At 43.1% G+C, this 144,179-nt stretch overlaps 1 protein-coding gene across 1 annotated transcript; it reads right to left on the bottom strand.

Moving 5' to 3' along the window:
* Positions 1-33,489: 33,489 nt before the first annotated feature.
* On the bottom strand, positions 33,490-124,483 carry ankrd24 (ankyrin repeat domain 24). The gene is made up of 21 exons (XM_072244359.1): positions 124,327-124,483; positions 109,308-109,489; positions 105,407-105,537; positions 101,458-101,546; positions 99,954-100,018; positions 92,174-92,231; positions 91,104-91,174; positions 89,248-89,354; positions 84,916-85,103; positions 83,714-83,742; positions 81,314-81,388; positions 80,066-80,149; positions 74,623-74,730; positions 61,698-61,745; positions 60,353-60,451; positions 54,901-54,970; positions 45,671-45,792; positions 41,067-42,590; positions 39,203-39,367; positions 34,962-35,027; positions 33,490-33,567 (listed from the first exon to the last, which is right to left on the bottom strand). Exons 1-21 carry the CDS (start codon positions 124,481-124,483, stop codon positions 33,490-33,492), a joined length of 3,516 nt encoding a protein of 1,171 aa, XP_072100460.1.
* Between the last annotated feature and the right edge of the window lie 19,696 nt (positions 124,484-144,179).

Genomic DNA, 144,179 nt, shown 5'->3' with positions numbered 1-144,179 from the left:
TCTGTGTATATTGCATATATAATTCTCTTGAATTATAAAGAGAGGTTTGTCAAGCTAGATCTTTATTCCTTGGAACATAGGAGAACGAGAACCACCCAGAACTAAGAGGCACAGGTTTATGATGAGAGGGGAATGATTTAGAAGAAACCTGAGGTGCAACTTTTTCACACCAAGGGAGGTAAGTATATGAAATAAGCAGCCACAGGAAGTAGTTGGGGTAGGTATAATAGTGTTATTTAAGAAGCACCTAGAAACGTACATGGAGAGGTGGGACAGACACAGGAAATTGGGATTAGCTGTGATCAGTGTGGACTGGTTGCACCAGAGGCCCTGTATCAGAGCTGTATTGTTCTATGACTCTATATTTGTGCCAAAGAGAAAGTTATGGTGAACAGCAACAGAGAAAGAAAGGATGTGAACTACAAACGTGAAAATGAAGAGAAAAAACAAGAGGAAATCTGCAGATGTTGCAAAGACGTGACTGAGGGCGAACCCAAATGCAGGAAACAGGGGTACCAGTGACCCCTGTTTCCATCCAGGGGATCAGAGTGGACATGGTGGAGGATTACAAATACCTGGGGAATTGACAATAAACTGGACTGGTCAAAGAATACTGAGGCTGTCTACAAGAAGGGTCAGAGCCGTCTCTATTTCCTGAGGAGACTGAGGTCCTTTAACATCTGCCAGACGATGCTGAGGATGTTCTACGAGTCTGTGGTGGCCATTGCTATCATGTTTGCTGTTGTGTGCTGGGGCAGCAGGCTGAGGGTAGCAGACACCAACAGAATCAACAATCTCATTCGTAAGGCCAGTGATGTTGTGGGGATGGAACTGGACTCTCTCACAGTGGTGTCTGAAAAGAGGATGCTGTCTAAGTTGCATGCCATCTTGGTCAATGTCTCCTATCCACTACATAATGTACTGAGTGGGCACAGGAGTACATTCAGCCAGAGACTCATTCCTCCGAGATGCAACACAGAGCGTCATAGGAAGTCATTCTTGCCTGTGGCCATCAAACTTTACAACTCCTCCCTTGGAGGGTCAGACACCCCGAGCCAATAGGCTGGTCCTGGACTTATTTCATAATTTACTGGCATAACTTACATATTACTATTTAATTATTTATGGTTCTATTACTATTTATTATTTATGGTGCAACTGTAACGAAAACCAATTTCCCCCAGGATCAATAAAGAATGACTATGACTATGACTAGGACACAGGCATGGAGACAGTGTCGTGAGGCACTAGCACAGTCGTGAACGTGGAGCAGATACCCCAGAGAGTCTTGACTCGGAGACAAGGTTCACATAGAATATCCAGGGAATGGTGCGGAGCTAGGAACGAACAGTCCTAAGGGATCAGGAAATGAGATTTACACACACTAGAATTGATCAACAAACTGGCAGCTCATTGCTATGAAGCCAGGATTCTTATCCTGCATTCCCTGATGGAAACCAGATGCGCTGTAATTAATGGAACTGGGAACAATTGGAAATCAGCCAAGGGGATTAAGGCTCAATCGAGGGGATAATAGCAAGATGGGGAATTGTCAGATGGGACCATGACAGTACCCCCAGTCCCTCCTCAACGGGAGCCTCCAGGCTTGTCCGGGTGGTTCCAATGGAAGTCCTGGATGAGGGAAGGGTCCAGGATGAAGGAGCGGGGAACCCAGGAACGCTCCTCTGGGCTGTACCCTTCCCAGTTGACCAGGTATTGGAGACCCCTGCCCCGACGGTGCACATCCGAACGGTGTATGCCGGATGGCTGTCGATGATCCGGGCGGGTGGAGGGGTTTCGGTCGGAGGACACAAGGGACTGACGGAAACTTGTTTTAATTGGGAAATATGAAAACTAGGGTGGATGTGCATAGACTTAGGTAACTTAAGTCCTACTGCTGTGGGGTTGATGATACTTTCGACTTCAAAAGGTCCCAGGAAGTGAGGGGAGAGTTTCTTAGTGTGACAGAGTCCTGAATTACCCCTATTGAAAAGCGAGAGAGAGAGAGGGGTATTTAACACCGACATCTTGTTTTTAAGAGAGAGAGAGAGAGAGAAAGAAAGAGAGAGAGAGAGAGCAAGAGACGAAGACTGCTTTGGGATGGTGTTATGAACCCCTAAGGTTCATGTTTCCTGTGGACTGTCACATTAAGGCGCGAGGAAGAACTAGGAGTAACTTTTGGATTTCTGCTGAGTTTGGGGAGAGAGGGCACTGAGCAGTTTGTAAGTCGCTATGGTGACCAAAGGCAGCGTTATTTGATGGACAATCGATGTTATAGTTTCTCTGGAGCGTGGTTATACTTTCCAAGGACATTGCCTGCTTGTACATTCTTACACAGACAAAGGAAGGAGGAGTTATTTGAGAGACAGTTGGTATTCAGCACGGTGAGATAAATAGAAGGTCAGATGATAGACCTCAGACACACGTTTTTGGACACTGAATAAGCTTTGTTGTGCCCACAGGAAAAGTGGGTTTTTGGAGGATCAGTCAGGCGGATCGACCAGTACTCTTGCAGTGAGAAAAGCGATTGACCGGTGGGGAATTGTCCATGTGTCCAACCCTTGCCGGGGTTGATGATTCTACCACAGAAGAACGGTTCCCTTTGTTGAAGTCACAGTTGGTGACTTTTAAAGGATTTCGGAGGACAACGAGAAGATTGACGGCATCAGCTCACCTGAAGACTCAAATCTCTCCCTCTCTCTCTCCATCACTACTCAACTAAATACCACGAACTGAACTGAACTTTACTCATCACCGTAAGACTGTATCTATTTACCCCATAGACTTGAAGAAGGTTGGTTTTCCTATATATTCCACACTTACTTGTATATAATCATTGCTAACCTGTTTGATTTATCTGCAATTATATTACTGTATTGCATAGTTACTAATAAATATCATTGTTAATAGCAATACCGGACTCCAGAATGTTTTCCATTTCTGCTGGTTCTTTAACCTGTCACGTGGTACGTGACACTTAGGGTCGTTCTTGAGAGGAATGTCTTTGGACGATAACCACACCTTCTGCCCAGGTCGATACTCAGGTGCCGGAGTCCGATGGCGATTGGCAATCCTCCGGTTGCGATCGGCTGATCGGAGCAGGGCCATGCATGTGTCCTCCCAAACCTTGCGACACCGATCAATATGAGCCTGAACAGACAGAACTGCAATCTCCTCTTCTTGAGCGGGAAACAGCGGGGATTGGTACGCAAGGGAGCATTCAAAGGGAGATCTTCCGGTGGCCGTACTAACCAGAGAGTTGTGGCTGTACTCTACGCACGCTAGGTTGTCACTCCAGGTAGACGGGTTGTTGGTTATTATGCAATGTAGCATCACCTACAAGTCTTGGTTGACCTGTTCCGTTTGCCCGTTTGTCTGTGGGTGGAAGCCAGATGACAGGCTGACCGAGGCACCTAAGGCTTGACAGAAAGCCTTCCATTCCTGCGAGATCAATTGGCGACCTCGATCGGAGACGATGTCCGCGGGGATTCCGTGGAGGCGGAAGACATGGCGGACGAGAAGGTCTGCGGTCTCCTGAGCAGAAGAGAGTTTAGGGAGGGTTACAAAGTGCACCGTCTTGGAGAACCGGTCTACCACGGTGAGTACGGTGGTGTTTCCGTGTGAAGGGGGTAGACCGGTGATGAAACCTAGGGCAATGTGTGACCAAGGACACAGGGACAGGTAGCGGACGAAGTAATCCCGCAGGTGGCCGATCGGAGGCCTTTCCATGGGCACAGACGGAACATGCAGAGACATAGGAACCGGTATCCACCTCCACGGAAGGCCACCAAAAGTGTCTTTTCAGGAGATCCAGGGCCCGATGACTCCCAAGGTGGCAGGTGAACCAAGATGTGTGCCCTCACTGAAGAACCTGAGATCTGACGGAATCAGGCACAAAAGGACGATCGGCGGGTCCATTGCCGGGGTCAGGGTCATCCCGTTGGGCTTCCTTTACTATGGACTCAATCTCCCAAGTGAGGGTGGCCACCACACAGGATGGTGGGAGGATAGTCTCTGGGCTGGAAGTGTTCTCCTTGGAATTGTATTGGCGGGAAAGTGCGTCCAGCTTCCCATTCTTGGACCCTGGATGGTATGTGAAGGAAAACTTGAACCATCCAAAAAATATTGCCCAACGGGCCTGGCGGGAGTTCAAACGTTTGGCGGTCTAAATATATCCCAGGTTCTTATGTTCAGTCCAAACCATGAATGGGTGTTCCGCCCTCTCCAGCCAGTGCCTCCACTCCTCCAATGCTAGCTTGACCGCCAGTAGTTCCCGATTCCCCACGTCGTAATTCCGCTCAGCGGGGGACAGTCAGCGAGAAAAGAAGGCACAGGGATGAAGCTTCTCGTCCAGACTTGATCGTTGAGACAGGACTGCTCCTACCCCAGAGTCGGAAGCGTCAACCTCAACAATGAATTGATGGGAGGGGTCCGGTTGGACCAGGCTGGGAGTGGTCGTGAACACCTCTTATGTTCAATGGATGCCGACTCAGTCTCGGAGTCCCAACAAAAAGGTGTGGTGGGCGAGGTAAGTCGGGTAAGGGGTGCTGCCACCCGACTGTAATCCCTGATAAATCGGCGATAAAAGTTTGCAAACCCCAGAAACCGCTGAAGTTGCTTGCAGGTCTGGGCCATTCTTCCACCGCCCGTATCTTCTCGGGATCTGCCCTGACCTGCTCAGGAAGCTGACGGAAGGGACGTGGAACTCACATTTCTCCACCTTCACAAATAACGTGTTCTCCCACAGTCTCTGTAGGACTAGACGGACATGGTGAATGTGTTTCTGGAGGATGCTAGAAAATATCAAGATGTCATCTAGGTAGATGAACAAAAAAGCGGTTTATAAAGTCTCTCAGCACGTTATTGATTAGGGCTTGAAAAATGGCGAGGGCATTGGTGAGGCTAAACGGCATGACCAAGTATTCGAAGTGGCCTAATGGTGTATTAAATGCCGTCTTCCACTCGTCTCCCTCCCTCATCCTGACTAGATGGTAGGCGCTACGAAGATCCAACTTCGAGAAGATGGTGGCTCCGTGAAGTGGTTCAAACGCCGAGTTAATGAGGTGCAGTGGATACTTGTTTTTAACGGTGATATTGTGAAGGCCTCGGTAATCGATAACGGGATGAAGCGATCCATCCATTTTCTCTACAAAGAAGAAACCTGCGCCCACTGGGGAGAATGAGGGTTGAATAATGCCCGCCGCGAGGGACTCATGAATGTATTTCTCCATGGCCTCTCCCTCAGGTCAGGACAAGTTATATAAGCGACTGGTGGGTAACGAGGCCCCGGGGAGAAGGTCGATACCGCAATCATACGGACGGTGTGAAGGCAGGGAAAGGGCCCGTTGTTTGCTGAATACCTTTCCCAGGTCGTGGTATTCTGTGGGAACTCTGTATAGGTCGAGGGTTTCCAAGACAGGTGAGGTTGCGGTAGCCTCCCTAGGGGATAGAGCCGACTGCAGACAGGTGGCTTGGCAAAACGGGCTTCAGCTGCCTATCCTCCCAGTAGACCAGTCGATGTGGGGATTGTGGTGGCTCAACCAGGAGTATCCCAGAACTATAGGGGCTTGAGGAGAATGGATTAAATTAAATCCTACCTTCTCTCGATGGTTTTCAGACAGTATCAAGGTCAGGAGTGGTGTACAGTGGGTGACCCGAGCCAGATGATTTACGTCCTGCACCCGGGCTGAAATGGTCCAGTCCATGAAGTCCGCATTCCGGTTTACGGTCCGGTCCATTGATCCGTATTCTAGATTTTCCCTTGTCCTGTTGTGTGCCTTAATTGAGGCACATGTTTCTGACTTTGGGCCAGCTACATAAATATCTCCTGGGTTCAGCTTCATTGGCTGGACTGTTCCCTTCTGAAGCCTTGCCCGCGTCCTCGCCTATCGCTGTCAAGTTCTACCACCAGAGCAAGACTGGAGCCTTGTTGTCTCTAGATAAGGAACTGTCTTTCATTGTTTAGAACTCTGTGTCCACGCCTTCACTAGGTAGGTCCGGCTGTTTGCCGCTACCTTGTGTTGGGAACTGTCTCACTGTGTTCTATGTATGAGTCCTGGCCCTACGTCCTGTTCCCAAGAAGGGGTCCGGGATCTGTGTTCCATGTTCCTGTCTCCCAAGACCTATACTCTGTGTTCTGCATTCCTGTCTGCCAAGACCTAGGCTTTGTGTTCTGCGTTCCTGTCTCCCAAGACCAAGGCTCTGTGTTCTGCGTTCCTGTCTCCCAAGACCAAGGCTCTGTGTTCTGCATTCCTGTCTCCCAAGACCAAGTCAAGGCTTTGTGTTCTCATCCTGTCCATGTGCCTCGCCCAGCCCAGAAGTACCTCGTTCAGCCTGGTGCTGGGGTTCCCTCATCCTGTCCTGTTGCCACTCCTCGTCCTGTAGCCACGTCTTGTCCTCGCCTGGATCCGGGGTCTGAGCCCGAGTCAAGACCCAGGTTCCGAGTCCCTGTCCAGTCTCTGGCTCGGAGTTGTTGTCCAAGTTCTAAGTTTTAGTCCTAGCCCAGGCCCTGTATCCTCGCCTCGTCCAGGGCCTGTGACTTGTCCAGCGTCGTTTCTTCCCCACTTCCCTTTGCTTGCTTGACACACCTAGTCCTGTTCCTAGTACTTCAGTATCTGCATTTTGCATTTGGGTCCGCCTCCCAGCGCCCCCTCCCCCCCATGACACGGGCCTCCTCCAGAGGGGTATTTAACAGTTCAAGGAATTCCGGCCAGGGAGGCGATGTCCTCGTCCAACAGATTTCCCGCGGCACCGGAGTCCACCAAGGCGGATAGGGACAGGGACTGTTGATGATAGTTCACCGTAGCCAGGATCTGCATCTGGGTTTGGGGAACTGAAGGGAGTGCCGTCTGGCTCACCGGAACGGTCAGAGTGGGAGCTATATTAGAAGCGGGCAGGGAAGCGAGGCTGGTCGAAGATGGCAATGTTGGCTGTGGGATGACCCGAGGAGCGGGGCGACCGGTCTTTTCTCTCAGACGCTCTCGAAGTCGATTATCTAGCCTGGTGGCTAGAGAGACCAAAGAGTCCAGACTGTCCGCGTCATCCTTCGCTGCCAATTCATCTTTTATCTTGTCTGAGAGACCCTGTCAAAACACTTCCCATAGTGCCTCGTCATTCCATCCAGAGTGGGCTGCTAATGTTAGGAGCTCTATGGAGTATTCTGCTACGCTTCGCGAACCCCTGACAGAGAACTAGCAGGCGCTTAGTGGCCTCCTTACCGTGAATGGGCTGTTTGGTTTTTCAGCATTGTAGTAAGAAGGCCCAGCACTTCCCGAGGTTCCCAGCGTAGGGTTCTGGTTCGGGTACGTATGGCTCTCAAGGGGATGGTGTTGCCGACCTAAAGGGCGTAGCCATCCCAGGCTGTGCAGTTTGGTAAGACTGGGTTCTTGGAAGGGACAGAGTAAGGGGAGCGAAAACCCGGTCAACCTGCTCACTGACCTTCTTTACGTCCACGGACAGGGCACGAAGATTTTCCGTGACTCCTCTGAGCAGTTGATCATGTAAGCCCAGTAGGGACCCCTGGCTGACGAGGGCCTGTCGCACGGGGTTCATGTCCACTGGGTTCATACTTGGCCAGTTCGTTCTGTGGCAAGGACGTGACTGAGGACAAACCCAAGTGCAGGACACAGGCACGGAGACAGGGTCGAGAGGCGCTAGCACAGTTGCGAACGTGGAGCAGATACCCCAGAGAGTCTTGACTCGGAGACAAGGTTGACATAGAACATCCGGGGAGTGGTGCGGAGCTAGGAACAAACAGTCCTAAGAGATCAGGAAACGACCTTTACACACACACACACACGAGGAAATCTGCAGATGCTGGAAATTCAAGCAACACACACAAAAAATGCTGGTGAACGCAGCAGGCCAGGCAGCATCTATAGGAAGAGGTACAGTTGACGTTTCGGGCCGAGACCCTTAGTCAGGACTAACTGAAAGAAGAGATAGTAAGAGATTTGAAAGTGGGAGGGGGAGGGGGAGATCCAAAATGATAGGAGAAGACAGGAGGGGGAGGGATGGAGCCAAGAGCTGGACAGGTGATTGGCAAAAGGGATACAAGGCTGGAGAAAGGAGAGGATCATGGGACAGGAGGCCTAGGGAGAAGGAAAGGGGGATGGGAGCCCAGGGAATGGGCAAGGAGACATAGTGAGAGGGACAGAGGGAGAAAAAGGAGAGAAAAGAAAAATGGGGAAAAAAATAATAATAATAAATAACGGATGGGGTACGAGGGGGAGGTGGGGCATTAACGGAAGTTAGAGAAGTCAATGTTCATGCCATCAGGTTGGAGGCCACCCAGACGGAATATAAGGTGTTGTTCCTTCAACCTGAGTGTGGCTTCATCTTGACAGTAGAGGAGGCCGTGGATAGACATATCAGAATGGGAATGGGAATAGGGTTCCCCTTGTCCTCACCTACCACCCCACCAGCCTCCGGGTCCAACATATAATTCTCTGTAACTTCCGCCACCTCCAACGGGATCCCACCACTAAGCACATCTTTCCCTCCCCCCCCCTTTCTGCTTTCCGCAGGGATCGCTCCCTACACAACTCCCTTGTCCATTCATCTCCCCCATCCCTTCCCACCAATCTCCCTCCCAGCACTTATCCTTGTAAGCAGAACAAGTGCTACACATGCCCTGACACTTCCTCCCTCACCACCCTTCAGGGCCCCAGACAGTCCTTCCAGGTGAGGCGACACTTCACCTGTGAGTCGGCTGGGGTGATATACTGCGTCCGGTACTCCCGATGCCGGCTGGGAGACCGTTTCGCTGAACACTTACGCTCTGTCCGCTAGAGAAAGCAGGATCTCCCAGTGGCCACACATTTTAATTCCACGTCCCATTCCCATTCTGATATGAATATCCACAGTCTCCTCTACTGTAAAGATGAATCCACACTCAGGTTGGAGGAACAACACCTTATATTCCATCTGGGTAGCCTCCAACCTGATGGCATGAACATTGACTTCTCTAACTTCCGCTAATGCCCCACCTCCCCTTCGTACCCCATCCCTTCTTTATTTTTTTCCCTTTTTTTTCTTTTCTCTCTTTTTCTCCCTCTCACTATAACTGCTTGCCCATCCCCTGGGCTCCCCCTCCCCCTTTCTTTCTCCCTAGGCCTCCCATCCCATGATCCTCTCCCTTCTCCAGCCTTGTATCCCTTTTGCCAATCACCTGTCCAGCTCTTGGCTCCATCCCTCCCCCTCCTGTCTGCTCCTATCATTTTAGATCTCCTCTTCCCCCTCCCACTTTCAAATCTCTTACTAGCTCTTCTTTCAGTTAGTCCCGACGAGGGGTCTCGGCCCGAAACGTCGACTGTACCTCTTTCTATAGATGCTGCCTGGCCTGCTGTGTTCACCAGCATTTTTTGTGTGTGAGGTTTACACATACTAGAATTGACCAAGGAACTACCAGCTCATTGCTGTGACGCCAGGGTTTTTATCCTGCATTCCCTGATGGAAACCAGTTGTGCTGTAATTAATGGAACTGGGAACAATTGGAAATCAGCCGAGGGGATTAAGGCCCAATCAAGGGGATAATAGCAAGATGGGGAATTGCCAGACGGGACCATGACAGCAGATGCTGAATAACCAAGCAACACATACAAAATGCTGAGGGAACTCAGCAGGTCAGGCAGCATCTATGGAAAACAGGGTTTCAGCCCGAAATGTCAACTGTATTTTTTTCAGAGATGCTACCTGGCCTGCTGAGTTCCTCCAACATTTTCTGTGTGTTGCTATGAAGTCAGAGAAATTGCTCATGGAGAGAAAGGGCTTGTCTATGTTGCCTTCTTCTACCTTTCTCTTCCTTCTCCTTCTCTGCCTCTAAACATCACCGCTTGTTGCAGGCACAGCAGCGGTTAGTAAGGCAGCACAGGGAGGAACATTGTATCATTTTTTAATGCGTGCATTTCTAAATGACAATAAACGAGGACAGAGTGTCCTCATAATCTAATGTGGTGACATCTGTTCTGCTAACCACTGCTCTGCTTCTCCAGAGCTGTCCAGGACTGGAATCATCACTCCAGTACACAAATGGCTTTCTCCATCATTGGCAACATGATGACCTTCAGCACAGTAGTGAGCTGCTAAAGCCACTGCTCCACAGCCACAGAGACCCAAGTTCAATCCTGATTATGGGTACTGTCTCTGTGGAGTTTGTTCACTCACCCTGTGACCAACACATGCAAAATGCTGGACGAACTCAACAAGCCAGGCAACATCTATGGAGGGAAATGGTTAAAGCTTTGGGCTGAGGTCCTTGTGTTACTCAAGATTTCCAGTATCTGCAGAATCACTGTGAACACATGAATTTCCTCCAGCAACAGGTGAACTCTCTGTCACAATGGGGGTGCTGATGGCAGACCCAACTGCAAGACACAGACACAGAAGTACAAGGAACAGGACTAGGACTGGAGTTAAGCAAGAGAAGTGGGGAAGAAAGGACACTGGACATGACAAAGGCCCTGGACGATACAAGGATACAGGGGCCTGGGCTAGGACTTGACTAGGATAGTGGAACCAGAACTTGGAACTAGGAGCCTGGGCTTGGACTCCAAGCCAGAGACTGGACAAGGACCCGAAACCTGCGTCTTGACTCGGGCTCGGAACCCGGATCTAGGCGAAGACATGACAAGGCTTGGGTTCTTCGAGGCTAGAGCACTTCGAGGCTTGGGTATGGACTCTGAGCCAGAGACTGGGCAAGGACCCAGAACCTGGGTCTTGACTCGGGCTCGGACCCCAGAACTAGGCAAGGACTTGACATGGTCTTGGGAGAGCAGGAACATGGAACACAGAGCTTCGGTCTTGGGCACGGGAACAGGGACCCATGGACTTGAGAGACAGGACCATGGAGCATCAAGCCAGGACCCCTCCTTGGGTACAGAACGTAGGGCCAGGACTCATTACACAGAACGCAGAATATGACGAGGCGGTTCCCAACACAAGGTAGCGTCAGATGGCCGGACCCACCTAGCGGAAGCGTGGATACAGACGGTTCTCAACACTAGGTAGCGGCAAACGGCTGGACCTACCTAGCGAAGACGTGGATACAAAGACAGTTCAAAGGAACAATAGACAGTTCCTTACCTTGCTCCGGTGATTGAACTAGACAGTGGTGCAGGCGAGGGTTACAGAGGGGCAAGGCTTGAGGTGAGGTGAGGCGAGGCTTCAGACACGGCAAGGCAAGGCAAGGCTTCAGGCAAGGAAACAGAAGGCAGGGGAAGGGAAGGGATACAGATAGGGAGTATGGACAGGAACAATCCAGCAGCCAGAGGCGGCTGCTTCTTCTTCTTTTATTTCCGGCAGTTTAGACGCATCTAGGCATATTACTGCCCTCCGCAGGATGTATAATTAATTATAATCCACTTGCAAATTCTCATTAAATGCTTATTATGTGCTCATCAAATAGCAATACAGCAGATTGTTTCCTTCTCAAATTTTGTCATGTGGTTTCCTGATAATTGCAATGCCCCAAATTATATTAATTTCATTTGAATCATTTGTAAAACTAAAAGCTTCTTGCTTGAGAATATTCATTATCGCATGCTAAACATTTAAAATTGTTGTTTTCCAAATCAATCTGCTATTTCCAAGTTTTCCTTTTGTTGAATCAAAGCCTGTAGTTGTTGATTGAGATCTTGCATCTTCTTCCTCAGTTGTTTCCATGTTTTCATTTTATAATCCGAATGTAGATGATTCACTTTGCAACAAATTCCTTTTTCCTTTTGTAAGTTTTGGATAAGTTCCTCCATTTTTCATCTGTTTTCCATGTCACTGAATTTTTGACAATAAGCACCTTTTTCAGAAACCGTCTCCGTTAAATGCAGTGCTGTTTCATCCAATCTCTTTCCAACTCACAGTTGTTCTTATTGAGTACTTCTATTTGTTGATGGAATTCTGCACATTTATCCTGGGATTCAACCATGTTTCTTGTAACATAAAATCTGAGGTTTTTCCTTTAATTCTGGTACGTATTTTGTAAATTCTTGATCATTTGCGATAAGGCTCCTTGCATTCCCTTGTAATATATACAGCCATTAATTTCCCGCCTCTCCCAACTGTTTGATCCTCCATTCACCGGTTTATTAATCCCTGAATTTGTTTGCTTGATAGCCTTCTCTTTTCCAGCAAATGCTCTCACTGCCTCTACATAACTGATCCCTTGAGTTACTTTTACATATTGTATCTCAGCTTCTTTCTTGCTAATAATGCACCCTCGATAAGCTGCGCTGTGTTCCTCACCACAACTGCAGCATTTCAGCCTAGCTCCCACCTCACATTTCCCATATTCATGTTCTCCAGCTTCCAAATCTTTGTTTCCCTCTGCACACTGCCGCAATATGCCCAAATTTCTGACATTTAAAACATCTTAAAGGCAGTGGTGTATATATTCTGACCTCATGACACATATACCCTAAATAAACTTTAGTCGGCAATCAGTCTTCATCAAAGTTGATCATAACCGATAAACTATCACACTTTTTCAAACATTTGGCCTCAATAATTTTTGATCCTTTTATGTTCTGTTTGATCTCATCCATAGTAACTTCTGTTGGTATCCCCGAAATAACTCCTCTAGTCCACTTTCTATTGTTGGGTATTGAGTATTGTACTTTTTTGCTGTCTATTTTACTTAATCTTATCACTTTGCCTAGTTGAGCACCATCCCAACAAATCACTAATAGCGATCCATTTCATAAAATCTTTGCTCTTTTGACTTCACCTATAAGTTTGTTGATTATCTTCATTAAATGAATCAGGTTCCATTCACTAAAAGACACTCCATCTTCCCTCAGTGTTATAATTGCTTTAATCTCATCTTCTTTCTGTTGTTTTGCTATCCTATTTTGTTTGTCCCCTGACTCCTTAGAGTTTGACATCTCATACCTCTGTTTCCTTTCCTCACTCTCTTCACTCCATTCTTCCATCTCAAACTCACTTTCACTATCTATCAACCTGTTCATCCTACAGGGTATTTTCTTCATCAACTCAGCAATTGCAGCCTCCATGCTCTTGTCCAGCTCCACAGTTCCAACAGCAGCATTAACTGTCTTGTAGCTCAGTCCCCAGCAGGGACCATAGTCTCAAGCACATTTCATTTCAATACAATCTGACTTCAGCCAACTCAATAGCAATCAGCCCTTACCCAACTACAGCCAACCAGTCCCAACCAGAGGCTGAATCCTCAAGCTATTTATGAAGCCAGCCCAAACGAGAATCAGCTGCCTCAACAGAAACTGGGGAAAACCGGAAAACCTGGAATAAGGTATATGGACCGGACCGTGGACCGGTATGTGGATTTCACGGACCGGACCATGACACTCTCCTCACTGAAATGTAGATATCATGCATGTTCTTTGTTGAGGTTCAGGTGGAAGAGTTGATCTCACAGTGAATCTAGACTCCTGCTGACAGCTTTTCTCCCTCCTATCCAATTTCTTCTTCCAACAAATTGTGTTGATCTTTGTGTCTTCTCTCTCTCAGTGTAAGTGTCTACTGGTTGTAGAGCACTGTGGTTGGTCCCAGTCCGAGGGTCGTGGAGTTTGGAGGAAATCGAATGGTGGATTGAGGATATTGCGTGAGCTCTAACGTTGTGCACGAACTGTACAATCGCTATTCTTGGCGCCTTTTTATTTTATATTTTTGTTTCTCTACTCACCCCATAGTCACAGTAAAATTTATAAAGTATAATTGTTTAAATATACATTGTGTGCTGCCTGATATTTTACGTTGTGGGTTGTACCCGAGTACATTACACATCATCTACGCAAACGTGAGACACAGTTTGGCGGGCCTAGACAAACGTGGGTTGATAACGCTGAGTGTTACATTTGTGGGCGCTCGTCTGATGATTGAATGCTGTGGATGCTAAGTGGCCACTCGGCTTAAAGTACAGTTGTGATGGCGACAGCTGTGTTTCGGCAATGGTGTGTGGCTGCAAGGGTGGTTGTTGAGCGTGTTGTGGGGGGTGGAGACTAGTGTATTGGATGAAGTATCACTTCGAGGTTTGAGTGGGGTTAAAGCTGTTGGCAAAATGGAGATTGTATCGCGCAACTTTGATTTTGAGTCAGGTACAGACATAGTGCTAGTGCACCAGTGAGGACATGAGAGGGGCGGAGCTGCCGGAGGAGATTGGCGCCCCGGGGAGGCGGGACCATGGCGCCTGCAATTTGTCAGGGGGGAGGGGCCAGAGCTCAGCAAGCTGAGTCGCTAGCGGATGAGGGCGGGGATCTTAGGGAACGAATTCTCTGGGTACTGAGGGATGAAAGGAAGGAGTGGTCAGATTTGGAAAATTTGGTTAGTTCCCGTCCCCCAGCGAAAGGCGAGAGTTCCGAGTTGGTATCTGCAATCACCACCCTGGCGAGAAAGGCAGAGGGGCCCTGCCAGAAGATAAGAATTTTCTCTGGGATAACACCCACCCCCAATGGCGAAGAGGATTATGAGACATGGGTAGAGCAGACGTTGCAATTGCTAAGTGAGTGGCAGTGTCAGATGAGGAAAAGCGATAGAGATTGGTTGAAAGTTTGCGGGGAGTGGCGGCTGGGGTAGTGCAAGGTGTGAAGATTAACCAGCCCTCAGTCACTCTGGATGCCTATCTGGAGGCCTTGGAAAGTGCCTTTGGGTTGACCGGGAGCTCCTGGGAGGTCCTCGGGGAGTTTCAAAACACACGTCAGGAGCAGGGTGAGAAGCTCTCCGTGTACCTCTTTCGGCCAGAGAGACGGTTTAATAGGCTGAGGCGCAGGGGGTCATTCGGGCTGAACAGATGAATCAGGTAACAAGAGGTGCCCAGGCTGAGGACAAGATTGCTTGGAGTCTCCGGCAGTCCTATAAAATGTGCCCTCATCCGATGTTCGTTCAGTTGATCAGAGATGTGAGGGGGGATGAAAATGCGTTGAGGCCGCAGGAGGACTCTGTCAGTGGGGTGAAATCCTCAGGTGTAGCCCCTGGTGGGGAAGTGATAGGAGCCAGCTGCACCCGGAAATTGATAAAGGAGGTGGTGGCCGAGCTGAGAACTGAGGGCTCGGTAGGCAGGGCCCTCCCCAGGGGATGGACAATGCAGAGGGCTGTGAGTGGCAGGGAGTTCGCAAGAAGAGGGGTGGCCGGTAGCGTGTGCTATAACCGTGGGGAAAAGGGTCACTTCCGGCGGGAATGTGAGTGGCAGGGAGCCCCTCGGAGGGCGAGTCCCTGGGCATCCAAGCAGGGAGAGGTGTCGGGAAACTTAGAGGAGACCCAGTGAGGGAACGGCCTGGTGTCTCTGGGGGAACACATTCCCAGTGATGTACTAAGGAACCCCCGAAAGCAAAAGACCTGATTCCGGAAGGATTAGTGGGACCCCGCTCCAGCGTGTTGCTAGAGATAGAGGGAATCTATGCTAAAGCCATACTCGACACTGGGTCGCAGGTCGCGTTACTTTACTGTTCGTTTTAGAACCGGTATTTAAAGCATTTGCCCCTGACCCCATTCAGTGCGCTGGAGATTTAGGGCATCAGGGCTGGTGATTATCCATATGACGGGTACTTGTCAGTGAGACTGCAGTTTTCAGAAGCCGAGGTGGAAGTGTCTGAAGTTCTAGAGACGTTCATGCTGGTTTGTCCAGACCCGGTTGAGATGGGGGTGGGTGATGTTGGTGCTTCAATTCTGGTGGGGACCAACACCCCTGTGGTGTGGAGGCTCATGGGGGGCCTGCCAGGAGAGGGCAGGTGAGAACTATTAGGGGACCCAGGTTGTGCACCAAGTGCTTCGAGCTGTTTCTGAGGCAGTGCGGAGCCACCCTGGGCTGGATACAGAACGAAAGCCAGGGACTGTGTGGTGCACCCAGTCGAAGCCTCAGGTAATAAGGCCCAAGGAAGTAACGAGAGTGATGGGAACCCCCAGATTTCCTGGCATGCTTGATGCCCTGGAAGACCGCGATGGGGAGTCGCGATTTCCGGCTGGGGTGCTGGTGAGGCACTCGGTGGTAGAGGCGAGCAGGATGGCAGTGGCTGTCCGGAACACTACGAAGAGAGGAATCACCCTTAAGAGAGGGATGCCACTGGCGCATTTGTTTGTGGTGACGGTAATGTCTAGCGCCCCCGTGAGGCCCACTGGGGGGCGGGAACTATTGGTCAACAGAGGCAAGTTGACTGCTGAGGCCTTTAACTTTGTGGACTCCCCTGTGCCACCGGGTTGGAAGCAAAGGCTGGTAGAGAAGATGTTGAAGCTGGAAGATGTTTTTTCCCTTGACGAGTTTGATGTGGGTGTTTCCAAGAGCACTCGCTACACCATCCAGGTTTAGTGAGAGGTTGCGGCAACTGGCCCCTGCAGGTGTGGAAGATGTGTGGCAGCACTTGCGTAAGCTGAAGGAAGCTGGGATCACCTCTGAATCCTGAAGCCCTCATGTGTCTCCAGTGGCCCAGAAGAAGGACGGAAAGATACGCATGTGTGCGGACTACAGGACTCTGAACAGGCGCACCGTTCCTGACCAGTATATGGTCCCAAGGGTTGAAGGCGCGCTGGCCTGCCTGAGTGGTGCGAAGTGATTCAGTGTGCTGGACTTGAGGAGTGGATATTACCAGATCCCCATGAGTGAGGCCGACAAAGAGAAGACGGCATTTATATGCCCTTTGGGATTTTTCCAGTTTGAATGGATGCCCCAGGGTTTATTGGGAGCCTCTGCCATCTTCCAGAGGGTCATGGAGAAGACAGTGGGGGATATGAATTTGCTCGAAGTGTTGGTGTATTTGGATGACTTGATAGTACTTGGATCCACCTTGGAAGAACATGAAGTGAGGCTACTGAAGGTGCTAAGCCAACTGAAGGAGGAAGGGTTAAAACTTTCCTTGGACAAATACCAGCTCTGCAAGACGTCTGTCAGCTATGTTGGGCACATAATCTTGCAAAATGGAGTAGCTGCAGACCCGTCTAAGATATGAGCGGTGACCACTTGGCTGAGGCCCCAGACTGTGAGCGCTCTGCGCTCATTCCTGGGGTTCTGTGGTTATTATCGGAGATTCGTGAAGAGCTATGCCAAAGTGAGTCACCTCTTGCACCAGCTTCTGCGTGGTTACCCTCCCTTGGGGAAGAAAGGGAAAAGGGAAAAGGGGGATGGGAAGTTGGAGAATATCTCAACCCGTTGGAGCCCTTCGGAAAGAGGTGGAATGCAAAATGTGAGGAGGCGTTTCAATCGCTGAAAGAGTTGCCGACCCAGGCACCGGTGCTGGCTTTTGCGGACCCCCAGTTGCCCTATGTACTACACACCGAGGCCAGCCAAGAGGGATTAGGGGCTATCCTGTATCAGGATCACGGCTCTGGGATGAGGCCGGTAGTGTTTGTCAGCCGGAGCTTGTAGCCCTCTGAGAGAAACTATCCCACCCACAAGTTGGAGTTCCTGGCGTTGAAATGGGCGGTGGTGGATAAGCTGAGTGATTATCTCTACGGGACCACGCCTGAGGTGAGGACGGACAACAACCCGCTCACTACCACCCTGCCCTCAGAGAAATTGAATGCTACCAGTCATCGGTGGTTGGCGGCATTGCCGGTATATGATTTCAGCCTGAAGTACCGACTGGGGAGCCAGGATGTCAATGCGGACGCTTTGTCCCGACGGATGCATGAGGAACTGGAGGGAGACGAGGAGTGGGAGAGCGTTCCTGCCCGTGAGATGAAGGCTATGTGTCAGTTTGCTATCACCGTGAAGGCCGAGCAAAAGGGGAGGCCGGATCACGCAGTGGACCCATTGGTGGGTTCTGATGATGCCCTACCCCCAGTTTACTGTGACCTGACTGCTCTGAAGACCAGGCAGCTGCTGGAATTAAGTCCAGGGGAAGTGGCAGCTTCTCAGCGAGATGACCCGGGCATTGGCACTGTCTGGTATGCAGTGGAGAAGAGGGATATGGCGTGGGCAGAGAAGACGAAACACGCTTCGGTGCCTCTGTTACTCAGGGAGTGGCCTCGGTTGAAGTTGAGGAACCAAATTCTATACCAGATAATGTCACCCCCAGACCAACATTGGTGCTGGCAGCTGGTCCTGCCTGAGAAGTATCGGAAGACTGCGTTGAAGTCACTGCTCGATGATTCTGGACATTTGGGGGTGGAAAGGACCTATGGGTTGCTCAAAGACAGGTTTTGCCAGCCTCGAATGAAGTCAGAGATTGAAGAGTACTGCAAAGTCGTGCATTTGCTGCATGTGCCGGAAGACACTGCCTGTGCAGGCCGCTCCTCTATCACACTTGCAGAGTGCAGGGCCCCTAGACCTGGTGTGTATGGATTTCCTGTCCATAGAACCCGATGCCAGCAACACGGCAAATGTCTTAGTCATCACGGACCAGTAGTAGATATGCTCAGGCTTTTCCTACCAAGGACCTGAGGGTGACTATGGTGGCAAAAGTGTTATGGGAGAACACTTATAACACATTGCGCATTATGGCCTTCCCTGGCGGATACATAGTGACCAGGGATGGGACTTTGAGAGTAAGCTTACCTATGAGTTACTGGGCATGCTGGGAGTTGATAAATCGAGGAGCACGCCCTATCATCCGCAGGGCAATCCCCAGCCCGAGAGGTTTAATCGGACCTTGCTAGACACGCTTGTGACTGGAGATCAGCAAAGAGAGCAGATGGAGTCAAGATATTAGGCATTTGGTTCACTGTTACAACTGTACACGCAATGAAGCTACTGGGTACTCGCCCTATTATCTGATGTTTGGGCGCGAGGCGAGGTTGCCCATTGACCTCTGTTTTGAGACTGACGCGGGTGACGTACAGCCGAAGCCTATCTGAAGTATGTGTCTGATATGAGGAGAGAGCTGAAAAGGGCTTACGAATTGGCTGGGGTGGCAGCCACCAGGCAGAATCGGGGAAATAAGAGGAGGTATGACCAGAAAGTGAAGTTCTCCCAACTCCTGCCGGGACACCGAGTCCTCAAAAGGAATTTGGGACTACCTGGAAAGCATAAGTTGGCTGACCGCTGGGCGGCCACACCCTATGTGGTGGAGAGTCAGATGCCAAACCTGAAGAAGGGAAGAGGCCTGTCAAGATTCTCCATCAGAACCACCTGTTGCCCCTGGGACAAGAGATGCAGGTAGACCTAGAGCCTGAATTGGAGTCTACGTCTAGTACGAGGACTCTGTGGAAACGCGGGGCGATGGAAAAGCCCACCGCGAAAGAGACTGGGCCGGACCCAGCCCCAGTAAGGGACACTGATTCAGATGAGTGGTACATGCTGCTGCTCGCTAACTTCCCTGTGACAGAGGAAGAGACTCCAGGCCCTTCTCCCACTGCATCAGGGGAGGTGAGGGGGGCTATTGGTGGGCAACAGGGGGTGCAGCAGGACTCAGGAGGAGAGGAAGTGAGGCCTGAACCTGAGACAGGGGGCTCCGAGTTGCTGTGGGGTTTGAGGGACAGATCGCGGGAGGTTTCACCAGGTAGCCCCAAAGCGTCCCCTGTAGTGACTGAGCCGGAAGAGTTAGAAGAGGGGGTACGGAGGTCTCAGAGGATTAGGAACCCCCCCGGAGAGGTTGGCCTATGTAGCGCCTGGGGAGCAAGCGTGTGATCTCTACTGTTTTGGGGAGTTATGTCACTGCTTTCTGCACTTGGAATGGACTCTGTGTTTGGCAGGAAGGGTTGGCGAATTAACGAAACGTCATGAGGGCATGACTAAATTTGGTGGGGGGAGAATGTAGGGTTCTCAGTAATATTAATTGTAATGGTAACTGTTAACTGCTAATAATAAAATGGCTTCTCTGTAGTGTTATAATGAAATGGCTTCTCTGTAATGTTAACTGATGAGGTAATGTTCTTTGTAGCTGAAATGTTTGGGTTATAATTATAGATAACTGGGAACTAACCAATTATGGATAACTGGGAACTAACCAATTATAGATAACTGGGAACTAACCAATTGAATTTCCAGCACCCTGCAGAATTCCTGTTGGTTACTAACCAATGGAAGTCATGTTGTTCTATCTGTATGCGTGGGAACCTGGGTAAGTGCGCGGGAGATCGGTGAGGAGAGGGAAGAGGAAGGATGTGCGGGAATCACCGTGGTTGGTCCCAGTCCGAGGGTCATGGAGTTCGGAGGAAATCGAATGGTGGATCGAGGATATTGCGTGAGCTCCAACGTGTGCACGAACTGTATAATCCCTATTCTTGGCGCCTTTTTATTTTATATTTTTGCTTCTCTACTAACCCCACAGTCACAGTAAAATTTATAAAGTGTAGCCGTTTAAACGTACATTGTGTACTGCCTGATATTTTACGTTAGGGTTGTACTGGAGTGCATTACACAGCATCTACGCAAACGTGAGACACAGTTTGGCGGGCAGATGGCGGTTTCCCCTTGACAAACGTGGGTTGATAAAGCTGAGTGTTACACTATCTGATCAACCTTCCTCATTTTTAATGTGTATGCTTAGACATTCGCACATTGAGTTGAATCTTCCCCCATTTTGTCCAGAATCAGTTTATTATCACTGCGTGTCATGAAATTGTACGTATATTTAAAGAAATTAAATACGTACTACAAAAAGAACAAGAATAGTGATGTAGTGTACACAGATTCATCACGCATTCAGAAGTCTCATGGTAGAGGGGTGGAAGTTGTTCCTAAAACTTGAAGTATGTGTCTTCAGGCTCCTGTACCTCCTGTCCGATAGTAGTAGGGGGAAGAAGACATATCCTGGGCGGTAAAGGGTGCCACCTGTTAGAGACCACGCCTTTTAAAGATATCCTTGATGATGGGGAGGCCAGTGCCCAGAATGGAGGTGGCTGAGTTTACAAGCCTCTGCAGATTTTGCGATCCAGCTGATTTTTCTTTGCAACTAGATTTAGTACAGGCTGTACAGGTTTCGTCTGGAGAAGAGAATGCTGTACTTGGACAACAGTTCAGCATTCAATACTATAATCCCATCCAGGCTCGACAGGAAGCCCAGAGACCTCGGTCTTGACCCTGCCTTGTGCAGCTGGATCCGGGACTTCCTGTCAGATCACCGGCAGGTGGTAAGAGTGGGCTCCTTCACCTCCACCCCTCTGACTCTCAATACAGCAGCCCCACAGGGCTGTGTACTAAGTCTCCTCCTTCACTCCCTGTATACCTATGATTGTGTCGCCACCACAGCTCTAATCTGCTAATTAAATTTGCCAATGACACTACATTGATTGGCCTAATCTCAAACAATAACGAGGTGGCCTACAGGGGAGAAGTCATCTCTCTGAAACAGTGGTGTCAAGAAAACAACCTCTCCCTCAATGTCACAAAAGCAAAGGAGCTGGTTGTGGATTACAGGAGGAATGGAGATAGGCTAATCCCTATTGACATCAATGGATCTGGGTTTGAAAGGGTAAACAGCTTTAAGTTCCTTGGCATCCACATCACCGAGGACCTCACGTGGTCTGTACACACCAGCTGTGTAGTGAAAAAAGCACAACAGCGCCTCTTTCACCTCAGACGGTTGAGGAAGTTTGGTATGGGCTCCCAAATCTTAAGAACATTCTACAGGAGCACAATTGAGAGCATCTTGACTGGCTGCATCACTGGCTGGTATGGGAACTGTACCTCCTTTAATTGCAAGACTCTGTAGAGAGTGGTGCGGACAGCCCAGCGCATCTGTAGATGTGAACTTCCCACTATTCAGGACATTTACAAAGACAGGTGTGAAAAAAGGGCCCAAAGGATCAGTGAGGACCCAAGTCATCCCAACCACAATCTGTTCCAGCTGCTACCATCCGGGAAACGGTACCACAGCATTAGAGTCAGGACTACAGGCTCCAGGACAGCTTCTTCCACCAGACTGATTAACTTACGCTGATTTGAGTATATTCCTATGCTACATTGACTTTTCTATTTATTATAAACTATTATAAATTACTATATTGCATATTGCACATTTAGATGTAACATAAAGATATTTACTCCTCATGTATGTGAAAGATGTAAGAAATAAAGTCAATTCAATTCAATTCAAAACATCTGTTTCCAATATGAGTCAATAATTAAACACGGTAGTGAACTGAGGCAATATGCCACAGGATTAGATGACAGTGGCTTGGTCCTTGAAGACGTATTCTACAATATAGCTCTCTTACATTGAAAAGAAAAGCTGCTGGAATTAGGGAAATATACATACCTTCTGTGCTTCTCCAGTAGTGAGCTTTTGCACATTCCTAAGGTCAACTGTACAAGTAATGGTAACCATCCCTATGTTCCTCCACCTCTCTTTATCATTAAAACTCTCTCTAAATTGGTCATTGTCCAAGCTTTCAGTCAGTTGCCCAAGTATCCAACTTCCACTTCATGTGTTAAAATGATGAATAAGAGATGGGAAGTCTGAGCAGAGGTACTTCAGTAGCTGGCTGGCTGCAAGGCTAAAAGTGGAGTTGGGGAAAAGAGGTGGAGATTGGAATTTCATAAGGATCAGGGCTGCCCCCAGTGCTGTTTCACATAGTTTTAAGGACACGAGTTTCATTATTGTAGATGCAAGAGGCAGGCAGCGGACACACTTACGGGGAGTTTTAGATCAGGACATGAGGGAGTCAGGGGTGGAAAATTATCCTGGTTGAGATCATTGAGAGGGATGGGAGGAAGCTCAAATGGTACATATATCACCATAGGCTAACTGAATTAGTTTAATATGAGTGTAATCAATCATCCCATTATTTGTCTTCAATATTAAATTTTGTTTTATAATACTACTGTAAAGATTTTGCTACATCAGAAATACTATTTCTTCTTGTCTTATACTCTGCCAATTTTACTCTCCAGTGATTAGAAAAAGGGCATCAGATTATTTGGTACAGTAGTTAATACCACTGTTTCACTGCTCAAAGTACCCAATTCAGTCCTGACCTCAGATGCTATCTGCATGGACTTTGCATATTCTCCCTGTAATCATGTATGTTTTCCCTGAATGCTTCACTTGCCTTCCACATCCCAAAGATGTGTGGTTGGTGCATTAATTGTAAGTCATCTTATACTGCGCTTAGCGGCAAAAAGTATCTAAATGGAGTCAAGTTAGGAAAAGGGGAAGTACAACGAGATCTAGGTGTTCTTGTTCATCAGTCACTGAAAGCAAGCATGCAGGTACAGCAGGCAGTGAAGAAAGCTAATGGCATGCTGGCTTTCATAACAAGGGAGTTGAGTATAAGAGCAAAGAGGTCCTTCTGCAGCTGTACAGGGCCCTGGTGAGACCACACCTGGAGTATTGTGTGCAGTTTTGGTCTCCAAATTTGAGGAAGGACATTCTTGCTACTGAGGGAGTGCAGCGTAGGTTCATAAGGTTAATTCCCAGGATGGCGGGACTGTCATATGTTGAAAGATTGGAGTGACTGGGCTTGTATACACTGGAATTTAGAAGGATGAGAGGGGATCTGATTGAAATATTATTAAGGGATTGGACACGCTGGAGGCAGGAAGCATGTTCCCGCTGATGGGTGAGTCCAGAACCAGAGGCCACAGTTTAGGAATAACATTTAGAATGGAGTTGAGGAAAAACTTTTTCACCCAGAGAGTGGTGGATATATGGAATGCTCTGCCCAGAAGGCAGTGGGGGCCAAGTCTCTGGATGTTTTCAAGAAAGAGATGGATAGAGCTCTTAAAGATAGTGGAACCAAAGGTTATGGGGAGAAGGCAGGAACTGGATACTGATTGTGGATGATCAGCCATGATCACAGTGAATGGCGGTGCTGGCTCGAAGGGCCAAATGGCCTACTCCTGCACCTGTTCTCTATTGTCTACAATGCCTTTTTCGTAATGGCACTTACGTGCTGGACCCAGGACAGATCTTCTGCAATGATAACATGAGGGATTTAAAGATGCTGACCCCCCCATGAGGACTCTCTCATGGGCCTCTGGTTTCCTCCTCCTGAAGTCAATAGTCATCTTGGTCTTGCTGGCATTGAGTGACAGGTTGTTGCTGTGTCACCACTCAGTCAAATTTGCAATTTTATTTAGATAAAGCTCCAACTTCACCATTTTGTGTTGGATTTTTCACCCAGTGACACAAAGTTTCAGATCAATGATCCTTCATCAGTGCTACACAATTTTACAAGTAAACATCTTTAAGCCTGAACAGTAGCTGGGAAAGGGGCTAAAACAAGAAGGGGAAGCAGGAGGGATCAAAAGATGAAGTTGTCCATGGTGCAGAACAATGTATATGACAAAGGGATAAGTATACAAATAAAAGATGGATGGAGAACAAATGTAAAAGCTGCTTTTGGTTTGGCTATCAAGGATGCATGATCTAAATTACACCAGCAAAATAAGCTCAGCTATTCAGAACTGTAACTGTTTATTCAGAGAGACTGGGTGCAGTAGGTCTAAAGAATGTAGATAACATCTTCAGACAAAAATATCAATAATTTGTTTTTGTTGATACAGTTATTTCCTGTTTTGTAGAAGGCAATTTGGGAACAGAACTTTCAAGCTCCTAACAATTCCAAGATCTATGAAAGCATTTACAACATTACTAAATAGCATCGACACAAGAAATAAAGGCAAAAGAGGCTGATAATGTCCTTTGTGCTCCCTCTGCTGATTTGAGCGTTAGCCGCAGCTTGCTGGCCATAACCCATTTATTGAACAGTTATAGTCCAATAGACCCGGCCGGTGGTGTAGTGGCATCAGTGCCGGACTTCGGGACGAAAGGTCCTGAGTTCGAATCCAGCCGGCTCCCCTGCACAATTTCCATCTGTGCTGGGTTACGAGCTGGTGATCTCTTTGGAAACTCACCCGGCAGAAGGCAATGGCAAACCACTGCTGTAACTGGCCTCGTACGCGGTTCCCGACTACGTCAGAGAGGCGTGGAGGGAAATGTCCGCTAACCGGAGAAACTCTGGATGCGACTTACCTTTTTTTATAGTCCAATAAAGTATTGATTGCATATTGGACATAATGAAGGCATTATTTGCGACTCTAGCATGACACATGAGCAGAACAGGAAAAGCAAATGGCATAATTATGATGGTGGCATGTTTGGTTTATGAAATGTTTTATAAATATACTTGCATTTATATACAGACTCATGACATAACTCAGAACATAACTATTTGTTAAAGGTGCGGGAGGAGAAGATGGCAGTGCGCCGCGAGTGCACAGCTCTGTTAAATAGGGGCCGTGGACAATTCTGATTTGATGGAGAATGGATGTGAAAACACAGAGGAACATCTGGAGAAATTTCTGAAACGCCCATTCACTGCTGTCATTACTGTGTGGTCGTGAATCTTTTGGAGGGTAGGCCTCAAAATCCCCGGCCTTGCCTATTTTTGGCGACCGAGAAGGAGGTCGAATCATTCGGACAGAGATGGCACTCAGTACTCGGTGTCGGAGAGCTGATCAAAACTCGAAGTTTTCGGATGACTCAGAGTCGGACTGTGGTCGGCATGGCAGGGAGAGTCTTTCTTCCTTCTCCCGTCTGCGTGAGATATGGGACATTTGAGAAACTTTGAACTTTATTGTGCTCACGGAATTCTTCATCAAGTTATGGTATTGTTACACTGTTTGTAGCTATATGTTATAATTATGTGGTTTTGTCCGTTTTTTCAGTCTTGGTTTGTCCTGTGTTTTGTGATATCACACCAGAGGAAATAATGTATCATTTCTTAATGCTTGCATTACTAAATGACAATAAAAGAGGACTAGCGTGTCTTCATAATCATAACACCGCTCATGAACTCAGTCACTTGGAAATGCAATCATTGCCATTTACAGAAAATGCAGAAACTATTTAATGTATTACAAAATTTCAGGAATAGCAATAAGCTGAGTTTGCATCTGTTATCTTTGATTCTAGATGGGGGAGCAAGGAATGAATTATAGGAAAAGGGTTGACCTGGGATATCCAGGTGCCTACAAGTCAAAAATATAGTTATCCAGGATTTCACAGATCCGTTTTTTTATCCTGGAAACCTCCAAGGGGCTTGCCTTCACCATTTTACATGTATGGAAAAAACATGGAAGAGGGGGAATTCCATAGGACCATAGATAAAAGAACCAGTAATAAATTCTGTAAAATATTCAATAGAAATTTCTTCACCGAGAACTTGATACTCTTGACAGCTTGTGATAATGGCATGGATAATTTTTGTGGAAGGTATGACTTGTACAAAAAGGATAGGTTACAGCTGAAACCAAGTGGGGCCAATATCCTTGCAGGAAGGTTTGCTGAGGATAGGGCAGTTACTGTACAAGCAGATGCAGTGTTTAGTGAGACTGTCAGGACGGAGAGGCAGATGATAGGACAAAATTGCAGTCAGTGAGATGAAGTGTAACATGGGGCCAAAATTGATAAGAAGGATGCATACAGGACTGAAAGTATTATATTTGCATGCATGCAGCGTTAGAATAAGGCAGATGATCTTGTAGTGCAGGTATGACATTGTGGGCATCACTGAGTTGTGGCTGAAAGAAGGTTATAGATGGGAGCTTAACATCCAAGAATACACTTTGTATTGAAAGGACAGGCAGGTAGGCAGAGGGGGTGGGATGGCTCAGTTGATAAAAATGAAATCAAATTCTTAGAAAGAGATAACATGAATCAGAAGATGTAGGATCCTTGTGGGTAGAGTTACGAAACTGCAAGGGTAAAAAGACCCTAATAGAAGTTATATACAGGCCTCTGAACAGCAGTCAGGATGTGGGAAACAAATTACAATGGGAGATGGAAAAGGACAATGTTATGATAGTGGGGATTTCAGTATGAAGGTAAATTGGGAAAATCAGTTTGGTGCTGAGAGAGGGAATTTGTAGAATGCCTACAAGATGTTTTTTAAGAGCAGCTTGAATTTGAGCCCACTAGGGGAAAGACGTTTGCGGATTGGGTGTTGTGTAAAGAACTAGATTTGATTAGGGAGATTAAGATGAAGGACCCCTAGGAGGCAGTGATCATAATATGATAGAATTCACCCTGCAGTTTGAGAGGGTGAAGACAAAGTCAGATGTATCAGTATTACAGTGCAGTAAAGGGAATTACAGAGGCATGAGAGAGGAGCTGGCCAAAGCTGACTGGAAGGGGACACTAGCAGGGATGATGACAGAACAGCAATGGGTGGAGTTTCCGAGGCAATTCAGAAGGCACAGGACAGATACATCCCAAACATTCTCAAGGGAGAAGCAGGCAACCATGACTGACAAAGATGGCATAAAAGGAAAAGCGAGGGCATATAATATAACAAAAAAAAATTGCGGGAAGTTAAAGGATTGGGAAGCTTTTATAAATCAAGAAAAGGCAACTAAAAATATCATAAGGAGAAATAAGATGAAATATGAAGGTAAGCTAACCAATAATATAAAAGTGCATACCAAATATTCTTACAAATTATATAGAGTAAAAGAAAGTGGATATTAAATTGTTGGAAAATAACATTGGAGAGGTAGCAATGGGAGACAAAGAAATGGCAGACAAACTTAACGTTTTGCATCAATCTTCACTGTTGAAGACACTAGCAGTATATCAGAAGTTCAAGATTGTCGGGGCTGGTAGTGAATGTTCTTGCTATTACTAAGGAGAAGGTACCTGGAATGCTGAAATATCTGAAAGAAGATAAGTCACCCGGACCAGATGGACTACACCCCAGGGTTCTAAATGAGGAAGCTGAAGAGATTGTGGAGATCTTTCAAGAATCACCTAGATTCTTGAATAGTTCTGGAAGACTGGAAAATTGCAAATATAATTTCATTCTTTAAGAAGGGAGGAAGGCAGAAAAATTAAATTATTGGCTAAATAGCCTGATTTCAGTAGCTGGGAAGGTATTGGAGTCTATTATTAATGATGAGATGCAGGGTACCTGGAGGCATATGATAAACTAGGCCAAAGTCAGCATGTTTTCCTTAAGGGGAAATCTTGCCTGACGAATCTGTTGGAATTATTTGAGGAAATAACAGCATAGATACACAAAGGAGAGTCAGTAGATGTCATTCACTTGTACTTTCAGAAGACCTTTGACAAGATGCTACTTAATAAAATGAGAACCATGGTATTACAGTAGAGATACTAGCAAGGATGAAAGATTGGTTGACTGGCAGGATGCAAAGTGTGGGAATAATGGGGGCCCTTACTGGTTGGCTGCTGGTAATTCATGGTGTCCCACAGGGTTCAGTGTTCGGACTTTTTACGTTGTATGTCAACGATTTGGATGATGGAATTAATAGCTTGGTGGCCAAATTTGCAGATAATATGAAAATAGGTGTAGGGGCAGATAGCGTTGAGGAAGCAGGAAGTCTGCAGAAGGACGTAGGGCAGATTGGGAGAATGAACAAAGAAGTAACAAATGGAATATAGTGTAAGGAAGTGTATGGCCATGCACTTGGTAGAAGGGATAAAAGTATAGATTATTTTCTAAATGGGGAGAAAATGCAAAAATCAGGGGTGCAAATGGTCTTGGGAATCCTTGTACAGGATTTCCTAAAGGTTAAATTGCAGGTTGAGTTGGTGGTATGGAAGGCAAATGCAATGTTAATATTCATTTTGAGAGGACTAGAATATAAGAGCAAGATGCAATGCTGAGGCATTATAAGGCATTTGTCAGACTACACTTGGAGTAATATTCTGAGCTGTTTTGGGCCCCTTGTCTAAGAAAAGATGTGCTGGCATTGGAGAGGGTCAAGTAGAAGTTTCCAAGAATGATTACAAGTATGATTCCAGGAATAAAAGGGTTAACATATGAGGAGCATTTGATGGGTCTAGGCCTGTACTCATTGAAGTTTAGATGTATGAAGGGGGATCTCATTGAAACCTATCAAATATTGAAAGGTCTGGATAGAGTGGATGTGAGGAAGATGTTTCTAATAGTGGGTGAGTGTAGGACCAGAATCAGAATCAGAATCAGGTTTATTATCACCGGCATGTGACGTGAAATTTGTTAACTTAGCAGTAGCAGTTCAATGCAATACATAATCTAGCAGAGAGAGAGAAAAAATAATAAATAAAATAAAACATAATAATAAACAATTACATATATTGAATAGATTTCTTAAAATGTGCAAAAACAGAAATACTGTATATTAAAAAAAAGTGAGGTAGTGTCCAAAGCTTCACTGTCCATTTAGGAATCGGATGGCAGAGGGGGAGAAACTGTTCCTGAATCACTGAGTGTGTGCCTTCAGGCTTCTGTATCTCCTACCTGATAGTAACAGTGAGAAAAGGGCCTTCCCCTGGGTGCGGGAGAACACTGCTTTTCCGCAGTCTCAGAATAGAACAGAGATAAGGAGGAATTTAGTTAGCCAGAGGGTAGCGAATCTGTGGAATTCAATGCCACAGAAAGCTGTGGAGGCCAAGTCATTGAGTATATTTAAAGCAGAGGTTGCTAGGTTCTTGATTAGTCAGGATGTCAAAGTTTATTGGGAGAAGGCAAGAGAATAGAATGGAGGGGGATAATAAATCAGCCATGATGAATCAGTAGTGCAGTCCCAAAGGGCAGAATGGCTAATTCTGCTCCTATGTCAAGCAACACACATAAAAGTTGCTGGTGAACGCAGCAGGCCAGGCAGCATCTCTAGGAAGAGGTGCAGTCGACGTTTCAGGCCGAGACCCTTCGTCAGGACTAACTGAAGGAAGAGTGAGTAAGGGATTTGAAAGTTGGAGGGGGAGGGGGAGATCCAAAATGATAGGAGATGACGGGAGGGGGAGGGATGGAGCCAAGAGCTGGACAGGTGATAGGCAAAAGGGATACGAGAGGATCATGGGACAGGAGGTCCGAGAAGAAAGACAAGCGGGGGTGGACACAGAGGATGGGCAAGGAGTATATTCAGAGGGACAGAGGGAGAAAAAGGAGAGTGAGAGAAAGAATGTGTGTATAAAAATAAGTAACAGATGGGGTACGAGGGGGAGGTGGGGCATTAGCGGAAGTTAGAGAAATCAATGTTCATGCCATCAGGTTGGAGGCTACCCAGACGGAATATAAGGTGTTGTTCCTCCAACCTGAGTGTGGCTTCATCTTTACAGTAGAGGAGGCCATGGATAGACATGTCAGAATGGGAATGGGATGTGGAATTAAAATGTGTGGCCACTGGGAGATCCTGCTTTCTCTGGCGGACAGAGCGTAGATGTTCAGCAAAGCGGTCTCCCAGTCTGCATCGGGTCTCGCCAATATATAAAAGGCCACATCGGGAGCACCGGGCGCAGTATATCACCCCAGCCGACTCACAGGTGAAGTGTTGCCTCACCTGGAAGGACTGTTTGGGGCCCTGAATGGTGGTAAGGGTGGAAGTGTAAGGGCATGTGTAGCACTTGTTCCGCTTACACGGATAAGTGCCAGGAGGGAGATCAGTGGGGAGCGATGGGGGGGACGAATGGACAAGGGAGTCATGTAGGGAGCGATCCCTTCGGAATGCAGAGAGAGTGGGGGAGGGAAAGATGTGCTCAGTGGTGGGATCCCGTTGGAGGTGGCGGAAGTTATGGAGAATAATATGTTGGACCCGGAGGCTGGTGGGGTGGTAGGTGAGGACCAGGGGAACCCTATTCCTAGTGGGGTGGCGGGAGGATGGAGTGAGAGCAGATGTACGTGAAATGGGGGAGATGCGTTTAAGAGCAGAGTTGATAGTGGAGGAAGGGAAGCCCCTTTCTTTAAAAAAGAGGACATCTCCCTTGTTCTAGAATGAAAAGCCTCATCCTGAGAGCAGATGCGGCGGAGACAGAGGAATTGCGAGAAGGGGATGGCATTTTTGCAAGAGACAGGGTGAGAAGAGGAATAGTCCAGATAGCTGTGAGAGTCAGTAGGCTTATAGTAGACATCAGTAGATAAGCTGTCTCCAGAGATAGAGACAGAAAGATCTAGAAAGGGGAGGGAGGTGTCGGAAATGGACCAGGTAAACTTGAGGGCAGGGTGAAAGTTGGAGGCAAAGTTAATAAAGTCAACGAGCTCTGCATGCATGCAGGAAGCAGCGCCATGCAGTCGTCGATGTAGCCAAGGAAAAGTGGGGGACAGATACCAGAATAGGCACGGAACATACGCTCTTAAACTTTTCAATCACAAACCTGCCTGTCCTGGCCGACCTATTGTCTCAGCTTGCTCCTACCCCACCTAACATGTTTCTGCATACCTCGACACGGTTTTATCCCCCCTTGTTCACTCCCTTCCTACCTATGTTCGTGACACTTCTCACGCTCTTAAACTTTTCGATGATTTTAAGTTCCCTGGCCCCCACCGCTTTATTTTCACCATGGATGTCCAGTTCCTATATACTTCCATCCCCCATCAGGAAGGTCTCAAAGCTCTCCACTTCTTTTTGGATTCCAGACCTAATCAGTTCCCCTCTACCACCACTCTGCTCCATCTAGCGGAATTAGTCCTTACTCTTAATAATTTCTCCTTTGGTTCCTCCCACTTCCTCCAAACTAAAGGTGTAGCTATGGGCACCCGTATGGGTCCTAGCTATGCCTGCCCTTTTGTTGGCTTTGTGGAACAATCTATGTTCCATGCCTATTCTGGTATCTGTCCCCCACTTTTCCTTCACTACATCGATGACTGCATTGGCGCTGCTTCCTGCACGCATGCAGAGCTCGTTGACTTTATTAACTTTGCCTCCAACTTTCACTCTGCCCTCAAGTTTACCTGGTCCATTTCCGACACCTCCCTCCCCTTTCTAGATCTTTCTGTCTCTGTCTCTGGAGACAGCTTATCCACTGATGTCTACTATAAGCCTACTGACTCTCACAGCTATCTGGACTATTCCTCTTCTCACCCTGTCTCTTGCAAAAACGCCATCCCCTTCTCGCAATTCCTCCGTCTCCGCCGCATCTGCTCTCAGGATGAGGCTTTTCATTCTAGGACGAGGGAGATGTCTTCCTTTTTTAAAGAAAGGGGCTTCCCTTCCTCCACTGTCAACTCTGCTCTTAAACGCATCTCCCCCATTTCACGTACATCTGCTCTCATTCCATCCTCCCGCCACCCCACTAGGAATAGGGTTCCCCTGGTCCTCACCTACCACCCCACCAGCCTCCGGGTCCAACATATTATTCTCCGTAACTTCCGCCACCTCCAACGGGATCCCACCACTGAGCACATCTTTCCCTCCCCCACTCTCTCTGCATTCCGAAGCGATTGCTGCCTACACGACTCCCTTGTCCATTCATCCCCCCCATCCCTCCCCACTGATCTCCCTCCTGGCACTTATCCATGTAAGCGGAACAAGTGCTACACATGCCCTTACACTTCCTCCCTTACCACCATTCAGGGCCCCAAACAGTCCTTCCAGGTGAGGCAACACTTCACCTGTGAGTCAACTGGGGTGATATACTGAGTCCTGTGCTCTTGATGTGGGCTTTTATATATTGGCGAGACCCGACGCAGACTGGGAGACCGCTTTGCTGAACACCTACGCTCTGTCCGTCAGAGAAAGCAGGATCTCCCAGTGGCCACACATTTTAATTCCACATCCCATTCCCATTCTAACATGTCTATCCACGGCCTCCTCTACTGTAAAGATGAAGTCACACTCAGGTTGGAGGAACAACACCTTATATTCCGTCTGGGTAGCCTCCAACCTGATGGCATGAACATCGACTTCTCTAGCTTCCGCTAATGCCCCACCTCTCCCTCGTAACCCATCTGTTACTTATTTTTGTACACACATTCTTTCTCTCACTCTCTTTTTCTCCCTCTGTCCCTCTGAATATACCCCTTGCCCATCCTCTAGGTCCCGCACCCCCCCCTTGTCTTTCTTCCCGGACCTCCTGTCCCATGATCCTCTCGTATCCCTTTTGCCTATCACCTGTCCAGCTCTTGGCTCCATCCCTCCCCCTCCTGTCTACTCCTATCATTTTGGATCTCCCCCTCCCCCTCCAACTTTCAAATCCCTTACCCACTCTTCCTTCAGTTAGTCCTGACGAAGGGTCTCGGCCTGAAATGTCGACTGCACCTCTTCCTAGAGATGCTGCCTGGCCTGCTGCGTTCACCAGCAACTTTTATGTGTGTTGCTTGAATTTCCAGCATCTGCAGAATTCCTGTTGTCTGCTCCTATGTCGTTTGGATTCACTTAATTTGAAGCAAATAAGTATGAGAAAATACAGATGGGCTGGGGCATTGGAGAATTGTATAGAGCATAAATAAAAGTTTGAAGCATTTTGACTAACTCTATCATTTCAGAGCTGTAGGGTACTCTGTATTTCTAAGCTTGTCTTTTCCACCTCCATCCTCCCACTGAGAATTCCCAATGTCCAACGTGTGAGATGTTCCGGCTTCTCCCATGGATACTGGCTTGTTGTCCCAAGGAAATTTGTACCTGCTGTTTGGATGTGGAAGCAAATGAATTCTATTAATTGAGTGTCATTAAGTATTTTCACTTTATTAGTTTGGTCTTTGTACATTGCTAACTGATCCATCCACCATGCTGGCTTCAATTTCCCATCCTATCCACTCACAAAGATAGGCTCCATACCACAGGGCCTGTTTCCCTGATTCCCTTTAAACTATAGCTTGCCTAAGTAGAGAAAGCTGGAGATAATATGTACCAAATAATTTTAACCTTGTCATTACGAGTAATAAATAACTTATTATCAATAAAGTACTGAGTCATCTTAAAAAGTTTCACATGGCTTGCTCATGATGTTTATGCATCCTTAAGATTTGAAGTAACATGTTTTGAACATCTTCGTCCATTCGACCCTACAAGAAGAGAGAACAACCAATCAGGTCACTAAATTCGGACACATTTCCTTTTGATTGCAGTTACATAATACACTGTAAAAGAGCATAGTAATTAATGATGGAATCTGTCATTCTCCCCCTGACTTATCCCCTTCCTCTTGCATGCAGAGCTTCAAACCAAACTCTGCAGATGTTATTGCTTCCACTTGAATGTATTGTTGAAATGAAACGATCAGCAAGGATGGCATGCAAAACAATGTTTTTCACTGTACCTTGGTATATCTGATAATAATAAAACAATTTACAAATTTTAATGATTTCAAGCACAATTATGAAATAGGTTTTGCCTCATTCCCAGCAATTTTAAGCATTAGAAGACGGAGCTTAGGAGGGATAATGGCGCCTAACAACTTGCATCTTCAGAAACAGCTCTTTATTATCTTTATTTTTCCCTTTCAGGGTTCTTTTGAAGACCCCGACCTGGAGTTACACGCTGACTTCAGTTCTTTGCGGGAATGGGACCTGTTCTCGGGGTTCCACGACTGGCCACTATTCGACATGCTAATGGTTTGGCCTGGGAGTCTCGATCGTGTTTGGAAGACCTCGGGGCTCTGGAGACAGACAGATCGAGGGTCGGTGTCATAGCAGGAGACTCATGTGTCGTCGGGGAGGCCAGAAAATCTTTTGTTGTGGGCCTGAAGACCCAAGGTCTTTGCGATCTTCAGACACAGAGCTCGAAAGAAGCAACGAAACGGACTTTTAACATCGCAAACCAGCGGGTTGTTGTTATATCTCCTGCTCACTGTGAGAATGGAGGACACCTCCCTCTCTCTTGCCAGGGAGAGAGAGAACTTGTGGTTTGTTGAATTTCAGATGAAACGCGAAGCCTTTGGGGTAACTTTGGTCTGTGTCTTTGCTATCGCTTAGCACATGCTTGGGCTCGGTGACGGTACTGATGCCCTTTTTTTTGCTGGTGGGGGGAGGGGGGGATCATTGCTTGCTGCTGCATACACATGGGAGGGGGGAGCTGGGGAGGGACTTTGGGGTTCTCATGTTTAACTGTCGTTCATTCTTTGGGGCACTTCTCTGTTTTCATGGATGTTTGCAATATACATCCTGTTTTCCACATAATGGAGAGGTTAGAAAATGTTATTGGTAAACTTTTGATAGTTATCATCATCTCCCTTGCAGGGGCCCACCATCTGCCCAATCAGAGTCAAAGCCAATGAAGATGGAGTAAACAATGAATACATGATAATTAGAAATGGAGACCACCTGCCTCCAGTGCAGACTAGATCCCTTAAATAGTTAAGTCCAAAAGAACCATTCTCTCCAAATTTAAAAAACTGTAATTCTAATACACAATCATCTAAATCAATGTTAAAGTATGATTTCAGCACTGAACTCCTTACCTGAACCGCATAAAGGAGATGTGATCGGTAGATGGTCACAATGCCTCTATGGTCACTCTCGGCTTGCTGTCAAGAAAAACAGACCTAATTTTATTGGCTCAGACAATGGCATTCTGTGACAAAGTGATTGAGAGTATTCTAAAGTGACAAAATCTACCGCCAGTCGTTGTGCCTGGCCAAAAGACAAAGAATTGTGAATGGCTTCAAACATCTTGGAAAGGAGATTACTTCACCCACACGAAGCAACGGAAGCAGCTGTTGATTTTGTTAAATGGAACTCATTCAGATTCATTCCACAAAACAACCTTTTAGAGTAGAGCTGAGGAACTATTTAAAACATAATGAATTTAAGATATTTGAGGGAAGGTAACATAAAACTTCCATCATGGGGGTTTTACCTACATTTCTATTTGGTTGCACTGGAGGTTCATTGATAAAGATTGATTACTACTAATGGTCAATAAATATCAGAACCAGATCCTTTACCAGTGAATGAAGGATCTTGGCCCTAAAACATTGACTTTTTATTCCTTTTTATAGATGCTGCCTATCCTGCTGAGTTCTTCCAGCATTTTGTGTGTGTTACCCTTTATCAGTGATATCAGGAAATGGTAGAAAATTCAGAATCCTTTCTCATAAAAAAAGTGAGAGTTTGAGATCAAATTAAACTTTCAATTCAAACTTGGAAACAAATTTATTATCAATGGTTATAAATATCACCATATACAACCCTAAGATTCATTTTCTTATTTATATATTCAATGAATCCATACTAGAATAATAGCCATAACAGAATCAATGAGAGACTACACCCACTTGGCCGTTCAACTGGTTTGCAAAAGACAACAAACTGCAAATACAAAAAGAAAGAAATAAGAGATAAATAAATAAGCAACAAGTATTGAGAACCTAAGATAGTAAGTCCATAAGTTGTAGGAACATTCCAATGATGGGACTAGTGAAGTTGAGTGAAGGTATCACCTTTGGTTCAAGAGCCTGATGGCTGAGGGGTAATAATTGTTCCTGAATCCAGTGGTATGAGTCCTGAGACTCCTGTTCCTTCTTCCTGATGGGCAGCAGCAAGAAGAGAGCATGTCTTGGGTGGTGAGAGTCTCTGATGATGGATGCTGCTATCCTGCAATAACGTTTCGTGCAGATGTGATCAATGGTGGGGAGGGCTTTATCTGTGATGGACTGGGGTGTATTCATTACTTTTTGTAGGATTTTCTCTTCAAGGGCATTGGTGTTCCCATACCAGCCTGTGATGCAGCCAGTCAATATACTCTCCACTACACACCTATAGAAGTTTGTCGAAGTTTTAGACATCATGCCAAATCTTTGTAAACAAGTAAGTAGAGGTGCTGTCATACCTTCTTCATAATTGCACTTAAGTGCAGGGCCTAGGACAGGTCCTCCAAAGTAATAGCACCGAGGAATTTAAAGCTGCTGACTCCCTCCACTTATGTAGTCAACAGTCAGCTCCTTGGTCTTGCTGACGTTGAGTAAGAGGTTGTTGTTACGACATTTTCCCTCCTATATTCTGAGAATGTTTAACTTTGCTTCTTGAGGAAATCAAAAGATTTAAACCCTAATGATTGAATTTCACCTGCAGATCAGATACTAAATAACTTAATTAATACTCTACATGAGAAAATCTGCAGATGCTAGAAATTCAGGCAACACACACAAAAGGCTGGTGGAACGCAGCAGGCCAGGCAGCATCTATAGGAAGAAGTACAGTCGACCTTTTGGGCCAAGACCTTTTATCAGGACTTACTAAAAGAAGAGATAGTAAGAGATTTGAAAGTGGGAGGGGGAGGGGAAGATCCGAAATGATAGGAGAAGACAGGAGGGGGAGGGAAGAAGCTAAGAGCTTGAAAGTTGAATGGCAAAAGGGATACAAGGCTGGAGAAGGGAGAGGATCATGGGACAGGAGGCCTAGGGAGAAAGAAGGGAGGGGGGGAGCGCCAGAGGAAGATGGAGAGCAGCCAAGGAGTGATTGTGAGAGGGACAGAGAGAGAAGAAAAAGGGGGGAAATAAAAATAAATAAGAGATAGGGTAAGAAGGGGAGGAGGGCATTAACGGAAGTTAATTCCATCAGGTTGAAGGCTACCCAGACGGAATATAAGGTGTTGTTCCTCCAACCTGAGTGTGGCTTCATCTTGACAGTTGAGGAGGCCATGGATTGACATATCAGAACAGGAATGGGATGTGGAATTAAAATGTGTGGCCACTGGGAGATCCCGCTTTCTCTGGCGGACAGAGCGTAGGTGTTCAGCAAAACGGTCTCCCAGTCTGCGTCGGGTCTCGCCAATATATAGAAGGCTGCATTGGGAGCACCGGACACAGTATATCACCCCAGCCGACTCACAGATGAAGTGTCGCCTCACCTGGAAGGACTGTCTGGGGCCCTGAATGGTGGTGAGGGAGGAAGTGTAAGGGACAAATGGACAAGGGAGTTGCGTAGGGAGCGATCCCTGCGGAAAGCAGAAAGGGTGGGAAAGATGTGCTTGGTGGTGGGATCCTGTTGGAGGTGGCGGAAGTTACGGAGAATTATATGTTGGACCCGGAGGCTGGTGGGGTGGTAGGTGAGGACAAGGGGAACCTTATTCCTAGTGGGGTGGTGGGAGGATAGGGTGAGAGCAGATGTGTGTGAAATGGGAGAGATGCATTTGAGAGCAGAGTTGATGGTGGAGGAAGGGAAACCCCTTTCTTTAAAAAAGGTCATCTCCTTCGTCCTGGAATGAAAAGCCTCATCCTGAGAGCAGATGCGGTGGAGACGAAGGAATTGCGAGAAGAGGATGGCATTTTTACAAGAGACAGGGTGAGAAGAGGAATAGGCCAGGTAGGTGTGAGAGTCTGTAGGCTTGTAGTAGACATCAGTAGATAAGCTGTCTCCAGAGATAGAGACAGAAAGATCTAGAAAGGGGAGGGAGGTGTCAGGAATGGACCAGGTAAACTTGAGGGCAGGGTGAAAGTTGGAGGCAAAGTTAATGAAATCAACAAGCTCAGCATGCCATAGTCATAGTCATAGTCATAGTCATACTTTATTGATCCGGGGGGAAATTGGTTTTCATTACAGTTGCACCATAAATAATTAAATAGTAATAAAACCATAAATAGTTAAATAGTAATATGTAAATTATGCCAGGAAGTAAGTCCAGGACCAGCCTATTGGCTCAGGGTGTCTGACCGTCCAAGGGAGGAGTTGTAAATTTTGATGGCCACAGGCAGGAATGACTTCCTATGACACTCTGTGTTGCATCTCGGTGGAATGAGTCTCTGGCTGAATGTACTCCTGTGCCCAACCAGTACATTATGTAGTGGATGGGAGACATTGTCCAAGATGGCATGCAACTTGGACAGCATCCTCTTTTCAGACACCACCGTCGGAGAGTCCAGTCCCATCCCCACGTGCATGCAGGAAGCTGCGCCAATGCAGTCGTCGATGTAGCAAAGGAAAAGTGGGGGAGGGATACAAGTATAGGCTTGGAACATGGCTTGTTCCACAAAACCAACAAAAAGGCAGGCATAGCTGGGACCCATATGGGTGCCCATGGCTACACCTTTAGTTTGGAGGAAGTGGGAGGAGCCAAAGGAGAAATTATTAAGAGTAAGGACCAATTCCGCTAGACGGAGGAGAGTGGTGGTAGGGGGGAACTGGTTAGGTCTGGAATCCAAAAAGAAGTGGGGATCTTTGAGTATTGATTTCTCTAACTTCTGTTAATGCCTCTCCTCCCCTTCTTACCCCATCCCTTATATATTTTTATTTCCCCCTTTTTTTTCTTCTCTCTCTGTCCCTCTCACAATCACTCCTTGCCAGCTCTCCATCTTCCTCTGGGCTCCCCTCCCGCTTTCTTTCTCCCTAGGCCTCCTGTCCCATGATCCTCTCCCTTCTCCAGCCTTGTATCCCTTTTGCCATTCAACTTTCCAACTCTTAGCTTCTTCCCTCCCCCTCCCCTCTTCTATCATTTCAGATCACCCCCTTCCCCTCCCACTTTCAAATCTCCTACTATCTCTTCTTTCAGTTAGTCCTGACAAAGGGTCTCGGCCCGAAACATCAACTGTACCTCTTCCTAGAGATGCTGCCTGGCCTGCTGCGTTCCACCAGCACTTTGTGTGTATTAATTAATACTCTGTTCTTTCTTAATTCTATTTGTGACTACCAATGATAAACTTTGTATTTCCTATACCCATGTTACCTCTATCCTGCTCCTAGAATGACTGAAGGAAATACTTACTGCCAGCTGCTGCTGCAGCAGTTTGATCTGCCTCTGTAAGGACTCTGTGTGCTGCTGGTTGTATTGAGAGACTGGTTTAGGAGGGCGTGCAGCAGCACTAGTCCGCACTGACAAACTGCTCAAAGCCTCTTTCAGTTTGGAGACCTCTTTTGAGAGTTCAGTTATCTACAAAAATATGAAAATAAACCCAGCAGTAGTAAACATTCTGTGGACACCATAACATGATGCTAACATAGAAGTCAGGTCTATTTAAGGTAAGTAAGATTAATTTATACCACACCTTCATCTAACTATATAATCACACAAGCTTTTGGGAATGGGGTTAAAACCGAAGTGCTTTATGGGCATTTTGGAAATTCAAATTCCTATTGATGGAGGGTGGCACACTAATCATTATAACAAAAATTAGATTCAGAAATTGAAGATATGGATCCTAAAGAGTCAACTACTGCATGAAATGGCAAAATGCTATTAGCTGAACGTTCATAAATCGAAGAACATTCATAAGTTAAGTGATGCTGAATTCACAAAGGATTAGAAGACCCATCTTCTTTGAAAATGATAGAGACAAAATCAGGGAATCATATGTGCCTGCCTGCAAAATGTGGCACGTCTTCAGATTAACAAGTTCGGTTTCCAAACAACATTTGTTGTTTACCAGGGGTAATATCATTGTGGTTAAGCTGGTACCCTGACCCCTGGACCATTTATTTATGGACATGTTCAAATACCACCTCTGCAACTGCAAAATTTAAATTCAAATTAATAATTAAATTTGTAATAGAAACCCAACCCAACAATGATGATCATGAAACTACCAGATTGTTCACTAATGTCTTTCAGAGATGGAAATTAGCCATGCTTACACCATCTGCATGTGACTCTCAACACACTATGTCAGGTCTACTGTCATATTGGCATCTATAAATCTGGATTACTGATGAGAAAGCAAGTGTTGAAATTTGAATTTGAGCTGCTAATAAATTGATAACTTTAAGCTAAAGAGGATGCCGAACTGATTCACCAGGATGTTGCCAGTGTTGGAAAAACCTGAGGTGTGGGCAAGGCTGGAGTTTGCTTTCTTTGTTGGGATAAGAGAGACTTAATGAAGGTGTGTAAAATTATGAGAAGCTCAGAGAGTGAAAGCAGGAAAAACAGTGTTAAATGTAATTGATAGAAAGATTGCAGAGAAATTCACCCAACAATAAAGCTGGGGAAGTCACTGACTAATTGGCGGTGGATCCAGAAATCCTTATTATGCTTCGAAGCACCCAATGAGCACTAAAGGCAATGCATCTTTAATGGTAACAGATTATTAGCTGCGGTGTGGGCACAGCTAAAAAGCTCTTTTATTGATGGACATGATGGGCTCTTTCTGATCTTGTGCTGTGCAAAAGTCTATTCCACAATATCGTTAAAAATAAACTGGAATAGCCTTTATTTTTTCATACTTCTTATTTTTACAATATGGCATTATGGAAATATAACTCTCTATGGATGGACCCAAGACCAGTTGCAAAAGGAGGAGGGTTGGGCATGGCACTAGCAACTTCAACCTGCAAAAACCCAGAGCTGCAGAAATGCCAACAGAAGCTCCAAAGACCTCATCCCTGGGAGAGGAAGGATACACCAAGAAGATAGGTTATACCTGGGGACAAATTAAAAGACTGGCCCAGGACAGAGGACTCCTGCGAGATGTTGTTGGTGGCCTATGCCCCAGAAGGGGTGATGAGCTTAAAAGAATTATGGAAATATGGGAATATAATTTCAGAATTGCATTGCAAACACAGAAACAGACAGAGACATGAAAAAATATTGAATCCACAACATTGAAGACTCAGAGGTTAGCAAATTCTTTCAATACCTTCTTATCCTTTTCCTTAACAACTGTAGTCGAGTCCTCAATAAGCTTATGCAGTTCAATGATCTTCTTTGACTCAGATTTTAAGTCATCGAGCTGTTTCTTCACCACAGCCACCTCTTCCTCAGCAGCATGCTTCTCACTCTTCATGAAGAGTGCCTGTCTCTGTACCTGGAACACCTCTGTGCAGGTCTTCTCATGCTTTTTGGTCAGATCATTTAACTTAATTATCAAAGAATTTATCTCGGCCTTCAGAGAGGAAGTAATCTTCTCATGTTCTTCCTTTGGAATGGTTTGTTCTTTAGTTATCTGCAGTTCTTCTTGGTGTTGGGACATTTCCTTTTCCTTCAAAGTCAGTTGATCTTTCAGACTGTTTATCATCTCATTTGCATCCCATAAAGATTTCTCAAGTGATTCCTTTGTCTTGTCGTGTTCATTCTTAGGTACAGAATTCTTCCTTTGGTCACCTATCTCATTTTGCAGCCTTGTGATTTCTTGCTGAATTTCGCTGTGTTTTACTTCTAAATCTGAGTACTGCTCATTAGCTTCTCTGAGGGAACTACTTAACCTCCCTGTAACGTCTTTGTGCTCCTCTTTTGGAATATGTGTAGAATGAACTGATCTGAGTTCTTCAGCTTTCTTTTGGCATTCTATTTGAAGCTCTCTGCACTTTTCCTGCAATTCTTCATGGGCTTTCATTAGCTCTTCAATCTGCTCTTTGACTTCTCTGGATGATTTAGCACTATTTTCAATGGTCTCCCCAAATAGGTTTGTTCTCAGTTCCTTGAGTTCATCTTCTACTTTGTTATATTTTTCTGTCAATGAGGAATTTTCTTTAGAAATTTCTTCAAGAGATGTACCTAGTGAAATCTTCATTTCTTCATACTCTTTCAAAGGAACACTATCAGTCAAAGTCTTCTCCATTTGACACAATTTTTCTTCCAATTCTTTCACCTTCTTTTCTTCCTGTCCTTTGGTTTCAAGAGCTTGGAGAAGCTTCATTTTAACATTCTCTAACTCATGATCAGTCATCGATTTTGCTCCCTCAATGTTTACTGCAGCTTCATTTTGTACCATAGAAAGGATTCCTAATTGCATCCGCTCTTCAAGTTGATGAATCTCTGCCATTGCTACTTCATATTTCTCCTGAGTTTCCTTCAATTTATTTCTGAGATCTTGTGCATCTTGGCCTTCAAGCTCTACCATGACTTTCAATTCTGAGTTCACATCTTTGGGTGGACATTCTGCCTTCAGGTCTATTTTGGCCTTGAGCTCGTCAAGAATTACTTGCAGCCTTTGAACTTCTTGCTTGTGCTCCATTTTCAATTGCTCATACAGTTCCACTGGGACTAAGTTTCCAGAGGTTGCTGAATTAACTCCCTCCAAAATCTTAGCTTGAGACTCTTCATACTGTTCCTTCAACTTTGCAAACTCTTCTTGTAACGAATCGTAGAGAAGAACTGGAATAAAATCGAGACTTTCTGAAGAATCGTGTTCATTTGCTTCTTTCTGGAAATATTCCAACTCCTGAAAAATAGGTTACAAAATTGTATATCTTAAATAATGGCTGGAACAAGATAGGTAGATTAATGACAAAACAAAATCCTTCTTACATGGCTCTACACATAAAAGTTGCTAGTGAACGCAGCAGGCCAGGCAGCATCTCTGGGAAGAGGTACAGTCCACGTTTCAGGCTGAGACCCTTTGTCAGAACTAACTGAAAGAAGAGATAGTAAGAAATTTGAAAGTGGGAGGTGGAGGGGGAGATTCGAAATGATAGGAGAAGACAGGAGGGGGAGGGATGAAGCCAAGAGCTGGATAGGTGATTGGCAAAAGGGATATGAGAGGATCATGGGACAGGAGGCCTAGGGAGAAAGAAAAGGGGGGGGGAAGCCCAGAGGATGGGCAAGGGGTATAGTGAAAGGGACAGAGGGAGAAAAAGGAGAGAGAGAGAGAGAAAGAATGTGTGTATATGTGTTTTGCCTGGCCTGCTGCGTTCACCAGAGTTTATAAAGGTATAGTCTGGCAGCAAATAAAATCAAGTGTGGGATAATTGGTAGCAAATCAAAATTACAGGATCTTTATCTGAACACACAAAGCATTCATTAACAATAGTGATGGCACAAATAGAGGTAAATGATATCAACTAATAGCCACTACTGAAAGTGGCTGCAATGTGACCATTGCTAAGAACTGAATATATCAGGGTTCTTGATCCTTCAGAAAGACTAGCAGAACAGTCAGATGATGAGGGGCTATCTCTAACAACAAAAGATAGTTCTGAGAAAGGATCTTAACTCAGATCCTTCCTGATAAAGTTTCGCAGCCCAAGACATTGATTGTTTATTCATTTCCATAGATGCTGCCTGATTGCTGAGTTCCTCCAGCACTTTGTATGTGTTGTTCTTAACTCAGAAACTCAGTTTGGTTGGAGATAAGGAAATATACTGGATAGAAATCATTGGTGACAGTAGTCTACAGAACCCAGTTAATAGCAATGTTGCTAGACAGACCATCAGTTGAAAGGCAACACAACACTTACGGAGATATTTGATTATGCTACGCAGTAATCTGGGCTAACTGGCATAGGCTTTTAAGTCAATTCCTAAATAATGCACCTTGGAATTAAAAATCAATTCAAGAAAGTTAGCATGCAGGAACAGCAAATAATTAGGACAAGAAATGTTAAATTAGTCTTTATTACAAATGGGTCTAGAATATAAGAATATGGAAGTTTTAATGCAGTTTTACAGACCTTTGTTAAGGCACAACTGAAGAACTGTGCTCAGTTGTGTTCTTATTTAAAGAAGAATTTACTTGCATTAGAAGCAATGCAATAGAGGTTCCCTGGGTTGATTTTTGGTTTGTGGAAGTGGTCTGATTTGGGAATGCAAGTGTTTCATTTTGACAAACTCAGCATGGCTTTATGGGAGCAGGTCTGTTTTACAAGCCTGATTGAATTCTTTGAAGAAGTGACAATACAAATTGATGAAGGTAGAGAGTGGGTGGATGAATTTTAGTAAGGCGATCGACAAGGTTCCCCATGGTAAGTACATCCTTAAAGACAGGAGGTGTGGGATCCAGGAAACTTGGTTGCATGGATTCAGAATTGGGTAGATAGAGTGAATTCTGTCTGGAGGTCAGTGACCAGAGGTGTTCTACAGGGACCTGTTATGGGATCCCTGCTCTTTGCGAACTTTATAAATAACCTGGATGAAGAAGGTGGGTTAGTAAGTTTGCAGATGACACAAAGATTGGTGGAGTTATGGACTGTGTAGAAGGTTATCATAGGTTACAACAGGACATTGATAGGATGCAGAGTTGGGCTGAGAAGTAACAGACAGACTTCAATCCAGAAACATGAGGAAGCCTGCAGATGCTGGAAATCCAAACCAACCCACACAAAATTCTGGAGGAACACAGTAAGTTCAGCAGCGTCTATAGAAATGAATATATAGTTGACGTTTCAGGCCGAGACCCTTCTTCAGATTTCAATCCAGCAACTTGTAAAGTGATACACTTTGGAAAGTCAAACTTGAAGGCAGAGTATAAGGTCAATGGCAAGACTTAGCAACGTGGAGGAGCTGTCCATGGTCCACGTCCATAGATCCTTCAAGGTTGCCACACGAATTGATTGGATGATTAAGACCACCTTCCGGGGCTTAGTAAGTATGCTGGCCTTCATTAGTCAGCTGACTGTGTTCAAGAATCACAATGCTGCAGTTCCACAATCTCTGATTACACCACACTTGCAGTACTATGCTCACTTCTGTTTGTCTCATTCGAGGAAGCTTTGGAGAGTGTGCAGAGGAGATGCTGCCTGCATGAGAGAACATGTCTTACCAGGAACGGTTGAGTGAGCTAGGACTTTTTTCTTTGGAGCGAAGTACAATGAGAGGTGACTTGAGAAGTGCATAAGATGATAAGAGGCATAAGTAGGGTGGACCGCAGGGCAGAAATGGCTACTTTGTGACAGCATAATTTTAAAGTGATTGGAAGAAAGTAGAAGGGGGATGTCAGATGTTTACAACAGACAGAAGTGGTTGAGTGGAACACAGTGCCAGGAGTGGTGGTAGGGGCAGATATGTTCGGAACAATTAAGGGACACTCTAGACAGGCACAGGGATGAAAGAAAAATGGAGGGCTATGTGGGAGACAAGGATTAGATTAATTTTGGAGGAGATTATAAGGTCAGCACTATAGCATGTCCAATGGTCCTGTACTGTTCTATGTTTTCCTACAGCTTATAAAAATAAGATGACTTTTTCAAAAGTATAAACTTCTGATGAGGCTTAACAAATTTGCTGTTGGGAGGAAAGATCCCTTAGTGGGGGATCTAGTACAAGTAGAAATCCTTAGGATACAATAATGACCATTTAAAACTAAAGAGAATTTTTGGGGGGAATTTTCTAATCAAGAGAACTACACTTGGTGAGTAATTAAATTTATTCAAAGTTCCCACTGATCAGCAATATACCTATATATTCATGATATTCAATGAAGCTCATTTTGAAGTGTGCCATAATCATAAGAGCATATTCCTTAACTCCTCCCACCACCATTATTGGAAGGTCAAATAACAAGATCAACTTCGGAGCGTTTGTTACCTGGAGTCTTCCTAGTAGCTCTTGATTTTCAATTGTAAGACTCTGTATTTGCCTCTGCAGAGTCCCAATCCATTCCTCACTGGGCTGATTAAGACTACTTTCTGAAAGTAGATTCTCAGTCCCTGAAACCATAAAATAACAGTGAACAATACAATGGAGAAGCTTGAAGGTTAATTCACATCACAGCTACAACAAAAGATTACTGATGGTCACTTTCCAAGCAACTGCACACCATAAACAGTTAACATCAGTGAGAAGCAATGCCAAATCAATTATATTCCAGTGACACCCAGTGTCATAGCAACTGTATGACACTGAATCGCAGTGATCTCCACTGTCGGGAAAACGGTCCCAGTGAAAGGCAGTGCCAGGAGAAGAGTTCACAGTTACTTGCGCCGCTAGGGAAGATGCATACCAGTAATCTCCAAAGCCAAGGGAACTGTGTTTCAATAAGTGACAGTAGTTTCCCAGTGACACCTAGTACTAGAAACTGAATCTCAGTGACAGTTGGTAACAGAGAAATATTTCCTGATACACTAGTGATTTGGAGCATGGTGCTCAGAGCCAGACAGAGGACAGCATGAACTCCTTACCATCACCACTGGCCGGTGGCTTGGCTTGCGCTGCCTGAGACCAGTGAGATAAACCCAGGACTGGGTGAAATACTTACAGCCTCGGCTCATCCTAACCTCCTCCGGCACAGTTCTGCCTCCTAGACCAAATCTTGGAGAAAACCGTGGTTCATAGATGAAGAAGATGTATGCACTGATGAATTCAAAATACTTTGTTTATTTCCAGCTTTAGAGTTTGGTATCTAAGGCTGTGTTTCACAAGAGTACAATTTCAGCGTTGTATTTAATATATGCTCAGTGGTCACTTTATGAAGTGCATTCCATACCTAATAAAGTGACCACTGAGTGTATATTTGTGGTCTTCTGCTGCTGTAGTCATCTGGTTCAAGGCTTGATGTGTTGTGTGTTCAGAGATACTCTTCTGCACATCACTGCACACCCTGCTCTTCTTGCTCATCTGAGTTACTGTCGCCTTCCTGTCAACTTGAACTAATCTGGTCATCCTCTTCTGACCTCTCTCATTAACAAGGGGTTTTGCCCATAGATGTGCAGCTCACTGGATGTTTTTTTTTTAATTTTTCCACACCATTCTCCATAAACTTTAGAGACTTGTGGATGAAAATCCCAGGAGATCAGCAGTTTCTGAGGTATTCAAAACACCCCGTCAACCATCAACAATCATTCCACAGTCAAAATCACTTAGATCACATGTCTTCCCATCCTGATTTTTGGTCTGAGCAACAACTAAACCATGTCTGCATGCTTTTATGCATTGAGTGCTGCCACATGATTGGCTGATTTGATATTTGCTCTAATGAGCAGGTGTACAGATGTGTCTAATATTTGCGCTGTATATTAGTTAAGTTAAGTAAGTAGTGAGGTATGGTTCATGGGTTCAGTGTCCATTCAGAACTCACATGTAGAGGCGAAGAATTGTTGAGGCACCTGTACCTCCTCCTTGATGGCAGCAATGAGAAGAGGGCATGTCCTGGGTGATGGGGGTCCTTAGTGATGCATGCTGCCTTTTTGAGGCATTGCTCATTGAAGATACCCTGGATGCTAGGAGGCTAGTGCCCATTATGGAGCTGACTGAATTCACAACTTTCTGCAGATTCTTTTTATCCTGTGCAGTAGCCCCCCCCCCACCTCCCCCCCACCTTACCAGATGGTGATGTGGCCCGTTAGAATGTCCTCCATGGAACAGCTGTAGGAATTTGCGTGTCTTTGGTGTAACAACAAATCTCCTCAAACTCATAAAGATATATAGCCCAGCTATTATCCAGCCTTCTTGGTAACTGTGTCGATATGTTGAGCTCAGAGTCATTGACACCCAGAAACTTGAAATTACTCATTCTTTCCACTTCTAATCCCTCTATGAAGACTGGTGTGTGTTCCCTCGTCTTACCTTTCTGAAGTCCACAATCGATTCCTTGGTGTGACCCATGTTGAGTGCAAGGTTGTTGCTGTGACATCACTCAACCAGCTGAGATATCTCGCCCCTGTATGCCTTTTTGTCACAAACTGAAATAGTGTGTCCTCAGCAAATTTATAGATGGCATTTGACCTGTGGCTAGCCACACAGTCATGGGTGCAGAGGGAGTAGAGCAGTGGTCTAAGCACACATCCTCGAGGTGCGGAAGTGTTGATTGTCAGCGAAGTGAAGATGGTATTTCCGATCTGCACAGACCGCAGTCTTCCAGTGAGGAAGCTGAGGATCCATTTGCAAAGGGAGGTACAAAGGCTCAGGTTTTGGAGCTTTTCAATCAGAACTGGAGGAATGATTGTGTTAATGCTGAGCTGTAGTCAATAAACAGCAGCCAGATATAAGTATTAGTATTGTTCAGGTGATCCAAGGCCACATGAAGAGTCAATGAGATCGCATCCACTGTCAACCTATTGTGGCAATAGACAAATTGCAGTGGGTCCAGGTCTTGCTGAGACAGGAGTTAATTCCAGCCATAAACAACCTATCAAAGTACTCCATCACTGTAGAGATGTGAATGCTACAGGCCGATGATCATTAAGGAAGCTCACCCACTCTTCTTAGGCACTGGTATGACTGTTGCCCTTTTGAAGCAGGTGGAAACTTCTGACGAGCAACGAAAATGTCTTTGAACACACACAGAAATTGTCTCACTGGAAGAAACCCAAAACTGTGAGAACTGGAAGACAAACCAAGTTTTTTTTTGTGTTTACTATTAGTTAAAAAGATATTGGAGCTATTATGAGTTCACACCAGATCTCCAGGTTTACTGCAACAACAGGTCTATAGTGGATGCAATTTCACTGGTACTCCACTTGGTTCTGGACCATCTGGAAGACAGTAAAATATAGCAGGCTACGTTTTACTGGTTATTTTTAGACATGGGGGATTTCAATATGCAGGAAAATCAGGTTAGTGCTGGATGACAACAGAAGGAATTTGTAGAATACCTACACGATGGCTTCTTAGAGCAATGTCTTGTTGACCCCACCAGGGAAAAGCAATTCTGAATCAGGTATTGTGTATGAACCAGATTTGATCAGAGAGCTTAAGGAGACAGTAATCACAATATGAAAGAATTCACCCTGCAGCTTGAGAGGAAGAAGCTAAAAAAAGATATATCAGCATTATAGTGGAGTAAAGGGAACTACTGAGGCATGACAGAGGAAAAGGCCCAAGTTGATTGGAAAAGGATACTAACAGGGATGGCAGCATAACAGCAATGGCTGGAGTTTCTGGGAGTAATTAAGAAGGTGCATGATAGATTCATCCCAAAGAAGAACTACTCTAAAGGGAGGATGAGGTGACTGTGGCTAACAAAGAACGTCAAAGGCAGCATAAAAACAATAGTGAGGGGATAAAATATAGCAAAAATTAGTGGGAAGTTCAGGGATTATGAAGCTTTTAAAAACCAATGGAAGGCAAATGAAAAAAGTAAGGAGACAAAAGATTAAACATGAAGGCGAGTTAACTAGTATTATAAGAGGATAAGTATTTTGCACCATTCTTCACTGTGGAAGACACAGTATGCTAAAAATTCGAGAGTGTCTGTCAGCAGAAGTGAAAGTAGTTTCTTTTACTAAGGAGAAGGTGTTTGGGAAGCTGAAAGGTCTGAAGGTAGATAATTCACCTGGATTACACCCCAGTGTTCTGAAGGAGGTTGCTGAAGACATTGTGGAGGCATTAGTAATGATCTTTCAAAAATGACTAGATTCTGGAATGGTTCCAGAGGACTGGAAAATTGCAAATGTAACTTCACTCTTTAAGAAGGGAGGGAGGCAGGCAAAATACAGGAAATTATGGGCCAGTTATACTGACTTCAGTGGTTGGGAAGGTGTTGGAGTCTGTTATTAAGGATGAGCTTTAGGGGTACTTAGAGGTACATAAAAAATAGACTGAAATCATCATGGTTTCCTTGAGGGGAAACCTTGCCTTACGTATCAGGTGGAATTCTTTGAGGATATAGCAGGCAGGATAGACAAAAAAGAGTCAGTGGATGCTATTTAATTGGATTCTCAGAATGCTTTTGACAAGGAGCCACACATGAGGCTGCAAAACAAGATAGGAGTTCCTGGTATTACAAGAAAGGTACTGGTATGAATAGAAGATTTGCTGAGCAGGAGGCAGAGAGTGGGAATGAAGGGGGCCTTTTCCAGTTAGCTGCCAGTGAGTAGCTGTGTTCCACAGGGGTCGGTGTTGGGACCGTTTCTCTTCATGTTATATGTCAATCATTTGGACGATGGAATTGATGGCTTTGTGGCCAGGTTTGTGGATGATCCAAAATGGGTGGAGGGACAGGTGGTGCTGAGGAAACAGATTGTCTGCATAAGGACTTAGACACATTAGGAGAATGGGAAAAGAAATGGCAGATGGAAGATAGTATAGAGAAGTGTATGGTCATGCATTTTGGTAGAAGACATAAAGGAAAAGACTATTTTATAAATGGGAGAAAATTCAGAAATCAGAGGTGCAAAGGGACTTGGGAAACTCATGCAGGATGTCCTAAAGATCAACTTGCAGATTGAGTCGATGGTAAGGAAGGCAATGCGATGTTAATATTCATTTTGAGGGGCTAGAATATAAATGCTGGGATGTAATGCTAACGTTTTATAAGACATTGGTCATATTGCACTTAGTGTATTGTGAGCAGTTTTCAACCCATTATCTAAGAAAGGATGTGCTGGCATTGGAAAGGGTCTAGAGATGGTTCACTAGGATGATCACAGAAATTAAAAATTGTTAACGTATCAGGAGCATTTGATGGCCCTGCGCCGGTACCCGCCAGAGTTTCGTAGAACGAGGGGGGAGCTCTTTGAAACCGATCAAAAATTGAAAGCACTAAATAGAGTGGATGTGGAGAGGATGTTTTCTATAGCGGGAGAGTGTAAGACAAAGGGTACAGCCTCAAATAGAAGGATGTCCCTTTAGAAGAGAGCTGAGGAGGTACTTACTTAGCCAGAGGTTTAAAAATCTGTGGATTTCACTGCCGCAGACAGTTGTGGTCCAAGTCACTGGGTATATGGGTTGATAGAGGTTGATAGGTTCTTGATTAGTAATGGTGCCAAAAGTTACATGGAGAATGCAGGAGAAGGTGGTTGAGGGAGATAATAATCAGCCATGATGGAATTGCAGAGCAGACTCAATGGGGCGAATGGCTTAATTCTGCTCCTATGTCTTATGTTCTTATGGATTTCAGCTCAATATTCAACACTATCAACCTCAGTCCGAATCAACAAGCTTCAATAATTGGGTCTCTGTACCTCCCTATGCAAATAGGTGACCACAATCAGTGCAAACTGGAAATATTCTCACTGACAATCAGCACAGGTGTACCTCAGAGATGTGTGCTTAGCCCACTGCTTTACTCTCTCTACACTCATGCCTGTATAGCTAGGCACAGCTTAAACGCTATCTATAAATTCACTCATGACACAACTGTTGTTGACAGATTCTCAGATGGTGATGAGGAGATGTACAGAGGTGAAATAGATTTGCTGATTAAGTGGTGCTGCAACAACAACATTACATTCAAAGTTCAAAGTAAATTTATTATCGAAGTATATATATGATACCAAGTATTACCTTGGGACTCATTTTCTTGCAGGCATTCACAACAGAACAAAGAAGTACAATAAAATCTGTACAATAAAATCAAAGAGTGACAAAAAACAATGTGCAAAAGAAGACAGACTGTGCAAATACAAAATAATAATAAAAAATAAATACGTAATACTGAGAGTCCTTAGAAGTGAGTCCATAGGTTGCAGAATCAGTTCAGAGTTTTGCTGAGTGAAGTTAGTCATGCTGGCTCAGGGGACTATTGTTTGAAGGGTAGCAACTGTTCGTGAACCTGGCAGTGGCAGAACTAAGGCTCCTGTACCTCCTTCCTGATAGCAGCAATGAGAGGATAGCATGGCCTGGATAGTGGCGGTCCTTCATGATGAATGTGCTTTCCTGTTGCCATGTAGATGTGCTCAATGGTGTAGAATGCTTTGCCTTTGATGGACTGCCCTGTACCCACTACTTTTTCTTGGATACTCTCCACTGTGTATTTATACGAGTTCGTCAGAGTTTTAGGTAACAAGCCAAATCTACATAAAATAAGTCAAGGCACTTTGTGATGTCACTTAAGTGCATGCCCCAGGACAGATCATCTGATGTGATAACGCCAAAGCATTTAGTTACTCATCATAAATGAGTTCTGGATGAGCCTCTGGATTCTTTCTCCTGTAGTTAATAATCAGCTGTTTGGTTTTGCTGACTCAGAGTGAGAGGTTGCTGTGGTGGGAGCACTCATATCTTCCTCCTTTACGCTGATTCATCACACCTTTGATTTGTCCATCAACAGTGGTGTCATCAACAAACTTCATAGGGCCCTGGAGCTGTACTTCCCTGTATAATCATAGGTATCAAGTTGTAAAGCAGAGGGCCAAGGACACAGCCTTTTACTGCGCCTGTGCTGGGCATCCATCATGGAGGACCCTCATCATCCAGAATACGCCCTCTTCTTATTACTACCACAAATGAAAAGATACAGGAGCCCGAGGACAAACACTCAACGTTTTAGGAACAGGTTTTTCCCTCCACTGTCAAATATCTGAACTGTCCATGAACTCATGAATACTGCCTCGTTATTTTACTCTCTTTTTGAACTATATTTTTAAAAATATATTCTTATGGCAATTTATCGTAATCTTCATTAATTGCACAGTACTGCTCCTGCTAAACAACAGATTTTATGATACATGTCAGTGATAATAAGCCTGATTCTGATTGAAAAGCTATCTGAGAGTAGTCCGTGGAGCACACAGACCCATGCTCCACAACCGCTCGAATGAAATTCACCAAGGACCACTCAATCTAATTTGTAACCCATTAGAAATCTTACTTTAGCACTTCAACAGTGCTTCGTGGATTCAAACTGGGCCGTTGAATTAACTGTAAAGCATCTTTGAATTACCAATTCTAACACCATCCTGCTCCTAAATTTACCTTTGTTGGGAACAGATATACACTCAGTGGTCACTTCATTGGGTGCACCTGTACACCTGCTCATTAATGCAAATATCTGATCAACCAATCAAGTGGTTGCATCTCAATGCATGAAAGCATGCAGACATGGTCAAGAAGGTTAGTTGTTGTTCAGATTCTCTTAGTGTTGTCTAGAGTAGGGAAGATGGGTTGTGCAGTTAGATCTTCATGGATACCTGGGCATGCTGGGGTGGAGGGAAATGAAATTGTGGATGGCACTGCAAAGTCTTCCTTACAGAGCAGGCAAGTAGAAATTAGAGTTCCCCTAGGCAGAGCAGAATTGAGAAGTAGGATTAAAAAAGGTACAGAGAAGAAGTGGCAGGAGGATTGGAAAAATGAATTAAGGGGGAGGCATTATTTTTCTAGTCACCCACTAGTTAAAAAGGTCTCAGACTGTTACCTTTAAAGTCGTAGAGATATGGTGAAATTTACAAGACTTAGGTTGGGGCATTGTGGGCTAAACTATTATTTAAAGATAATAGGAAAACATCCTACTGGATTATGTGACTGTGGTAGTCCAGAGACAGTCCAGAATGTCTTGCTGAGCTGTAATCGATACAAAATTGAAAGAAGCATCTTGTTCAAGAGGCTGTCTGGCTTAAATTTATTTTGGTTTTCTATTAAATCTCTGTTTGGCCATCAAGAGAATCAACATCTGATTGAAGAGTATATTATTCAGTTTATACGTGAGACTAGTTTATGTTCGAGAATTTGAGTTCCTTGAAGTTCTATAATTAATTATACATCCTGCAGAGGGCTGTAATACGCCTAGATGCATCTAAACAGCTGGAAACAGAAGAAGAAGAAGGAGGTGGTTAGTTACATCAGAATGGGGAAGACATGTGATCTAAATGACTTTGACTGTGGAATGATTGTTGGTGCTAAATGGGGTGTTTTGAATATCTCATAAATCCTGGGATTTTCACACAAAACAGTCTCTAAAGTTTATGGAAAATGGTGTGAAAAATAAAAATAGAACTGCAGTTTTGTGGGCAAAAACACCTTGTTAATGAGAGAGGTCAGAGGTGAATGACCAGATTAGTTCAAGCTGACAGGAAGGTGACAGTAACTCAAATAACCACGCATTGTGTTACAACAGTGGTGTGCAGAAGAGCATCTCTGAACACACACGTTGAATCTTGAAGTGAATGGGCTACTGCAGGAGAGGACTACAAATATACACTCAGCGGCCATTTTGTTAGGTACACCTGGTCACTAACGCAGTTATCTAATCAGCCTGTCATTTGATCATTGAATGATTGTTGGTACAAGATACGATGGTTTGAGTATATCAGAACCTCCTGGTCTCGTGGGATTTTCATGCACAACAGAGAATGCTGCAAAAACAAAACTTCCTGTGAGGCACAATTCTCTGGGCAAAACACCTTTTTATTGAGTAAGGTCAGTGGAGAATGGCCATACTGGTTCAAGCTGACATGTAGATAACAGCATCTCAAATAACTGTGTGTTTAAACAGTGGTGTGCAGAAGAGCAACTCTGAATACACAACACATCAAACTTTGAAGCAGAAGACCAAACCAGGTTCCATTTCTGCACGTAATAAAGTGGACACTAAGTGTATGTACTTGAAGTCATCTAATTCCTAGATAAAGATGAAGGGCTGGCAGGGGGAGGTGGGTGTGGAGGTAAGGGGAAACTTGTGTCCCACTTACTGACAAACCAGAATAGGAAATGATTGCTCTCTGAGAGGAAGTTGCACACAGCTAGCTTTTTTATAGAACAATCCTTAACTTTTAAGCAGCTTTTCTGATTGTCCTGAAGTGTTGTCTTTCAAGTTACCTCTGCATACCATAACAATTTTGCGTACTTTCATAAAATGATCAGATTTCAGGAAAAAGTACTTGGCATATCCTATATTCCACTTCCTTTCTTCTCTTTCACCTCTTAAACGCAATTTCATACAATGCTGTGGTTACACTGCAGAATTCTCCTACCGAGCCTGTGTTGACCCCGAGATCTTATTACACAATAATGTTAATGACTGTTCCTTCCACAAGCACTGCTTGGATTACCTTGAAAATATTATAACCTTGTAGTGTTATGTATTTTCAAAGGTCCAAAATGTGCTTTAATTGAATTAAAAATAAATCCAAGAACTAATTACATTTAAGAAGCTGGTTTACCTGCAAAACAGGAGAGTATTCCTTCCTCATCCATTGAATCATTCTCAATGTTCTCATGATGTTTGCCCTGCTAAAATTAGGAAAATGTTCAGTTAAACAAAGGATCTCTACTAAATTCCAGTGTCTCAATTGGCACTCACCTCTTACCTAACAACAAATAAATGGGCTAACTGCTCATTTACCTCACTTCCCTTTCTAATACTCTGCTGGACTCCAATATCTCTTCCTAGCACAGCAACTACACTTCAAAAGTGTTTCATAGTCTCTAAAGTTCCATCGAGACATTGCAGAAAATTATGTATAATAAGACTATTAGGAAAAAGCAAGATTAATTAAATAACTCTTTCAAAAGCCCCTTTCAAATTCCAAGTGGTAGTCCAGGTGACCAGCTTAGCAAAGCACTAGATCCATTTTGTAGCTCCTTGACAGGGAATGTAGTCAAAGATGTACCAGTTAGTAGGTTGATTAGTCATTGCAAATTGTCCAGTGATTAGACTAGTGTTAAACAGGTGGGTTATTGGGTGGTTCGGCTCATTCGGTCAAAATGGCCTGTTCTGCGCTGTAAGTCTGAATGAATAAATTAATTATTTATCTGTCCTGCTCAAGGCATCTGCAAAGTACTCAGATACATTCCCTAAGATTTTCTACTCGCGTCCTTGTTCTGATTCCTTATAACATATTCTAACAAGTTCCTACTTTCTCAAATGTTCAGTTTTTCAAACTGCGGGATTCCAGAATTTTAGGAAATTTGGAAACTTATAAACAATGCATTTGACATCTCTGTAGACAATACTTGTAAGATCTAGGAGATAGATCATCAGATCCAGGGTAAATTTTCATTTGTCTCCCCACTTGTTCCCCGAGAACTTTTTCTCTCATGGTAACAATTGTTCAAAGTTCCTTCTGTTCCTTGATTTTCTGCTGGCACATGAAGCTGCTTTTAGTGTTTTCTGCTGAGATGACATATCAATAATCTTTGTTCAAAGTTTCTGTTTCTTAATTTTTAATTAAGTAGTCTTATCCTCTAAGGGACTAACATTTACTTCAGCTACTCTCTTCCGTTTACACACATTTGCTTTCACATTTCTTACTTGATCAGTCTTGGTTACACCATAGGAAGGATGTGATTGTGCCAGAGAGATTGCAGAGAAGATTCACTAGGGTGTATATTGATTTGGAGGGCGTTAGTTATGGGGGCAGCTGGCCATGCTTTCCCTGGAGTGGGGAAGACTGAGGGGTAACCTGAGAGAGGCATTTATTACTACAAAAGCCATAGATAAGGTAGATAGTTGGAATATTTTTCCCATGGTAGGAGAATCAAAAGCAAGAGGCCATAGGTTTAAGGTAAGAGGAAAGGATTTTAAAAGGGATTTGACGGATAAGTTTATTACAGAGAGAGTGCTTGATATCTGAAGTGCATTGCCAGAAGTGGTGAAATCAGATACAATTACTTGTATAAGAGGCAAATAGACAGACACATAAATTGACAAGACATAGCAGGATGCATTCCTAATATGGGCAGATGGAATTAGTATAGGAGGGCAAAAGGTTAGCATGGATCTGCTGGGCCAAAAAATCTGTTCCAACTCAAGGATTGGTACAAGGATCAATACAGTTCTTAAAAACATATTAAAAATGTAGGGTTGGGTGTACAGGGCAGAAGCAAACTGTAAAGAGGATCATAATAAACTTCAGGACACAAGGACAGGAAGCTGATGAGATTTTATGCTGAAAAATGAATTTAAACTACATTTGTAGCATGATACAAACTAATATGGGTACAAGAGCTTGAAGAATCTGCAGTTGTATGTGCGTAGCTTTTAAACATAGCAAGATGGGTTAAGAAAGTGGTTAAAAGAGTACAGAGAGGAAATTAAGAACCTGGTGGCATGGTGCGAAGACAATAACCTATCCCTCAACGTCAGCAAGACGAATGAATTGATTGTTGACTTCAGAAGGAGTAGCGGACCACACGACCCCACTTACATCGGTGGTGCACAAGTGGAACAGGTCAAAAGCTTTAAGTTCCTCGGGGTCAATTTCACAAATGATCTGACTTGGTCCAACCAAGCAGTGTCCACTGCCAAGAAGGTCCACCAGCGTCTTTACTTCCTGAGAAAGCTAAAGAAATTTGGCCTGTCCCCTAAAACCCTCACTAATTTTTATAGATGCACCGTAGAAAGCATTCTTCTAGGGTGCATCATAACCTGGTATGGAAATTGTCCTGTCCAAGACCGGAAGAAGCTGCTGAAGATCGTGAACACGGCGCAGCACATCACACAAACCAATCTTCCGTCCTTGGACCCACTTTACACCGCACGCTGTCAGAGCAGTGCTGCCAGGATAATCAGGGACACGACCCACCCAGCCAACACACTTTTCGTCCCTCTTCCCTCCGGGAGAAGACTCAAGAGCTTGAAGACTCGTACGGCCAGATTTGGGAACAGCTTCTTTCCAACTGTGATAAGACTGCTGAACGGATCCTGACCTGGATCTGGGGCGTACCCTCCAAATATCTGGGCCTGCCTCTCCATTTTTTTGCACTACCATACTCTCCATTTTTTATTTATGATTTATAATTTAAATTTTTAATATTTACTATTGATTTGTACTCCAGGGAGCGGGAAGTGCAGAATCAAATATCGCTGTGATGATTGTATGCTCTAGTATCAATTGTTTGGTGACAATAAAGTATAAAGTATAAAATAGTACAGTACATGGATCGTGGGTTTTATAAATAAAGGCCAAGCACATAGATATTTAGAAATCATAATGAACACTGGTTTGGATCTGGATCTATACTTTGGAAAAGGAATAAAGGACTTAGAAAGGTACAGAGGGGTTACCTAAAGGGAAGAGAAGACGAAAACATGAGAAGCCAAAGCAGCAGTAGACTGTTCGGATCTCTGTTCCTGCTGCACCATTCAATGAGATCGTGGCTGAGTTTCTATCTCCTTCGCTTTCCTGCATGAACCCAATATCCATTTATTTCCTTAATATTGAATTAATTTTCAATATCTTTCTTAATTATTACAGAACAGAGGGGAGGAGAAGATGGCGGCGTGACACAGAGCGCGCAGCCGCTCCGAATTGATATCGTATTTGTTAAATAGGGGCTGTGCACAATCCTGATTTGATGGAGACAGACATGAGAAGCATGGAGGAACATCTGGAGAGACTTCTGAAATGCCTGCCTCACTGCCGCTGCCACTGTGCGATCGGGAATCTCCGGAGGGGAAGGCCCCAAATCCTCAGCTTTGCCTGTTGCCTGTTGCTGGGGCCAGGGTCAATGCGCTCTGCAGAGACGGTGCTCGGTGCTCAGTGTCGGAGGGCTGGTCGGAGGCTCGAAGTTTTCGGACGGACTCAGAGTCGGACTGTGGTCGGGTGCTTCCAGGATGCTGCATCGGCAAGTATGCGGCGCTGGAAGCTCATGGCAGGGAGAGTTTCTCCCTTCAACCGTCTGCATGAGATGATAGGACTTTCGAGGGACTTTCGAGAGACTTTGAGACTTTTTTTTACCGTGCCCATGGTCTGTTCTTCATCAAATTACGGTATTGCTTTGCACTGCTGTTAACTATATGTTATAATTATGTGTTTTTTTTAGTCTTGGTTTGTCTTGTGTTTCTGTGATATCATTCTGAAGGAACAAATTGTATCATTTCTTAATGCATGCATTACTAAATGACAATAAAAGAGGACTGTGTGTCCTCATAATCTAATCTGATCTAATTATACTCATCCACTCAGTGTCTACAGTCACCTGGGGTTGAGACTTTAAAATGCTCATTACCCAAATGGATAAAAAAACTCTTCTCATCCCTGAACGGTCACCTCTTTGTTTTGAGACAGTGACCCCAAGCAAGTGAATCATCATCCTGTCATCAGATTTGTCCGACCCCACAGGAACGTTTTACATTTCAAAACATCATCTCTCCTTCTCTTACGCTCAACAGAGTATAAACCCAATCTACATAACCTCTGCTCACGAAATAGAGCTTCCATCCTGTGCATTAATCTAGTGAACCTGCGCTACAGTCCCTCTGACATAAGTAAACCCTTTCTAAGGTAGCAAGATCAGATGTGTAAAAAAATATTTAGGTGTGGTTTGATTAGTGCATCTATATAAATTTAGAAGATGTTTCTATATGTCTATTCAAAGCCTCTTACATAAGGTCTAATATAGCATTTGCCTTCCTAAGTATATGCTAACTTCCAGTAATCTGTATACAAGGATACTCCAGCCCTACTGCACTGCCGTTTTACCATGCCTCACCACTTAAAAAAGTAGAATGTTTTTATTTTTTCTACTGAAATGGGTGACCCACAATTCTCCTCAACGTATTCCATCTGCCATATTGTTGTCCATTCACTTATTCTATCCTCTAATAACTTCTGCAACCTTCTTACAGCCAACAATACTCCCCGGCCTTGTACAATTGGTATACTTGACCATATCACACTTGAGTTCCTTGTCCCAATCACAGATTGTAAACAAATAGATTGTAAACATTTGAGATCCCAGCACTGATGCTTACAGCACTCCACTAGTCACAACTACCTAACCCGGAAATTACTTTGTCCTACCTACTCTGCTTTCTGCCAATTATCCAGTCCTCAATATATGCTTTATGATAGCTCATATGGCACCTTAATGAAGGCTTTCTGAAAATCCAAATGCACCACATGATCATTAGTTCACCTGAAAAAAATCTTATAGTGTTTTGAAAAAAAAGTCCAACATGAATTCCCTTTCACAAATCCATACTGAATCTGTCCATTATTAGTTAGTGATCTGCTACCATTTCCTCAATAATAGATTCAAGCATTGTCTGCAACTCCTAATGACTAACTAGTATAATGTCTCTGCTTTCTCTCTTCTCCCTTTCACTTTAAAAAGAGGGGTTACATTTACTGCTTTTAACATTATATACAGATTACTGGAAGCATTCTAGAAAAATGTGAATGAGGATAAACTGGAAAAGGACTAGACATTCAGCTTGGAAGAGGAGGCTGCAAGGGGATCTGAAATTTAAAATAATGAAGATTTGGACAGAGTAGATGGCGAGATTCTGTTCCTGTTGTGTATCCTATACATGTGCCTGTGATGTGTATGCACAGATGCACATGATAATAAATTTGACTTTAAATGTTCAAGAACACGAGGAAACGATGAGAAAAATTTTAAAAAATGACTTAAAAGTGACTTCAGGGAAGTGAGTAGAGGCTAACATGTAATGCAGGGTGTAGTTGCAATTGTAGATAGGTATGTTTAAAAATGAAAGCCGTTCCAGAGATACAGGATGAGGGTAGGGATGGTGGGACTAGCTACGTTGCTCTTAAATAGATCTGGCATGAATGTGAATAGGCAAATGATTTCTCACTGTGCCATAACCAATCCATGATTCTAAGATACAATGTTAATGTGTTACATCTTTCAAAATGAATTATTTACCTCATGTAAAGATAGTCTACCCTGTAGAATTTCATTCTGCTTGGTAACTTCTTGATGTTCATGCTCTTTTTCTGTTAGCTTGTTTGTGAGCTCTTGTACCTATTAAAATTAGAGGGGGAAAGTAAGTTAAATTGTACCTTACTGTGAAAAGGTCATATAAATTTCCTTCTTCTGAATTGTAAGATTAACTACCATCACTGAAAATTGACTCTGAATTCCCACTAGATCCTCTCAGCCTCTTCCAATAATAATGTAGCTCACTAATGTATTTAGATCAACTCTTTACCTTGCATTCATCAAGCTACGGAATAATCTATGATACAGGCATAAATACAGTTGTGTATTACCTGCTATGTTAGGGGTGGATGGGGTGTCAGGGAGGGGTAGCACCTCTGGTGGGGTAACATGTTGCGTCCTTTTCAAGGCGGTTAGTCCACCTTTGGTCCCCACCTGGCACTCAGCTCTCACCTGTGGCTCCCCGTAGCTGTTTGCATGCGACAGCGGCCACACCCCGGGCAACGGTTTCGACAAGCCGGCTAAACCAGGTGAAGGTAGCTGATGGGTCTCAAACCCTCGGTGAGATAGGGAGTTGTCTATCCCAGCGTGTGAAGACAGACTCCGGCGGATTGAGCGGACGAGACCAATGGAAGGTCCAACGGTCAAGAAGGCAGTCTCTGCAAGCGTTGTGGAACGTATAGAGCAGGACAAGACACAGAAGACGTCCTGGTCATCCACTGCGCCTTGTCCCATCTCCAGCCGTCTCGACTCTGTCTTGCCACTGGATCCAGATGGGAATTGGGAAGACAGAGTGAGGCTGAGGCTGCACAACTCTCCCTCACTTAAATCCAAGTCACGCGCTAGTCTCGACACCATCAATAATGGTGTCGAGGTCCTCATCGACGTACGATGGACGAAAAACAACAACATGTTAGTTCAAAATGTTAACAAATTCAGAATTTTATAATTTTGCTAATAAACCAAAACCATTTGGTAATTCAAGAATTAATAAGGTCATTGCAGAAATAGTTTGATTCTGAAGTTGTGCTGATAGCATGCTGTTTTTTTCCTGACTATTTCAATGTAGATTGTAATCTCAATCTGAAAATATATATACACACACATTCATGCTGAAATTTACTCTGCTGATTTGGATTCAACCATTAGAATTCACCATTGTAAAATACCCTTCTGAAGGCAAATCAGAACTATTAATTGACTTAAATTAAAACACCTTGAATCTACAGCATTTGACTGCAGTAACTAATACTCTATTCACTATATTGAATTCTGAAAGAATGAAGAGAGTTTGAGCACTTTTTTAAAAATAATTAAAACATTTACATACCTGATTCTCCAGTTTTTGAATTCCACTGTCTTTTGCAATAAGCACTTTCTGAAAGCAGAAAAGATTTTTCACTATGTCATTATTATTATATCTTTCTTATGTTGGTTATAAATACCATTGTTAATGCAAAATTAATTATACTTCTGTGATGGATATTTATTTCCTGGGCCATGTCAAGGTCGGCTTTCTAAACATAGCAGTTGACATTTCTGGAGATCAAAAGGTTGTTTTTGAATAAGATAAACTTCCAACTAATAATCATTTAGCTGCTGGTCATAAACGGGAGCCAGTCTTCAATTTTTTTAATGTAGATGGAAAGCGATAGTCAGTTTGAAGTTGAAAGGACAGGTTTGCAAACAGACGCACTGTATGTAAAAAGCAGGATATAGGGTCACTGCACCTGGACTGACTTCTGATGTCTCAAGAGGTGCAGTGTAAGACAATGGGTACTTATGTTAATTTGACAAACTGGCTAATTTATTTAGCTCAAAGAAACTTGCAGACCAGTTGGATAATATCACTTGGTATATCAAATGGCTGATTTGTTAATAGTTGAGACGTTTCTATGCTCAGAGTCAGCTTCACAGCATTAACTGTGTGAACTTGGGAACTGTGTCTCCAAGGAGTTTGTGTGAAGAGGGTATCTGAGAAAATATCATATATGTGTGAAGTCACGCAAGTGGCAAAGAAACAGTTTTAACGTAGAGAGCAGTTCAGGCCTGTTAGGAATGGTTAAATAACATCAAGAAGAATGACAGAAACACAGGGTGAACTAGAATCCATTCCTCTGGCTTCAATATCTGTGATGGACAACTCTTTCATCTGCATCATTGTTATGTGTTTTTAATTTATTGGAATTGTACCTGTGTTTTGGAAGATCTTTTGTGTTTTAGAAATGCTTTGTAATTTGGAATTCTTTTACAAGATAGGTATCCTCTGTGAATTTTAAGTGTGTTTTAAGAATATTGTTTGGATTTAAAATGTAACACTAAAATAAATGGGCTGTGTTTAAACCACTTTGTAAGCTGGAAGTATCATCTCCTCGGTAGGCAGGGGGGGAGACCCACCACTCAAATAGTGGGTATTGACAACTAAACCCACCATGGAAAATGAGTAATGAAGTGAGCTTCTCTGAAGGTTAGGTACTTACAGTATGATCTCCCTTCAGTGAAGGTACCCATAGCTATTTACATCTGATAGGACTTAAGGTCTTCATCTGAGTTTAGAACTTTGCTGTCAGCAAACCCCAAACCATCGTAGTTGGTGCCTGATTATACCAGTATTATTTTAGAAAGAATTATTATTTAGCAGTAGTCCATCTCAGAGCGTGCTTGACAAATTCTCCAGCACTACACCTGGTACTATAAAATGGTGAACATCCTCATTCCAGTAATTGCACACTGGAATGTTATGAATATGTTAATAGTAGAGCAGAAATTTGGGATAATACCCAACTGCTCCTCAAATTGAACATGAGGAATATTTTATCCTTTAAGTCAGAGTCTGGAAAGATGAAAGGATAGAACACTGAGTAGCAAGCTAATTAAATAGACTAAACCCTGCTGTGCGACCAATCAGAAATCTTAAAGCTAAATTCTGATATTATTCGGGGCTATAAACTAGGAGAGCTAACAGGTATATTAACACTGTAAGCATACATGGAAATGAAGCAGAGAGCCCAATCTATAAAGTTCCTGTACAGATATGCTGGATTAAACAGACAATAGGAGTAGCTGTAAAATCCTCACATCAGCTTGCCCAAGATTGTAATAAACTAGTGCCTCCAACAGGAACATCAAATGCTTCCTGATGGATTTGTACTACAACCAAACCACCAAGTGATACACCTGCACTGGATGAATGATATACACATCTTCGGAAACCCCTAGACTATTATCAGGGTAAAACGATTAGAGCAAAATTGAAATATATTTTGTACAAAGATTATGTTTACCCACGTCAAAATCCTAACCACTGTGGGACAGTTGACATTGACCAACTAATTTAAGATGCAAAACTTTCCCGCACCAGAAACAGTAGCATACTCCCGACCACAGAGGAAAGCAATCCCTACAGAAAACCATAGGTTGCCTCTACAAATATAGTGTTTTGATAAAAGAACCTTTTTTAATTTAGCTCGCCCATGTTCAGCGTAGCAAAATTGGATGGACGATGGTGACTGGTCATCGACTACATCATCCTGAGTAAACACACAAAACCTAATTTGGTCCAGCAACATTTTTTACAACAAATGCTGCAAGGATGGCTTTGTAAATGTATTAATCTTGCATTGATCTGGCCAATGCCTTCTGGTCTCACCCAATCTTTGAAAGTGACAGACATTACACAGCCTTTAAAGCACTCAGTGGCTCACAATATCAGTGGACTAGACTCCCACAAGGTTTTCAGAATAGCCCACATATATTTTCTGCAGGAATCGTCACCAGATGTTTGTACCTATGTTGATGACATATACTGCACAGCCAGCACATTGGATAAGCATTTAACACAGATTGAGACTGTCATTAAAAGATTGACATCCCATTAAAACTTGAATCAACGAAGGGTGCTCAACAGTTGTGGCAGGGCGTGAACACTATCACTGCTTATAAAGTTAAATCAAGCAACGTAGGCCACAACAGGGCTTCACTTCCAGACTTATGACTGTGTGACTAAGCACAGCTCCAATCCCACATTCAAGTTTGCTGATGACATCACTATCATGGACTGGATTAAATGTGGTGACAAATCAGCATATAGGAGGGAGATTGAAAATCTGGCCAAATGGTGCCATAACAACAACCTCTTACTCAACGTCAGCAGGACCAAGAAACCGATTATTGACTTCAGGAGAAAGAAACCAAAAGTCCACCAGGGGATCAGAGATGGACAGGGTCAGTAACATTAAATTTCCTGGGTGTCACTATTTTGGAGGACCCACCTTGGGCCCAGCACTTAAGTACAATTATGAAGAAAGCACAGCAGTGCTTCTATTTCCATAGAAGTTTGCGAAGATTTGGCATGACATCTATAACTTTGACTAACCTCCTTAGATGTATGGTGTGGAGTATATTACTGGCTGCATCACAGCCTGGTATGGAAAATCCTGTAAAAAGTAGTTTATACAGCCCAGTCCATCGCAGGTAAAGCCCCCACCCACCACCATTGAACACATCTACACGGAGCGTTGTCACAGGAAAGCAGCATCAACCATCAGGAACCCCCACAACCCAGATGTTCTCTCTTCCTGATGCAGCCCTCAAGAAGATGGTGCAGAAGCCTCAGGACTCACACCACCAGTTCAGGAACAGTTGTTACCTCTGAACCATCAGGTTCTTGAACCAAAGAAAATAACTTCACTTGCCCCATCATTGAAATGTTCCAACAACCTTTAGACTCACTTTCAAGGACTCTTCATCTCATGCTCTTGATATTTATTGCTTATTTATTTATTATTATTATTTCTTTCTTTCTGTATTTGCACAGTTTGTTGCCTTTGTGTACTGGTTAAACACCCACGTAGCTGTGGTCTTTCATTGATTCTACTATGATTATCATTTTATTATGGATTTATTGAGTATACCCACAAGAAAATGAATATCAGGATTGTATATGCTGATATATATGTACTTTGATACTAAACTTCCTTTGGACTTTGACAGACAGGGGTTATGTAATTAACAGTAAATAATCTCAACTCTGTTGAACAGAAGTAAATTTCCTAGGCAAGGCAATTACCAATCAGGAATATGGTTTAACTCCTGAATTTAGACAAAAAGTCACTTGAGTTAGGATATCCAAAGACCCTAAATGCCTTACAATGGACCTAAACCTTATGCTAAAGGATTATGCTGGGCCTTTCATACCTGACTTTGCTCACTTGTCCAGACCAAAGTAAAAATCCCCTTTGTTTTCCACTCCAGAAGATTATGAAGCACTAGAGAAATTTATCAATGCAGTTCAGTAAGCAATAGATCTCCAGGCAAGAGAGCTAATAAAGTCCCTTATTCTGTAAGTCTGTGTTTCTCCAAAAACCACTGTAGCCATCTGCTACAATGAGGAAGAAGAAACACAATGCCTCACATAATTTCACCCCAGCAGAACAGAGATTCACTGCCATTAGAACGATGCCTTATCATAGCATTCCATACACTTGCTGCAGCAAGACCACTGCAAGGGGACAAACCAACTACTATACAAGCAGAGTTTGCAGCTTTGAAAAATGATAGCAAATTACCAACAAATGAATGGAGAGTTACCATAACTAGATATGGGAAACGGCAAATTCTTTTAGAAGACAATACCCATGGGAATATGTTCCAGAGAGCTATGCCTTTCAATCCTTACCTGCCATAGAAGATGTAGAACCGTCTTTGTCCATGACCCACGGTAGCATGGCACCATTTAAAGCACCATTCTTAACTATGGTACTGTGATTGATCAGGAAATGAAAACTCAGAAAGATGGATACACTCAATTATAATTCCTGCTCCTGATTGGAAATATAAAATTTATCCTGGAAATTGCATTTGATCCAGGAGTTGCAAATCCATCCTTCATGCAGCTCAGTTTCTAGAGGCTAAAGCCCTAGAATTGTGTCTAGAGCAAGTAAATACAACAGAACTAGTCTTAATACATACTGACTCGAGGAAGCTAGGAATAGGATAGAAAGCGATCGTCCCATCTGGTCAGCGACTGGATGGGGAACACACTGAGGTAAACTGCTCCCACATTTGTCCATGTGGAAGAAAATTTATGCATTATTATTGATTGGAGCATTAGTACAAGCGTTCCACATCCTTGGAAATACTGTAGGCCTCTCACCTCTTACCTATGGTGATAAACTAGTCGATGAACAAACAGAATAAGCTGTCTGGATGGACCATTCTACAGTAAGGGAGGCCGGGGTAGTAACTAAGTAACTAATAAAAAATAACCAGGATGATGTTTTATGAATTCTCCTTGATACGACTGAACCTAATCCCAAGGGGTTTCCAACACAGTACAACTATGAATCTGATGGTGAAGGTAAAGTTTGGGCATGCCACCCTAGAAAAGACAAGAAGCAAGTAGCTCCTGCCCACAAACGGGCAGCACTGACTCAAGAAGCCCACCCAGGATTCAGACACAATCATGGTAGCAGACAAGCCATTCATGCAAAATTAGCCATATTATACTGGTGACCTTACATGTTGACTGATTGTAAGCAATTCCTTGCAAATTATAACATCTCCTCCTTGCTGACGATCAACACTGGTGCACCTCAGGGGTGTGTGCTTAGCCCACTGCTCTACTCTCTATACACACATGACTGTCTGGCTAACCATAGCTCAAGTACCATCTACAAATTTGCTGATGATACAACCATTGTTGGTAGAATCTCAGGTGGTGACGAGAGGGTGTACAGGAGTGAGATATGCCAACTTGTGGAGCAACAACCTTGTACTCAACGTCAGTAAGACAAAAGAGCTGATTGTGGACTTCAGGAAAGGTAAGACGAAGGAACACATACCAATCCTCATAGAGCGATTAGAAGTGGAGAGAGTGAGCAGTTTCAAGTTCCTAGGTGTCAGGATCTCTGAGGATCTAACCTGGTCCCAACATTTTGATGTAGTCATAAAGAAGGCAAGATAGCGGCTATACTTTATTAGAAGTTTGAAGAGATTTGGCATGTCAACAAATACACTCAAAAACTTCTATAGTTGTACCGTGGAGAGCATTCTGACAGGCTGCATCACTGTCTGGTATGGAGGGGCTACTGCACAGGACTGAAAGAAGCTGCAGAAGGCTGTAAATCTAGTCAGCTCCATCTTGGGCGCTAGCCTACAAAGTACCCAGGACGTCTTTAGGGAGCGGTGTCTCAGAAAGTCAGCGTCCATTATGAAAGACCTCCAGCACCCAGGGCATGCCCTTTTCTCACTGTTACCATCAGGTAGGAGGTACAGAAGCCCGAAGGCACACACTCAGCGATTCAGGAACAGCTTCTTCCCCTCTGCCATCCGATTCCTGAATGGACTTTGAAGCTTTGGACACCACTTCACTTTTTTTAATATACAGTATTTCTGTATAGGCACATTTTAAAAAATCTATTCAATATACATAACTGATTTACTTTTTATTTATTATTATATTTCATTTTATTTATTATTATTTTGTTCTCTCTCTGCTAGATTATGTATTGCATTGAACTGCTGCTGCTAAATTAACAAATTTCACGTCACATGCCAGTGATAATAAACCTGATTCTGATTCTGAATGGCGGGGGGTAGGGGGAGGAATAAATCCTGCTGGAGCAGGTTTGATGCTAACTGTGGAGAAATTTTTACTTACAATCTTGTTTTCCCTTCCAGTCTTGATTGCTATAGTCCTAACATTGATAACCTGGCTAGCGAGACCAATCTGCACAGATTGCGGTCTTCCGGTTAGGGAGTCAAGGATCCGATTGCAGAGGCCCAGTTTCTGCAACTTCTCAATCAGGATTGTGGGAATGATGGTATTAAATGCTGAGCTGTAGTCGATGAACAGCATCCTGACGTAGGTGTTTGTGTTGTTGAAAATGAATGAATTAGACTAGTACTTGAATCCAGCATGGGGGGGGGGTGGAAGTTGAGATGTATTGAAACAATAAACACAGGTTTAGATCTAAAAAGAAATGTAAAAATTCCTATTCACTTGAGGCAAATAATACATCCCAAATGCATTGTTGCTTTCAGAGTTCGAAAGACTCAAACTCCAAGGAGAAATTTTGCTTTACTTTACTTTTAATATTTTTGTTTCTAACAATGTTATTCAGTGCTGCATTAGTTACCATTTGCTTTTTAGCCAACAAAGTCGCACTAGCTACCAAAATTCTTTCAATTAGCTGGGACACTCCAAATTTCAATGACTCCGAATATTAGATTAAGAAGCTCTGTGAGCCATGATGATTCTAATTTAAATATAACTAAATATCCCATACTTCTTGGTCAGAGGTGAACTAATACAATGGAACTCTTAATCCTTGCCTCTGGCAAAATGACTTTTTCCATCCATTTAAACATTCACTCTGACTGCATTACAGACAAAATGAACATAGATACACGGAAAGGCAAAGAATCACTTGCTGAAATGATTAATGACACTCTAATAAAACTAAAAGATTCCAGTGCACATATTAAAGGTACACTAACCAGTCAGGGTATCAAGGGATATGGGGAAAAAGCCGGAAATTGGAACTAGATGGGTGAATAGTTTAGCTCATGGGGGAGCTGCGGAGCAGACTCGACGGGCCGAATGGCCTACTCCTGCTCCTTTGTCCTGTGTCTTGTGTCTTTGTCTGTCTAATAGAGGAATCCCTTGACATAGATCCCTCTACACTTGGAGAAAAGCATAGAGATTGTCATGTTCCCATAAATAGGAACATTTATGAAACTGTTAGACTAGAACGTTGGTAAAAATACCATTTTTTAATAAAGTCTCTTCTCCATTAGACAGATATCTCATTGCACTTTCCATTTATGGCCAACAAGTACATACATGAACATACTACAAAGATTTTAGACATTTCCATTTCCCCAACTATGGCATATTTCCACTCCTTTGTTCAATATTAAGGTAACATGACAATTTTCTGCATTACGAATTTATATTTGAAATGGTTCAGTGAAGCCCTTGATCAGGGTTTTTGCATGGGAACATGAGATGGAAAGATGCACTGAAACAGAAGGTTAGATAAATGAAAATGTTTTCATCCGTGATGAACTGAAATTGAGAAGTCCAATAAGCCTTTTAGAGACTTTAGTCCCATAGACTCTGAAGGACCCCCTATCACCCAGCACATGCCCTCTTCTCATTGCTAACATCAAGGAGAAGGTACAGGAGCCTGAAGACACACACTGAATGTTTTAGGATAGATTCTTCCCCACTGCTATCTGATTTCTCAGTGGACAGTGAACCCATGTATACTTTCTCACTTTTTTTTTTGTTTTTGCACCACTTTTCATATATATATATATATATTTCTTATTGGAATTCAGTGTTTGATTGCATATTGCAATGTACTGCTGCCGCAGAACAACATATTTCACAGCATATGCCAGTGATATTAAACCTGATTCTGATTGTACCTACCGAGATTTATTTGCCCTTAATCAAACTGTCATGAATAGTCTGGGCTGTGGTGCAAATAATACAATAATACCTTCCAACAAAGATCACTTCAGAGCTATTGGTGCCCTTACAAATCCAATTACATTCCTGACGAAGCTCGACTGTACGCTGAAAAATTGGGAAGCAAGCCAATGACAAATTTTATTGTTGGAGACCAACTGATAATGCTAATTTTTAGCGTTACACTAATAAATGAGCTCCCCAAATAGACAAGTTTACATACACAGACAAGCCTTCAATTATTGCTCTGCATTCAGTCGGATGGCATTACCATCAAAAGGAAAAACACACAAAAATAAGGCTAAAAATTATTTTCATAATTTTATAAAGAATTAGAGCCCGTACACCCATGCCTTGACAGTACTCAATCTCATAATAGCATGGTTCACTCAGAAGGTAGAATTTTCAAAGTTGTTCAGATTAGATGCAACAGAAAGTATTCTAGAAGGACTTGATATTCTTCAATGACAGTCAGAAGAACCTCAATTGAATTAACAGAATACTACTCAAATGCTACGAGAGTAACCAACCAGACACAATTAGACAAACGAGGCACTGAAATCACAAGTGTCCTTTGCAGAGCCATACTAAGCCTTTGACTGGTTTAACGCACCAACTGAAACAATAACTAAGACCTTTCCAACTGTTGCAAATTTAACTTCTGCAGCAGCAAATACAGTTTCTGAGTGGATTGGGTTAAAGTTTTTTTTTTGCAGTTTTCCAACGAATGGTTCCCCTAGCCATTGGAATTATTATTTTTGTAGTGCTCTTTCTGTTAAGATTTTGAGGCCTGCAAGGACTGAAGTTTGGTAACTTCTGTATTTTTGTATAGTGACTCCACTGCCTGATGTGCACTACTAAACTGGCCTGTTCGCAGGAAGACATAGACCAACATCTGAAGAAGATATATAATGATCCTGAAAGAGAGCAGGAGTTGGGAGAGTGCGACATCCTAATAGACCCACCTGAACCGGATGTGCAGTTCGACATGTCAGAGCTGCAACTAAAGGAAGTCAGAGAGGTCGTCCGCAAAACAAGGGCAAGCTCGGCTCCAGGACCAAGCAACACCTCGTACAAAGTGTACAAGAACTGCTCCAAACTCCTGCTGCGTCTGTGGAAGATCCTGAGAATCTTCTGGAGAAGGGGGAAGATCCCAGAACAGTGGAGAGTGGCTGAAGGTGTGTGGATCCCGAAGGAGGAAAATGTCACCCAGATAGACCAGTTTCGCATCTTCTCCCTGCTGTGTGTCGAGGCGAAGATCTTCTTCAGTGCCGTTTCTAATCGGCTGTGCACCTACTTAGCAAAGAACACCTATATTGATACATCAGTGCAGAAGGGTTGCATTTCAGGGATGCCGGGCTCTCTAGAGCACATCGGTGTGGTGACACAGCTCATCAGGGAGGCCAGAGAGAACAAAGGCAACTTGTCAGTGTTGTGGCTTGACCTGGCAAATACATATGGCTCTATTCCACACAAGCTGGCACAGCTCACACTGACCAAGTATCATGACCCCAGCAGAATCAGAGACGTTATCGCTGATTATTACAGCAACTTCAGGATGAGGGTCTCTTCAGGAGCAATTACATCAACCTGGCACAAGGTGGAGATTGGCATCATCACAGGGTGCACTATCTCAGTAACATTGTTCTCCCTAGCCATGAACATGCTCACTAAGTCTGCTGAACCAGAGTGCAGAGGGCCCAGAATGAATTCCGCTCAACGGCAACCACCTATCAGGGCGTTCATGGACGACCTCACAGTCACCACAGAATCAGTCTCAGGCTGCCGGTGGATTCTGCAAGGGCTCGAAAAGCTGGTGGAGTGGGCCCGGATGCTTTTCAAACCTGCCAAATCAAGATCGATGGTGCTGAGGAAAGGGAAGGTGGAGAACAAGTCGGGGTTCAGCATCGCAGGCACAGCCATCCCAACCATCACAGAAAAGCCAGTCAAGAGCTTAGGCAAAGTTCTTGACAGCTCCTTAAGGTACACGACATCCATACAGGCGACCTGCTCCGAGTTGGATGGCTGGCTGAAATCTGTGGACAAGTCTAGCCTACCTAGGAAGTTTAAAGCCTGGGTGTATCAGCATGGCATTCTTCCCAGAATCCTGTGGCCCCTCCTCGTCTATGCAGTTCCAATCTCGACAGCCGAAACCTTAGAGAGGAGGGTTAGCAACCACCTCAGGAGATGGCTGGGGCTGCCAAAGAGCCTGAGCAGCATCACACTCTATGGACACCACAACAAACTGCAACTGCCCTTCAAATCCTTGGAGGAAGAATTCAAGGTAACAAGAGCCGGAGAAGTGATACAGTATAGGGACTCAAGTGATCAGAAGGTGGCTAGAGCAGGGATCCAAGTGAGGACTGGCAGGAAGTGGAAGGCAGAGGAAGCTGTTCAGGAAGCAGAGGCGAGGCTGCGTCACAGGAGGCTGGTGGGGGTGGTCACATGAGGCCGAGCTGGGCTAGGATCCTTTCCAACTCTCCAAATGGACACCAGAGGGAAGGAAAGGTGTCGTCTAGTTCAGGAGGAGGTGAGAGCAGTAGTGGAGGAGACGAGAGCCTGCAAGGCAGTGGGAATGAAGCAACAGGGGGCTTGGACAAGATGGGAGAATGCGGTTGAGAGGAAAGTGACCTGGGCTGATCTTTGGAAAGCCGAACCACGCTGCATCCAGTTTCTCATCCAGCCGGTGTACGACGTGCTTCCAAGCCCATCAAACCTGCACACATGGGGCAAGGCAGAGTCACCTGTGTGCCCACTGTGCTCCAAGCGAGGAACCCTGGAGCACATCCTCAGCGGCTGCGCAAGGGCACTTGGTGAGGGACGGTACAGGTGGAGGCATGATCAGGTCCTGAGGACTGGCAGCTGTTGGTGGACCTCGGACCACAGCTGAAGTTCCCCAAACATATCGCAGCCACCACCCTGCGACCAGACATTGTCCTAGTGTCTGAGTCTACTAAGCAAGTGGTGCTGCTGGAGCTGACAGTCCCGTGGGAAGATCGCTTGGAAGAAGCCTTTGAAAGGAAGCTCTCCAAGTACGCAGGACTGGTCAGCAACTGTCAGCAGGCTGGATGGAGACGAGGTGTCTCCCAGTGGAGGTTGGTTGTGGGGGATTCGCAGCCCGTTCCTTAGTTGGAGCCTTCAGCATTTTGGGCATCGAGGGAGAGAGGAAGAGGAGAGCCATTCGCAGTACCACCGATGCCGCAGAGAGGGCCTCAAGATGGCTGTGGCTCAAAAGAGGGGAGCCATGGAGTCATAAGTAGCTAGCCATCTGGACACAAGCTGGGGTCTGATCAGCCCCGGCTGGGTCACCTGGAGGAGGTTGTATGATGTTGAAAGACCCGAAACACCCGATGATTCCAGGAACATCACTAAAGATGTGACCAGAAGCATCAGTAGATGTATGTACACAACATATGTCTGGTTTCATTCTTAAATGGAAACTAGACCACACTAGAGCATATTCAGTCATTCACAGGCATATAGGTGACTCCTAACTCCACATAAACATGCACTCCCACTTGTATACAAGTACAATATAAAGTGAAATAAGAATCAGAGAATTAGGCTCCAATTAAAACCTGTAGTTTCAGGAAAAATTCTTATCTAGACACAGCAAATGTGAACTGAATAAAGCTAAAGTGGTCTGGACTGATTGAATACCTCAGCAGAGTCTTAATGAAAGATTATTAACCTCTCATATATACCAGTATATACTCACATTCATGTATATATGTGTGTATATACAGTACTGTGCAAAAGTATTAGGCACACATATTTAGCTATGGTGCATTTTATGTAGTAATTTTATGTATTGCCCTGTATTGTTGCTGCAAAAGAAAAACAGCTTCATGACATATGTGAGTGATGATAAACCTAATTCTGATATGGGTCTCTATTATGGACTGAGAATGAGAAGGGGGCAGGGACAAGAATCGTGATGGGAAAACGGGAAGGGAGAGGAGGAGGACCAGAAAGCACTGGAGAGAAATTCTGTAATGATCAATAAACCAATTGCTTGGAATCAAATGACTTTGCCTAGCTATATACATTGCCTGATACTTTTGCACAGTACTGTATTTGTACCTGCATTTCTGTTTTTAATCCAGATTTCCAACATTTGCAGTATTATTTATACCACTGAAGGGTCTTGGCCCAAAACGTCGACTTTACTATCTTCCATAGATGCAGCCAGGCCTGCTGAGTTCCTTCCGTATTTTGTATGTATTATTTGTACTTTCTCATTTGTAAGTAAGGAATCCCCTGCGATCTCCCTGGTTTAACCCCATGGTTCTCACTTATTTAGTGTTATTTTAAAGAAGGTGTATAATTGGCTTGGGGAGCAGGGTCGCAGTGGCTGGAAAAATGGGGGTGGATGAAATATGTACACAAATTGTCAAAGCAGACAGAGCTCTTTGAAATAAAGATTAGTCTGTGGAAGGGCGACACATATCTTCTATTATATGTTGAACAGTAAACCAGCTTTGGTCTCCCTCCACAGTCCAAAGATGTACTGGTTAGTAGGTTAATTGGTCATTGTAAATTGCGCTGTGATTAGGTGAGGGTTAATTTGGGGTTGCTGGGCTTGAAGGACCTATTCCATGCTATCATTTAATCAATCAATAAATGAACTTAGTTTTTCACTTGCTTTTTTTAAGATCGGGTTTCCTGATGCTTTCCAATGGAGGGCACTATTTCTTTACAGCAGACCAGAAGTAGCTGGATTAACGTGAGCTGTAAACAGACCATCTCATCTAATGTAAGGGACAAAAAGAATTACCTCCCGCTGACATTTGTCTACCAACTGCTCCAGGTTGCTAATCGTTTGTAGCAGGTGCTGTCGCTCTTGTTGAAGTAGGAATACCTCCTCACTTAACCTCTGGTCATTCTGTAAAATCAACAGAACTGGTTAAAGAAGGTAGGTGTGAAATGGCTTCTCTCGATCTGCAATTGCTTCTCCTGATTATATTACAAGTTCAAGCTTCAAAATAAATTTATTATCGAAGTACATATATGTCACCATATACAACCCTGAGATTCATTTTATTGAGGGCATGCTCAATAAATTCATAATAGAATAATGACCATAATACAATCAGTGAAGGTCCACCCCAACTCGGGCTTTCAACCAGTCTGCAAATACAAAAAGAATATGTAGAGCTACTTGGTCTTGATGTTTCAATCCCTATGGTAAGTTGGCACTCTCGACATTGGCAGTGGGCTTGGAGTGGTGACAAGGAGGGTAGGTACGTCATCGAAGTCATCAGTTGGGCACCCTGCTTCTTTAACATTTCATTGGTAAGCCCATAACGTCTCCAGAGGGCTCAACAGTGCTACCTGGCGTCCCAGATACACCCCCCTCAGTTCCATACTCTCCTGTCTTCATCTTGCAGCCCAAATGTTGTCTTTCCTTTTAATCCAAACCCAATTGCTGCTTTCTTCTGCTGCATTTGACAAGGACTTGATTGCTTATTGGAGGGAGTGACCTCTCACCCCCATCTTCTTCAATAGACTGGTCGTAGATGTAGCAACGAATCCCGTGCACCCCACTTCTACAGGGAAAATCTTGGTATTCCAGCTATTCTGGGCAGCTTCAGTTGCCAGTTCAGAGTACTTGGTCTTTTTCGTCTCATAAGCTTCTTCGACACCATCTTCCCATGGTACTGTCAATTCCACAACGTGCACGAGCTTGGCTGTTGTGGACCATAGGACCATGTCTGGCCAGAGTGTTGTAGCTGCAATGCCTGGGGGAAACACAAGCTTTTCTTCCAAGTCCACATCCATTTTCCAATCCCGAACAACCTGCAGAATGCTTACATCTTTTGATGTTATATGGTTGGCCTGCTGGTACAAATCTGTGATGTGGACATTTCCTATGATGTTTGTGGGAGAGCATTTGTGATTCCCTCTGTTCCAAGATTGATTCCAGCTGTCTGAGAGGTTGGTTATGCCGCCAAGTGTACCGCCCCGGGTGAGGCTCGTGGCGCAGCCTGTTAAAATGTACCTTAGTGACGCAGGTGCTTGACAAAGAAAGCAAGCGGGGTCTCCTCCCCACCACTGGTTCAGATTCTGGTGTGTGGGTAAGAGGTCATAAGTGGCTCTGATGACAAAACTTAGCAATAATAATAAAAAAATAAATAAATAAGCAATAAATATCGAGAACATGAGATTCCTTGAAAGTGAGTCCATAGGTTGTTGGAACATTTCAATGATGAGGCAAGTGAAGTTGAGTGAAATTATTCTCGTTGGTCCAAGAGCCTGATGGTTGAAGCTATTTCTGAACCCGGTGGAGTGAGTCTGTCATGACTTGATGAATAACGAGTTTGCTAAGTTGTACTGCAGGTGTGAGCCGAGATAGTGTGGAAGTACGATTATCCCCAAGAGCTCCCATCACTAAGTAGTATAATAGTGACACATTTCAGAAGTCAGTCAGCAGCACCAGCAAGGAGAAAAGTTCCAACACAAGGAACTCTGCAGATGCTGGAAATTCAAGCAACACACATCAAAGTTGCTGGTGAACGCAGCAGACCAGGCAGCATCTCTAGGAAGAGGTACAGTCAACGTTTCAGGCCCAGACCCTTCGTCAGGACTTTAGAAAAGTTCTAAACCTATTTTAAGTAAATAAATTAAAATTGTGAACACTTCTTATCCAATCTGTTTATTCTTTTGAAATTTATTCTTTGTTTATTTTTTAACAATTTCTCATTGAAATGTTGAAAGTAATTTTGTTTGGATAAAACCAAAAGTTGTATTCATTGAGGATCTCCAGATTTCCACAAAGAACTTTACTTCCAACTATGTAATTTCTGTTAACCATCGTGATGTGGCAAAGCTAGGAAGCCAGTTTGCATGCCGACTCACAAACAACAATGATACAAATAACACACACAAAATGCTGGAGGAACTCAGCAGGCCAGACAGCATCTGTGGAAAAGAGTAAACAGTCAACGTTTCAGGCCCAGTCCCTTCATCAAGACTGGAGAAAAAGGCGGAGAAGTCAGAGTAGGAAGGTGGGGGGAGGGGAGGAAGAAGTACAAGCCGGCAGGTAAAACTGAGGTGAGGGCTGGGGCTGAAGTAAAGAGCTGGGAAGTCAATTGATGAAAAAGATAAAGGGCTGGAGACTGGGGAGTCTGATAGGAAAAAGCAGACGACCATGGAAGAAAGGGAAGGAGGTGAAGGGCAGTTAAGAAGATAAGGAGAGTGAGGGAAATGGGAGTGGGGAATGGTGAAGGAGGTGGGGGGCCATTACCGGAAGTTCAAGAAATCGATGATCATTCCATCAGGTGGGAGGCTACCCAGACAAAATATAAGGTGTTGTTCAACCAACCTGTGTGGGGCCTCATCACGGCAGTAAAGGAGGCCATGGACTGAAATGTCGGAGTGGGAATGGGAAGTGGAAGTAAAATGGGTGGCCATTGGGAGATCCCGCTTTTTCTGGCAGGTGGAACATAGATGCTTGGTGAAGCAGTCTCCCAATCTATGTCGGGTCTCACGGAAATACAGGAGGCAACACTGGGAACACCAGATACAGCAGATGATCCCAAAAGACTCACAGGTGAAGTGTCATCTCACCCGGTAGGAGTGTTTGGGCCTTGAATGATAGCAAAAGAGGAAGTGTAGCACTTGTTCTGCTCGCAAGGATAAGCGCCCGGAGGAAGATCAGTGGGGAGGGACGAATGGACAAGGGAGTTATGTAGGGAGCAGTCCCTGCAGAAAGCAGTAAGTGGGGAGGAGGGAAAGATGTGCTTATGGTGGGATCCCGCTGGAGATGGCAGAAGTTACGGAGAAAATACAGGATGGCATGAGTCTGGTAGGATTGGTTGAAAGATAAATATTGGCTGTGTATTTCCTCTGCCTCATTTCATCTTTGTCAGCATTTCAGACAACCTTGGATTAATATTCCATCTGAAAATGACGACATCCCTCATCCCTGCACTGAGCAAATTTACAATAGATACCCAATCCTTTAAGGAAGGGCTCTAACTGGCTGATCTAGTATGAAACTGATTAATTAATACTACTGAGTCATCATGCGAAGGTCTGCCTGAGTGCGGCCACAACAACAACCTCTCACTCAATGTCAGCAAGAGCAAGGAGGAGACTGGAGGTCCTTGAGCCAGTCCTCATCAGGGCATCAGAGGTGGAGAGGGTCAGCAACTTTAAATTCCTTGGTGTTATCCTTTCAGAAGATCTGTACTGGGCCCAGCGTGAGAGTACCGTTATGAAGAAAGCACAGCAGCACTTTTACTTCCTTAGAGTTTTGCAAAGACTCAGCATGAAATCTAAAACTTTGACAAATGTCTATAAATGTGTGGTGGAAAGTATATTGACTAGTTGCAGCATAGCCTGGAATGGAAATACCAATGTCCTAAAACAGAAAATCCTCTGAAAGGTAACGTATATGACCCAGTCCATCACAGATAAAGCCTTCCTTACACTGGGCACATCTACATGACTGCTGTCGCAAGAAAGCAGCATCCACCATCAAGGACCCCCACCACCCAGGCCAAGCTCTCTTCTCACTGCTGTCATGAGGAAGGAGGTACAGGAGCCTCAGGACTCACACCACCACGTTGAGGAACAGCTTTTACCCCTCAAACATCAGGCTCTTGAACTAGAGATGATAACTTCTCTCACTCTGTCACCGAACTGCTCCCACAACATATGGACTCACTTTCAAGGATTCTTCATCTCGTGTTCTTAATATTTATTGCTTATTTATTATTATTATTACGAAAGTTTTAAAATATTTTTTTCTCAGCTCCAGCTGGTAAGACCTGAGGTGCGGGAACAGCCAAGCACACTCATTTCCCGATTACTAGGAACTTTCAGATAATTGTAGTGGTGTTTAATATTGTGCCTTTACATAGATAATAGATAGATTTACATAGATATTGCTGTGTAGCCCTAATTGTTTAAGGCGATTGTGTAGTGCTTTTGGGATGATACTTGCTGCAGATATTACTATCGTAACATTGTATAATACCTCAAGACCATAAGACATAGAAGCAGAATTAGGCCATTTGGCCCATTGAGTCTGCTCCGCCATTCAATCATGGCAGATCCTTTCTTCCCATCCTCAGCCCCACTCACCACCTTCTTCCTGTAACCTTTGATGCCATGTCCAATCAAGAACCTATCAAGCCCTGCCTTTAATACACCCAACAACTAGCCTCCACAGCCACCTGCGGCAACAAATTCCACAAGTTCACCACCTTGTTCATCTTCCAAAGTCTTTCAGTTTCCTCTTTTAATTCAGCATATTTCTGGTGTTTTCACATTGATTTCTGTATACTTTGTGTGTTTGGAATGGCTATATCTAATAAGTAAGCTGTTCTTGCTTGTTTATCCTGTATTATTATATCTGGATGGTTATTATAGATTGTCCTATCTGTAATACCAGTTCAGTCATAATATAAGTTGTGGTATTCTGTATCTAAAATTAGATCAAGCTTGTATTTATAGTAAGGTGTGATTTCTTTTTTGAGTTTGTATTTTAAAACAAGATTTTCGTGAATAATGTTTGCCACTTGATTGTGCCTGTGTAAGTAAGCAGATTGAGTTAAGCTGCTGCAGGATCATGTAATTTGTTGGACTTATTATATATTTTTGATCATTTTTGTGTTAACCATCTGGTCCTGTATTACCACAAAGAGCCCTTCTGTTTCTGGGAAGAGGTCTCCAATCTCAGCCAGGTGTTCAACACTTCCTTGTTGACATCCAGTCTGCTCAGATCATGGGAATGTCTTCCATGGAGGGGCATGTTCTTACATTGGTTAACTTTTTCTTCAATATTGATAATGTCTTCATTTCTCTGGGTTGTGCTCTCACTTAAGAAGCAGTGTATTCTTCTTATCAGAATTGCATATGCTCGCGAGGAGTGCTGGTTCCTGTTTTCATTGATGATAATATATCCTTAGAAGTTTTATCTGACCATTGTGTAGATCTTTAATTGTTAGTATAATTGTTATTATCTTGTGTTTGCGAAGTTCATTGCGTTCTGCACATTGGTTGTTTGTTGGTCCTGTTGGGTGAGGTCTTTCATTGATTCTATTGTGTTTCTTGGATTTACTGTGTACGTCTGCAAGAAAATGAATCTCAGGGTTGTTTACGGTGACATATATGTACTTTGATAATAAATTTACTTTGAACGTTGAATCTGATCTTGTTGGACAATTACTACAATTTTTCTATATGTTCTACAATAAATGTGATGAGCTTACCTTCGGTGTGAGTGTTTCTGTTGATGAATAGGATGGGCTTGTTGATTCACCAGTGGAGAGAAACTCACATGATTCTGTTAGGCTCTGTAACCAGCAGAATAAGGAATGTTTCAGTTTGAAAATTAAAGTATTCAATCCTCAAGGCTCTGCAGGAAAATGATATGAATGATGTTCTTGGATGGTTCCCCTATGAAAGTTACTTCATAGAATGCTTCAGCGCCACAATTTTCAAAGAAACACCAAGACCTCTGCTTGTCTGGTGGTAAGAAATGCACTCCCTGTCAGACCTTTCATGCACAGTTCATGCACAACATACTGCCCTTGAGGGTATCAATTTCCTCCTAGCCTGTGCACTTGCCTCATCGGTCTGGAAAGAAGTAAAATTGCCTTTGTTTAAATTCACCCAGCGCAGAACAGACTGTTCCAATGTATGATTCTGATCATTGACAAATATGATGTAGAAATGATCCCTTGCACTCCCACTTTGTTCAATAAGATTCACTAATACTGCAGAGTGATCACTTCCCTGGCCTTTTATATTAAAATCATGCAGCAAGAAGTACGGGTGGACTCTTCACCCCCACCACCATGGGTAGAATAACAATGCACAACAAAACCCAGCATTACTCCCAGTTAAAAGTCTAGTTCATACATACATACTGAATAGAATTCATAAGCAGTTTTTCAGAACTAGGCTAGGTAAATTAAGTTCACTCAGTGTTAGGATAAATTAGCTCAACACTACTGAATATTACCTTGGTCCAGTCCTCCACCAGCCACCCAGGGATTGTCTGAGAACCAGGAAGTTTTTCTCTATGTCGCGGAACCACTTTGAAGTAGCCTTGACCCAATATCCAAGCTCAACAACTTAATGAGATTCATTCTTGGGAATCTTTAAGCACATCTCTCCAGATTTTCCATGAGGGATTTTAGTGGGAGATTAGCAAAATCCTCCTGGATGAACAATATAGCTACCATTGCTACTAAAGAACTGATCCATTACATTGTAAAATTCATCAGCTAAGATTCAGTCCCAGAGAGAATCTCCCGTAATTTTACTCTCTTTCCATATATACTAATTGATAATGTATTTCAGATGTAGGGTCCAAAATCTGACCTTTTCATTACTTTTAGATAGATGAATCCATAAGATGCCATAATTACCATAAGTACCTGTGCTCTAACAACAGGCTAAATATAATTGCTTTGTTACAGTTCATTGGGCTTACCAGAGTTGCTTCCAGTTACCTGAGTGGAGGGGGTGCTTGGTGGCAAGGGAGCTTGCCTCTTTCGAGGACTTGTCGTTTTCTCTTTTGCTAAACCCTGTAGGAATTAAAAATAAATCAGATAAAGTAAACCAGCAAATGAAAAAAAATCTCTTATTAGGGCCTGAAGAAGGTGACGTTGGGCAAAGACTGAAGATAAAGGAGGTTTGTGTGCAGACAGATTGGAATGGTGAAAACTCACTCAGTTGGTTAGAAGGTAGAGACGAATAGAAGAAATCTTTACAGACTTGAAAGGGTAAGAAAAATCCAAGATACACACCACCAGATTCGGAAAGAGGAAAGAGGAGAGGAAGGATTATCCTCCAGCCCATTCTTAGCAGAGCTTGATGTCACTTCAACACCTTCCACAACCCTCAACCCCAGCAAAGAAAGCACTGCTTGAGAGTGCTCATTGTGTCTGGAGTAACGTTAAAGGCCCCTTTATCTCTAAAATAAAGGCAAAGAGATATGTGTTCGGTGTTTATATAGAGTACAGTAGGAGAAAAGAGGTCAGAAAACAGGAAGAGAAGAGAATATTCCAATAAAAGAGAGGATTTGTGGTACATGTGAATCTCAGTTTAATTCAAATATTCCAGAAAGTTGAGGAGAGTGAGGGTAAAGAAGGAAACAGTTCTACAGATGCTGGAAGTCCAGAGTAATACACACGAAGTGCTGGAGGAATATTTCGAGCTGTCACCCTTCATGAAGACTAGAAAGGAAGAGGGAAGAAGCCAGAATAATGAAGAGGGGAAGGGGAAGGAGTACATGTTGACAGGTGATGGGTGAAACCATGTCAAGGGAAAGGTGGGTGGTGGGGAGGGGGAAGGAAGTAAGCAGCTAGGCGGTGATCGGTGGAAGAAGTATAGGGCTGAAAAAGAAGGAACCTGATAGGAAGGAGAGTTGACCATGGGAGAAAGGGAAGAAAGAGGGCACCAGAGGGAGGTGACAGGCATGTGGAAGAAGAAAAAGGAAATAGGGAAGCAGAATGGGAATTAGAAAAAGAGAGATGGGGGAAGGGACAGAGAAATGACCAGAAGTTAGAGAAATTGATGTTCACATCATCAGGTTGAAGGCTACCCAGATGGAATATGAGGTGTTGCTGCTTCAACCTGTGAGAAGCCTCATCATGGCAGTAGACAAGGCCATGGACCAACATGTTGGAATGGGAATAGGAAGTAGAATTAAAATGGGTGACTGCTTGAAAAATATGTCTTTTGTCGTGGATGGAGTGAAGGTGCACAACGAATCACACTGATGTAGAGGAGGTCACACCAAGAGCACTGAATACAGTAGATGACCCCGACAGACTTACAAGTGAAGCATCACCTCACCTGGAATGACCGTTTGGGGCCCTGAATGGTGGTTAGGGAAACGATAAATTCATGGATAGAGTATTAGTGGAAGGGACACTGCGTATACACACACACACACACACACACACACACACACACACACACACACACGCATACACACACACACACACTCACACACACACTCACACACACACACACACACGCACACACACACTCACACACACACACTCACACACACACTCACACACACACACACACTCACACACACACTCACACACACACACTCACACACACACACACACACACACGCATACACACACACACACACTCACACACACACACACACACTCACACACACACTCACACACACTCACACACACACTCACACACACACACACACACTCACACACACACACACACTCACACACACACTCACACACACACTCACACACACACACACACACACACTCACACACACACTCACACACACACACACACACACACTCACACACACACACACACAAAGTGGGGCAATAAGCTGAAGGTAAGTTGTGTCGCTTGGCAGGATGACGTGCAAAAGCTGCCTGATGCAATCTTCAAGTTGGTGTGTAAGCCAAATCTACCTGTTTCCAATGGGAGGCACCTGAGTTTGAGAAGGGAAATCCTATGCAAGTTGCAGATTTGCATTTTTAGTTTCCGGTTCCAATGGGAGAATAGTCCCTCATGAACACTCACTTGACTGAAGAGGTGGAAAAGACCCAGGAGTTTATTTTGGTGAATGCCTGTGCTTTAAGGAGAAAGACTACTAACAGAATATTATCCACCTGAATTTTTTTAAATTCAGTTAACTACTTTGAACAATAATTTCTAACCCCACATTTGTAATTTAGTTCCAGCAATCGTCCAGTAACTCATTTTATTTTTTAGATTGTAGCTGTTTTCTACACTACTGGAAGCTGTGCATCCTTGTTTTTAGTTTGAGCAGAAGTGGACAATATACAGAGAGCACATCCAGTATGGTCATGATCATGTTGTGGGATTCATGAAAATCAGACATCCGGTTACTTTACCTGATGTTGCCTCCTCCTCAATTCTGGTTCTGCCAAGAAATAAATTAAAAACAGAAATAAGATATATGAATGTGGAATATTTTACAGTATCACACAAAAGCAGTATGGTGCAATGTTCATTGTGTTCCTGGGCATGATGCCATGGATGGAAGGAATCCAGTTATGTCTCACTTTTATTTGCATGTCCAATTTTAGCTGTGTTATCATTGTGAGGTAACATATGGATCCATGTTCTTTCTGAGAAAACAGCAATATTGAAAATTGAGATGTTTCAATGTTTTCATGGTACACTTTATAATGCAGGATTGACTGACCCCTTGACTATCTCAGGCCAGATCCAGACATGGATTAACTAATGTGCTCTTCCCTTCTCCTTTTAGGAATCTTGGTCCTTAAAGATCTTCAGTCCCACAATCCACTGTTCATCCCGGCATAGATTTTGCCTTTGTTTGAGGGACAGAGAAGAATTATTCTCATTTCTATCATAATGAGGCCTTCAGATTCAACATTTTTTTCTCAATGTAATTAATGTCTCTGTAATATGATAAACAATTATGCCTTTGCCAAAAGCACTTCAACTTTGAATTTAGCCTTGGCACCATTAAGAAGCATGATGAAAAATTTGGAGAGACTTCCTCTCACTTTGAAAGGACAAACTTAATCTTAATTATTTAAGCAGCTGTGAAGAAGCTGGGCTTTGTTGCCACCTTTGTGTTTGCTTGAAGAAGGTGTCAGGAATAATCTAGTCCCCATGGAACTGCATCCAAGCAAGGAATCAATACTGAAAAGGAGATGGAAATTGATGGGATTGGAGTGCAATGGGTAGAATTGGTTTGTGAAGAAGCTTAGATGAAACAGATAGTAAACAAAAACTTTAACATTGAAAATAAATCGATGTTTCAGCAATGGACTGGAGGCATTATATAGTGAATTCAGTCTGTATGGAATTGTGTATACAACACAAAAAAACATTGGCTGCAGAAGTGCTTACAATATCTTTTCAAATTAACTGTAAATGGGGAAAGGCCCAGTCCATTTCCATAGAGAATGGTTTCATTCTCAAATTTCAGATTAACTCAATCAAACACTAAATATATCCCCTTGGAATGGGATATGAACACAAAAGAAATTTATACTGTGGCAGGAGGTAGAGAAACTGACCGGGGATCTTTGTGTACTAGGCCTCAGAGAACATGACCTACCATTACTCCAGTAGTTTTTGTGAAGAGCTGCATGAAGTAGCTGCAGTATTTCTGGATTTCCAGTCACCATACTGTAGTGTATGGCATCATGACCCAAAGCATCTACAAGGTTGATGTTAGCTCCACTCTTGACAAGGACATCGGCTGTCTCCACACTGTTGTTTTCACAGGCCAGCATCAAAGCAGTTCTGTGTTTAGAAAAGATGACGCAGAATGAGCCTGCTGGATAGCAGTGAGAAAGCCCAGTACTAGATATCTTCCTGTATGCTATCTGAAACAGTACTTTCCTCAAGCTTTAAACTGATGACTTCAGATTTCGGTGTTCTTAACTCTTCACCAAATCCTATTAAAGTCTAGAAGTGCAGTGATCTAATCAGGCAACCCTGACCTTTACAAGAAATTGATGGTCTTTGTAAGATTATTGGGGATGCCAAGAGACAATACCAGATTACTACAGGATCCAAGAACAGCAGTCAGTTGAAGAAGTACTTACATCCTGTAATGAGCCACAAACAAAGTCAGGCTGAATTACTGACAACAGCACATCCCTTCTCGATACGTTTAACTCATTCTATGCATGTTTTGAATAGAAGGGAATTGGAATAAGACCATAAGATATAAGAGCTGAATTAGGCCTTTTGGCCATCGAGTCTGCTCCACCATTTCGTAACGGCTGATCCAATTTTCCTCTCATCTCCTGCCATCAACAGTTCAAATGCACCCGAACCTGGCCAGCATTGCAGATGTAAGATCAGCTTTCCAGAAAGAAGCAACTGGCCCATATGGTGTCCTTAGATCCTGTGCTGATCAGCTGGTGGGAGTATTTGAGAAATGTTTGAACTCTCTCTTCAAGTGGAGGTCCCCTTCTACCTTTAAACCACTAAAATCTGGTACCTAGGAAAAACAAGGCAACACTGGACTTCCATCCAGTGGCTCCATCATGAGTCCTGACGAAGGGTCTCGGCCTGAAATGTCGACTGCACCTCTTCCTAGAGATGCTGCCTGGCCTGCTGTGTTCACCAGCAACTTTTATGTGTGTGGCTCCATCATGAAGTGCTTTGAGAAGCTAGTCATGGCCTACGTCAACTCCAGCCTTCCAGACAACCTCGACCCATTGCATTTCACTTACTGCCAAAATAGGTTTATGGCTGATGCCATTTTCCCGGTGCTTCCCACATCTCTGAAGCATCTAGATACTTCTGTTAAACTATTGTTTATTGACTACAGCTCTGTCTTCAATACAAACTTCCAAGCAAACTCATCCTTAAGCTCCTGATCTTGGGATGCAATACCTGTCTTTGCAAATGCATTCTTGAATTCCTGAGCAATAGGAAGCTAGAGATATTGTTCTGTACTGCAACACTTTATTCAGAACTTTACCTTGTACTACCTCAATCCTCAGTGCACTGCACTGTCATAAAGAATTGATCTGTAAGAACAAGTTTTTTACTGCACCTCAGCACATATGGAAATAATAAATGAAACCAAAAAAATCCCCACATCACAGGGATGCAAATAAGAATCTTGTGAACCATAATGCAAGTTATATACGTCATTAAGGAGTTACCACCTATGACAGATACTCTCTCTTCTCCTGACTCCGATCAGGCAGAAAATATAAAAGCCTCAAAGCAATTAACAAACTGTTTTATTATGCCCTGAACAATGCAATGAGGGGACAAAGTATTTACTAGAATGGGTATAACTTGAATAGTATACGATAGGAAATATGCTGCAGTAACAGAGTTGTTAATACATTGGACAGGCTCCCAAATACGTCATCTATCAATAGAATCTGGGTAGATTTCCTTCAGGAAATATTATGGTCAGATATTAGAGACCAACAATAGTCACAAACATTCGCTACCTTGATTCTGACTTTAAGCAGGTTCAGAGCTCGATAGCATTTCTGAACTATAGCTCAGACACGGGGAGCAGGGAAGAAGATGAAAGGAAGGAAAAAACTTGAATGAAATGATTATTTTCTTATCCTGTTGTCAGGGAAACATAACCTGTCTAATGCTTCAGTACAGTTGCTGCTTGCTTCAATCTACCTCATCCGCAAAAGAATTCGGGTTAGTTGCACCTTGTCTGCTGAGTGGTAAAGATCGTTGCTTTGAGTTCCATTACTGATGTGAAAATCTGTCACTACTGAGGAGAAGGTGCTTGGGAAGCTGAAAGGTCTGAAAGAAGACAACTCACCTGGAACAGATGGTTCTGAAAGAGGTAGCTAAAGAATTATTGAGACATTAGTAGTGATCTTTCAAGAATCACTAGATTCTGGAATGGTTCCAGAGGACTGGAAAATCACAAATGCCACTCCACACTTTAAGAAGGGAGTGAAACAAAAAACAGGAAATTATATGCAGTTAATCTGACTCCATCATAAGATATTGGAGTATATTGTTAAGGAACATACACAAAATACTGGAGGAACTCAGCAGCCAGGCATCATCTACGGAAAAGGGTAAACAGACCTTTCATCAGGACTGAAAAAGAAGATGAGAAGTCAGAGTAAGAAGGTGGGGAGAGAGGCGGAAGGTGGTGGGTGATAGGTGAAACCAGGAAAGGGGGAGAGGTGAAGTAAAGAGCTGGGAAGTTGATTGGCGAAAGAAATAAAGGGCCAGAAAAGAGGGAATCTGATAAGAAAGGGTAGAAGATCATGGGAGAAAGGGAAGGAGGAGGAGCACCAGAGGGAGGTAATGGGCAGGTAAGGAGATAAGGTAAGACAGAGAAATGGGAATGGTGAATGGTGAAGGAGGTTAGGGTGCAACTACCGGAAGTTCAAGAAGTCAATGTTCAAGCCATCAGGTTGGAGTCGACACAGACGGAAAATAAGGTGTTGCTCCTCTAACCTGAGTGTGGCCTCATTGTGGCAGTAGAGGAGGCCATGGACTGACATGTCAGAGTGGGAATGGGAAGTTGAACTGAAATGGGTGGCCACCACAACATACCACTTGTTCTGGACATAGTTTCAGGGTACTTGGAGGCACGTCATTAAAATATGCCGAAGTCAGCTTAGGGGGAAATCTTGCCTCACAAATTTGTTGAAATTCTTTGAGGAAATAACAGTCAGGAAGACAAAGGGATAGCCAGTGGATGTTGTTTACTTGGATTTTCAGACGGCCTTTGATCCCTTATCAAAGATGTGCTGGCATTGGAGAGGGTCCAGAGAAGATTCATGAGAATAATCTTAGGAATGAGGAGTGTTTAATGGCTCTGGTCCAGTAGTAACTGGAGTTTAGAAGAATGAAGGGAGGTCTCATTGAAATCTAATGTATGTTGAAAGGCCTACGTAGAGTGGATGTGCAGAAGATACTTCCTGAAATGGGGGAGTTAGGATCAGAGGGTACAGCCTCAGAATAGAGAGATATCAATTTAGAACAGAGATGAGGAGGAATTTCTTTAGCCAGAGGATGGTGAATATATGGAATTCATTGCTACGAACGGCTGGGGAGGCCCAGTCATTGTTTATATTTAAAGTGAAAGTTGATAGGTTCTTGATTAGTAAGGACATCAAAGATTATGGAGAGAAGGCAGAAGAATGCAGTTGAAAAGATAATAAAGCAGTCATGACAGAGCAGCAGAGCAGACTGGATGGATCAAGTGGCGTAATTCTGCTCCTGTCTTATGGTTTCATGGAAGTACTGATGGAAGTTGGTAATTGTGGAAGCAGTGTTGTTCTGAATTTAAGATCTTGTCTGAAGTTCAGCTGAGACTCTGTAGAACTGAAAAGCATTGAGATATAAAGTCCACAATTCCTTGAACGATTATCATGAACAATTAATTGAATTGCTCATTGAATACAAATTGGTTGCTATGTATCTCCAAGTGTCTTGATTTGCTCCTCACTATTTGAAACGCACCATGGCTTCACTCCCTCCTCACCCTGCCAACTCTGCAAAACCTTCATTCTTGCAGCTCTGACCTGAATGGATCCACCACTTCCTTCACTCTTGGTAGCGACGGCCTCAGCTGCTGTGGTCCTTCCCTAAACCTCTCATTTGCGATGATCCCCATCTATTTCTGTGGCCAAGCTTATGGTGACATTTTTCCTAATGGCTTCTTATGTAATCAACATTATTGTTTCACGTTTGAATTATTTGGCTGTAAAGTACTCGAATACATTTCATAATTTGAAAATGTGATTATAAGTGCAAGCATGTTGTTGTTGAGTGCAATGACTGTTGTCTTGAATGTACTAACAATAGTAGTTGCAGTGTGTTACAGGTTGAATTTAGTGCAATGTTTTACTTGCTTAATACTGACCTCACTTGGCTTCCCTCCCTGCCTTCCAGTTGCACATGTTTCCCGATGAGAGACACAGCTTACCTTCCCTGCTTGTCCCTGCTGTTGACATCGCCACCTCTCACAATCAGGCTCCTGCACATCTCGTAATTGCTCACCTGTGCAGCAAGGATCAGCGGAGTACAGCCGTCCTGCAACAGTAACAGAGACGAGGGAGAATATCTTCACCTATCCTGCCATTCTTGCCGATGATCTCCAACTCGGAGCAGATAGGTCTAAGTTACAGTGGTCCCACCCTTGGGCCAGCCAAACTCCACTGGCTGAAATCCTGCATAGGCAACTTTAACTCCAAACAGGTACTTGGTACAGATGTAGAGCTGCAGCCTCATGGCTCCAACCACCCAGATTCAATCTGATCTCGGGTGTTATCTATGTGGAGCTGGCATAGCTCCCTGTGAATGTATGGGTTTCTTCAGGTGCTCCAGTTTCCTCCCACATCCTGAAGATGAGCAGGATGGTAATTTAATTAGCACTGTCAATTGCCCCTAATGTGTGTATAATCTAGGGGGAGTTGAAGGGAATGTGTCTGCATAAAGTACAGAGTTGGTGTAAATGGGTGCTTCATGGTCGACATGGACTCGGCGGCCTGAAGGGCCTATTTTCATGCTGAATGACTCTATGACTCAATTCCAATGAAACAAATATGAAGAACAAGAATTCTGAAGGTTACAAGCATTTCTCACCACCCATATATTTGTCTGCAGTAAAAATGGAAAAGAGCTCAATCTGACATGGAGTTTTAGTGCGAGAAGATTTTGGGAACACTGATCATAAATGTATAAGTTTTAAGATAAACTTGGTTGAGGATAGGACTGCAGCTCAGTGAAGGTGCTAACTTGGGGAAAAGCTAATTTCAACAATATGAGGCAGGAACTGGTAAAAGTCAAGTGTGACCAGCTGCTACAATGCAAGTCCATACTTCAGAGATTACTGCAAAGAACGCTCTTGTTTGGAATATATGCAAATGATCTGGGCGAAAGGATAGATGAGCAGAATAGTCAACAATAAAGAAGGTTTTCAAAGGATATGGCATGGCAAAGATCAGATGGAAATTTGGATAGAGAAGTGGAAGATGGAATAAGTGTAAGTTATGTCACTTTGGGATATCAAGTATAAGAGGAAGTTTTATGACACATCAGAGGATATTTGGGAGCATTGATCTTGGGGTGTAAGCCTATAACTCCCTGAAAGCAGCAACATAAATGGATAGGTTGACAAAAAAGATATGGTATATTGTACGCAAACATGGGGAAATCTGCAGATGCTAGAATTTCAAGCAACACACATAAAAGTTGCTGGTGAATGCAGCAGGCCAGGCAGCAGCTCTAGGAAGAGGTACAGTCAACATTTCGGGCTGAGACCCTTCATCAGTATATTGTACACGTGTCTCCATTGCTGACGACACGAGGAATGAAAGTTGGTAGGTTATGTTGTAGCTGTATAAAATTTTGGCAACTATTGAAGTATTATGTTCCTGTCATCCCACTAAAGGAAGGATTTGGAAGTTTTGGAGAAGTTGCAAACATGATTCATCAGGATGGATTGGAGCATAGAAGAGAACAATTCATGTAAACAGTCAAAAGTAAGTATATAACATCTAGAACTAAAGTTCATAAAAGTGAATTGACAGCCACGAAGCCAGTCATCACTGCAGCTGGCTTGTTAGTTGCAGGCCACAGCCTCAGTTCAGCCCAGAGATGAGTAAACCTCACAAAACACTCATATAGTTCACATTAAATTTCTCTCTACACTATTCCTTGCACACAAGTTAAAGTGTCCACATTTAATTCTTTTCTGAGCCTTTTTAAAATTCGCAATATGCAGTTTCACATTGTGGCTTTCAATGAGTATTTAAAGAGCAGTTAAGGAAAATTACTCACATCATCATAGAGATTTATAGGACCCTTGAAATCACAAAGTGTCTGAACACAGGAAAAACTTCCACTGAGAGCTGAAACAAGAGAAGGAAACTGGATTTTGAAAATGTAGGAGTTAAAATTTACATGAACATGAACTGAAATAGTGAAGGGATTGAAGGCCAATGCTATGACATCTCAACAATATGGGGCATAGTTGAACTTATCCATAAGAGCATTTGGCTCCACTGCAAAGGCCAAAATGGTATAGTCTGAAGCACAGTGGCCTTGGCCAGATCAAATGCATTTCTCACTTGAGATCAATAAAGAACTTATTATTATTAATATTATTATTAGTGGAATAATCAGTAAAGTTCTCTTCAACTAACTACAATATCAGAGATAGTGGGACAGTTCTGCTGGTTATTCTTTATGCCATTCAGTAAGCAAGGGACAGTCACGGGGTTTAGAAGGATTGACCACTAAAGGATATCTTGGAACCAAGCTATCTAAGAATAGGAATGTTCCAATATCCTTGCAGTTCCAAATCTGGTTAGCATACTGCAGGGATGAGGAAAGCAATGTTGCTAAAGGACCATAACCACGGGTGTAAAATAGAGTACAAAGCACGTAACGTATGGCATGCTCCAGCAGACTGCTGGAATATCATATACTCCTGCGACATGAACAGAAAGGTACCGGAGCAACTGAATAATCAAAGGCAGATGAATGTAGTCTGCTTGGTCATCACCCCAGGCTGAGTCTGCAGATTTATTACATAGTTTTCCAAGCATCTAGAGATGAGATCTACATTAAAGTCAACTTAAGATGGCTGCAGTGTAAACTAGATGAGTTTTGAATTTGAAAGACAAAATACTTAATAGTAAATTCATGTATAGCAATGTCACAATGTACAGTAGTTGGACGCGGGCTTCAGAATGTCCAGCCTTCATTCTGTACCTGAGCTTAAAGCATAGTGATTGTTCTATGATCCAGAGACTTCATGATCATCATTGAGTTTGTCACTTCGCAGGTTCTCTGTCAGCAGCTCACCCCAGACAGAGGATAAGATAGCAAACCTGGAGAACACTGACCTGCATGATGTAGTGCAATCCTGCCTTTGCTGTCAATTGCGTTCACTGGGCATTTTTCCTAACAAGAGAAAGATAGGTTTGGGTTTAAAAAGAGCCTTTTTTGACCCAATATTTTCCCAGCTAATGAAGCATTTCAATGTTGCTGTGAAGAAAATACAGTTCCAAATTTACATACAGCAAGTTCCCATATTCAACAATGTAAAAAAGACTAGAGAATTTGATCAAGCGATGTTGGTTATTGAACAAATATCAGCTGAATTACTAATGCACCTAATTTTCGGTTAAATAGTGTCATGGAATCTTATATGTTTACTATCCAATAGGACAGATGAAGACTTGGCCAAGCAGCTTATCCAAAAGAAAGCATTTTAGACAGTTCCCTGGAGTGTCAATCCAGATTTTGTGTCGCTGGTGTGGGCTTTGAATTTACAGCCTCTAACTCAAAGATGCATTAGTGCTGCCACACTTACAGTCAGCAATTTGCAGTAATTTAAAATTAAGATTTTCTATGGTAAAGTTTGAACTTAAATAAATTGAAGTAATGGACATGTTTAGTGTTCCATTAAGAGATAAAGAATACATCTAGTTTTCCTCCTCATGTCTCAAACTATAATACAGATCTAGCCATCCTTCAATTTGCCTGTTGTTGGTATTCTGCCTAGTGTCTGCCTAGTCCATTCAACTATGCGAGTTGTCTGATCCTAACCTCTTCAAACTGGTGCAACTCAATGGTAATCAATGATAGGTGCTGAGGCTGATCTAAGCTGCAAACTATCTGCCAGAGAAACTCAATGGGTCGGGCAGCATCTGTGGTGGAGGAGGGTGAGGGAGGAATTGTTGATATTTTGGGACGAGACTCTGTGTCAGGAAGGGAGAAAGACATTCAGCCCCAAAATTTTCTTACCCACTCATTGTTAATTAATGGCATATCCATTTATCTGTCAATCCCAACTCCCTTGATAATGTCACCTAACAAAAACTCAGTTTTTAAAACTTACAATTATTTCCAAGCCAGAACTACCTTCAGAGAATATCTTCTTGACATCACCAATGTACTGCTTGGCACCAACTTCCAGGTTATTGCTCATTATTCTGGATCAGGGTAGGAATCATTTGGGCTAGGAATCCATGCCAGCCAGGCAGACAAGACTGACCAGATTTTCCAGATCTTGCTCCACTGACCTATGGATTGTGGCTCTTGAAGTGCTCCATTGTTTAATTTTAAGGCAGTGACTTTTAATTACTCCACTGCCCTTTGAGTCAATGAGTTCCAGGCTCATGTCAATTATTGAGTGATATGTTTGTTCTTAACATAGACAAACTTGGCGTGGGTCTATGTTACAACATTTTATTACTGAACTGTTGCTCAACACTGAGCATGTCCGACCTGCTCACCATCGTAGCTTCCAGTTCCAGGTGAACTACTCACATTGCCCACTGGGAACTGAAGTTCTTTATTATGTACACATCTTCCCCCTTTAAAGAAAAACAAACCAATACTGTGTCATCATAACCCTGATAATCATTTCTAATAAAGATCCCTACATTCTGTAGTCGGCCTCTTTTCTTTTTTGAATTTTCAACTTCAATTGTAATGAGCAAATAGAGTCCCTTATCCACTCACAAACTTTCAATCAGTCTCTGAGGTACTCGAATGATCTTTTCTTGTCTGCTATTTGTCTCCACAGGTATATTCCTTACGTTTTCTATTTTAATGTTTGTGTCTTTCTGAGAATTCTGATCAACATGTTAATTTTAACATCTACTGGCCCCTTTGGTGTACTGATAGGTGACACATCACAGCTACGGGTTGGTGTCTGTGGTTGTAGAATCCACACGGTTCATTCTCAGTGGCACCTCTTGCTCCATCTGGATCTGATAGGAATATGGAGCTACTTCCTCTTGCCTACATCACTGCATGGATCACGTGTCAGAATCGTGATCTCAGATTCGCACTTGATCTCCAGGCTTCAGGACTGTAAGGCTTTTTGCAGTCTAGTCGTGATACTGTTTTTGTTTTTCTTTCCCCTTCACATTAGCCAATTTGACTTTATGCGCTCCTTTAGGTGTCAACAATTTTCCATACACTGGGAGGTTACTAAGTATGTGTCACCCCATCAGCATTTGGGCTGAAGAAAGATCATTCTGCAGTGGCATCATCATCATCATCATCAGGTGCTGTGCCCAGTTTGAGCTTTGACTGCCATGACCCACACACTCCTGTTTCGGGTCAAGTGGATCAGTTCATTGGTATTCATTTCCAGTTCCCTGGCTGCTGTCTCCATCATCATTTGTCTTTGTCTTCCTCTTGCTTTCTTCTCTTCAATCTTTCCTATAATTACCGTGCATTCTAACTCCTCTTTCCTAATCACATGTCCAATGAAGTTACGTTGCCTTTTCATGATCTCATACGTTATTTCTCTTTGTTTGTTTGCTCTGTTCATGACATCCTCATTAGATATTCATTTCGTCCATGATATTCTTTGCATCCTCCTCAAAAACCACATCTATGCTGCTTCAAATCATTTCCTCATGTTACTAGATATTGTCCAACATTGAGCCATATAACATAACTGGATAAACATAACAATTCAGTACTCTGAGGTAGGTTGTCATGCCTAGTTTAGTATTGGTCAGTATACTCTTCATTCTCGTAAAAGTGTCTTTCGCCATCCCTATTCTTCTTTTGATGTCCATGTCACACCTGCCATCTGACCTCACCCAGCTTCCTAAGTAGCAAAAGTTCTGTAATTGTTTTATGTCTTCCCCGTTTATTCTCAGCCTGCAGATAGGATTCTTCTTCTTTTTGGATATCACCATACATTCTGTCTTTTTGCAATTGATAGATAGACCCATTTTTGCACTTTCTTCAACAATTATATCAATTAAGTTTTATAGTTCTTCCTCCATACTTGCAATTAACACAGTGTCATCCGCATATCTGAAATTATTAATGTTTTCACTGCCAACTTTGATTCCCAAGATGTCTCCTTTTTTTTGTAATATTGTTTCACAGTACACATTAAATAAATCAGGGGAGAAAACATACCCTTGTCTAACGCCTCTCTTGATTTTCTGCAGTGGCACATTTCAGTAAATCATTAGACTTTTGTGGAAATTCTCTCGTCCATCTTGCACTTTCTTCATGAGGCCCTTCACTGCCTTGACCGAACTATCAGCCAGACCATTAGATTTTGGGTGTTGATGGCTTGAAGTTATAGGTTGAAACCCCCTAATGATTGGCAAAGGACTCAAATTCACAGTTTGGGAATTGTGGACCATTGTCCATTACTACTCCATGCCTCAGGAAAATAGTCTTCAGGAAGGTAATGACTGCTTTGATGGATGCTGATTGTAAAAGGATTAGCTAACAGACAATAGGTGCAGGAGTAGGCCGTTCGGCCCTTCGAGCCAGCACCACCATTCACTGTGATCATGGCTGATCATCCACAATCAGTATCCAGTTCCTGCCTTATCCCCATAACCTTTAATTCCACCACCTTTAAGAGCCCTATCCATCTCTTTCTTGAAAGCATCCAGAGACTTGGCCTCCACAGCCTTCTGGGACAGAGCATTCCACATATCAACCACTCTCTGGGTGAAAAAGTTTTTCCTCAACTCCATTCTAAATGGCCTACTACTTATTCTTAAACTGTGGCCTCTGGTTCTGGACTCCCCCATCAGCGGGCACATACTTCCTGCCTACAGCGTGTCCCATCCCTTAATAATCTTATATGTTTAAATCAGATCCCCTCTCATCCTTCTAAATTCCAGTGTATACAAGCCCAGTCGTTCCAATCTTTCAACATATGAGAGTCCCGTCATCCCGGGAATTAACCTTGTGAACCTACGCTGCACTCCCTCAATAACAAGAATGTCCTTCCTCAAATTTGGAGACCAAAACTACACACAATACTCCAGGTGTGGTCTCACCAGGTCCCTGTACAGCTGCAGAAGGACCTCTTTGCTCCTATACTCAATTCCCCTTGTTATGAAGGCCAGCATGCCATTAGCTTTCTTCACTGCCTGCTGTACCTGCATGCTTGCTTTCAGTGACTGATGCACAAGAACACCTAGATCTAGTTGTACTTCCCCTTTTCCTAACTTGACTCCATTTAGTTAGTAATCTGCCTTCCTGTTCTTACCACCAAAGTGGATAACCTCACATTTATCCACATTAAGCTGCATCTGCCATGCATCTGCCCACTCACCCAGCCTGTCCAAGTCACCCTGCATTCTCATAACATCCTCCTCACATTTCACACTGTCACCCAGCTTTGTGTCATCTGCAAATTTGCTAATGTTACTTTTAATCCCTTCATCTAAATCATTAATGTATATTGTAAACAGCTGCTGTCCCAGCACTGAACCCTGCGGTACCCCACTGGTCACCGCTTGCCATTCCAAAAGGGACCCGTTAATCGCTACTCTTTGTTTCCTGTCAGCCAGCTAATTTTCAATCCATGTCAGTACTCTGCCCCTAATACCATGTGCCCTAATTTTGGCCACTAATCTCCTCTGTGGGACTTCATCAAAGGCTTTCTGGAAGTCCAGGTACACTACATCCACTGGCTCTCCCTTGTCCATTTTCATAGTTACATTCTCAAAAAATTCCAGAAGATTAGTCAAGCATGATTTCCCCTTCGTAAACCCATGCTGACTCGGACCTATCCTGTTACTGCTATCCAAATGTGTCGTAATTTCATCTTTTACAATTGACTCCAGCATCTTTCCCACCACTGACGTCAGGCTAACTGGTCTATAATTCCCTGTTTTCTCTCTCCCTCCTTTCTTGAAAAGTGGGACAACATTAGCCACCCTCCAATCCACAGGAACTGATCCTGAATCTATAGAACATTGGAAAATTATTACCAATGTGTCCATGATTTCTAAAGCCACCTCCTTAAGTACCCTGGAATGCAGACCATCAGGTCCCGGGGACTTATCAGCCTTCAGACTCAACAGCCTATCCGACACCATTTCCTGCCTAATTTTAATTTCCTTCAGTTCATCCATAACCCTAGATCCTTTGGCCACTATTACATCTGGGAGATTGTTTGTGTCTTCCCTAGTGAAGATAGATCCAAAGTACCTGTTCAACTCGTCTGCCATTTCTTTGTTCCCCATAATAAATTCACCCATTTCTGCCTTCAAGAGATGGGACAGAGTTTGTCAAAATGTGTTCAGGAAAGTTTCCTTCATGGTTTGGTCCATTGGTTGAGATTCTAAACTGGCGAAAGGCCAATTTTGATGATATCAGAAATGATCTGGCAAGTGCGGATTGGGACAGGCCGTTTTCTGGCAAAGGTGTACTTGGAAAGTGTGAGGCCTTCAAAAATAAAATTGTGAGAATACAAAGCTTGTATATGCCTGTCAGAGTAAAAGGTAAAGATAATATATGTAGGGAACTTTGGTTTGCAAGAGGCCCTCGTTAAGAGAAAAAAGGAGGTGCTTACCAGGTGTAGGCAAGCAGGAACAAATAAGGGGCTTATGGAGTATAAGAAATGCAGAGAATGCTTAAGAAAGAAATCAAGGAAGGGAAAAGAAGGCATCAAGTTGCTGTAGCAGACAAGGTGAAGGAGAATCCTAAGGGATTCCACAGATATATTATGAGCAAAAGGATTGCAAGGGACAAAGTTGGCTCTCTGGAAGACCAGAATGGTAATCCATGTGTGGAGCCAAAACAGATGGGGGAGATCGTAAATGAATTTTTTGCATCTGTATTTACTTGGGAGACAGATACAAAGTCGATAGAATTGAGGCAAAACGGCATCAACTTCTGGACCCTGTACAGGTTACAGAGGAATAGATGTTTGCTATCTTGAGGCAAATTAGGGTGGACGGATCCCCAGGGCCAGACAAAGTGTTCCCTCAGACCCTACAGAGACAAGTGCAGAAATTGTCAGGGCTCTGGTGGTGTGCCACAGGGATCAGTGCTTCGCCCTTTGTTGTTTGTCATCTATATCAATGATCTGGATGATAATGTGGTTAACTGGATCAGCAAATTTACAGGTTACATCAAGATTGGGGGTGTAGTGGACAGTGAGGAAGGCTATCATGGCTTACAAAGGGATCTGCATCAGCTGGAAAAATGGACTGAAAAATGGCAGAAGAAATTTAATGTAGACAGGTGCAAGGTTTTGCATTTCTGTAGGACTAATCAGGGTAGGACTTATACAGTGAACGGTGGGCCAGTGAGGAGTGTGGTAGAACAAAGGGATCTAGGAATACAGATCCATAATTCATTGAAAGTGGCGTCACAGGTAGATATATCACAAAGAAAGCTTTCGATAAATTGGCCTTCATAAATCAATGTATTGAGTACAAGAGTTGGGATGTTTGTTATGTTGAAGTTGTGAAAAACACCGGTGAGGCCTAATTTGGAGTATTGTGTGCAGTTTTGGTCACCTGCCTACAGGAAAGATGTAAACAAGGTTGAAAGAGTACAATTAAAATTTACAAGGATGTTACTGAGACTGGAGGACCTGAATTATAATGAAAGATTGAATATTTATTCTTTAGAACGTAGAAGATCGACAGGAGATTTGATACAGGTATACAAAATTATGCAAGCAGGCTTTTTCCACTGAGGTTGGGTGGGACTACAACCAAAGGTCATGGATTAAGGGTGAAAGGTGAGAAGTTTAAGGGAAACATGAGGGGAAACTTCTTCACTCTAAGGTCATGAGAATGTGGAAGCTGCCAACATGTGGTGTATGCAAGCTTAATTCCAAATTCTAAGATGAATTGGGATAGGTACATGGATAATAGGGATGTGGCGGGCAATGGTCCTGTTGCAGGTCGATGGGGTCGGCAGTTTAAATGGTTTTGGCATGGACCAGATGGACCAAAGAGGCTGCTTCTGGGCTGTACGTCTCTATAAGTCTCTGACTCTGGCTAGGTCACTGTCGGTTCATTCACTGAACAACATGGCAGAATGGGCTGAGCAGCAAAATACCAACTTGCTCCTCTGTGTAACACTGGGCTCGACAATAATTGTCCACAATCTAAACCTGTAAAGTGTGGACTATTTCCCTCACAAGTACTGTGCAAAGGTCTGAGGTACCCCAGCTATATGTAAATGCCTAAGACTTATGCACAGTACTTTAAGCTGTTTTTATATCATTTCCTGCATGAGTTAATTTTGATTTGATTTGAAGCACATGCTGAAAGGACATCCATCTCCGTCCTCTTTTTATTTGCCCTTGAAATAGCAATATCTGTGAGTCTTAAGTTTTTGTTAATATTGGTAAACATTTAGTAGATATGGTACTATCCAAAAGTCTTAGGCGTTCTAGCTATGTATACCTATGTGCCTAAGACTCTTGCACAGTAATGTATCTCAGAAATCACCTCTCAGCAAACCAAATCTCAATGATAAAATTCACTGCCAGGGCTTTTGACAGAGTTCAAGAATATTTCAATGCCAAGATCTCAATCCCAGCACAAATCTCTGGTCTATTGGGCAAGTGATCCCCGCACTCTTGCACAATTTGAGAACTGTTCTATCTACAACAGTTACCCCAAAGCACTGGAGAGATACCAACAAAAGTATTTACAAAATCCTCCAGCTCCATTGGCAGCTTAAGCAAAGCATGACAGCATTCTCTCCCCAACCAATGCCCCTTGCTTTTAGTACAGTTAACTGGCATCACTGGCAAGCCAAAAAAAAATCAACATAGTATGAATTAGAAGTTCATGTCCTACAGCCTGCAACAACAATCAATGAGATTGTGGCTAATCTGACAATAATGCAATTCAACACTGTAACATACAGTACCTGGAGAAGTCTCTTCACACACTGATGGTGCCCATGCTTTGCTGCCAAATGTAAAGCATTCAATCCTAGATTGCAAGCAGACACAGATAAATGTCAGATAAATATCTTGCTCCAAACTAATATCCTCTAGAAAATAAAATATATTGCATATTATTCACATAGTTATAACAGTATGTAGAGCACTAGTTAATATGCTTGCAATAAATTCCTGGGTGCCACTTGAACACTGTTTATTCAAGCCATTTATTCTGGATCATAACAACTAAGGCAAAATAATTCGCTTCCTTTTCTTTGTGCCTTTGTAAGTATCGTAAATCTGTGCTTTTTTGAAACTGATCCACCGTCAGTGGAAGTGCTCTCTCCTTATGAAAACCTCCTATTACTTTAAACATTTTCTATAAATTTCCCTTGACCTTCACTGTACTCAGGATCAGAAATATGGATTAATCGTATTATCATTTTCCTTTTTCCCTAGCTCAGCAACACTGAAGCCAAAAGCACTCCTGACTCTGCTCATACAATCAAACTCAAGAGGTTGGGTGAAACCTGAAATGGCCTCATGCTTATTGAAAACCCTGAACACAAAATAATCTGCAGATGCTATGATCAAAGCAACACTTCCAGTACGCTGGATGAGCTCAGCAGGTTGGGCAGCATCAGTTAGAAACAATAAGTCGACGTTTCGGGCCGGAACCCTTCATCAGGACTGAAGAATGAAAGATGGGGAATGATTTGAAGAATGCTTGTAGCTTCAGTTGAAAGACCAGTAATTTGAAGGACAAAGGGGTGGGGGAGGGGAAGCATTGACGTCATAGCCCTGAAAACAATGGGTGGTAGAAGAAGGAGGCAGAACCGTGAGGGAGCTGGGGGAGGGGGCAGAGTGAAATAGGGATAGAGGAAGGGAGGGGGAGGGAGGGAAGTACCGGAAGTTGGAGAATTCTATGTTCATACCAAGGAGCTGGAGACTACCTAGACGGTATATGAGGTGTTGCTCCTCCAACCTGAGTTTAGCCTCATCATGACAGTAGAGGAGGCCATGTATGGACATATCTGAATGGGAATGGGAAGCAGAGTTGAAGTGGGTGGCTACCGGGAGATCCTGTCTGTTGTGGCAGACGGAGTGGTGGTGCTCAACGAAGCAGTCGAAAACCGCTGATTCTTTATTGTTTAGCACTAAACACCACTAAAGATTTAAGGAGGTGATTGTCATCGATGCAAATTACAGAAGCACAAGAGCATGGTCAGATTTAAGGAAGAATTAATAATTGCTACTGTTGCACTAATGCAGAAATTTCAACTGAATGAATTAAGAAAACAGAAGCTGAATTTCCACTGGGAATCTCCTGATCTTCAACCAAAATTTTAGCACAAAATCTCAGAAGACCTTGGAACTAAAATCTATAACTTGGCAACCATTGGGAAGCAGAAATTGGACCCTAGATTTGCAGTTCCTTCCTACTTGAAAACTGTTTTCCCTCAAAACACAAGACTATAAGATGCATACCTGAGCCATCCAGTGCTGTGATATCCACTCCATGGGCCAGGAAGACCTCCAGACAATCCACTTGACCCTTCACTGCTGCCAGGTGGTACCTAAAGTATAAATGGACTCAGCTGTTGAACGAATGGCAGAGGAACAGAGTATTTTCATAAACTGCCATAATATATGATTGGACTCCAGCTTTCTTCAGTTCTAATCAACATACTTCAAATATCACAGACAAAATTAGTCAGCTTGGTATAATGATGTGCCATGTGTGGAGACCGATAAGCTGGGAAGAGATAAAGGAAGCAAAATTTTAATAGTCTTTGATATTATGATGGATATTGTGTAAGTATTAAGTAAATAAGAAGTCAATGGAATTAAATTTACATCATGGTAAACAATGCCCAGCTGCCACTGCATTGCAAACTTCATGCAAGTGACTGGCAGGAGCATCAATATCAGAGACACAGGTCTAGGTTACTGATTATTAAAAGAGTGAGTGGGATATAAGGAGAAGTATCTTAGTGCAGTGTACTGTAATCCAGAATACCCACTAAGAGAATGGTACAAATAGATTTAACAGCAACTTACAAAATAACAATTATATATGGGGAAAGAGCGGGGAAGTGGGACTAATTAGACAGCTCTTTCGGAACTGATATTGCAGTTAATGAATATCTTTTATGATGTTTGATGCAAAATGAATGCTCAATCAATGGACCACAGTTGACTGCAGATTAATTTTCATTATCTTATAAAACAAAGCAAGTGAAGAAACCTATTTTCTTGGGACCTTACATAGATTGCTTAATGTTGGTCTTTAGCCTGTGTAATTGTGTAAACGTGTCAAAACGTCAAACATAAGAAACATATTTTTTATTTTAATTAACTAAGCTTACTATACTAACTTAAATATTTGTCAAACGTGCTCTTAACCGTCTTTGCTTTCCTGTCAATTGCAATTATGTGTAAAGAGTAATTCCTGGTGTAAAATGTCATGGTACTTGAATATTCATAAATACCAAATTTCCGCAAGAAATAAATGGGCTTATGACAATTAGGGAAATTACAAACTATTGATCATTTAACTCTGAATCAATAATTTTCTCACACATGCTGTGGGTTTTCAGATCATTGCTAGAATTTCCAAACCTACCTTCACCAGTCTTCAGAGTAGGACTGAAAGAGTGATCATTGCGTATGGGCAGTATTTACATAGCACTAGCTCAAATCGAGGTTTCTTTGATCAGAACATCATGACGTTCCTGTTTGGCTGAACCCCAGATCCTACCGATCTGAGTGCAAGTCATTTATGAAAAGTGGCTATAGGAACTTGCGTGGGTTCCAGCTATGTCAGAATCTTAATCAGATTAACTATACAGATACTTGTTTCTGCCCACTTCAGGGTTTCGCCCTCAACTCTTGTTCTGTTATGTTGAAGACTATTTTGATATTGTTTTTATAAACATGCAGAACTCACAGATTTAATTAACCCTGGGGCTAAATTCCACATTGCCCTCACTTCCTAGTGACCACATCTGATTTTTCCCTTCCCTTGTTTGTCTCTGTCTCAGAGGATAGGTTAGTGATCCCTAAACATTATAAGCCCAAACACTCCCACAGCTACCCTGACAAAGCTGTCTCCAACCCTGCTCCCATTAAGGCCCTGTTCCATTTTCCCAGTTTCTCTGTTGCCTGCTAACCTGTTCTGGTAGCAGGATGTTTTCACAGCAGAGTTTCATAGAATCACAGAATTGTGCAGCACAAATACAGATCCTTTCAGCCCACCTCATTCCTGCTGACCATGATGCCCATCTAACCAATCCCATATCACTCTACACCTTTTCTATCAAAGCACCTGTCCAAATGCCCTTTACATATAATTGTATCTGCCTCTACCATCTCCTCTGGCAGCTCATTCTGATAACAACCAACTTCTGTGAAAAACACATTACAGAAGCCCTTAAAGTTTCTCTCCTCTCACCTCAAAACTATGCTTCTAGTTCCAGACTACACTTCACTGATAAAAAAAAAGAATCTGACTATCTATCTTATTTATGCCCATCATAATTTTATAAAGCTCTACAAGATCACCCTTCAGCCTCGTAATTTCCAGTGAGAATAAACCCAACACAAGCTCTCGTCATAACTTCAATCCTACATTCCTGGCAGAACCCTGGTGAATCTCTTTTGCTCTCTCTCTCTATTGCCAATACGTTCTTCCTGTAATGTAGGGATGAGAATTCAACAGAATAATCGAGGTGTCCTCCAGCAAAAGCTTTGTACAGCTGCAATATGACGACATAATTCTTACAACTCAGTGCCTTGGCCTATGAAGGTAAGAGTACCAAATACCTTATTCATTACCCTAAACACTTGTATTGCTACTTTCAGGGATCTTATGGGCTTTCACCTCATGGTTCCTCTATATATCTAGGCTCTTAATATTCCTGCCATTTACTCCAAATATTCTATGAGAATTTGACTTCCCAAAAGGCATTACCTCACATTTGTCTGGATTAAATTCCATCTATCACCACTCCATCCAACCTTCCAGCTGATCTCTGTCCCACTGTCGTCTCAGGCAACCTTCTTCACAGTCTATGATTCCACTAATTTTTGTGTCATCTGCAAACGTACAAATTAAATTGCCCACATTCTCAGCCAACTCTTTTATACATATAACAAACAATAAAAGCCACAGCACCAAACCCTATGTTATCTCACTTGTTACATACTTTCAACCAGAAAAACACCCATCCTCCACTACCTCACCAAGCCAATATTGGATCCGGTTTGTCAATTTGCCTTTGATACCTTGCATCTTTCAAACTATGCTACTACGTAGACTTTGTCAAAAGCCTCACTGAAGTCCATATAAACTATGTCTTCCAAGCTGCTTTCATCAATTTTTTTTTTAGCTACCTACTCAAAAAATTCAAGGCATGATCTTTCTAGCACATAACTATGCTAATCTGTCCCTGCCTTTCCAAGTGAGCATAAATCCTTTCACTGAGAACCTTTTCTTACAACTTCCCTACTACTGATGTAACACTCAATAGCCTGTAGTTTTTAAGCTTATCCGGACCGTCCTTTCTGAGTAAAGGGACATTAGATATTCTCCAGTATTCTAGTCAAATTAAGATATCTTCTCTTTATCTGTTTCTGCCCCCCTCCTGGCTCCCTAATTTCTGGCATGCTGCTGGTGTCTTTCACAGTGAAGACTGACACAGAATACTTATTCAGTTCATCCAGCACATCCTCATTCCTCATTACTACTTCTGCAATATTATTTTCCAAAGGTCCTTTGCCCATTATTGCCTCTCTTTCACAAAGATTCTGATTCAGTTTCTGGGTTGAACTGGTACCTGAATCATGATTAAAAGTTAGCAAACAGCGATCAAGGTTTTTTTGATTAATTCATTCAATATATTCGATCTGCTGCTTCTTTAGCCATTTTCCTAATCTGTCCAAGTCTTTCTGCAAACTCCCTGTTTCCTCAACACCATCTACCCCTCCAAATCATAAGCATATAAAGTGAAAAGAAGGAGTCCCAAATTCAACCCCTACAGAACACCACAGGGGGTGTCCCTACACTTCCCGTTCTGCCAGTCAACCAATCTTCTATCCATGCTAGTATCTTTCCTGTAATATCATGGGCCCTTATTTAGTTTGACAGCCTCATGCGCAGCACCTGGTCAAAGACTTTCTGAAAATTCAAGTGACCAACATCAATTGAATCTCCTTTTCTATCCTGCCTGTTATTTCTCTCTCCACAGATGCTGCCTAATTTACTGAGTATCCGTAACAGAGGAGAAGAAGATTAGTGAACTTGGTTCCCTTTTCTAATTGTTAGAGCGGGAAGCTATAATGCAACACTGGTACCTTATTTTATTGTGCTGAATGTATTACAGTAGCCCACAGTTTTAAAACATGTCAGTCCAAATACTGAAAGTTCTATACTCACGCTGATTGCCCCTCGGTGTCAAGCTTCGTTGCAAGCAGAGTCCTTTTACTGAGGAGTGAGGTCAGCTTTTCTGCATCACCAGCAGCCACGGCCTGTAGTAGCTTCTCATCATATTTACTCCAGTCCTGGCTCTAAACAACACAGGGCCATTCAAGGAAGACTTGAATTTATATAGCACCTTACATAACCTCAAAACACTCCTGAAGTCTGATGACTGCTGTGATTCAGGAATTGCGGTTGCCAATTTGTGCTAAGTTCCCAAAAACAGAAGTGAGAAATGACCAGGTAATATTTTTGGTTGTGATATTCATGATGGATGGATTAAGACACAAAACAAACACCCCTGCTGACTGCAAGTTAAATATTGCTTCTATATAAGTAGTCAGATGAGAATTCAACTTGTCACCTGGGTCAATAGTCAATAGCACAGCATCACCTCAGTATTCCACTGAGCGTCAGTTTAGGTTTTGCTGCACAAGTCCCTGGAATGATACTCAACAGAATCCTGAAACCCTGAGAGAAGAATAGCATGAATTAATCCAGGACTACCATGTGGAATTGCTCCAGCAGCTTTACCGTGTATGCCTCCGCTTTGGCCAGTTCTCATAACTCAGAAAGTAGCAATTTCAACAGCAACAGGGTGTGATGGAAGGGCAATGCTAAGTCAATCTCCAATGTTTAATATTCCGGATACCATGCCAAGGCCTTGGATAGGATAGAGAGAAAGATTAACAAGGTGCAGAGAATACGGGTTTTAGTTAAATGGAGATTCCGAGGGATATGGGATCATTTGCAAAGCAGAGATGTGAAGGGAAGTAAAATTAGAAAATGCTTGGAACACTCAGCAGATCAGGCAGCCTCTGTGGAAAGAGTTCTGAAGATGAGTCTTTCAATGGAACTATTAACTCTGTTTCTCTTTCCACAGCGGCTGCCAGACCTGTTAAGTGTTTCAGGCTTTTCTAGTTTTATTTTAGATTTCCAGCATCTGCAGCTTTTGATTTCCAGGATGAAGTGGAGATTGGTTAGAGGTGTTCAGATCACTCATAGGTTTAAAACCAAATAAGCACAGAAGGAACCCATTTGTTCAACATGCCTGGTAGAGTTATCTAATTCATCTAATTTACCCTACCATTGACTTTACTCTGTCCTTTAACAGGTTAAAGGGAATCCCCCTTCTCGGGATCAGCTGGTGAATGTTCACAGGCCGCAACTTATGAGGCTTAGTGTCCAAGATCCTGGTAGCAATTACAGTGCCTTCAATCTGCAACTCTTTTCTATGTCAAGTGCACAATCCATCACAATATACTGAAGGTAACTACTGACTGCTAAGGACTTTTTCTTGATAATACAGTTTGTGACAGAGCAGGCAAATTCCAAAGTGCCACACATATTCTGGAACAAAGCTTGTACTGCTTGGACCTCTCTTGAGACACTCAATACTCAACAGAATGTACAGGACTCTATCATACGCAATGTTCTAATAATGGTGGGGGCAGCTCTTGTGATACAGTGGCCAGCGGGAACTTAAACAAAACTTGAAACAGGAAGAAGGAGGATAGAAGGGTGGATACTCTATCTCTTCCACTTGTCCTGGACCTGGCCTATCATCTTAATGTAAGACAGAGCAAAAGAAAAATATTGTGAATGTGCTGATAATCTGAAGTAAGCAAGTGAGAATGCTGGAAATAGTCACTAAACTTACAGATTGATTGTTCTACATCATAACTGTGGAAAGGGCTCAAAGCTGAAACATTAACTTTCTCTCTCTCTCTCTCTCTCTCTCTACAGTTGTTGCTGGACTAAGTGTTTCCAGGATTCTCCTTCATAAGAACATAAGAAATGAAACAGAAGTAGACCATTCAGCCCCTCGTAATATTCAATTGTTTTTGCTGATCTTTTAGCTCAGTGCCACTTTCCTGCACTATTCCTTCAATTTCCTCAATATCTAAGTCTATTCCAAGTCTGCTTTTTATGCATTGCACTGTACTTCTGATGCAATACAACAAATTTCATGACATACACCAGTGATATTAAACTGATTCTGATTCTATTTGTTTCCTTCATGAATATACTTTCCTGCTGTAGGTTACAGAATTCCAAAGATTAACCAACCTCTGGTGAAGAAATGTTTTCTGGCTTGAATAGCTGATTCTAGCAAGGGGAAACATCAGCTCAGTATCTGCCGTGACTAGCCCCGATTAACCTTCCACATTTCAATAAGATTACCTTTCATCTTCAAAATTATAGATGCATAGGTCCAATCCACTAAATATTTCCTCACTGGACTAACTCATTGATCTGGGAATCAACCTGGTAAAATTTTGCTATGCTTTCTCCATCAAATATGTCTACCTTTAGTTTGGAAGATTAGGCCGATAGACAATATACCAGATGCCAACACACTAGACCCATATATAACTGGCAACTTCTAGTAGTCAAATTTTCTTGCAATAAAATATCAACCTAATTGTTTTATCAATTTACATATTAACTTAGTGATTTGTGTAAAATGATATCCAGGCCCATCAGAACATCTTTCAATTTCTCATCAGTCATCTATTTTCTCTACCAAAGTGGATGGCTTCACATTCTTCCACATTATATTCCATACATCATGTTTTTTCCAAAGAGGTTTGAAAATGCAATCAGTGTCCATGACCACATGTAACAGGTACTGAACCTCTTGAAAGAAAGGTTCCAGATTATCAGAGCTAGACTCCTAGCATTGATACAACTGATCACTGCTCCACTGCCTTCTGCAAGTTTGAGGTTTTTGGACCCCATGGATACAGAACACCTCTCTTATTTCCTACCACTTCTACCAGAAATTCCAGCAGAACTTTGAAAACCCTGGGACTTATTCTCTCACATGTACCATTCTTCAGTGCTAGCCAAGTTATATTCCTTTCCTTCTAGTCAGCCTGTACCTGCCCATCCAAAATATAATTGATTTTTAATTGGTCCAAAGCCTATGAAGTAGCACAGAGTAGATTTGCCCCGAGATCAACATTCACAAAGTTCGCTCCATGATGATGCATTCCGCCAACAAACAGTGTGGCTGGCATTTGCTGGACACCAGCGCCAATAAAATGAGCAGGAAGCAGAAGTCTGGTCTGCTGCCCAGATTATAATAAACAAGTATGGCCAATTGTGTGTCTTTCCTGCGCCTTTTTGTGGGGTGCGTAAACCCTGGAGTGTAGAGTTTATGCTAAAAGAGCAAATGGTAGTGGAAATGCTGCCAGAACTTGTGCCCACTGAACAAAATCCTGTTATTCTAAACCTCTCGGAAAAATATTTAGCAGATAATACAAGTGCATTAAAGGATTTACTTCTCAAAATGCATACTTTGGTTGTTTTACATATGAAAAATTATTCTACCACAGCATACAAAGCTCATTATTAATAACATCTATCATTATTCTGCTGTGATACTGTACATCAAACATGGGAGATGCTTAGTTCCCTGGCTATCCCTTACCTACTCATCCCCTAGAACCCCAGGTGCAAGTCACACCTTGTACAAAATGATACACATTCAGCAAAGCAGAGCTTCAAAGGCAATGGCTTAAATTAATGCAATGCATCATCAGTGCTCTCTAGACAGGTATGGCTGCATGCAGCAGGGGGAATGTGAGAAGGATAGATCTATGTGAGAGAGAGAGAGAGAAAGCAAACATACTGACAGAGAGGCAGCACAGAGACAGATGCGTTTCATAACCAATCGCAGACACTTGACTGCCATGCAGCTTCAGTGGATAATGCCCCTACAGCCTTCCTCAGAGAGCGTCCTGCTGCTGTTCGTCTTCCCCAGCCAGGGTCAGTCCTGCAGCACAGCCGAGGCTCTTCTTCACAAATGTCCATGCCTCCATTTCTCCAGCACTGCAAGCACACTGCAGCTTACTGCAGCATCTGCCTTCTCATCTATTCCTTCGCGAGCTGAGAGATCACAGTCAGCTTGGAGGGCAGCATGCAACGTCGCAGGACCAGCTATCGTGTGTCTAGCTCCTAACAGCAGCATGCAATTCTCAGGGTCATCAATCAGCCACTCGGCATTTAAATACAGCACCAGAAATATACGCAGGGCTGCAATCAGCAGTCAATAAGCTGCTGTGAGCTTGCCTGCTTGCTCACAGGACAGTTGGCAGTTGTAGGGCATCACTCTGAAATAACACTCACACATACAGGCTTTGACAGATTTATGGACAATCTGTATGCTTAAATGTGCAGCGCACAGCAAACAAGTCAGATGATTCTACACACATAGAATGTATCCATCTCCATCAATTGTCAGACTTGTGCCGAACTCATTAGCCCCTAGCCCACCCCAAACCCCATCTAGCCCTGCTGCCCCCACAGGTAACAGGATGGCCAAATCTGCCAACCTCAGGCAGCATCAGAGAGGTGGACAAAGGCATGGCAGCCTTTTCTGGGGTTGTGAAGGGAAGGGAAAAGTCCAAGGAAAGCTGCACACCACAGCTGTATAGATGCAAGGAGAATAATTAGTGATGAGGGGATAACTCCATCCCGGAAGAGTGCCGAACCAGCTTGCTACAATCATTGGTGCATATGCCCAGCTCTGGAAGCAACAGGCAAGACAGAAAATGACTATTATCATAATATTGGGCAAACCCTGATCCGAGCTTCAACTGGACACAAGCTGATTCTCTTTGCTGGTTTCAGTGCCAGACTGAGAAAGGGCATAACCCTCTGGAAAGTGCAATTGACCGGGCAGGAATCAAGAAAGCTAACTCCTATAGAGTCATCCTGGTGAAATACTATTAGGATAATATTTCTAAACCAACACTCTATTTCATCATTTCATTTGCACGATGATATTCTGCAAGCTTTATCCACCTCTTTAGAGGGGATGAGATCTGCTGGACTGACTATTGCCAAACCTTTTTGGTCAGCTCCAAAAACCTGGTGATAAATCAATGACTGCAGCAGTATGAGTGTGCAGAAAAATCAGTACCGAGGGCCCTCATCACCCAGGACATGCTTTGCTCTCAATGCTACCATCAGGAAGGAGGTACAAGAGCCTGAAGGCACACACTCAGCAATTCAAAACAGTTTCTTCCCCTCTGCCATCTGTTTTCTGAATGGACATTGAACCCATCAACACTAACTCACCTTTTTTATTTCTATTTTTGCAGTACTTATTTAATTTAACTATATATATATATACTGTAATTCAGTTTTTTTTATTATTATGTATTGTAATATACTGCTGTTGCAAAGCCAACAAATTTCATGATATATGCCGATGAGATTAAACTTGATCCTGGTTCTGATTCTCATTCAAAGACCCCACAAATAAATGCCTATTTTGTGTCTCAATCTGAATGTTTCCAATAATGGGAGCCAGAGTGTTTCTAGTCTTCCACCAACATTAGCATTTATGAAGAACTGTTTCTCTACTGCAAAACACTGAGGTTAGTTTCATGAGAACAAACAGAAAATCCAGGAAATAATATGTTCAAATTTATTATCAAAGTGCATATATGTCACCATTTACAACCCTGAGATTCATTTTCTAGTGAGAATCACAGTAGTACATTTTACACAATAGAATCGATGAAAGGCCACACCCAACAGGGCGGACAACAATGTGCAAAAAAATACAACAAACTGGGTAAATACAAAAAAAAAGAAAATAATAATAATAATAATAAATAAACAATATCAAGAACATGAGATGAAGGGGCCTTGAAAGTGAGTCCAGTTCAATGGGAACAGTCAGTAATGGGGCAAGTGAAGTTAAGTGAAGTTATCCCCTCTGGTTCAAGAACCTGATGTCAAGTAGTAATAACTGTTCCTGAAATGGCTAGTGCAGGCCCTGAAGCTTCTGTACCTTCTCCCTGATTGCAGCAGCAAGAACAGGCCATGGCCTGATGGCCTGGATGGTGGGGGCCATTGAAGATGGATGCTGCTTTTCTGCGACAACGCTCTGTGCGGATATTCCCAATGATGGGGAGGGTTTTACCCGTGATGGACTGGGCCATATCCACTACTTTTTGTAGGCTCTTTCATACAAGGGCATCATTGGTTTTTCCATACCAGGCCATTACGTAACCAGTCAATATTCTCTCCACCACACATCTATAGATATTTGTCAAAGTTTTAGATGGCATGAATCTTTACAAACCTCTAAGAAAGTAGAGGTGCTACCATGTTTTCTTCATAATACAACTTACGTGCAGGACAATCCTCTGAAATGAAAACACTGAGGAGTTTAAAGCTGCTGACCCTTTCCACTACTGATCCTCTGATAGGGACTGGCTCATGGACCTCCAGCAGAAGATATAAAAGCGTGAAGTCACCTATCACCAGTCTCAAGGACAGCTTCTATCCACTGTTACAAGACTCTTGAATGAACATCTTGTATGATAAACATCCCCAGTATAGACAATGTTATCACTTACAACCAGTACCAATGGGCAAGACACGTCTGTGTGCCTGACAACACGCCCCTAAACCAGGCACTCTATGCTCTGTCAAGGCAAGCATCCTCTAGGAGAAAACAGAAAATGTTTTAAATATTTCCTCAAAACTTCGTATGAAAAAATGCACTGTTGATTTACAGAATTCTTAACCTATCAACATGGCAGAGAAGAACTCAAGGACACACAATAGATTTTCACCTCACTGGGAGCACTAGGAAGCCTATCAACCCATCCTCCCTCTTGACCATCTCCACCTGTCTCACCTGTGGAAGGGTCAATAGATTTTACATAGAATCATCAATTATCTCACAATGCACATTACCATAAATAGGTCATCCTCAATCCTGAGGGCTTTACTGAGATGAAGATTATTACTCATTGCCTTTGATGGGAGCTGTACAGACTGCTGTTGCATTGACACCTTGCTATCTGGTATGTAGCAAGCAAATTATTTCAGGTGCACTTTGATCACAATGCTTTTTCCAAATTCAGTCAGTGCTCATGTTTGGTTTCTAATGAATGCTTACACCCCTTTAGAGTGGCTTTGTGATGGGTACATTCCAGGGAAAAGATGAATACTGAATAAGGCTAAAACAGCCATCCTTATTGATAAACCTTCAACAAGAATGATGGGATTGAAGCTAAGCTTTTAGGTTTTATTCAGTAATAGCAAAACATTTTGTTAATCCAATAGAAACTGAAACACTGAATTCATTTAGCTGCCAGCAACAGTAGTAAGTTTCGATTTCCTTCTCGAGTAGTTCTTCCTGCTTTTTCTCTTCTTATGTATGTTTTAATGTTAATACAACAAAAAAAATTAAGGCTCTCTTTTCTCTTTAATCCAAACTGGAAGCAATATGAAAATGAAGCAACAATTCCTACTTGATCAATGACTTTTCACTCTGATGTGCACGTAATGTCAGTGGTGTGCAATGCCAGATGAGAATAGAACCTCTATCCACTGCAGATGGATAACACCAGAGGGTCAAGAGAAAAACAATTCAGATTTCCTCTCTCGGAGCTCTTCTAGAATGCCAACAGTGATGGACATGTCTGTGAGCTGCCCAATGTCACTGGAGGTAAGCCTGCCTCCACACCAAGAACAGCATCTTCAGCTCAAAGCAGCAGCATGGTGATGTAGCAGGTAGTGCTGCTAACCAACAACATTCTGCAACCAGGGTTTGTCTGTGTGCAGTCTGCACATTCTCCCTATGACTAAGTGGGTGTTCCAATTAGTTCGTCTGACTTCTTCCTACATCCCAAGACATATTGATTGGTTGGCAAATTGCTGATTGTAAATTACTTCTAGTAAGTGATAGGGGAATCAGAATGAAGTTAATGAGCACATGAGAGAGACTAGAATGTAGGGAAATAAGTGGGGAATGGTAGCATAGAGTCAATGGGTGAGAGGAAACGAAGGGTCTCGGCCTGAAACATCGACTGTAGCTCTTCCTAGAGATGCTGCCTGGCCTGCTGCGTTCACCAGCAACTTTGATGTGTGTTGATTGGTTAAAAACATGCGTTTCTAACTCAGAGAATTAGAACAGTATTTGAGTAACATCAGGTTGGGAGAGTATGGGGAAAACATGTCTACTACATCACTCCAAAGAGGAGAAATCTCAGATTTGTTGCAATAATAAATAGAGTTCATCACACAAACACCATGACCTCAACAATAACCCATTAAGTAACAGTGAGACAGATCCATTTTAGTTCCAAACCATATTTTCCAAGCTTGGCAATAATCCTATATTGAAGGTGCCCAAAGAATATCTAAGGATAAACGATAGGATCACATACCACAAAAGAGGCCATCTGCCTGTTGTTTATCTGCCAAATCTATGAGAGAGCAATTCAATCAATCCCACTTCTCTCTGCTTCAATAGAGTCTTGCTTTCATGAATTTACTAAATTCCCTTTTGAAGAAATGCAGCTGAAGACAATTCCAACTTGTCTCAGAAAAAAGTTATCACCTCAGCTCCTCTCTAATTCTTTGCTCTTCTGCATGAAGATGTTAGGTGGCACACTGGGCTCACGAGACCTGAAATGTTCAGGCAGGCCTTCCCCACCACCACTAACTCTCTACAGCTTTCCTCACCACTGAATTATCTTCTCTTATCTCACATTTTATTATGTTAGTATGAGATTCAAAACTAGTATTGACTTATTGGTCTGCGAAGGAGACTTGGGGTGATGACACAGGAGAGAGGCACCACGTGCACATGGTTAATAGGCAGGTATTCGCCCTTTAGAAAATGCCGGAAGCACTCAGCAGGTCAGGCAGCATCTGTGGTAAGAGTAAGAGAAAGAGCACAAATGTTTCAGGTTGGAAATTCTTTGTTTCAGGATCCAAAGCTCCAATTAACCATGTTCCAATCTTCTAAACTCCAGCAGTTTATACGGGTGCAGTTGGTTCATAAAAAGCCAGCCAGGTACTCATCTGGCAAACCTGGCAGGATTCCTGATGTAGCTTCCTAGCAGCCAAAGTCAGCAGGGCACTGGTTGAAAAAAGAGGAATGATGGCCTGGGGAATTTGCCAGGTACTTAATTGGAGAACATCCTCATTCACTGGGGGAGTAATAAAGGATACCGTGTTTCAAACCAATTGTCTAGCTATTAAGTTCCAAAAATGCCAGAGAAACGTAATGCTACATTTAATAACTTCCAAAACTACAGATAGTCATGGACTCTGACCCAAATACAACAAACAACAGCCCAACTTACAATCTGCACAAATTCCTTTTTGAACTTCAACAGGATACTGATTCATTAATATCCAATTTACTGGCAGCCAGGACCTATTTCCCTTTGGCCATTGCCCGCTGCCATCATGTTATGAACAGATGCATGATATTATTGGACTGGCTCTCTCATGTTCGTGATGGCAACATCTCGACAACAAAATGAACACAGGAAACAAAAGCAAGTAAATGGCAAAACTGTGAGAGCCAAGATGGTTTCCAAATCTCTTCCTCAAGCTTTTTCTCCATCACTACAGGATCAAATTCAACTCCTTCACCTCTTGAAAAAAATGCTGCTCTAGTTTCAAGAGAGCTTATTTTCAGTTCTTCCTTCTCTCTCACTCTACATACTTTTTGATATATGCTGAAATCAAAATGTCAGCAAATGTGGGGGAAAATAAGTTGCCTGCCTAAGATCAATTGTAAGTTATAAAGTCATCATTTATTCAATAGATATTTCTGAAGAAAACTGAGAGTGAAATGCCATTACGTCTTTTAATTGACTTACCTCCCACTGTATGGGGAGATTATTTCCTGATTTAAAAGTAATCCACCTCACTGGAACAGGGCCAATTCAGTGTTAGTGGAATACACACCAAGAATTTAAAAGTTACTTACCATGGCAGTCAGATCTTTGTTCCTGTCATGTCCAGCAAAGTTATCAGTGTCACAGTAAGGGAGAGCACACAATTTACAGCAAGAGGATGAAAACAGATAGCCTCCACTGTTATTACAGTTCTACACAGGGCAACTATTGATGAGGCTGTACTCAGTCCATGCCAATATTTCATATCATGCTGAAGCTCTAGGAAAAGAGGAGATTCTTGCTCCGCTCCTGCTTGTTTGTTTTCACAGGTAATTGTCACTTGCTATTTAAAGATACATTTCACAATGAGGTTTGCCTTTATTTAGAGAGGGAAGAATCAAGATGCCGCCTGTGTAATCATATCATACAGGATTGGGAGCTGGGTGCTCAGCCTCTCAAATCTGATTCCTCATTCATGTAGGTTAACAGTTCCCAACCTTTCTGAATGAGATCCCTACATTCAAACATCAGAGTTCCCCTATAAGCCAAAAGTACAAACACTAGATAGCCATAAGACCCTAAGACATAGGAGCAGAATTAAGCCATTCGGCCCATCGCGGCTATTCCATCATTTCATCATGGCTGAACCATTTCCCCTTCAACCCCATTCTCCTGATTTCACCCCGTAACCTTTCACACCCTTACTAGTCAAGAACTTATCAATCTCCGCTGTAAATATACCCAATGACCTGGCCTCCACAGCCCCCGCAGCAATGAATTCCACATATTCACCAGTCTCTAACTAAAGATCCACACTTCCTCCTCATCTCCGTTCTGAATGGATGTACCTCTACTGAGGCTGTGCCCTCCAGTCCTAGAATCCCCCACCACAGGAAACATCCTCTCCTTATCCATTCAATCTGGGTCTTTCAAGATTTAATAGAGTTCAATAAGATTCCCCACATCCCCCATTTTTTCTAAATTCCAGTGAGTACAAGCCCAGAGCCATCAATCACTCCCATACGACAAGTCTTTCATTTTCGGAATCATTCTCATGAACCTCTGAATCCTCCACAATGCCAGCACATCCTTTTTTAAATGTGGTCCAAAACTTCTCACAATACTCCAAATGAGGCCTCGCTCATGCGTAAAAAAAGCCCCAGCATGACATCCTTGCTTTTATACCCTAGTTCTCTCAATATTGCATTTGCCTTCCTCACCATCGACTCAACCTGCAAATTCTATACAAGAACTCCCAAGTCCCTTTGCACCTCTGATTTTTAAAAATTTTTCTCCCATTTAGAAAATAGTCTCTGCTTTTATTCCTTCTTGCAAAGTGCATGGCCATACACTTCCCGACACTGCATTCTATTTGCCACTTCTTTGCCTATTCTCCTAATCTGTCCAAGTCCTTCTGCAGCCTTCCTGCTGCTTCAACACTAGCTGCCCCTCCACTTATCTTCGTATCGTCCGCAAACTTGACAGAGCCATCAATTCCATTATCCAAGTCACTGACATGCTATGTAAAAAGAAACTGTCTCAACACCGACCCCTGCAGAACACCTCTAGTCACCAGCAGTCAATCAGAAAAAGCTCCCTTTATACCCTCTGTTTGCCTCCTGTCAATCAGACAGTGCTCTATTCATGCTGGTATTTTTTTTCCTGTAACACCACAGGTTCTTGTTAAGGAGCCTCGTGTGCGGCACCTTGTCAAAGGCCTTCTGAAAATCCAAGTACGCAACATCTACTGGTTCTCCTTCGTCTATCCTGCTTGTTATTTCTTCAAAGAATTCCAACAGATTTGTCAGGCAAGATTTTCCCTTAAGGAAACCATGCTTTGGCCTATTTTATAATGTGTCTGCAAGTACCCTGGAATCTCATCCTTAACAATCAACTCAAACATCTTCCCAACCTCTGAGGTCAGGATAACAGCTCTATAATTTTCTTTCCTCACCTCCCTCCCTTCTTGAAGAGTGGAGTGACATTTACAATTTTTCAGTCCTCCTGAAACATTCCAGAATCTAGTGATTCTTAAAAGATCATTACTAATGCCGCTACAATCTCTTCAGCTACCTTTTTCAGAATCCTGGGGTGTTGTTCATCTCATCCAGGTGACTTATCTACTTTCAGATCTTTCAATTTCCCAAGAACCTTCTCCCTAGTAATAGCAACTGTGCTTACTTCTGTGCCCTGACACTCTCAAACTTCCAGAATACTGTTAGCTCTTCCACTATTCAGACTGATGTCAAGTACTTATTCAGTTCATCCACCATTTCCTTGTCCCCCGTTACTACCTCTCCAGCATCACTTTCCAGTGGTCCAATGTCTATTCTCACTTCTTTTACTCTTCATATATCTAAAAACATGTTTGGTATTCTCTCTGATAATATCACAGACTCTCATTCAAAGAAGTGGTCCCAGGGATTACTAGGCCTATTGCTGAGGCAGCTGGCATGCCATCCAAATGTATATTTATTTACACTGTTGTGAACTTTCTACTCAAGTTACTTCAGTTTTATTAAGCATCATGAACCCACTGACAGATTCAAGCAGCAAAATGGAGACACAAGAGGCTGAACGGATGGCTATTGTACAAGTGCAAGATGATAGGACCAGGCAGATCAATAGTTCAGCATATACTAGATGGGCCAAAGGGCCTGTTTCTGTGCTGCAGTGTTCTATGACTATCACTCTAAGAGACTGCAGATGCTGGAATCTGAAAACAAATGAGCTGCTGGAGAAACTCAGAGGGTCAGCCTGCATCTGTGGAGGCAAAAGAATGGTTCACATTTCTGGTCATCATGCTACACCAGGACCTGTCCTGTCCCTACCCGACATCTCAGGCATGCCTTTGCCTCCACAGATGCTGTCTGATCCACTTGCTATTTATTTTTTTGCTTCATAGAGATAAAAATTTGGGAAACATTGGCTTAAATCATGAGCAATCGGTGTATCCTGATCCAAGACAAAAGAGTCAACCTCAATTCTGAAAAGTAGCACATTCGCCTCCCCGATCCACTCTCTGCCTCACACCACTATCCTGCTTGGAAGTCTCAAGAGCAATTTAGTAGTGAAAATAACATCAATGCCACTGTGCTTCATAAAGGGCCTCTCACCTTGAAATTATGTACCTTAGCTCTGGATTCCACTACTGAAGGAAACATTCTCACAGTCTACCCCTTAATAACTTTAAACATGATAGTGGGATCACCACCATATTCGATGCACAAGGGAAAACATGCCTAGTCTATGCAGTCTGTTCTCCTCCAATGCCTCACTGCACCCTGCCAAGATTACTACATCTTAAAGGAGAAGTTTGTATTGAGTCTCTTAAAGAACTTTAAGATGGGTGAGTACCCAGGGCCCGATGGGATATACCCCAGGTTATTGAGAGAGGTAAGGGAAGAGATTGCTGAGGCCTTAACCAATGGCTTTGTGTTCGCCCTTGCCACAGGCATGATCCCAGAGGACTGGCAAGTAGCTAATGGTGTTCCATTATACAAGAAGGGAACCAGGGTTAATCCTAAAAACTATAGACTGGTGAGTCTCGCGTCAGTGGTTGGGAAGTTACTGGAGAAAATTATCAGAGACAGGATTTATGAACACTTAGTGAACCAAAGCCTAATGAGGGAGAGCTAGTATGGCTCTGTGTGGGGCAGGTCATGTCTGACTAATTTGATTGAGTTTTTGACAATGTGATGAGAGTGACTGATGAGGGTAAAACTGGGGATGTTGTTTACAAGGTTCTTAGTAAGGTGTTTGACAAGGTCCCTGATGGGAGGCTCATCCAAAAGATTAAAATGCATGGGATCCATAGTGAATTGGCTGTTTGGATTCAGAACTGACTGGCCCATAGAAAACCATGGTGGTCGAAGGAACTAATCCTAGCTGGAGGTCTGTGATGAGTGGTGCGCCACAAGGATCTGTACTGGGACCTCTGCTCTTTATGATGTATATAAATGACCTGAATGAAAATGCAGCTGGGTTTGCAAATGATGTAAGATTGGCGGTGCTGTGAATAGCATAGAAATCTGGCAAAGAACATAGGATATAGATCTGTTACAGAAATGGGTAGAGAAATGCAAGATGGGATTTAAGCCAGACAAATGTAAAGTGTTGCATCTTGGACAGTCAGATGTAGAGAAACTGTTAAGGGCAAGACCCTTATTACACGGATTAGAGGGCATATGCTGTAAAAAGAGGTTGGACAAACTTGGGTTGTTTTTCCCCGGAACAGTGAAGGCTGAGGGGAGATCTGATAAATGTTTACAAGATTATGAGAGGCATAGATAGAGTACACAGACAGTATCTTTTCCTTAGGGTTGAAATATCTAATACTCGAGGACATGCATTTAAGGTGAGAAAGGGTCACTTCAGAGGAGATGTGAGCGGCAAGCATTTTTTTACACTGAGAGGGGTAAGTGCCCGGAATGTGCTGCCTAAGGTGATGGTAGAGGCAAATATATTAAAAAATTTTAAAAGACGTTTAGATAGGCACACGAATATGAGGATATGGCAGAAGGGATTAGTTAGGTTGTCTATTTGATTACTAATTTAATTGGGCTATCATAACATTGTGGGCTGAAGGGCCTGTCTGTGTGCTGTACACACAAGATGCCAGAGGAACTCAGCAGGCCAGGTTCCGATTTCCAGCATCTGCAGATTTTCTCTTGTCTGTCCCTGTGCTGTTCTATGTTCTTACATTCTCCCTAAAGTGCAGAGGTGCAGATTGTTGATATGATAGTGCCTTAGTTGAAGGGAGAGGAAGGCATGCTGTTTGGGGGAGTGGGGTATTAGCTAGATCTTCAAGAATTAAGAAGGAGGAGGTGGGTCAGAAAAACAAAAGGTCAAGTATTCTTGTTACTAAGGGGAGAAGACAGCAGTGAAGCGAGGAAACATGGTGCAGCAGGACAGATCCAGGAGAAGCGTTTGAATAAAGGGTAGCAGAGACTCAAAGATCTCACTTCGTTTCTCCTACTTAATTCTCATTTCTACAGGTTGAATTTCATTGCAGGGAAACCTACTCCGGGAAAGTTGCACTAGGAAGTTTTCTGTGGCGAGAGAGAACTTTCATAAACAATGTATAAAGTGGGGTATATATTGTGTGTGAAAACCACTGCGAGGGGGAAGAGGGATTTCTGGTTTAATGAATAGCATTTTTCATGATTTCCCTGTAAACATGCTACACATACTACTGTACATCAAATTCCGAATGTACTTAACCGTGATTGATCTCTCCCCCTCCAGGTCCACAATCCAAAGAATATGGTCAAACATCTTTTCACAGTGATAAGAAAGGAATTATAACAACTGAACTTAGCCCGCCCTAACACCCCCACCCAACCTCACCTCCCCCTTGAGTAAAGGTTAAATTCAACCACCCTTATAATGCCAGCTGTGAGTCTGTTGGGGTCATCTATTATATCCAGTTCCCCCGGTTTGGCTCCTCGACATTGGTGAAACTCTACATATTTTGGGGGACTGCTTCATCAAGCACCATTGCTCTGTGTCCACCTCAAAAGGCCGGATCTCCCGGCGGCTACCCATTTCAATTTGACTTTCCATTCCCATTCTGACATATCTGTTCATGGCCTCCTAAACTGCCACAGCGAGGCCAAACTCAGGCTGGAGGAGCAGCACTTCATATTTATTCTGGGTAGCCTCCAACCCGATCACATTGACATCAATGTCTCTAATTTAGACAGATAGACAGAAACTTTATTGATCCCAAAGGAAATTATGGTGTCACAGTGTACAGATGTACACATACAGTATCAGAAGTTAGAAAGAATAAAAAAAACCCTTAAAAATAAGATGTACAAAGATTTCCAAGTTCACACTGATAAGATGGTAGTGCAACAATTACTGTAATATTATACAGTAATGGGTGCACATTCACACCATACAGATAAGAAGTGATAGTAATATTGCACAGCATTGCAGAGTGTCCATGATAGCAGGGTGTGGTAAACAGAGCTAAACAGAGCTCTGGCAAACAGAGGTTAATAACAGTCCAACAGGAGGGGGTCATCACCTCCCTGGCTAGGTTGACTCATTACAGAGCCTAATGGCCAAGGGTAAGAATGACATCATATAGTTCTCTTTGGAGCAGCATCATTGTCTTAGACTATCACTGAAAATACTCCTCTGTTCAGCCAAGGTGGCATGCAAAGGGTGAGAAACATCGTCCAGAGTTGCCAGGATTTTCCGGATGGTCCTTTGTTCTACCACAGCCTCCAGTGTGTCTAGTTTGACACCTGTAACAGAGCCAGCCTTTCTAATCAGTTTATCGAGCCTGTTGGCATCACCAGTGTTGATGCCATTGCCCCAGCACACCACCACATAGCAGATTGTACTGCCAACAGGCTGGTAGAACATGTGAAGCAGAGGTCTGCATACTCCAAAGGACCTCAGCTTCTTCAGGAAGTAGAGGTGACTCTGGTCTTTCTTTACACAGCTTCTGTGTTTACAGTAATTACTCCCCCATCCCCCTCTTTTCTTTTTCTGTTCCTCATTCTGGTTACCCTCTCGCAACTTCTCTTCTCACCTGCTCAGCACCTTCTTCTGGTTCTTCTCCACCCTCCCTTTAATCCATGGTCCAGAGATTAGAGATTAGTTTTATTTGTCACATGTACATTGAAACATACAGTGAAATGTGTTGTTCTGCGTCAAATCAAACCAACAAGGACACTGCTGGGCAGCTCGCGAGTGTCACGAAACTTCCTGCACCAATATAGCATGCCCACAACACACGTCCATTGTCCTCTCCTATTAGATTCCTTCTGTTGCCCTTTATCTCTTCCATCTTTCACCTCCAAGCTTCTTACTTCATCCACTCACCAACCATTCCTCTCACCTGGTCTTACACCTGCCAGCTTGTACTCCTCACCCTCCCCCTGCCTTCTGATTCTAGATCTGCCCATTCCTTTCTGGTCCTGATAATGGGACTTGTCCTGAAATATTGACTGCTTTGATGCATAGATGCTGTCCAACGTGATTTTATTCATTTTGCAACATACCAGAGTAAACCCTTCCTGACCTTCGAGCCGCACCACTCCAGAAACCTCACAACCTGAATTAGCCCTCACATAATCACAAGACAATTTACAACGACTAACTAACCTACCCAGTATGGCTTTGGACTGCGGGAAAAAACCACAGCACCTGAGGAAAAGCCACGCATTCCACAGGGAGGACGTACAGAGACTCCTTACAGAACCGCACTGGAACTGAACTCTGAATTCACCGGAGGCTGGTGGGGTGGTAGGTGAGGACCAGGGGAACCCTATTCCTAGTGGGGTGGCGGGAGGATGGAGTGAGAGCAGATGTACGTGAAATGGGGGAGATGCGTTTAAGAGCAGAGTTGATAGTGGAGGAAGGGAAGCCCCTTTCTTTAAAAAAAGGAAGACATCTCCCTCATCCTAGAATGAAAAGCCTCATCCTGAGAGCAGATGCAGCGGAGACGGAGGAATGGCGAGAAGGGGATGGCGTTTTTGCAAGAGACAGGGTGAGAAGAGGAATAGTCCAGATAGCTGTGAGAGTCAGTAGAACCCAGTTCTCTTCCTCTTTCTCAGATAGGTAAACTTTTACATATCTACACTCTTTGTCCAGAGCTTCAATATCTACCTTTACGATATGACAAGAACACTGCATGCAATTATGCTATCCATGGCCTAGCAAAAGTTAGGCACAGGTTTAACTTAACTTTCCAGCTTTTTGTTTTCATCCCCCTAGAAATAAATACAAGCAACTTATTTGCTATTTCTTTAAATTTCTTTGCTAATCTGTCATCTGATTTCAGAGACTGATGTGTTTTCTCCGACTACTAGGACTCAGACTTAGTAAGTTAGTTTCAAGGTTTGTGAATGACACTAAAGTACAAAGCAGTACAGGACCTTTGGCCCATGTTGTTGTGCCAACCTTTTAACCTCTCTCTCACATAGCAATTGATTTTTCTTTCATGAATGTTCCTATCTGAAAGCCACTTAAATATCCCGAATTTATCTGGCTCTATCACCACCTGGCAGAGTGTTCCATGTATCTATCACTCTCTGTGTAAAATGTTACCTCTGACATCTCCCCTATACTTCCTTCCAACCACCTTGAAGTTATTCCCAGTCACAATAGCCATTTCCACCATAGGAAAAGGTCTCTGTCTATCCACTTTATCTATGCCTCTTATCATTTTATACACCTCTATCAAGTCACCTCTCATCCTCCTTCATTCCAAAGAAAAAGCCTGAGCTCGCTCAACCTTTCTTTAAAAGACATGCTCTCTAATCCAGGCAGCATCTTAGTAAATGTGCTCTGCATCCTCTCTAAAGGTTCCCCATATTCTTCCCATAATGAGGCAGGCAGAACTGAACACAAAACTCCAAGCGTGGTCCAACCATAATTTTATAGAACTGCAATATTACCTTGCAGCTCTTGAATTCGATTCCCTGACTAATGAAGGCCAACACATAATATACCTTCTTAACCATTCAATCTCTTGGGCTGCGACTTTGTGGTATCTATGAATGTGGATCCCAAATTCCTTCCAAAGTGAATCGCTTACACTTTTCTAGATTAAATTCCATCTGCCACTTCTCAGCTCAGCTCTGTATCCTATCAATGTCCCACTGTAACCTAAGATACCTTCTACACTATCCACAACACCACCAAAATTCGTGTCATCTGAAAACTTACTAACCTATCCTTTCACTTCCTCATCCAAGTCATTTATAAAAATCACAAAGGGTAGGTGTCCCAGAACAGATCTCTGCAGAACACCACTGGTCAACAACCACCAAGCAGAACATGCTCCATCTATACAATCCTCTGCCTTCTGCTGGCAAGCCAATTCTAAATGAATGCAGCTACGTTTCACTGGATCTCATGCCTCCTGATGTTCTGACTGAGACTACCACGCAGAACCTTGTCAAATGCCTTACTAAAATCCATATATACCACATACATGCTCTGCCTTCATCTATTTGCTTTGTCACTTCCATGTAGAATTCAAGCAGGCTCATGAGGCATGACATGCCCCTCACAAAACAATGTTGACTGTCAGACTGTGCTTTTCCAAGTGCTTATAGATCTTCTCTAAAAAGGCTCTCCAATAGGTTTCTCACCACTGAAGTAAGACTCACTAGTCTATGATTTCCAGGGTTGTCCCCATCACCTTTCTTGAACAAAGGAATAATATTTGCCACCCTCTGATTATACCTTTAGCCAGTGAGGAAGCAAGCACCAATGCCAAAGGTGCAGTGATCTCTTCCCTCACATCCTTTAGTAGCCCAGGTAATACACTGTCCAGCCCCTGCGACTTGTCTATCCTAATGTTTTCCAAAAGTTCCAGCACATCATTTCTTAACGTTTGCATGCTCCATCATATCAGCCTGTTCTGCACTGATCTCGCATTTGTCAAGGTCCTTCTCATGAGTGGGGCTAGTTAGTGGTGTAGTGGCATCAACACATGAGCCACATGGTCCTGAGTTTGAATCCAACCAGGTCCCAACCTGGGCAGCAGCAGTATCTGCATGGAAGGAAGGCCTGCAATCTACTTCCATATGTTGCCACGGAAACCCTATGGATAACTACACTATCCATAGGGCTGCCATGAGTTGATGACGACTCGGCAGCACACAACAACTCTCACTAGCGGATACTGAAGCGAAGTATTCATTAAGGACCTCCCCTACCACCTCTGACTTCAGGCATATGTTTCCTCTTTTATCCCTGATCAGTCCTATCCTCACTCTAGTCTTTCTTTTGTTCTTCACATATGTGCAGAATGCCTTGGGTTTCTCTTTAATCCTACTCGCCAAAGCATTCTTGTGTCCCTTTCTAGCACTCCTAAGTCCATTCTTAAGCTCCTTCCTGGTTACTTTGTAACTCTTTAGAGCCCTTTCTGATCCTTGCTTCCAAAACCTTGAGTAAGCTTCTTTCTTCTTCTTGACCAGATGTTCCACATCTTTTGTCAATCACCCTACCATCCTTTCCCTGCCTCAATGAGTCAATCCTATCCAGAACCCCATGGAAGTACTCCCTAAGCAACCTCCAATTTCCCTGACGACAGCCATTCCCAATTTATGCTCCCAAGTCACTGCCTAATAGCATCATAATTCACCCTTCTGCGATTAAATACTTTCCCCTACTGTCTCCAAGGCGATGGTGTTGTCATCACTGTCTCCAAAATGCTCACCTGAGAGATAAGTCAACTGATCAAGTTGGAAGTATTAAAGAAAATTACAAACGCGATTTGAGAAATAATTATAAATAAATTTGCAAAACGTCAGAAGTATCAAATAACTTCAATATACTGTAGATAACTAAGATAGTGATTTTCGTTCAGAGGTCATTATACATGCAACCCTCAATATTACCAGTGGTTGCATTCCTAGAAAACAGTCCATATTCCAATTTTCCAAAGTGCAAAGCTTTATTATTTGTATATTTGTCAAGAAATACAAACTGTGAAAATATAATTTTGTGCTTACTTACTTTATTTTCCATACATTTCCTTGAGAGAGTGTTCTACTTTGTATCTCAATTTTTTGGGCATTAATTTGTGAATTCTGCAAGGCCTAATTTCCATTAATCAATTGGCTGCAATACAGGGATGGTCTATACTTGGAAATTATGTACCTGTGTAGTGTATTGAAATATGGGGGTCTAAATGCAGATCTCTAAATGTAGCAATGCTGGTTAATTAGGCTAATTAGTAGAGGCTCTCGAACTGAAAATTAGAGCAGTCACACAGAGTACTAGCACAATTGTAAAGGATATTGATGTACTGGAAAAGGTATAAAATAGATTTATTAAAATGATACCAGAACTAGATTGGACAGGCTAGCCAAACTTCTCTGGAAATAAAAAATATGAGGGTCACCTGATAAGTCACTGTGTGCCTATTAACATTACCCGATCCACAGGTTGGCTACATTTGTCTCCAGCAGCAGCTCGGACCATATACCCTGCCTCTGACTGACAAAGCAACAAACAACAAAGGGCTTTTTAGATAACAATGGCAGGATCCACATCTCAAAGCAGTCAGGTGTTAGGCTAAACCTACCCTTAGAAATGATTTAACAGCTAACCCTAAACCTTGATCTCAAATCCGCTTTCATGGATGGTCATGGACTACCTCAAGAATGGTTTGACAAGCTCCTCTCTACAAAATGGTTTGTCTGTCGATTGAGTTCCAACCCCAAACATTTTGACCTCAAACTGAGTGACACAACTAGCTTATGAAATGCAAAAGGAGTTTAAGGTATCAGTGCTGACATGAAAAAAAAATTCAACAATAGTGGAAAGCTAACAAAAAAGAACCATATTTTTGAAGCATTAAAAATAATTCAATAACTAAGAAATAAAATAAGTTACAAAGTAACACACTTAAGTCATTAGAACATTATTAAAGTGATTCAATATATTTAAATACATCAATGCTAACAAGCAAGCCTATTTAACCTAATTCTAAATTGTACCTAACATGAATCACGCCCATCTCCGTCGAAGAAAACAGGGCTGTTGAACCTGCACCAAATCTAACCGCAGATAGAGCTGGTGAAACCTACAGGAAATTGATTTCTCATTTACAACTGGGAGTAGAACCATGTTATTGCAAATGAATCCAGTAGGAAACTCCGGAGGAGTCTATTTATTCAGAGACAGTTGAAACGTGGAATTTACCTCTGCAGGGTGTAATTGAGGCAAATAGTACTACAGAGAATAATGAATCAGATTAATGTGTCACTACAGCAAATAGGTAATGATGATTGACACAGACTCGGTGGGTGTAGGGCCTATTTCTGTGTTGTCTTTCTCTTGAACTGATAAAACTAATGATCAACCAGGCAGCAGTAAATTCTGGTTTATAAATTTCTGACTACCTGTAGCAGGCACCTCAAGGCACTTTGAAGCAATATTCCCTCTATTTATTTTTACGGCTGTGTGGACCAACTATTGCTCTCAGCAGGAATTTTTACATGGCCTGAAAATTGCACAACACTTTAATAAAACATTATATAAAAGAAAATTCCAGCTACACAACAACAAAGGCTACATGTGCGGGAGCATTTCAGTTACTATGCAGTGCGCAGTTTAGAAAGGAAACTGGTCAGAAGTACCATAGTCTCTACAAGACTCCTCCAAATTTACTGGAAACAAATCAGTGCTCATCTCCTCTCCCAGAGCAGTATCTCCAGCACAGAAGTCCCGATTACACTCAGTCAATACCACTGAGCAGACCAGGTTACTCATGCGTGCAACACCAGACTGAAAAACAAAAATCTATTCCATAAAAACCATAGAAACTACAGCACAGAAACAGGCCCTTTGGCCCATCTTGGCTGTGCTGAACCATTTTCTGCCTAGTCCCACTGACCTGCACACGGACCATATCCCTCCATACACCTCCCATCCATGTATCTGTCCAATTTATTCTTAAATGTTAAAAAAGAACCCGCATTTACCACCTCGTCTGGCAGTTCATTCCATACTCCCACCACTCTCTGTGTGAAGAAGCCCCCCACCTAATGTTCCCTTTAAACTTTTCCCCCTCACCCTTAACCCATGTCCTTTGGTTTTTTTCTCCCCTTGGCTCAGTGGAAAAAGCCTGCTTGCATTCACTCTATCTATACCCATCATAATTTTATATACCTCTATCAAATCTCCCCTCATTCTTCTACGCTCCAGGGAATAAAGTCCTAACCTATTCAACCTTTCTCTGTAACTGAGTTTCTCAAGTCCCAGCAACATCCTTGTAAACCTTCTCTGCACTCTTTCAACCTTATTTATATCCTTCCTGTAATTTGGTGACCAAAACTGAACACAATACTCCAGATTCAGCCTCACCAATGCCTTATACAACCTCATAACATTCCAGCTCTTATACTCAATACTTCGATTAATAAAGGCCAATGTACCAAAAGCTCTCTTTACGACCCTATCTACCTGTGATGACACTTTTAGGGAATTTTGTATCTGTACTCCCAGATCCCTCTGTTCCACTGCACTCCTCAGTGCCTTACCATTAACCCTGTATGTTCTACGTTGGTTTGTCCTTCCAACGTGCAATACCTCACACTTGTCAGTATTAAACTCCATCTGCCATTTTTCAGCCCATTTTTCCAGCTGGTCCAAGTCCCTCTGCAGGCTCTGAAAACCTTCCTCACTGTCTACTACACCTCCAATCTTTGTATCATCAGCAAACTTGCTGATCCAATTTACCACATTATCATCCAGATCATTGCTATAGATGACAAATTCCAAAGTTTATCACAAAAGAAATCTCCAGGTGGATAGAGGAGAAGATTCAACAATATGCTCAAAGCCTCACTAAAGAAATGTAACTTCCCAATAGTGCTTAGGAATCACAGGCCTAAGACCACTCAATCTAAGCGGAGGCAATGTATTGAGCATGGTACTGAGAACTTTGAGCCCGTGCTTTGGGAGCACAAAAAAAACATGTGTAGCCAGCAGTAAAACATCAAGTCAGAAACTACACACCCACCGCTGGCCGCATCAGTTACCTCCTGCCCATCTGTGGAGAGAATATTCACAAAGATGTTACTGGAACTGCAGGGCTTGAGTTATAAAGAGAGACTGGATAGGTAGGGACTCTTTTTCTGTGGAGTGTAGGAAGCTGAGGCTGAGGGGTGACCTCTTAGAGGTATATACAATCAAGAGATCACAAGTGGTGAAAGGTCACAGTCTTTTCCCCAAAGTGGAGGAGTCTAAAATTTAAGGGCATAGGTTTAAGATAAGGAGTGAAATTTTTTTCACACAGAGAATGAACTTCCAAAGAAAGTTGTAGAGGCAGGTGCAATTACAATGTTTAAAGGATATTTGGGATGTTCGTGAATAGGAAAAGATTAGAGAGATATAGGCTAAACACAAGAAAATAGGACTAGTTCAGGCAGGCATCTTGGTCAGATTGCATGAGTTGGGTTGAAGGGCCTGGTTTCATGCTGTAATTCTCCAGACTTGGACTCAAAACCAAAGTAGAAACAAATCATCTTCAATACCATAGGACAACCTGGGGGGGGGGGGGGGGAATGTTGTAATGGAAGACATGTTTTAGCCAACTATGCAACCTCAAGCTCTCACAAGGAGCAATGTGACAAGGGCTAAATGTACTGTTGGATGTGTAACCAATTTTGGCTGGGTTAGCAGTGTAAATTACCCTGTTCTTTTTCAAAATAGCATCATGGGACATTCAACATTCACCTGAACGTGCCAATAAGGCCTTGATTCAACATCACATCTAAAGTGCAGCGTCTTCGACGTGCATCTCCCCTTCAATACTGTACTGCATCGTACGCTAGAATTATCTACCTGAAGTCTCTAGTCTGGACTTGAAACCATCATCCTCTCCGCATAGCAGTATTTATAAAGGCAGCAAAAAGTTCAGCTCAAAATATCTCAAACACTCAAGGATCCTCATTTTCAGAGGCATGCTGAGTTTGTTCATTTCTGTGAATGTATTGAGAGAGCAACTCGGATCATCTGCAGGCAAAATGTCACTTCAACATCAACATCAACAACATCAAAGTACATTTATTATCAAAGAATAACCTTGAGATTTATACATCTTATACACCTTGAGATTTGTTTGCTTACAGGTAGCCACAAAGCAAGAGACATGAAGAACCCGATTTTAAAAAAGAGGAAGACCATAACCACTGCACAGAGAAAGAGGAAAAAACACACGTCATGCAAACAACAGCATTCGAAACCAGACTGAGTCCATAGATCTGGTCCCCAGAGAAGCCAGAGTAGTAGGCCCCAGACTCGCTCTCAGTCCATCATATCAGTGGGGCAAAAATATGCGAAACTCACATAGACGACAGCCGCCAGAGAGACAAATGAACACTGTGGGAGAGTGAGCGAAATCAGCCTAACCCTTGCCTCCGCACTCAGGCTTGCCAGTCTATATGGGAGGGAGTTTAAATTGTCTAAGCACCAGGTCATGCCTTGCTCTAGGACTCAGGCCCTGGCACAGCGACACACCTGGGCCACACAGCCTGAAGCAGTTCTCAATCTCACCAAATCAGCTCAGCGCTTGGGGCAATCCACCCTTGCACCCGGGTTAGGCGGACGGGCATCAAAACTCTTCCGCATCGACTCCTCTCCAAATTGTTCACTCCAACTGTGAATGCATCTTCAACACGTTGCCTTCCGGCTTTGCGGTACACTAGTTTTGCTTCCTCCAGCATTATGCAATTGAAAGTGAAGGTTACTACTACTATGTCAACTCAGGCCTAGGGGGCCGGCGTCGGGCACGATAACGGACTCTCCACTTCTCCCTCTGGCTCATCAGTGTGTTCAGTTCATCTACATTAGCCGCACTGCTGTCTTCTAGGAGCCTGTTGACCGTAGTCTTGGGAGGGCACCCAGGGTTCATCCTCCCGTGCTTGGGCCCCCACAGTGAAGGTTACAATGAGTTAAATACAGTGATATGTAATGCTAAGCTGTTTTGCGTCACTCCAGATATTCAATTGATTTAATCTGACATGCCTGATGCAATTTCTGTGTTGATCAATCACAAGACGGCATCAATTGCTGCACAACCCCTACTTACTAATATACAAATAGGGATACGCCACTCAATCATCCGAGCCTGCCTTTTCCTTAATAAGCTGATGGCTCCATATTCCTGTACCTGAGTTTACCTTTTACCTCCTAATCAAATAGCTTCCTAACTCTGCCTTAAAAATAATCAATGACCCCTACTTTCACTGCTCTTTGAAGAAGAGAATTCAGAAATCTCACAATCCTGAGAGAAAAAAAATACCTAGCTTCTGTCTTAAACAGGTGACCCTTATCCTACAACAGTGACCCCCAGTTCTAGGTTCATTCACAAGGAAATATTCAAATGCACCTCATCTACTGTACATCTCATAGGATTTTAGATTTCATTGAAAGCATCTTTCACTTTTTCAAATTCCAGCAGGTCTGAGTCTAGCCTGTCCAAACTTTCCTAGTAAGACTCAGAAGCCTAACGGACTTCACACAAATAATAATTAACACATAATCCAGATCACTGGGATCATTAAACCCATCTCACTCCCCTTGGTGTATCTGTCAACTCCCAGCATGTTCATCGCACGTAGCTATCGGCACCAGGACAACATCAGAACACTGTAAGATCAGCTTTGGGCTGTCATATTGTTTGCAGTATTCATCTCATGCTTTACTTACATGAAATGCAAACTTAGTTACTGAGCAATTCCATAAGCATAATATTTTCTATTATTAGAAAGTGAACAGAGTTTAGAGAAAAATGAACTGCTGAATAAATGCAATGTTTGTACTGCAGTGGAAGTATAATTGGTTTGACAAACAATGGGAAGGGGAATGAATTATTAATTATGACCATTCAAATTGTCATTGAGACTGAGGAACTCAATTACACCACGCCTAAGCCCCACTGATGAATGATTTTCATTGTGTATTCTAAGTGGAGTCTAAGTAATGCTCCCCGATAACGGGAAGACCTAACAAATTTCCTCCCATTGATGGGCTGTCAAGCTCTACGTGTCACTGGGATGAGGCTAAATCAATCTATATTCAAGGGAGATCAGTAACACCAGGCCTCTGACTATCACTGTTGCTAGAAAAGCAAGATTGATGAATCGGGATCATAATTAGGATTATTATCACCGACGTATGTTGTGAAATGTGTCATTCTGGGGCAGCAGTCCATTACAAAACATAAGAATTACTGTAAGTTACAAAAAATAAATAGCGCAAAAATGGAGTAGCAAAGTAGTGTTCACTTGTTCACGGGCCAGTCAGAAATCAGATGGCAGAGTGAAAGAAGCTGTTCCTAAAATCTTTGTGGATCTTCAGGCTTCAGTGCCTCCTCTCCAATGGTAGTAATGAAAAGAGGGTGATGAAAAGATGGTGAGGGTTCTTAATGATGGACACTGCCTTTCTGAGGCATCACCTTTTGAAGATGCCCTCGATGGTGGTGGAGACAGACGTGAGAAACAGGTTGGCACGTTGATCAGCAAAGCTTCCGGCATATACACTAAGTATCTCATGGAACAATTCAAGTTTCATCAAGGCAGAGTATCCTCAGCTCTGAGTTTGCTCAGAATTGGAGAGCAAGCAGAGTCAGCCTCTGCAGATACATTCATACTGCCCCTCGTTGCAGCCTGCTGGAGGGGCATGCATGAACACTGGGGCAAGAGAAATGTAATTTATTAGGTAAGTGAAAGCTGACTTTACACAAAGTGAAATGCAGTAATTACCCATTCCAGCCCTTTGTAGATTCGAATGGGCACTTTCATAGTCATAGTCATAGTCATAGCCATAGTCATACTTTATTGATCCTGGGGGAAATTGGTTTTCGTTACAGTTGCACCATAAATAATTAAATAGCAATAAAACCATAAATAGTTAAATAGTAATATGTAAATTATGCCAGGAAATAAGTCCAGGACCAGCCTATTGGCTCAGGGTAACTTTCCAAATTAGATTAGATTAGATTCAACTTTATTGTCATTGTGCCGAGTACAGATACAAAGCCAATGAAATGCATTTAGCATCGGACCAGAAATGCAAAGAATAGTGTTATTTACAAAATAACTGCTAATAAAAAAAATGCTACAGCACACAAATATGAAGGTACTGAGACAGTAAAATATGGGTGCGATACTGCTTAGGGCTGTGATGTGAGGTTCAGCAGGGTCACAGCCTCAGGGAAGAAGCTCTTCCTGTGCCTGCTGGTGCGGGAGCGAAGGCTCCTGTAGCGCCTACCGGATGGGAGGAGAGTAAAAAGTCCATGGTTAGGGTGAGATGCATCCCTGATAATGCTTTTCGCCCTGCCCAGGCAGCGTTTATGGTAGATGTTCTCAATGGTGGGCAATTGGGTGCCGATAATCCGCTGAGCAGTTTTCACCACAGGCTGGAGTGCTTTGCGGTCCGATTCGGGACAATTGCCATACCACACTGAGATGCAGTTGGTGAGTATGCTCTCAATGGTACAGCGGTAAAAGTCCGTCAGTATCCTGGGACAGAGGTGAGCTTTCTTCATGCTCCGCAGGAAATAAAGGCGCTGTTGCGCCTTTTTGATCAGGATGGAGGAGTTCAGGGACCAGGTGAGATTCTCGGAAATGTGGACACCAAGGAATTTGAAGCTTGATACACGGTCCCCTACAGTTCTGTTGATGTAGATGGGGATGTGAGTGTGACTCCTGGCATGCCTGAATTCCACAATGATCTCCTGCATGTCATATATGTCAATGTGGCCTCAGTGTATATCACAGACAGAATAATGTATTTTCACTGTGCACACTCATATTGAAGCATCATAAGGAATTCCCTAAACTATGACTGCTCAACACAAGAAGCATTTGGGGTGGTATTCAAAACCTCATGCATTGTGAGCACATAAGTGTTCAGAATGTATGACGTAAGAGCACCACTTCCTATTTCCCCACCGGCCGCACCAGTGGCAAACTCCCCACATTGGCTTTTTAAACCACTGAGTAAACCCAAGCATTGAAATGGGAGCAAGTCTTCTTCAACCTATGCTGCAAACTATTTCAGGTTAGTAACTCAATTCTCAGTGTCAATAGTATAAAACTCATCTCAATGGACATTAGTCTTGTGTAATTAGACTATTGATAGCCTTATTAATAATTCACTGCTCAGTACACTGGCCAGCCTGAGTTCCGGCAACATTAATCTTTAGTGTTTCAAGCACACTGGAAGGAACAAGGGAGCAGTATCCTTACGTACATGATGGATGGGCAAACTACGAATCATTGATGGCAGAGCTATTTCCAGAAAGGTATTTGAAGGAAATTCAGGGAATATTGTCAAGGACACCACCCAATCAGCCACTGTAATATCACGATGGACTGTGCTTTAATTTATCAAAGGATTTCACTGACTTTGCAACTGCTAATCAGAAGAATTGTTTCTACTCACTCCTTTAGCCAATGAAATTTCCAGTACCATTCCTCCCATATCTTCTGCTGCTGTGCTGAAAGTGTTGATTCCATCAAATGAAACTCAGCACTAACTCACGATGGTGAATCTAGAGAATGGCAGTGCACAGCTGACTCGCAGTCTATATTTAATCCAGCAGGCCCCCAGTCCAGAGGAAGGTTTCAAAGGTTTCAAAGGTACTACTTAATGTTAGAGAAAGGTATACAAAATACATCCTGAAATGCTTTTTCTTTGCAACCATCCACAAACACAGAGGAGTGCCCCAAGAATGAACAACAGTTAAATGTTAGACCCCCAGTGTCTTAGTTTAAAACATCATCTGTCCATTTTCCTCCACTGACGCTACTGAGTTCCTCCAGTAGCTTGTTTCTAGGCCTTCATTATAGGTGTCTGTCTCATGTTTCTTCTCTCTACCTTAGGGAAATTGAGGCAAAATATACTCTCAAGCTAGAATCAAACCTGCTATCATTTTGTGGGCAGAATGTACTCAACGTCGATTTCTGTCCGTGCAATTCATTTCTGGGGCTCATATTAACATTTGGCCGTCCGTGCACTATTGGAACATGACTAGAATGTAACAATTTATGGAAGGAATGCCAATTTTTATTACCTGTTGATAGTTCTGTTCATAGATTAACATTACGTGCATCTTCAGTTTAACAATATATCTTGAAGATATGAATAAAGGGTCTCTTCCAGATGAATTATTGAACATACATTAATTACATGGATGTGTTTCACAGTTAGAACTTCAAACTGCTGTGGAATCACATTAATAGTTGGTGGAAATACTTTTCTCAATTCCCTCACACTGTCTGAATTAGCAATGCCTATGTCCTTTCTGTTCCAGTTGATAGAGTTCATAGCCATGTTACACAACCTGTCCAGCACACCATTGTCTTTTACTGTAAGGTCGTATGCTCACTAGCAATGTTCCCTCGAAGGTGTGCATGTGCACACATCTTTTGCTACTAGTGCACAAAGGAATTTAAACTGTGCACAAAAGATTGTCACCCTCTACCTCATTGGTATGTTAGGTATATTTCACAACGATACACAATCACATTTCCTTTTCCGGTTTCTGATGTGGACAGTGTTGACAATGAGAAGTTTGTGATGATTTGTCTGCAGATTTTAGAACTGGTTTATTAATACAGTTTTATTATTAATTTACTATATTGACTACCAAAAAAGCATAGAGCATGAAGTGCAAAAGGACTGCTAGTTCATTTAGTATAGTGGTTACCACAATGCTTTACAGTACTGGTGACCCAGGATCAATTCCCTCTGCTGCCTGCTAGGAGTTTGTACATTCTTGCTGTGATCACGTGGGTATCCTCTGGGGGCTCCGATTTCCTCCCTCAGTCCAAAGGTGTACCGGTAGGTAGGTTATTTGGTCATTGTAAATTGTCCCTTGATTAGGCCAGGATTAAATTGGGGGCCTGCGGGATGGCATGGGTTAGAGAGCTGGAAGGGTCTACTCCACGCCGTATCTCAATAAAATATGGCAGAATGGCTTATTATCCTTAGAATAGCTTCAGGTTTGCTTCCACTTAAAAATTCAGTGTGTGCATATTGTTGTCACTAGGCAAAAAAAAATTACACAACACAAGGTTCTTGCACACTGGTCATTGCAAATGAGAGAGAACATTGCTCACCAGTATAACACTATGAATCAGGCATCATCGAATATAGAGCTACAGCAGCCCTAAGGAGCCCATAGGGCTCAAAAATAAGTGAATGGAGCAGCACAAATTATCAACAGTAAACAATACCTCAACAACAGCTTATGGCATAAAGAACACATCTGTAGCAATGTTCTGTAACCATACCAAGCCTCCTACCAAATTATGGAAGTTGCAAGCTTGACGGGAACCTGGAAGATATTGTGAAGTTTTATTATGGTGTGCAATTGGCAAATCTTATCTGACACTTTAGAGGGACTGCAACACTTGGTCTGAGGGTCATGCATTGGTTAAGGTGGGATAAGGGAATTGCACAGGAAATTAGCAAGATTCCCGTTGCTGGTTTTTATTAATGTAAGGAATCCATACTTGTATATAAGGTAAGGACTGGATCAAGACCTGAAGATTGTTGTCGGTATTGGTCTATTATTATCACATGTACCAAGGTACAGTTAAGAGCTTGTCTTGCACACTGTTCATACAGATCAAATCATTGCATAGTGCAATGAGGCAGAACAAGGTAAAATAATAGCAATGCAAAACAAAGTGTAACAGCTACAGGGCAAGTGCAGTGCAAGTCAACAATAAGGTGCAAGTTCATAATGAGGTAGGCTGTGAGGTCAAGGGTCCATCCTTTTATACAAGGGAACCTCATGGAACATGTTTTCAGGCTTTTGTATCTTCTGCCTAATGGAAGAGAGGAGGGGATCTCTGGGCTAGATATGGCCTTTGATTACACTAGCGGCTTCACGGAGGTAGTGGGAAGTGTAGTCAATGTCTGTAGATGAGGAGCTAGTTTCCATGATGTGCTGAGCTGTATCGGTAACTCTCTGCAGTTTCCTCAATCAATTGAGGAGCATTACCATAAGTGCTTTCTATGATGCAGCAATAAAAATTGATAAGGATCAACAGCTATATGCCATTTTTGTTTAGTCAACTGAGGAAGCAGTGGAACTGATGAACTATCTTAGACATGGTGTCTAAGTAGTTGAACCACGTAGGCTATTGGTGATATACAGTCCCAGGAACTTGAAGCTCTCAACCTTCTTAACCTCAAACACGAGGAATTCTGTAGATGCTGGAAATTCAAGCAACACACATCAAAGCTGCTGGTGAACGCAGCAGGTCAGGCAGCATCTCTAGGAAGAGGTACAGTCGACCTTTCAGGCTGAGACCCTTCGTCAGGACTAACTGAAGGAAGAGTGAGTAAGGGATTTGAAAGTTGGAGGGGGAGGGAGAGATCCAAAATGATAGGAGAAGACAGGAGGGGGAGGGATGGAGCCAAGAGCTGGACAGGTGATTGGCAAAAGGGATACGAGAGGATCATGGGACAGGAGGTCCAGGGAGAAGGAAAAAGGGAGGGGGGGGGAAACCCAGAGGATGGGCAAAGAGGGGGAAGGGGAGGAGGGGGAAGGGGAGGAGGGGGGAGGGGGAAAGGAAAACTGACTATATGTGCACCATAACCCTCCTGAAGTCAATGCCCAGCTCTTTTGCTTTGCTAACATTGACAGAAAAGTTGTTGTCATGACAGCATGTTACTAAGCTCTCTGTCTCCTTCCTGTACCCTGATTCATGGTTATTTGAGATACAGCCCACTACAGTGGTACCATCTGCATTAATGCTGCTCACAATCAGCTTGCCCACCAACAGGGCTTGCAGGCAGGCAAGAAGTGATATACCTGGGACAGGTTACTGCCTCAGGGACCTGACAACTGAATATTGGAAAGGAAAGAAAAAATATTTATTTGGAAAATAACAGACTTCATTAACCTAAGATTCTCAGCTATGCTACTGATGAAAGAGAGAGAGCCAAAATTAAAATATATGCCATTAAAATTCATTAAACAAAGAAAGACACACTGTTAACAGAAAGTAAACGGGCAGCTTACATTCCCTCTGTAGTGTCTATGGAAGCAGTTTCAATAATGTTCCATTTAACCTTCCTTCATTTTTTTATTTTTAGTTTCAACAGATGGTGAACTCGGAAGGCGAACACACTCACCTCACTTTTCTTGAATTTTGCTTTAAAACTCTTCATTTTTTGAGCACTTCAGGCCAACCCCTGCCTAACTTTGGGATACTTTGATCTGCCAAATATGAGGGGAAAAAAACCGAAACAGTCAGTATTGCAGGAATCCGAAACTGTATTGAGTGAACTTTAATAACTCAATTGAACACTAACAATAGTATATTTTCCTTTTTTAAATGGTCAGTAATTGCCTTTATACCCTGTAGGGGAGGTCAAGAAACACAGTAACACGTACAAGTGATCAATTATTTGTAGAGGCGCAATTGTGCACAAGGCACAACTACTATATATGCAGAATCAATTTCTTTCCAGCACACATGGCATCTATTGATCATTTTCTATTGTTTTATTTGTAATTCGCCACAAACATCTTATTCTTATAATACATTGATTACAATTTAGGATACAAGATAAGCAGGATGGACTTATGATATTATTAAGGGTATGTGCTTATCCCGAGAAGACACATGAGCCACCGTAATTGCTATTAATTGCTACACAGTGATGCAATGTATGTGGATGCTGGGGAAAGATTAACTACCTGGCAGAACTAAATCGCTTGCTGACACTCAGTACATGCCACAACTGTATAACATTCCAAAATTTGTTGCCTTTTGTATATGAACAGCCTACCGAAAAATAGTTGCTTAAAAGCAATTAATGGCCTCTTAAGAAAATGAATTAGCATTAACTCTGTGCAATAGACATTATGGTGATAACAAATACAAGAGGATATAGCCTGAAGGTGAGAGGGACATGTTTAAAAGAGATTTAAGAAGAATATTTTTTTACTCAAGGGTAGTAGTGGATGCTTGAAACATGCTACCAGGGGAGGTAGACGTAGAAATGTAGAAAACCTACAGCACAATACAGGCCCTTCAGCCCACAAATCTGTGCCAAACATGTCCCTACCTTAGAACTATTAGAACTGCCTAGGCTTTACCCATCACCCTCTATTTTTCTAAGCTCCATGTATCCATCCAGGATTCTCTTAAAAGACCCTATCAATCCCATGATTGATGAAGGCCAATGCACCATATGCCTTCTTAACCACAGAGTCAACCTGCATAGCAGCTTTGAGTGTCCTATGGACTCAGACCCCAAGATCCCTCTGAACCTCCACACTGCCAAGAGTCTTACCATTAATGCTATATTCTGCCATTATATTTGACCTACCAAAATGAACCACCTCACACTTATCTGGGTTGAACTCCATCTGCCACTTCTCAGCCCACTTTTGAATCCTATCAATGTCCCACTGTAACCTCTGACTGCCCTCCACAAGATCCACAACACCCCCAACCTTTGTGTCATCAGCAAACTTACTAACCCATCCCTCCACTTCTTCATCCAGGTCATTTATAAATATCATAAAGAGTCGGAGTCCCAGAACAGATCCCTGAGGCACTCCACTGGTCACAGGCCTCCATGCAGAATATGACCCATCTACAGCCACTCTTTACCTTCTGTGAGCAAGTCAGTTCTGGATCCACAAAGCAATGTCCCCTTGGATCCCATGCCTCCTTACTTTCTCAATAAGCCTTGAATGGGGTACCTTATCAAATGCCTTGCTAAAACCCATAAACACTACATCTACAGCTCTACCTTCATCAATGTGTTTAGTCACATCCTCAAAGAATTCAGTCAGTCTCATAAGGCATGACCTGCCTTTGACAAAGCCATGCTGACTATTCCTAATCATATCCTGCCTCTCAGGATCTTCTCCATCAACTTACCAACCACTGAAGTAAGACTCACTGGTCTATAATTTCCTGGGCTATCCCTACTTCCTTTCTTGAATAAGGGAACAACATCCACAACCCTCCCACCCTCCGGAACCTCTCCCATCCTCATTGATGATGCAAAGATCATCGCCAGAGGCTCTGCAATCTTCTCCCTCGCTTCCCACAGTAGCCTGGGTTATATCCCATCCGGTCCTGGTGACTTATCCAACCTGATGCTTTCCAAGAGCTCCAGCACATCCTCTTCCTTAATATCTACATGCTCAAGCTTTTCAGTCCACTGCAAGTCATCCCGACAATGGCCAAGATCCTTTTCCATAGTGAATACTGAAGCAAAGTATTCATTGAGTACTCTGCCATCTCCTCCAGTTTCATACACAATTTTCCACTGTCACACTTGATTGGTCCTATTCTCTCATGTCTTATCCTCTTGCTCTTCACATACTTGTAGAATGCCTTTGGGTTTTCCTTAATCCTGTCCACCAAGGCCTTCTCATGGCTCCTTCTGGCTCTTCTAATTTCATTCTTAAGCAACTTCCTGCTAGCCTTATAATCTTCTAGATCTCTATCATTACCTAGTCTTTTGAACCTTTCGTAAGCTCCTCTTTTCTTCTGGACTAGATTTACAACAGCCTTTGTACACCACGGTTCCTGTACCTTACCATCCTTTCCCTGTCTCATTGGAATGCACCTATGCAGAACCCCACGCAAATATCCCCTGAACATTTGCCACATTTCTTCTGTACATTTCGCTGAGAACATCTGTTTCCAATTTATGCTTCCAAGTTCCTGCCTGATAGCCTCATATTTCCCCCTACTCCAATTAAATGTTCCCCTAACTTGTCTGTTCCTATCTCTCTCCAATGCTATGGTAAAGGAGATAGAATTGTGATCACTATCTCCAAAATGCTCTCCCACTGAGAGACCTGACACCTGACCAGGTTCATTTCCCAATATCAAATCAAGTACAGCCTCTCCTCTTATAGGCTTATCTACACATTGTATCAAGAAACCTTCTTGAACACACCTAAACAAACTCCACCCCATCTAACCCCCTCACTTTAGGGAGATACCAATCAATTTTTGGGAAATTAAAATCTCCCACCACAACAACCCTGTTATTATTACTCCTTTCCAGAATCTGTCTCCGTACCTGCTCCTCGATGTCCCTGTTACTATTGGGTAGTCTATAAAAATACCCAATAGAGTTATTGATCCCTTTCTATTCCTAAATTCCACCCACAGAGACTCCATAGACAATCCCTCCATGTCTTCCCCCTTTTCTACAGCCGTGACACTATCTCTGATCAACAGTGCCACACCCCCACCTCTTTTGCCTCCCTCCTTGTCCTTTCTGAAACATCTAAAGCCTTGGAACTTGAAGTAGCCATTCCTGCCCCTGCACCATCCAAGTCTCTGTAATGGCCACAATATCATAGCTCCAAGTGCCGATCCACGCTCTAAGCTCATCCCCTTTATTCATAATACTCCTCACATCAAAATAGACACATCTCAAACTATCGGTCTGAGTGCGTCCCTTCTCTATCACCTGCCTATCCTGCCTCTCGCACTGTCTCCAAGCTTTCTCTATTTGTGAGCCAACTTCCCTTTCCTCCATCACTTCAGTTGAGTTCCCACTCCCCAGCAATTCTAGTTTAAACTCTCCCCAATAGCCTTTGCAAACCTCCCCGCCAGGATATTGGTCCCCCTCAGATTCAAGTGCAACCCATCCTTTTTGTACCAGTCACACCTGCCCCAGAAGAGGTCCCAATGATCCAGAAATCTGAATCCCTGCCCCTTGCTCCAATCCCTCAGCCACGCATTTATCCTCCACATCATTCTATTCCTGTGCTTACTGTCACATGGCACAGGCAGTAATCCTGAGATTACTATCTTTGAGGTCCTGCTTCTCAACTTCCTTCCTAACCTGTCGTCTGTTTTCAGGACCTCCTCCCTTTTCCTGCCTCTGTCATTGGTACCAATACGTACCACGACTTCTGGCTGTTCTCCTTCCCACTTCAAGATATCGTGGACACGATCAGAAACATCCCGGACCCTGGCACCTGGGAGGCAAACTATCAGCCTGCGTTTCATTCCTGCATCCACAGAATTGCCTGTCTGACCCCCTAACTATAGAGTCCCCTATCACTGCTGCCATCCTCTTCCTTTTCCTACCCTTCTGAGCCACAGGGACCAGAGACGCGACCACTGTTGCTCCCCCCAGGTAGGCCATCTCCCCCAACAGTACTCAAGCAGGAGTACTCATTGTTAAGGGGGACAGCCACTGGGCTACTCCCTAGCATCTGCTTCTTGCCCTTCTCTCTCCTGACTGTTACCCACTTCTCTGTCCCCTGAGGCCCAGGTGTGACTACCTGCCTATAGCTCCTCTCTATCACCTCCTCACTCTCCTTGACCAGACGAAGGTCATCAAGCTACATCTCTAATTCCCTAACTCGGTCCCTAAGAGCTACAGCTCGACGCACCTGGTGCAGATATGGCCGTCCGGGAGGCTGGGAGTCTGCAGGACCTCCCACAGAAAACCGGCCTCACACACATACTTTCTGAATGTATTCTAAACAGATAACCTACCTCACCTCAGCCCGTTATTGCCTAAGGTGGTGGAAGCACATCCAATAGCAAAGGTTGAGGCATTTAAACAGACATGTGAAGAGGCAGGGAATGGAGGCATATAGACCATGCACAGGCAGACATGAGGTTTAAAATGTCATAATTGGCCAAAGGCCCTGTTCCTCTGTTGTACCGTTCTATATTGCCCATTGCCCATACTCTCTGTCACATTCACCCGTGGGCTGTTCCTGCAGCCACCCAGACCTTCATCGCCCCATAGCAACAATCAATTGAAAGCCTGGCTGTAAAGTGTCAGAGCCAAAGAGTCACAACTGGACCACCGACAATGCCCAGGAAAAATACTGGGTCATAGTCACAGTCATAGTCATACTTTATTGATCCCGAGGGAAATTGGGTTTCGTTACAGTTGCACCAACCAAGAATTGAGTATAAATATAGCAATATAAAACCATAAATAATTAAATAATAATATGCAAATTATGCCAGATGGAAATAAGTCCAGGACCAGCCTATTGGCTCAGGATGTCTGACCTTCCAAGGGAGGAGTTGTAAAGTTTGATGGCCACAGGCAGGAATGACTTCCTGTGACGTTCTATGTTGCATCTCGGTGGAATGAGTCTCTGGCTGAACGTACTCCTGTGCCTACCCAGTACATTATGTAGTGGATGGGAGACATTGACCAATATGGCATGCAAATTAGACAGCATCCTCTTTTCAGACACCACCGTCAGGGAGTCCAGTTCCATCCCCACAACATCACTGGCCTTTCAAATTCTTCTTCAGGGGCTTGCAATATTTTACAGTCGTTTTACAATTAAATGATTTACTAAATCATTTTAGAGAACCTTCAGAGTTAACTTTATATTGTAAGATGGGAGTCATGTGTAGACCAGATAAAGGAGAGAGAGAATAGGTTTATTTCTCTCAAAGACATTTATGAACTAATAGGTTTGTACTATATCTGTTGGTTTAATATAGGAATAACATCAGAAAATTCTGGAAACATTTAATAGGTCAGAAAGCATCTTTGGCAGGAGAAACAGAGTTAATATCTCAGGTCAAATGCAGTTTGTCAGAAAGGAGCAGAACTTCTCCAGGATTGGCATTAAAGTTCTTAAGCTGACAGAAATACATTAGGAGTCATTGAAATCTATGAAATATTAATGTCCTAATGTCAGGAGTAAAGAAGAAAATGTACAAATAGACATAGCGGTAACAGTGAAAGTGCTATTACAGCTAATTGCTGTTTTTTTTTCATTTTGATTTGTTGTACTCTTTCTTAAACCTTGCCATGCCAGATTGCAATTCCTGGGCCTTTTGACTGCCAGGAATAGTAAGTGGAGTGATGACGTGCTTTGAGAGGTTTCTAATGCCTAGAATCAACTCCTGCCTAAGCAAGGACCTGGACCCACTGCAACTTGCCTATCACTACAATAGATCTACACAGAATGCAGTCTCATTGGTTCTTCATGTGGCCTTGGATCACCTGGACAATACCAATATTTACATCAGGATGCTGTTTATTGACTATATCTCAGCATTTAATATAATCATTCCTACACTTCTGATCAAAAAACTCCAAAACCTGGGCCTCTGTTCCTCTGTCTGCAACAGGATCCTCGATTTTCTCACCGGAAGACCACAGTCTGTGCAGCTCAGAAATAACATCTCCACCTTACTGATAATCAACATTGGTGCTACTCAAGGATGTGTGCTTAGCCCACAGCTCTACTCTCTCTACACTCATGACTGTGTGGCTATACACAGCTCAAGTGCCATCTATAAGTTTGCTCAAGACACAATTATTATTGGGAGAATTTCAGATCGTGACAAGAAGGTGTACAGGAGTGAAATACATCAGCTGGTTAAGTGGTGTCGCAGCAACAAGCTTGCACTCAACATCAGTAAGACCATAGAACTGACTGCGGACTTCAGAAAGGGTAAGATGAGGGAACACACTCCAGCCCTCATTGAGGGATCAGAAGTGGAAAGAGAGAGGAACTTCAAGTTTCTGGATGTCAACATCTCTGAAGATCTTTCTTGAGCCCAACATACCGATGCAATTAC

This window comes from Mobula birostris, chromosome 26 (assembly GCF_030028105.1).
Source record: "Mobula birostris isolate sMobBir1 chromosome 26, sMobBir1.hap1, whole genome shotgun sequence".
In the NCBI taxonomy this organism is placed as follows: domain Eukaryota; kingdom Metazoa; phylum Chordata; class Chondrichthyes; order Myliobatiformes; family Myliobatidae; genus Mobula; species Mobula birostris.
This window is presented reverse-complemented; position numbering and strand designations above follow the sequence as displayed.

Bases quoted from the DNA above. Each gene is read 5' to 3' on its own strand.
- ankrd24 (XM_072244359.1), bottom strand. From the start codon at position 124,483: ATGCAAACGTTAAGAAATGATGTGCTGGAACTTTTGGAAAACATTAGG. The intron at 100,019-101,457 runs GTATGCATCTTA...CTTGCAATCTAG, and splicing joins CACAGCACTGGATGGCTCAG to GATTGAATGCTTTACATTTG. The intron at 91,175-92,173 runs GTCAGTGTTCTC...CTCTTGTTTCAG, and splicing joins GATTGCACTACATCATGCAG to CTCTCAGTGGAAGTTTTTCC.